Source organism: Leptopilina heterotoma, unplaced genomic scaffold, assembly GCF_015476425.1.
Source record: "Leptopilina heterotoma isolate Lh14 unplaced genomic scaffold, ASM1547642v1 Lhet_329, whole genome shotgun sequence".
NCBI classification, from domain to species: Eukaryota; Metazoa; Arthropoda; class Insecta; order Hymenoptera; family Figitidae; genus Leptopilina; species Leptopilina heterotoma.
Window position 1 is genome coordinate 10,883 of NW_025111021.1, and position 144,179 is coordinate 155,061.

Sequence of the window (144,179 nt, forward strand, 5' to 3'; positions counted from 1 at the left end):
CATAAAAATTGAAAATAAAAAGCGATTTTTTAAAAACGAATTAAAATAATAAAACTTTTTTTAATTTGGTGAAAAAATTCCCGGTTTGGAATAAAATTCCTGGCTTATTCTCGGTTTTTACCGATTCAAATTAAATTCCACAGTTTTTCTAAGAATATCAAATTGAGACAAAAAATGAATCAAAAGTGTTTTTTGTCTCAATTTGATATTCTTAGAAAAACTATGACAATAAATATTTTAAAGTTGAAAATTAATTGAATAAATAAATAAAATAAATAAAAAAAAAATAATAAAGAAAATGAACAAATAGAAGAAAATAAAGAAAATGAATAAAAAAAACAAGATAAGGAAAATAAATAAAAAAGCAAAATAACTAAAATATAAATAAATGTTTTCATTTTAATAGAATAGGAATTTTACTTTTAAAGACGCTGATCTTTTATTTGAGACGTAAATATAGAAAAATACCAGTTTCCTTGAAATGCATAAAAACGACCTTAAAACGTGAAAAATTGTTTTTATTTTCTATAATAAGATAATAAAGCGATATGACACTTTATAGTCTCAAAACTCGAATAAAAACGAAAGTATAAAAAATGAATAGTGCATAAAAAACTTTAAATGGATATGCATCAATTGTCATTAGAATTGTGTTCTGATAACTATTAAACTCCTTTTATATACCAACCTTCAAAAAATTTATATTATTTCTTTTTATTTTATTCACAAGGTTATAATTACATTTTATTATGTTTTTACAAAAAAGGAATGTAACTTAATTACAGTTTATACTCTTTACTTTTTCTATTCAAATTTACAATATACTCTCTAAATTTGAATTAGTAAAAATTTTTACTAACTTGATTTAGTAAATGATACTTTGCTTTTTAATTCGTAAATTTCACTAATAAATTAGTAGAAATTACTATTTGTTAGTAAAATTTAAAGTAGTTTAAAAATTAATAATTGAAAAAAACAGTATATGAACTACTAATTTATTAGTGAAATTTACTAATTCAAAAGCTAAAAGTCAGAAAGTAATTCAAATTAGTAAACATTTTTACTAATTAAAATTAAGAGAGTATAAAATTACTCTAAATTTGAATTAGTAAAAATGTTTACTAATTTAAATTAGTGACTGACTTTTTGCTTTTAAACTAGTTAATTTTACTAAACAATTAGTATAGAAATTACTATTTATTTGTAAAATTTACTAATTGAAAAGCAAAAAGTCAGTCACTTATTTAAATTAGTAAACATTTTTACTAATTTAAATTTAGAGAGTAGCTAAACTTTAAATTCATTTCAATTATTAATAATTTTCAAATATTTATTTAATATTTTATTAATTGACTAATAATAACAATAATAATATTATTAATAACAAAATAATTGAAGTTTACAAATTATTTAAAAAATTATAAATTAAAAAAAATTAAAATTAAAAATTAAGAAGTTAAATAATCTTTAAAAAGAGAAAACTACTTTATTCAATTTAAGGACCGTTTCTTGTTATTTTATATCCAAATTTTATTAACTTGCTTTTTATTATAGAATGTAAAAGGATTTTATTCTCTTTACACTATTAAATCAATAAAGAAACAAATTACTGGGAATAAAAGAAGTGAAAGTTTCAATAAACATTTTATTTAAAAAAGTGAAAATGAGTAATAAAAAATATTTTTAACTTACAAATGTCAAGTGTTAAAACAGTAAAAAAATTAAATCACAAATGGGAAAGAATAAAAATATTTTTACTCATATGATTAAATTGTTAGGTAATTTTAATTCAAATTTTATTAGTTTTCCTGTATTTTCGAAAATGAGATAATTATCATTATTATTTATTATTATTTTATTAATTAGCTCTCTAAATTTAAATTATAGTACGAAAATTCAGCCACTAATTAACATTATTAAAAATATTTACTAATTTGCAGTAAATTATTAATATTTTTAATAAATTATTACTATTTTCTTTGTAGTTCTAACTTTTTTAATTCAATTTTAACTAAAAAATTACTGAAGATTAGTAAAAATTCTGACTAATTTGAATTAGTGGCTTAATTAATTAATTAATCACAAATTTCTTTTTTTACTAAATTTTTATTGAAAATTGACTAAAAATTAGTTAAAAACTTTTACTAATAATTTAAACTACAATAATCATTAAATTAACATTATTATTTTCTAATAAATAAAATAAAAATGTTTATAATATAAATTTTTTAAATTAACAATTATCACTTATTTTATAAGTTTCTTAAAGAATTGTTAAAAGAAAACTACCACATTTCTGCTTTATCGATTGTTTATACTGATTCAAAATTATAATCTAGTTCCATCTCTTTTTAAATATTTTAATAATTAAAATAATTATCTATTTTAATATTTAAAATAAATATTTATTTTAATATTTAAAATAATTATTTATTTTAATATTTAAAATAATTATTTATTTTAATGTTCTCTCTTTTAAATTAGTAAAAATGTTTGCTAATTTAAATTAGTAACTAATTTTTTGCTTCTGAATTAATAAATTTTACTAATATATTAATAGAAATTACTATTTATTAATAAAATCTAATAATTCAGGTTTAGACAGTTTTTTCAAAAATTCGTTTAATATTTATTTTAATAATTATTTCCTTTCAACTACGACCTTTAATATTTGAAAATAGGGTAGTTTTCCCGCGCGCAATTTTCTGCATATTGGCTAACCTGCCCGAGTTTCATCGCCCTCATGTTGGTAGTTGTTGCTGACGTAGTCGATTGTATTGTAGTTGACGGCTTGTGTTGAAGCGACAAAAATGGCCTCCGCGGAACAGGTTGGTCTTAATAAAACTTGGGAATTATCGCTTTATGAGCTACATCGGACACCTCAGGATGCAATTACGGATAATACAGAGATTGCGGTTAGTCCGCGGAGTTTGCACAGTGAACTTATGTGTCCAATATGTCTAGATATGCTTAAAAAAACAATGACGACAAAGGAGTGTCTACATCGTTTCTGCTCCGATTGCATTATCACTGCACTACGAAGTGGTAACAAGGTATTTATCTTCAAATTAAAACTCTAATTCTAAAAGAGAATTCACATTATAATTCCCCCTTGTTATTTTTATTCATTTCGAGAAAAATTCGTTCAGTTATCAATGTTTATTCACTGCAAAAATTTTGTTGTTTACTATCAATAGTTTACGTTATTTAGCATTATACAAGTGTCAAAAAAAAATTATTAGTTTTTATTTTTGCATAATTTAAAAAAAATACATTTCTGTAATTTTAATTTTCACCTTTAAACATAAGGAGGTTATGTGTGATTTGACGAAAATTGATATTAATTGTTTTTTGTAAATTTGTCATAAAAAAAGGTTATGTTCATTTGTGATTTTTATGTTAAAATTGGTATTGTTAATTTATTACTTCTCCTTTTATATTTTCTTTGAAATGAATATAAAAATTGAGAGTTATATTTCATTAACCTAAAAAAACCGTTTGACATAACCTTTTTTATAGATTTTTTTGTAATTTAAATTTATTTAGGTATGTATTTATCATAAATATAGGCATTGAATTATTTGCTAAATATGTCGTTTTATTCAATTATTATTAAAATGTTATAATTAAAATAAGAAAACAATAATTAATAAAGATATTCTAATAATTGTTTATTAATTGAATCTAAAGTGGATTTTTCCTTTGAATTTCAGGAATGTCCGACATGTCGAAAGAAACTTGTGTCAAAACGTTCCCTGAGGCCGGATCCAAATTTTGATTTGTTAATTTCGAAAATTTATCCCAGTCGAGATGAATATGAGGCACATCAGGAACGTGTTTTGGCAAAACTCAATAAATCGCATTCACAAGCCGCCCTCGTTAATTCAATTACTGAAGGTATAAAATTACAAAGTCAAAACAGGCCGCAACGTTCACGAAAGAATATTAACGAATCGGAAAATACGAGTGGTACAGCGTCCTATAATAATACGCCAAATGTCAGTGCGCCAACGACCCCAAATCCAGCAGTAACCGCGGCAAATCAAAGTGATTCCTCACAAAGTGCAACTGGACCCGCAAATACGAACAATTCAAATTCAAACAGTGCATCACAACCCGCCAGTAGTCCTGCCGTTTCAGGTATAAATTTCACAATCCCTGCTTTGCAAAAAAAGGAAATTTACATTTTTTACATTTAATTCTCTAAATCAAAATATTTTATTATTTCGCTTTCTGGTTTGCGAAAATTGAAAAGAAAATTAATTTTTGACGTTGTGTTCTCTAAATCACAATATTTTATTATTATTATTAGACTCCACGGTTTACGGAAATTAAAAAGAAAACTATAAACAATTTTTTCAAAAATTATTTTTGAATAATTTTTCTAATTAAATTTTCGAAACATTACAATTAAAAGGATTTTAAATAATTGGAATTTTGTAAAATTAAATTGAAAATAATTAATTTTTTCGCAAGTATTTAGTTACAATTTTTTTAAAATCAATTTTTTAAGAATTTTGATTGCACATTTTGAAATTAATTGAATTATCAAAAATTTTAATGAAAAATCTTTAAATGTAAATTTAAAAATGAAAATAATAATAAAAATTAGCTTCTAATTTTTTAACATTCAATAATTTCAATGACATATTTTCGAAAATTCAAATACATCCAAAAAATAATAACATTTTAGGATTATTTTTAACATTTTTAAAATTCATCAAAAAATTAATTAGTTTATTTAACTTGAACAAAAATTTTTCAATTATTTTCGAAAAATTACATTGAAATATTATATAAATTAAAATATAAATAATTATATTTTTGAAAAATTCAATTATTTTACAAATATTTTGCCAAAATTCAATTATTTTCAAAAGATTTTACTATAATTCAATTATAAAAATAATAAAAAAAAAAAAATTTTATCGAAATTCAATTACTTTTAGAAGATTTTTCTAGATTTATATTATTTTTAAATATTTTACCAAATTTCAATTATTTTTAAAAGATTTTACCAAATTTCAATTACTTTAAAAATATTTTACCAAAATCCAATTATTTTAAAAATATTTTACCAAAATTCAACTATTTTTAAAAGATTTTATCGAAATTTAATTACTTTTAAAAGATTTTATTGAATTTCAATTATTTTAAAAAAAATTTTACCAAAATTAAATATTTTTAAAAGATTTTACAAAAATTCAATTATTTTAAAAAGATTTTACCAAATTGAAATTTCAATTGCTTGGAAATTTTTTAATTGTATACAATTAAAAACTGAGTATCTTTCAAAAATTATTCAAACATTTTTTAAAAAATTAATTGTAAGAATTTTGTTTATTATAATTTTTTGAAAATACTATACTTCAAATAAACTGAAGAAAAAAACATGGACAGTTACAGTTATTTAAAAAAATCGAATTTTCGTATTTAAATAATTTAATTCTCGAACAACTCTCGAAAAATTATTTTAAAAAAATAATTGATTTAGAGATGAAGTTTGGTTGAAAATTATAGAAAATAATTGAATTCAGGAAGGGTTATATTTGTAATTTATAGAAATTATTAATTTTCATAAATTTTACTCATTTTTATATTTTTCTGTAAAAAAAATTTTGCCAGGGAAAATAATTTTAGTGTCAGTAAATTGTCAGGGAAATTGATAAACTGAACTTGTGAGTTGAGGATAATTTCTAATCTTTCCTACTTTAAAAAAATTATAGGATCCACTTCGAGGAATTCAACTACTCCATCACCAAATCCAGCTAATCAAATACCAAAGCCCGCGAAACGACAGAAAAGTCTTCAAAATTCAGAAAATGACTCATCGAGTGCAGAAGCGGAAACTGGAGGTGGTGATTCAATGGTCGATACGGAAGGCGAAGGGCCAAGCGAGCCTCTAATGCTCAATGAAATTGAACTTGTTTTTAAACCACATCCCACGGAAATGGCGGGAGATAATTCGTTAATAAAAGCTTTAAAGGAGAATAGTATTCGGTATATCAAGACGACTGCGAATGCAACTGGTATGATTTTCATATTCCCAAGCTAGTACTTTATCGAGAGCAGAAAATATTACTCCTGGGATTTTTTTTCCACAAATTTAAAAATTTATTTTGTTTTTTTTTTGTAAAAAAAGATTTCACTGAAATTTTGCTTTTTCAAATGAAGGAAATTTTCTCTTTCTGTTTACATATTTTCAAAATTTTCTGTACTGAATTCGAAGAATATAAATTTAACATATGTCAGAATTAATGTTTTTTTCGCATAGAATATCTATTTTGAAAATACGAATTAAAACTAGTAACAAAAATATTCATTTGAAAGTTCAAAATTTTAGGAAAAGGTAAAAAAGTAAAATTGACGTAATTCAAGTTCAGAACGTTTATTATCAACAATTTGGAAGGAAAAGTATTTTTACTCCAAAGGACGCTGCAGAAAATACATCAGTTTTTTCCCAGACAATTTTCTAATAAATTTTTTGAATTTGTATTCACTTTGAAGAAAACTAATTAATTCAAAAACTTATAGGAAAATAGACTGGGAGCCAAAACTAATTTCCTGCAAGGTCCTTTTTTCTAAACAAAATTTTTACAATATTAGATGAATAATTTAAAAAATAATTTTAAAAAGTAAAAATTTGTAGTAAAAAACTATTGTTTTTTGGGTAAAAAATATTTTTTCCTCCCAAACGTGATAAATTGTAAATTTAATTAAATATCTATTTGAATATTTAATATTTATTTATTTAATATTTAATATTTACTCGATTATCGATTAACGGTTTGAATTAAATTTTCAGTGGACCATCTCAGCAAATATTTGGCGATGCGATTAACACTGGATTTAGACACGGAATTATCCGAGTCGGACAGGCTTTTGAATTTCTGCATATACATTGCCCCGTCACCCGGACAACTTGTGGTTTTAAGTGGTTCACAGACGTTGCGGCAAGTGAACGACAAATTTTGGCGAGTAAATCGACCATTAGAAATGTACTATTCGTGGAAAAAAACCTAGGGAAGGGTTCGCAAATCTCATTTAAATGGGAGCTAGTCAAATTTCAGCTCCAGAATTAAAACACAAAAAAAACAAAAAACAAAAAAAATAGAAGACAAAAATGTAGAGGAGAAGAATAAGAGCTTATACAAAAAAAAGATACTAATCAAATAGTATTTGAAAGAAAGAATATCAAATTTCTCCCCTCCGGAAGAAAACCTGACGTCTTTGTAAACGTAGAAAAATTACGTTTCAACACCTAGTTGATGAAATTGTGTGTTTTCTTTTTTCTTTTCAAATTCATTTTTTCTTCCGGTTTAAAATAATTGTAAAATATTTCTTTTTATTTTCGTCGAGATAGTTCTTTGAGGAGAATGTTTCTACCGGTGTTGGATACCGTTTTTTTGTAAATAGCAAAATCTGTGAACGTGTACCTAAAAAATGTAAGCATCGAGAATGATGAAATTGTTTATTAATATCAAAAGCGAAGAGACAGCTTCGTATTTCGTTTTTTTTTTTTTTTTGTTTAATATAATTGACTGATATTCATCGGAATGCTTTACGCGGGAACACAAAGAATGAAAAAAAGCTCCACGAAATTATTCGTGCTGCAAAATTTTATATTTATGTGTAGTCAGAAATAAATGCGGTGTTTTCACTTGAATTTTTCGAATTTTATTTTAATCAAAACTCCAATTTAATAAATCCACGTATGGAATTTTATACATTTTGAATATTTTATAATCGAAAAAATGAAAATTGTTTTCTTTATATAAAAAATCGAAATTTTTCTTTAATTTTCCGAAACTGAAAAAAGTAATTTCGAAAGTTTGTGAATACTAAATGTTTAAAATTAATTCGCATATTGTAGAAAATATGTAAAAAGTTTAAAAGTAAGGAATGGAAGTTTTGTAAATGTTGGGGAATTTAATAATTCAGAAAGAAAACTGTATATAAATGAATCAAGTGGGAATTGAAAATCCGATTGACAACTTCGTTAAAAATGTATGAAAAGCATATCCTCTCGGCGACAAGTGGAAGGATAAATCGATAATCCGCCAATGCGCACTCGTCGCACTCTCTCGTAACCAACGAATTGGCAATAACCCCAATGTCCCTTTGTTCCTCCTTGACGCTTATCGACTTATGAACCGAAGCTAATTAATTTTTCCAATGATTCCCTTTCAAAACACTATTACACAACTATTAATTTTCCCCAACTAGACAAGAAATTAAGATCTTGAAAAACAGTTTTCTAAATTTTCTACTCCGAAGAATAATTTCGATTTTCACAAAGAAAAATTCCAAAACAAGAGAAAAACTACAAAACTCTCAGCACTTTTCGAATAAAAATGAACTATCCAGAGTTAATTCTTTTTTGAACATTTTTAAGCGAAAAATAATGAAATGTGTTTTTTGCAAACGGAATTATTCACCATTTCAAGGGAATGAAGCTAATTATAAAGCTTAACGACAAAGTCAAGTAACGACAGCGTCGGTCTTAATTAAAGCTTTGTATTAGTAGCAAAAGTTATTCGGTTCCTCCAACAGAGAGAAAGAGAGAGAGAGAGAGAGATTTCCTTGACAATCACTCCGACAATATTTACCCCGTTTCCCCATTTTAACCCCATCGGGGTCAATTTCATTGCTTCCGGATTAAATTTCTCCTTCAATAAATTCTCAATCGTTCCAATCTGTCACGTGGGATTATAAATTAAAGAATCCCCTTGGCAAATGAATCAGGGATTAAATGAAGGAAACGATTTTGAGGAAAAAGAATAAAAAAAAAACAACAAAATACCTCTCTCTCTTGAACAAGTTCTCGCGACTAAATTTTTTTTTCCCGACCACGACAATGAACTGCGAGAGATCTTTAAATTGTACCAAGGGATTTATTATACGCTTTTTTTTTACTATTTCCTGCTCTTTGCAATCGCGATTTAAAGAATGTTGGAAAACAAATAAATTTAAGGAAAAAATCTTTGGAAACTAAAAATTTGTTTCGATTTTTAAATAATTGGTACAAGTTTTTCGCAAACGAAAATAAAAGGGATTTCTTTTCGTTTTTCTTCAGACGAAAATTATTTCGATTATAGACTGAAAACTAAACTTTTTGCGCTCCTGAACTTAGCGTTGACGCTAAGCGTCGAAAAACATTTTTTTCACGAAATCGAAAAGAATACTACAATTTTTTTTAGGTTTCAGGTCCGAAAAGAAGATAGAAAAGAATAATACTTTTTTGTTTTAGGTTGAAAAAGTACTGGAAAAAATTTTTTAACACCATCAGTACATGAAATTAGTGATATTTTTATCACTAAAAATAAAAAGAAATAGTTTTTTGACACTGAGTGTCGACGCCAACTTCAGGAACCTGAACTTTTTTATAGAAAAAAAAGAATAAGATTGAATTAAAAAAAGATATTGGACATACCGATTGCAAATTCCTTTCATGAAGCGTTGGCAGCATTTTTTTCCTGGGGTCAATTATTGGTCACTTTTTCCTGCTTCGCTTGTGTCCATAAATCTGAAATATTTGAAAAATTATGAAAAATTTGAAAGATTAGGAAAGAAATTGTATTCAATAAAATTTCTTGTACGCTCCTATTCATTTTAACTTTAAGAATTATTAATTACTACTAATTACTTTGAATGAAAATAAATAAAGAATTCAGTCGAAATTTACGATTGCGAAAATTTTCTGAAAAAGAAAATTCGAAAAAATCGACGAATTTCACTATTTTGAAATGTCCTATAAAGAAAAAACAAAAAAACAACGATTTTTAAATTTTTAAAAATTTTCAAATTCGTTTAAAAACTTGTTTTTTTAATTATAATTTAGATTGAAAATGAACAAATTTCATGAATTTAGTCGAAAATCAAGATTTTGAAATTTTCTGTGGAAAAAAAGGAAAAAAACAATTTTTAAATTTTGAAAAATTTTCAAATTCGTAGAAAAACTTATTTTTTGCGTATAATTTAGATGGAAAATGAAAAAATTTCATAAATTTAGTCGAAAATCAAGATTTTGAAATTTTCTGTAGAAAAAAAAAAATAAAAAATCGACGAATTTGTATTTTTAAAAAATTTTTAAAATCGTTCGAAAACTTAATTTTTGCTTATAATTCGGTTTGAAAATGAAGATAAATTTCGAATTTAGTCAAAATTTACAATTGCGATTTTGAAATTTCTTAAAAAGAAAACGAAAAAAACGACGAATTTTAAATTTTGAAAAATTTTCAAATTCGTTTAAAAACTTATTTTTCGCGTACAATTTAGATGGAAAATGAAAAAATTTCATGAATTTAGTCGAAAATCAAAATTTTGAAATTTTCTGTAGAAAAAAAACGAAAAATCGACGAATTGTCGAATTGAACAATTGTCATATTTTTCCAGAAAAAGGTAAAAAATTTGAAGTTGGATATTTTTGTCAAACTTCAAAGTCAAAAAACTTCACTTAGACCACGTTGAATTTCAAAATAACATGAATTAATTAATTGTTAATTTAATGATGCAGAAAAAAAATTGTTGGCATTTTCGAAAACGACAAAAATTTTCATCTTTTCAAAAAAAAAGTGTCCAAAAAGGTGAAATAGCCCAAATTTTATGCAAACTTGAAAGTGAAAAAACTTTATGAAAACCACGTTAAATTCCAAAATAATTTTTGAACGAATTGGAGAAAAAATAATTTAAATTATTAATAATTAGCATACTAAAAAATCAAAAAATTTCATACATTTTTTTGGAAAAATAGAAAAAATAGTTGAAAAAATCTTACCAGACACAATTTTCTTGGGCATTCCCTATTTTCCGCCAAGAGCCGCACTTCAACGATGTTTTCCATTTTCAGATTCACAAATAAAAAAAAACACGATTTTAAAAAACTCCGAATACGAAAAAGAGAATTATTGACAAATTAAAAACACCCTAAAAACGTTCGCGGTTTTAGAAAAAATACGAGCACTCCCGAAGCTAACACTATTTTTTATTAAAATGTTATAACAAAAATTTAATATCAAATTTTTAATTTTTAACCATTAACGATACCGAATATTCGAAACACGTGGCGCATTACTGCAGAAATTTAATTCCCGTCAATATTCACTTAAACCGAGTTCAAATTTCCATTGTGTGTGAACGAATTTTGGTTTTCATTTGACCTTCTAATAGAGCCGATGAGTCTATTGTTTCCAATTGTTCCCAATCGAATGTAAACACATTGCTTTGTTGTATACAAAAGTACCATCAGAGAGAGAGTCCTTCATTTATTGCACCACCTGGAAAATTAAACAAAAACGATTAGGGGTCGTCCATATACCACGTGGACACTTTTGGGGGGAGGGGGGGTTAAAAAAAGTTTGAAAATGTCCACGATCCCATGTATTTTTGTGTCCACAAGGGGGGAGGGGGGGTCAAAAATCTTTGAAAAACTGTCCACGTGGTATATGGACGACCCCTTATTTTAAAAATGAATTATTAATAATTGTTAAAATTAGTTAATGTTAATTGTTAAAATTAATTAATGTTAATTATTACTCTCGTTATTGCTAAAATTAATATTTATCATTTAGGGGTCGAATATTACGTCACACTATTTTCGGACACTTTTACCCCCCCCCCCCTCCCCTCTCGCGTGTTATACTTTTTTCCTAATTTTAATTATTTATTTATTAATGTACTTTTATTAATTTAATTAAAAATTATTTTTTTAAATTAAATTTTAATTACATTAACTAATTAGTTTACATGAATTAAAACAATCCAGGAATAAAAGTCTGGAATGAAAACTAAATGAATTCCTCTACGGGAAAAAATCGACACTTGCGAAGAATCGAACTTTGGCCCTTGCTGTTCCGAGTCGAGTAGTGAAGCCACCAGGCTATCCCACAGACTCTAGTTTGCAGAGGGAAAAAAGACTTTTTTCCCCTGCGTCAATTTTTTTTGTGACGTCACCTAACCTGTAAATTTCTATTTTTAACCCACTTCACACGATAAAAAGTTTATATCGACAAACGATAGTTTATATAACTAAATATCACAAAAGGAAAGAATTCTAACCAAATATCGAGAATTTGTGTCATAAAATCTTTTATATACTATTTTCCCAGTAACGTCATAGTGTAAAGTGCAGCATAACAACTGACAAGTGTCGGACTATAGATCGAATCGCTAAATGGAATGATAGAATCAGCCAGCCGTAGACGATAAACAAAACAATTACCAAAGGATCCACAGGATGCACGACTTGCAGATTTATCGGATCGTCAGTGATTCTTGACTACTGGAACATTGACACCTTTCGACTCATGGTTATCTGTGCGCATATGTGTATAATACGTAGAATCAAGTGACAAGTAACTTGACGCTGAATCATCATCAATGTCATCGTCTTCGATTTCTGCAGATCTCGATCTTCGCCCCGAGTGCCTGCCTGCCTGCCTGCCTGTTGATGCCAATGTCGATTTGCCTTAAAGGCTATAGATTTAGCCGGAAGTTAAATTGGCTCTTTTAGTCACTTTCTGATTCACTGCCACGAAGGAAGAGCAGTTTGACTCCTTTTTTTCATCATCAACTCGTCTGTCCTCTTCTTCTTCTTTTTCTTCTTGAATCACTCTCTCCGTACACCTGCATTCTTCGGACTTTTCGCCTCGCTTTTCGCTTCTTAACCTCTCATTATATTGCAAAGTATTTTTGTTCCTTATTGTGGGGGAATTAAATTAATCTATCGTAAAAGGATGGAAATATCGTTTGTCTTTTTAGACAAGGACGAAAGAAATTTGTATCCTTTTCTCTTTTGTGTAAAACTTACGATTTGCGATTCTGCTTATAGTGAAGAACAGGTTATGTTCGCATTAATTTTTAGTTGACCCGGGTTCTGTATTTTGATTCCAAAAAATAAATGCGTAACCTAAAACTTTTTGCTTAAGAACATACAAGTCACAACCTACAAGTTATAATAGCTTTAAATAATAGTCACAACCTACAAATGATAAAAGCTTTGAATAATAGTCACAACCTACAAGTAATAAAAGCTTTAAAGAAGAACTTTTCAACAACTTTATGAAAAGGTATAGGAAACGGTAGAAAAATATTGGATCACAATTTCAGAAAAGAAATAAAAATTACCACCAAGGAATTATGAATATTAATTACAATTAAACGACGATAATCGAAACAGGAAAAAAGTGCGATTTGCAAAAATATACAACATGCGCGTCTGTATATGCATACCACATGACTGATTGTAGATAATGGATTTGAGAGCAATTTCGATGAATAAATTACAATAAATATCTGTGATGGTTGAGGGTTGTATATGGAAGTAAGAAATTACAAGTAAACCGATATAATATCCCATCGTTCAGTGTATCCTCTCTTTAGAAAGGGTATATTTACGTATAGTATTAGTTGTCAAATGCACGTGCGCGCCTCTTTTACGAGTAATGAATAGCGTTACGACTGATTTTCATAAATAAACAAATTCAACTTCGCGATGCTGTATTTACTGTGCGGAGATTTTTTTCCTCTTCTTCTTCTTCTTCTTATTTGCCTTAACTACACTTGTATAGGGCGGCATATTTAAATTGCAATTACTCGAAGCAATTGCTCTCATGATGATCTTTCAAGTATTATATAAAAGTTTATAATTAAAAAATTTATTGCGCACGATAATTGTCCTTTTTTGCAAACATTTGTCTTCCATGTTGCACTTCCGCGATTTACTAGGAATTACTAAGAAGAACTACTACTAGAGACAAAAATTGTTTCTAATTTATTTATAATTCAAAATTTGAAGACGATGAAGAATTTAAAAAATAATTATACCAAAAAATCTGGTAAATTTTGACAAAAATTTAGAAAGCAAATCGAAAAAGTTTTGCGAAAAATGTTTATCGATTTTGAGGACACCCTTGTCAAACGGGAATAATAAAGTTGTGGGTATATTGCACTCGAGGAAGATGAGCGAATAATTAGACACAAACGTGACAGCAATGGGCAACAACTACATCTACACACAAACATAAAGTCGCGTCTACATAATATACACACTCTGTTATAATACGAATTAGTACGTTTCTCCATAAAGCCCAGTCTTCTGGAATGCCTCAATATTTAATGAACTTAAGAACAAAACCTCTTTGTTTCTTACGCACCTAAAGTGCTTCGGCACTTCGTTCATCACTTTCGTTTCTTCAGTTTTTCCATCAACTATATGTACATATACACAAGTTATAAGTTCATTGCACTATAGACCGCAATATTCCTAACACAATATATATTTTTACCTTCATCGCCATTTTCACAAACATTTATTAAAGCTGCTTTTTTATTTAATAAAATTTTTCTCTCATTACTCATAGTAATAATAATAAAACCTAAAACAAGAAATAAATAATAAAAAAACGTAAGAACAATAATAATTATAAATATTATAAATAAATTAATAAAATTGATAAGAGCCAGTTTCACCAGCTCGGATTAAAAGATAATCAATGATTAAAGTCATATTTTAACCGCCCATGATTGGCCGGTTAAGGATTTAATTATTAACTTTTAATCAGAGTTGGTGAAACTGTCCCTAAATATATTGAAGTAAAGGAAAAGATTTAAGCGTCATTTAATTAAAAAAAAAATGTCCCTATAATATTGACCATGTGATTAATCTCGAATGTCGCAATCATCAGAAGGAGGAACTTATTCGTTGCTCATTTGCGATCACCTGCGGCTTATCTAACATTTATCGTTAGGGCTTATTATATACCACACAAAAAGAGATACAATTAATTTACATATCAGCAACAATAAATTCTCACTTGGGAGTACTTGCGAGTGGATTTATTCAGACATTATTCACGGTTTGCAATAATTCAAATTAGGCCGTGAACAACTTTACTCTCTTGATACACATATATATTTACATTGTATTCCTTCTACAGTTATGTGGGGGGAAAAACCTCCACAAACATTCACAAGCAATTAAAGTAATTAATTTTTTTCCCTATTTATTAAAATATAATTATATTATTACTAATAATAATATATTTTTTTTTAGGTAAAATAGATTTCTTCTAGGTAATGTACTCGGTGGTCGTAAAGTTCACATCGTTTGCGAGAGAGTTTTCATGCCCTCTGGACGGGAACTCACGGAATTATAATAGCGCGAAATTCAAATTCACGAAAATTCAAAATCGAACCAAATGAAAATTATTAATTAACCATTGCGTTTAAAATCACCATAGTAATTATTTTAATTAAAGCATTTTATGCACTTCTGATCCTATGCGACAAGAAAAATTTGAAAAATGAAAAATCACTTTCTGGGAAAATGTGATATTGCTGAGGAAGTAAAGGGAAATAAAAAAACGAATAGGTATTGGTTTTTCGTATAGGGGAAGTGCAAAGATAAAAACCTCACGATTATACAGTCTCGTGCAAGGTTTATCTGATCTTTATAGCGACTTGTCGAAAAGGGTCTTTCGCTGCTGGAATCCCAATGTTACACACGCCTATCCCACTGAATCGTGCGAACAAAGCTTTCGATTAAAAATAACCGAAGTTAAGTTACAACATGCCAATGGTGGAGATATAAACCCTAAAGACGATCTTATCCATCTTTTCTCTGTCTCTATATTTCTCTTTTGATTCCGCGAGCTTTATTGTTTCTTCAACTCTGCGAATTCTCGATATTTTTTTTTTGCATTTGTCAAATTATTTTAGTTTCTTGTTTTTTTCTAAAGTCGCAGTTTTTTTTATGAATATCAAATTGAGACAAAAAATGTATCAAAATTGTTCCGATGCAACAATTTTGATACGTTTTTTGTCTCAATTTGATATTCTTAGAAAAAACTTTGGTATGAATTATAGAAAATAAAAGGAATAATTTGGGGTTTTATTATTATTTTGGTAACAAAGTTTATGAAACGAAGGGAAATGTTTAATTTAACGTTTGTTTAGTACTTTAATGATAATTTAAAGATTCAAAATGGCGGTACCAATATGGCGAGACTCAGAGACGTAACTAGAAATATGGAGGGCCCCAGAATCAATTAAAAATTTCAAATTCAATTTAAAAAAAACATTGTTTAAATATTCTATTATTTACGTGTTTTAAAAATTGCAAATTGAAATGTAAAAGAATAAAATTTATTTTTCACTCTATATTTTCACACTTAAATGTCAAATAGGACTTTTCTATCAAGATTCAAAATGGCGAAGCCAAGATGGCGGTTTCAGGAACGTAACTGGAAATTTACAGGCCCCCACAATAAATAAAAAAAAAAATTTAATAATTAATTAAACATTGTTACATTCAAAAGTCAAATGGGACTTTTACATTAACAGGCTTCGCACTTAATAATTAAGTTTAAAAAAGTGGCAAATACTAGCTTTAAAAGTGAAAAAAGTAGCTATCGAAAAATTAAATTTGATAACTAAGAAACACGTTTTAATCAATTTACAAAAATTACAAAAAAAATTTTGATTTTATATTTCCTTGATTTCTATTAAAAAATATTCACTTTTTTTCTGAACCTTGTCATAACTTGAATTTTAAATTGTTATAAAATTTCCAAACTATATAATTATAACATAACTATAATGCATTTAATATTAAATTATAATCTAAAATTTTAACTAAAATTCATTTTTCAATTAATATTCTTTTTAGAAAGTTCTACAAGAATTCAATTATTTAAATACAAAAATAAATAATTGTCAGAATAAATGATTATTTCTTAGAATTAAATACTTATAAATAATGTTATAAAAATTATGTAAATAATTGATATTTTTCTAAAAATTTAATAAAATTTTTGAAAATAATTACATTTTTCCAGTAATTTATTTAAAATTATATTAAAAATAATTGAAATCGTGTGAAGAATTTTATTATTTATAAAAATAATTGAATTCTTGTAACGAATTTCAGTAAATTTTTTTAAATACTTGAATTTCTGTGAAGAATTTTATTATTTATGAAAATAATTGAATTCTTGCAACGAATTTCAGTAAATTTTTTTCTTGCAACAAATTGAAGTTAATTTTTTTTAATAATTGAATTTCTGTGAAGAATTTTATAATTTATGAAAATAATTGACTTCTTGCAAAGAACTTCAGTACATTACGATAAATAATTGATTTCCTGTAAAATTTTTTTTATTTAAAAAAATAATTGAATTCTTGCAACGAATTTCAGTAAACTTTTTTAAATAATTTAATTTCTGTAACGAATTTTATTATTTATGAAAATAATTAAATTCTTGCGAACGATTTTATTAAAATTTTTGTAAATAATATTGAATTTGTTTAAAGAATTTTATGAAAATTTAAAACAATAATTCAATTACTTCGAATAATTTAATAAAAACTGTATTAAAAATAATTGAATTCTTGCAATGTTTTTTATTATTTATGAAAATAATTTAATTTTTATAAACAAATGTTGTCATAATTTTAGAAAATAATTCATTTAAAATTTTGTTTTGGAAATTATATTTCACATAATTGAATTCCTGTGAAAATTTTATTATTTATGATATTAATTGAATTTTTGCGAAGTATTTTATCAATTTTTTTTTAAATAACTTAACACTTTTAACACTTAAATATCAAATGGGACTTTTAAGTCAAGATTAAAAATGGCGAAGTCAATATGGCGATTGCAGGACCGTAACTAAAAATGTAGAGGGCCCCCCAATAAGTAATTATCAATAAATATTAAATAAATTACTTGAGTATTGTTACACTTAAATATCAAATGGGACTTTTAAGTCAAGATTCAAAATGGCGAAGTCAATATGGCGATTGCAGGACCGTAACTAAAAATGTAGAGGGCCCCCCAATAAGTAATTATCAATAAATATTAAATAAATTACTTGAGTATTGTTACACTTAAATATCAAATGGGACTTTTAAGTCAAGATTCAAAATGGCGAAGTCAATATGGCGATTGCAGGACCGTAACTAAAAATGTAGAGGGCCCCCCAATAAGTAATTATCAATAAATATTAAATAAATTACTTGAGTATTGTTACACTTAAATATCAAATGGGACTTTTAAGTCAAGATTCAAAATGGCGAAGCCAATATGTCCGCCTCAAGAACGTATCTAGAAATGCGGGGGCCCCATAATAAACTATATCACAAAAATTATCAACAATATTGTTTTTATAAATAAAAATTATGATCTTCACCTTAGGTATTGTACACAACATTTTGAAATTCTAAAAATCAACTCAATTTTCAATTTAAATGCAGAATCCCCAAGAAACAATATAAGAAGACGTTTCAAATTGTACAGAAGAAAATTGTACACTTCGAAAAATATATTTAATATTTGAAAAATTGAACAAGAGAAGAAAGAGAGAATAAAAGGGAATTAAATGAGAAATATACAGATATAGTGAAGTGGAGGATAAAAAAATAGGATTTGCTTTGAATGCAAAAGGGGATCAATTTCTTGAATAACAGGTACAACCTGCGCATTGGGTATACGTCATATATATATGTATATATATATAATAGTGAACCTGTGCCAAGGCTGGCAAAAAGTGATTACGCGATCAATGCGAAATGGGAAGGAGGGCGATGGGTTTGTTGCATTTATTGAAGTCCTTTGATCAGCTGTCGGCTCGAACAAATTTCTCCTGAATAAGTGCGCACGGTAGGATATATCAACGAACCTGAAAGGAGAGGAACTTTGAAACGTCCGACGATCGTGTATCACATAACAGGGGTGTCTTTCATCTTTCCACCACTGATCTCAAAGGAAGCAGAAACAAAATAAAACCAAGCATTTTACTCCGAAAAAATATTATGTAAATGAATATATTTATGTACATCATTTTCTCCCCAAAAAAAATACTAAAACAACTCTTACATTTTTAGCAGAATTTTATTTCCGCTTTTTTTCGTCTCTTCGAAAGAATTTTTTTTTTTCAGTCTTCCTCACTTTTTTCAAAACTATTCCATAAATTTATTTTCACCAGCAAACGAATCACTTGCGGTAATTGCCGTACAATGTATAATGTATAACCTTCGAGTGAGTTTCATGATTGTTCGACTGTGTTGAGATCATATAAAACTAGGACACTGGAACATAATTTCAATCCCGTGACGAGTAATTAGATAAAAAGTCTTCTTTGCACACGTGCATCGATTATATATTTTACATTACAAATCAAATATACAAATGAGATAAAGAATATGGTTCTGATGGGAAAAAATTTATATTTATACCCTTCTTAGAATTATCCTTCAAGATTTCATTTGTAGGAATGATTCTATACTATTAGTCTCTCAGTCTACCTACTATATTCTACAGTTCGATAAACTTCTATAAATGCGCATAAAAAAATGATTTCATTAATTTCAAGGTATAAAGATTACTTCTTTTTTTCTCTCTTTTTATTCTGATGAGCACTTTCCATGCCAACAATGCAAATTGGATTCATTATCTTGTTTATTACTCATGGGGAAGATAAAAAAAATCCCAATTAAATAATGTATTCGTAGATATTATACAAATTTTTGAATTTTTATATCCTTTAATAGGACTGTGGGGAATAGAAATAAATTGAGGTTTAAATTTTCAAAGTTAAAGAACATTTTTACAGTAAAAAATAGATTTTTGAATGAAATGTACACGGGAAAAAATTAAACAGTATTTTTTTAATATTAAAAAATTATACAACTTAAATTGTTAAAATTTATGAGCATTTTTTATAAAATTTTGCTATTTTTGGAGCAAATTTTACTTAATTTCTTTGCATTTATTAAAGGAAAATTTTACTACTTTCGAAGTAAATTTTACTTAATTTCTGTTAAAATTTTCTTCGAATTTCTAGGCTTTTATGAAACATTTTAGAATTTTTTAACTAAATTTTATCACGTTCAATGTAAGTTTCATTAATTTCTGCTAAAATTTGGTTTGAATTCTAACTCAGTTTCTAGAAAATTTTACTGTTTTCAGAGTAAATTTAATTGAATTTCTTATAAAATTTATTTTAAATTTCTATACATTTTAAGAAAAAAATTTATTATTTTTTGCTAAAGTTTACTTCAAATTTTTGCGTTTTTATGAAAAATTTTATATTTTTTCAACTAAATTTTACTAATTTCTGCTAAAATTTAGTTTAAATTCTTACTCAATTTTCAGAAAATTTACGGTTTTCAGAATAAATTTAACTGAATTTCTACTAAAATTTACTTTGAATTTCTGCGGATTTCGAAAAAATTCTACTGTACAGAATGAAATTTACTACATCTAAAGTAAATTTGAGATAATTTCTGCTAAAATTTACTATGAAAATATTAAAATTTACTCTTGAGGTATAGTAAAATAATATTTTTAATTACTAAGTTAAAAAAAAAGAAAAGAAAATTTTCTCTGCATTTTTGGTAAATTTTACTATTTCGAAGTAAATTTTACTTATTTCTATTAAAATTTACTTTCAATTTCTGCTCAATTCTGAAAAATTTTATTATTTCCCAATAAAATTTTATTACGTTCAAAGTAAATCTTACTGAACTTCTATTATAATTTACTTTCAATTTTTGCGCATTTCTTGTAAATTTTACTATATGTCCAAAGTAAATTTTAATTAATTCTTTCTAAAATTTTCATTGGAAATAATAAAAGTTTTGCATGAAATTTAGTAAAAAAAAAAATTCTTTTAATTATTAAGTTAAAATCAATTTACTTAATTTTTGCAAATTTTTTTTGTAATAAATTCTAATAAAATAAAAAAGGAAATAAAATTTTCTGAGAAAATTCTTGAACATTTCATTACGACCAAAATAAATATTAAATAATTTCTGCTTAAATTTACATTCAATTTCTGCTCAATTCTGAAAAATTTTACTATTTTCAAAAAAAAATTTACTTTGTTCAATGTAAATCTTACGGAATTTCTGCAACAATTTACTTTGAATTTTTACTTTCGGAGTAAATTTCAACTACACCCAAAGTAAATTTTAATTAATTTCTTTTAAAATTTACTTTGGATATAATAAAATTTCCTCTTAAAATTCAGTAAAAATTCCTTTTAATTATTTTGTTAAAATAAATTCTTTCAATTTTTGCAGATTCTTTTATAATAAATTTAAAAAAAATAAAAACAATCTGTAAATTTCTTGAAAAATTTTATAACTTTCGGAGTAGATTTTACTTCGTCAAAAGTAAATTTTAATTAATGTATTCTCAAATTTACTCTGGAAATAGTAAAATTTACTCTTCAAGTATAGTAAAAAATATCCTTTTAATTATTAAGTTATTAAAATCAATTTATTTCAATTACTATAAATTGCTTTTCTTTAACAAATTCTATTAAAATAAAAAAAACAAATAAAATTGTAGACAATAAAAAATGTATATTTTTTATGTAAAATGTACCTATATTTACGAAATAAATATTTAAATAAATATTTCGAAATCTTTATTCGTAAATAAAAAAATGTTTTTGCTGGTTTTTTGCAAAATAAAGTAATTTTTTAATAGCTCTATTGCACTTTTTTCTCTGCAAATAAATCATTACAAAAGTGTTAAAATTCAAAAAATATATTTTTTGAATTTTTACACTTTTGTAATGATTTAATTAATTTACAGAAAAATTAAAATAATAATTAGGGTGATTAGTGATTCCAATCATTATTTTAATTTAAGAGGAGATAAATAATTTCATAATATCATAATTATATACCTACACGATTTAGAAATTGAGAAAATTTTATGTTCGTTAGGGAAACAAAAATTTTTATAATCCCCTTATTTATTTCAGGGGAGCATAAAACTTTTATATGCGGTTGTAAAATTGAATCGTTATTTAACAAAATATCTAATGATTGTTAATCAATAAAAATAAATTTGAAAACGGTTTTTATACGGTAATCGAGTTCGGGAATCTTCGTCGGAAGTCTCAGTTCTTCTTAACTCGAGAGCATACTCTCAGCGCTCAGTTGTTAACGCGCATTCAATCTGAGCGGACGTATGGCTGATCTTTCGTAAAACGTGTTTCGTGTTTTTAGTTTCACTACACGTGGCGGAAGAGGTGAATTTTAATCAAGACTGACAGTTGAGAGTAGAATTTTTCAAAATGCACAATTCCCTGAGGTAAAGTTCCACTCTTTTTCTCTTATCTTTCTTTCACTAGAACATTTTTTTTTCTTTATATTTCTATTAACACTTTATTCTGTCATTAAATAATGACAAACGTTATTAATTATAAATTATAATATTTGAATAATTTAAAGAAAAATTCTATTTATATCACTATCTTTATTATTTATATTAATATATTTATATTTTTATTATTTATTATTTTCTTATTATTTACATACGTTATTAAATAACAACGTATGCTATTAATTGTTATTATTTTTGTAAACCCGTATAAATTGTTAACTAAATAAATAAATAATAATTATAATAAACGGATGTTATTATTTAATAGTAGAATAAATTATTATTTCAAGTTAAAAATTAAAAATAATTAGAAATATTCCATTTATTTAATTCATTTAATTAAGAATTAATAATTAAATAATTTGTAATTATTCCAAATATTTACCTACTAACAAAATTATGGTACGTTTACAATAATCTAGTAATAATACTTTTTACGTTAGTAAACGAATTTTAATGTTGCGTATAAATTTTTCTGCGGATATGCGTAATTATTATTTTTAATTGGATTTAATTAAATTTTATAAATATATATTAATAATGTAGATAAAAAATATTATTTTAAAAATATTCCCTACACAGGTGACGAATTTTATAATTAGTTTTTCGATTTTTTTACTTTATTTCTCGTGACGAAGAGAGGAAATAAAACGTTTTATTTGCATACGGATTCAATTCACGTTTCGATATTTTTTAAATTACAATGATAATGGAATTTTTGAAACCGTATTAAATAGACCGGCTTTTTTTCTTCCACCATATTCTGGGTTTGTCACCACAAATGTCATTTGGAATAGTGCTGCAGTTGTTCGGCATTAATGTCTCTTGATAACGAGACTGGAATATTTATTTTTACTCCAATTATAGTATAAATATCATTTATTTCTTTATTTATTATTTTTTTGATATTATTTTTTAATTTATTAATTGTAATAACTTAACAATTTAATTAATAATTAATTTTTATTTTATTTACTTTATTTTTATTATTATTATTATTATTATTATTATTATTTTATTATTATAAATTATTTTATTATTTTAATTTATTATTATTATTAATTTATTTCTACATAAATAGAACTAATGAATTTTTTCCCTTTTATTTCAATATAAATAGAAACAATAAATTACATTTTTCTATTTGAATCTAAATAATTTTTTACATATTCTCATCCAAAATGAGAATGTCTTGTTTTAAATTGAATTTAAACTAAATTAATTTATTTTTTTATTTTTAATTTTTATAAATGAAATAGTATGAATAAAACACTAATAATTATTCAGAAAAATTAAATCAATTTTTTCACTGCTAATGATTATTATAAGTGAAACGTGTAAAGAATAATTATTTATGAAAGAAATAATTAATTTCGTCGATTAGCACCTCTTTAGGTTTTCTATAGATTTCTGAACGAAATAAAATAGACACGACATTTTTCGTCTCGTAGAATTTCTATTAGATATCGGAGTTATGGCTTTGGGACATGCAGTCGTTTATGAGTTTGTTTAGGACAAAATTTGTCTAATAGAATAGAAAGGGATTGAAAATATAAATGACTTTTGTAAACTTTGATTGGATTTCTCTACACATTTGTTGAATATTAAAATTTACAAATTGTTTATAAACTTCAAAATTTATTATAGTAATAAATAAATTTATAAGCCATAAGATTTATTATAGTAAGATATAAATTTATAAAATGTAAATTTTATTATAACAAAAAAAATAAATTTATAATAAATAATTTATTTACAAATTAGAAAATTTATAGTTTATAATATAATTTTTCGGAAGAATTCAGTTATTTTTTAAAATAATAAAACTTTTTTCAAAAATTTAATTATTTATTTATTTATTTTCAACAAAATTTTAATAAATCCTTCGAAACAATTCAATTATTTTTTAAAATAGTAAAATCTATACAAAAATTCAATTATTATCAATAAAATTTTCCAAAAGAATTTTCAATTATTTTCTAAAATTTTAATAAAATTCTTCAAAAAATTCAATTACTTTCAATACAATCTTAATTGAATTTATCCAAAGAATTTAAATTTTCATCGAAACAATTTTATATTATCTTTCAAAAATTTTAATAAAAAATCTTTGCAAGATATAAATTATTTTTATAAAAAGTAAAATTCTTTTGAAAATTTCAATTATTTTCAAAAATTTTAATAAAATTCTTCCTAATAATTCAATTATCTTCATAAAAAAAAATTCTTTTGAAGATTTAAATTATTTTAATTAATAATACAATAATTCTTTGCAAGAATTCAATTATCTTCAAAAAAAAATTAATTCTTTGGAAGATTTCAATTATTTTCTTAAATAAAAAAATTCTTCGGAGAATTTCAATTATTTTCAAGAATTTGAAACAAATTCTTATCAAGAATTCAATTTTTTTCATAAATATAATTGAATTCTTTACAGAATTTAAATTATTTAAAAAAATTTGAAAAAAATTCTTGTCGAGAAATCCTTTCGAAGTAAAATTCATCGCAAATTTAAAATTATTTTTTATAAATAATAAAATTCTTCGCAGGAATATAATTATTTTCAAAAATTTTAATAAAATTCAATTATCTTTATAAAAAATAAAATTCTTTTGAAGATTTCAATTATTTTCAAAAATTTTAATACAAAAAAAAATTCTTTGGAAAATTTAAATTATTTTCATTAATAAATAAAATTATTCGGAGGATTTCAATTATTTTCAAAACAATTTTAATAAACTTCAAAAATCAAATATTTCATTATGTAATTATTAACTGACATGATTATATTTAAATTCTTAGTTTAATTCAATTATTTTCAAAATTTTCAATTAAAATTATTAAAGAAACTCCATTATTTTAAACAAATTCAAAGAAATTATTCCAAAGTATTAGAAATTTTTAAAATTTTAATAAAATTCTTCGCAAGAATTAAATTATTTTCAAAAATTAAACAAATTCTTCGAAGAAATTCAATTACCTATTCTCTTTAAATATTTTGATAAGATTCTTTGCAAAAATTCAATAATTTTCATAAATAATAAAATTCTTCTTAATTATTCAATTATTTTCACAAATTAATAAAATTCTTCTCAGGAATTCAATTATTTTTAAAAACATTAATAAAATTCTTCGCAAGAATTCAATTATTTTCATAAATAATACTCATCAAAGAATTTCAATTATTTCTAATACAATTTTTATTAAATTACTCGAAATAATTGAATTATTCTTTTAAATTTTCATAGAATGCTTCAAAAAAATTTTATTATTTACACAAATTTTAATAAAATCTTTTGCAAGATTTCAATTATTTTCATAAAAAGTAAAATTCTTCACAAAATTTCAATTATTTTAAATATACACTTTTAAATAAATTGATTAAAAAATGTATTTTCCAAAACTTTGTTAAAATTCATCGAAAGAAATTATTTTCAAAAATAAAAAAATTCTTCGAAGAAATTCAATTATTCTCTTTAAATATTTTGATAAGATACTTTGCAAGAATTCAATGATTTATTCAATAAATTAATTTTAAAACTGAAAATACCTATAAGTATTTAAAAAGAAAAATGAAGAAAAAAAGTTAGGAAACAAAAAAGCAATTAACAACTGACTTTAAATAACGTGGAAAATAATTTTTACCTGCAACAGCTACAAATTTCACTAAATTAGCGATATTTTTAGTTGAATCATTTAAAATTTTCGCTATTCCAGAGAAACTTATCGCAGTTCCAGGAGAACAATATTTTTTTCCACGAACTTTAAATAAAAAATTCGCCTAGACGAAAATTAAAATTTCCTGCCCTTAACCTTTAGGGGGCAGGACTGTTTATTTTGACGAATCTTTTTATTGAATTGACTTCTTATTTAATTTTTTTTTAAATAAAAAACTAAAATTTGTGCAAATTTACCGGCCCTCTAAAGGTTTTAAAGAAAGTATAATTACAATATGTTGAGATCCCGGAGCAAAAACTAATGCAAAATATTCATTGTGTAAATATTTTTTTATCATCTCGTTGGAATATATCTTGGATGGGAATAAAGTTACCATAGCAATTTTGTCAATATTGACTCTATATCTGGCGGCGGAGGGTAATAAATTTCCTTGATTCGTAGCAAAGCCGTTACGTGATTCACGTTGACTGTAAAGTGTATATATACACCATATACACTACCATACGTTGTACACTATATAGGTGTATAAAACTGGGCATATAAGCCTCTTTAGCGCCCGTAACTGTGACCGCGCGCATGATAAAATTTACCGATTACAGTAATACCTCTGCGTACTACATCACTTGAGAGCTCGCATCAAATCTCTCAAATAGAATAATATCTCAAATCACAGACTTGTCTCACTTTGCAAGCGCATTCACTTTATCCTCTAACATCAGGTGCATCGTCACATCGAAATTTATTATTTATACAATTTTTTACAAAATTTCCTTTTTTTATCAAAAAATCTTTCCTAACATTTTGTTTTAATAAAAATCCAAGCTGTTAAAAATAAAAAAAAAATATAAAAAATAAATAACATTTTCAATTGTTTCAATTTTTTAAAATTATTTTCGTAAATAAAATTATTAACATCGATAAATTTCCAGTACGTGAGTTAATAAATATTTTTTTTTTTTTTGCTGCCTTTTTTTAAAGAACGCATTTTTTTCCCGCGCATTATTTGTCGTTGTGCACTTTCTTTTTCGTTGGTTCGAATCACGAAGGGCTCGCCCACGTAAACCGGTAACACCAATATACACACACATCCACCACAATATATATATATATATATATAAATATAAATACGTATATGAAATTTTCTCATACATGTGAGCATATCAAACATGTAAGGTCCCCACATTGTCTACAGTGTTAGTCATCCGTACTGTACTGGGGGTGAAAGACTTCCACTGCTGCCAAGGGACACAAAAAAAGGAAGAAAACGAAGCAAAAAAAAAAAAATAAAAGAAAAAAATGGTTGCACGTACGTGCCACTGCGATTTCGTCGAAAAAGTCGAATGGATCGACAAAGATATATAATAGCGGAAGAAATTGACAATAATTCCCTGATAAAATTGTTCTTGAAAGAATTTTTTAGAAAACGTTTTTTGTAAAAATAATAATAATAATAACATTAATAATAATAATAATAATAATAATAATAATAATAATAATAATAATAATATTATTCAAAGTGTCTACTATTTTCGTTCAACAATATTCCCGGCTTTATCCTAATTTTTCACGATTTTTTTTCTCATAAAATTTAAATTTAATTGATTTCGAACATAAATAAATCTACAAATGGCTTAAAAAAATTTTTATTAGAGTTTTTATGAATAATTAAATTCTTTTGACGAGTTTCTTTAAATTTTTTTAAAATAATGTTTTTTTTAAATAATTTTGATGAAAAATTTGAAAAATAATTTAATTAAACAACGAATTAAAAATAATAAAACTTTTTTTAATTTGGTGAAAAAATTCCCGTTTTGTCTATCTTTATTAAAAAAATATTTCAAGAACAATTTTAATAATAATAATAACATAATTATTATTATCAAATTAATTTTACGAGGCCTAATTTGTTTAAAGACCTCGTAAAATTAATTTGGCAAAATATTTAAAAATGGATCGTAAAATTACTTAAAAAATAATAATTATTATTATTACATACTTACATTAATGAAAAAAATTTGCTTTTTGATGAAACCGTTTTTTTAAAAATTATTTTGTAATAAAAAAGATTACTGTCCGTATATTAAATAAATATATCGATAAATAAATAATTAATATAAATTTACACCCATCATTAATTAATAAATGTAAAAATACTCTGAAAACATATTGGGCAAGTTGTATGTTAATGAGTCATACGTGTAAGTAATAATTCAAAAATAACTGGAGTACAAACACGAATTCCTGCGAATATTTACTTTTTCTCTCTTTTTTTTTGTTGTCCTGGCGCAGAGAGAAGAAAAAAATTTCACCTTCAGAGATGGAATGTATATTTGCACATATTATCATGAAAGCAATGTTAACGATATCTGCAGAATAGCCCTAATCCACAGTGGCACCCCTCAGCTTCCGTTTTCTCAAGAGGCCTCCGCTAACAAATGGACTCTTGCCTCCCATAAGCGGTGCGTATGGATCGCACCATTTGCAGAAAGACATTTTACCATTAAACTACTATCAAATGCATACCACTGATTTAACCACCAGTTTGTATTAATTTTCTTTCGCGTAAATTTTCCCCCCTCGTCATTGCATTTCAATTATTTTACTATTTTTCTTTTCTTTCTGGTAATTCATTTTAGTCACGAAATTTAGTTTCTGAAATGTTTCTTTAGAATTTTTTCATCAACTGAAATCTGGGTTAAAATAAAATTATGATTACTATTATTATTATTATTATTATTACTTTTTGTTATTATTATATTATTAGTATTGTAATTATTATTATTACTATTATTTTTATTATTATTATTAATATTTTATTAAATTTAAAAACGTTCAAATACTTTTTTTCCATTTACTCCAATTTTAACAATTAATAAGAATTATTTACAATTTATTTATTACTAGCAACAATTCTGACTAACTTCCTACTCACTTTTTTAAATAAAATGAACAACTTTAAAAATAATAAAATAATAAAATTTTTAGTTCAAATTTTTGTTGAAATCGTTAAAAAAAATTTAATTTTGCAGAAATTATAAATAATTGCAGAAATTCAATTATTTTCAAAAATAAAAAAATTTGATTGTCCTCAAAATTTTTTAAAAATTCTCATCAAAATCCCAATTATCTTTATAAATAACAAAATTCTTTCCCAAAGTTCAATTATATTTTCAAAAATGTCAATAAAATTCTTGTTCTAATTTCAATTATTCTCAAAATTTTTTCTCATTTCAATGATTTTCAATAACTACTGTTTTAATAAGATTTCCCAAAAAGAATTCAATTATTTAAAAAAAAATTAATAAAAATTGTACGCAAACATTTAATTATTTTCATAAATAATAAAAATTTCACAGAAATTCAATTATTTAATTTTTTTATAAATTTTTGTTGCAATAATTCAATTATTTTCATAAATAATAAATTTTTTTTAAAAGAATTCAATTATTTTCATAAATAAAATTTTTTTTAAGGAATTCAATTATTTTCATAAATTATAGAATTTTTTTAAGGAATTCAATTATTTTCATAAATAATAAAATCTTTTTTAAGGATTTCAATTATTTTCATAAATATAATAACATTTTTTTTAAGGAATTCAATTATTTTCATAAATAATAAAATTTTTTTAAGGAATTCAATTATTTTCCTAAGTAATAACATTTTTTTAAAGAATTCAATTATTTTTATAAATAATAAACTTTCTTTAAGGAATTCAATTATTTTCATAAATAATAGAACTTTTTTAAGGAATTCAATTATTTTCATAAATAATAATTTTTTTTCAGGAATTTAATTATTTTCATAAATAATAAATTTTTTTTTAAGGAATTCTATTATTTTCGTAAATAATAAAATTTTTTTTAAGGAATTCAATTATTTTCATAAATAAAATTTTTTTTAAGGAATTCAATTATTTTCATAAAAAATAATTAAAAATTTTAGAAAATAATGAAATATTTATTTAAAAATAACAAGTTTTTGATGTTTTCGAATAATTTTACAATGAATGAAATTCATAAATAACAGAACATTCTTTTGAGTAAAATTTTTTTCTTCATTTTCTAAAAATAAAAAAATTTTCAATTTCATTTTCAATGAAAATTTTTAATTGACAAATAGAATTTATAAACATTTTTTTCTTTTATTTTTAAAAAGCTTTGAATTTTATTTTTAAAAATTGTAATTTATTGAGAAATAAGAAAATGATGCAAATTATTTCTATTTGTTTCATTTCGTTTGCGAGAGAATTTTCATGCCGTCTAGGCGGCAGTTTAATGAACTATTTTGGCGCGAAATTCAAAAAAATGTAAATATTATATTGACATATTAGTAATAATTAATTACTATTTAACTTAATTAATTAAAACTTCATAGAATTTAATCATTTTATGAAGTAAAATTATTTAAATTGTCTAAAATTTTTTTTGAATAATTAAGGACCTTAGAGAAGAATTTAATCCATAAACTAAAATTTCTTAATTATACAATTGATTATAGTTATTAATAGTAAGAAAATTATAATTTCAATTCATATTTTGTTTTGAAAAAAAATTTGAATTACTTTTTAAATTCCATCATTTTTAAAATTGTTAATTTTATATAAAAATAGTAAATTTTATTTTTAAACGCCAGAAGTAAATTTAAGCAAAGTGTTATTTAAATTAACGACGCAAATAGTAAAAATTAAATTCCAGTCTTAAGTGTTACTATATAAAAGTAGTAAAACTTGCCAATAATTTATTGCCTGCATTAAAAAAAATCAATTTTTCATTTTGCTAATTAAGCAATCGTCGCTAACCACATCATTTTTTCCTCAAAAAATGGTTCGTGTAATAGAATTGAACCATAAATGAAAAGATCTCCACAATTTTTTTTCCCGCTCCTTCTTCTTTCTTTTTTTTTTACTTCAACATACAATCTAGATAAATTGAATTCCTTTTTCAAATTCCGATGGCAATTTCCTGATTAAATAACTGAAGGCCCCGCAAATTTCGTTGGAGATTTTCTCGTTAAATTAGATATTGTAGGCGGACAACTTTGAACTATGCGAGACTATATGTATTTTTTCTCGCCCTCCCTTCCATTACATAACTCTTGAAAATTTACAACCTGATGAAATGTGTAGAGCGAAAATCGCGAGCCTTTTCATCTCGATCGTTGTTGGCATAGGAATACTTAAAATACCGCAGGCACATGGGCATCGTTCAACTCGATGCTTCACTGGCATTCTCAGAATATTCCAAGTACTTTCCATAAGAAAGGGAGAACTCGTTGTTTCGCTCCAAAAAGCACAAAAACAAAAAAAAGCAAAAAAAAAAAAAAAGGAACAAATTCTACGACACCCATTCTATCTTGAAAGACAGTCACTTTTTTCTATTTCCGTCTATATACAAGCGCCATGATAACTTGTTATTAACAGCAATTAGTCGACAGCAATTTGTGTATCACGCGTGACTTGATCATCATTTGCCCGAGAGTGTATATTTTATATGTATACACCGTAGGGGAAGATCCAATGATTTGACAAGATTTCTTATTTAGAATTTCACGTCGTACATTGTAATACATGTCACTTCACTCTCTGATTTATTATTATATTTCAATAATATCAATTTTCAATTTTTATTTCTTTTTTCTTTTTTTCTTTTTTCTTTTTGTAGAGGAAAAAAATTTTTTACGCATTTTTATAATTTTATGCTCGTTTTTATACATTTTACATGATCTTTTATCGCACGATATAATCAACGATTTGTATATGAAATGAATAAAAACTAGTTTAACTTGAAGATTAAACTTCAAAGAATCTTGGGAATGTGATTCGCAAAGATTTCTGCGTATTTTTTCTCCTCTCTCTCTCTAAAAATGTTCATTTTGAATTAAATATTGCGATAATTTTTATTCTTTTTTTTTGAGTTATTTAAAACTTTTATATTGTACTATAGGGGAAAATTTATCTGAATCAAAGAATCTATTATTTGACTTGACAAATAAATATTTATCTTGAAAAGAATAATTTTCATTTAATTTATTTAATTTATTCAATTTATTTAATTGATTGAACTCTATTCAAAGTAATAATTATCTGTATTAAAAATAAATATTCAATTTATCAATTTCATTAGCAATTATAAATTTATTAATTAACTGATTATTCCAAAGATTAACGAGCTATGTTCTTTCTATCAATTATGCTCTCTAGATTTGAATTTGGAAAAATTTTTTACCTAATTTGAATTAGTGATTGACTTTTTGCTTTCTAATTAGTAAATTTTACTAATAAATTAGTAAAACTTACTACTAAATAGCAATTTCTACTAATTTATTAGTCAAAGTTACTAATCTAAAAGCAAAAAAGTAAATTTACTAATTCAAAAGCAAAAAGTCAAAAAAATAAATTTTACTAATAAATAGCAATTTCTACTAATTTATTAATTCAAAAGCAAAATGTAAAAAAATTAAATTTTACTAATAAAAAGTGATTTTTACTAATTTATTAATAAAATTTATTAATTCAAAAGCAAAAAAGTGATTTTTACTAATTTATTAATAAAATTTATTAATTCAAAAGCAAAAAAGTAAATTTTACTAATAAAAAGTAAATTCCACACATTTATTAGTGAGATATACTAATGAATAGTAGTTTCTACTAATTTATTAGTCAAAGTTACTAATCTAAAAGCAAAAAAGTAAATTTACTAATTCAAAAGTAAAAAGTGGAAAATGTAAATTTTATTAATAAATAGCAATGTCTACTTATTTATTAGTAAAATTTACAAATTCAAAGCAAATAGTACATTTTACTAATAAATAGTAATTTCTACTAATTTATTTAATTCAAAACCAAAATGTCAAAAAAGTAAATTTTACTAAAAAAAAGTAAATTCTACTTATTTATTAGTAAAATATACTAATAAATAGTAATTTCTACTAATATATTAGTCAAATTTACTAATTTGAAAACAAAAAAATAAATTTATTAATTCAAAAGCAAAAAGTCCTAAAAAATGACGCTGGTCTTTACAATTCTTTTTTAACAATTTTAGGAGGAGATTATTGAATTTGGTCTTTTTTTCATCAAATTAGAGCTTTTTTTATCAAAGAAGAGCTTTTTCCAAAACACAAAAGTACTCAGAACTTATTTAGAATTTATCTACAATTCAGAAAAATTAGTGTCTTAAAAAAGGACGATAAACAATTTTTTTTTAATTTTTGGAGGCTATTATCAAATTTGGGCTTTTTTTTTATCAAATTGGAGCTTTTTTATTAAAGAAGACCTTTTTCCGAAACACGGAGGTACTCAAGACAATTTAAGAATTTATTTCCGATTCAGAAAATTTTTTTTTAAAAAACGACGCTGGTCTTGACAATTTACTTTAACAATTTTTGAAGGACATTATCAAATTTGAGCTTTTTTCATCAATTTGGAGCTTTTTTTATTAAAGAAGAGCTTTTTTTGAAACACAGACGAAGTCAGAACTTTTTTAGAATTCATTTGCGATTAAGAAAATTTTTTTTTTAAAAACGACGCTGGTCTTGACAATTTATTTTAACAATTTTTGGAGGCGATTATCAAATTTTGGGCTTTTTTTAATCAAATTTGGAGCTTTTTTTATTAAAGAAGAGCTTTTTTCGAAACACAGACGAAGTCAGAACTTTTTTAAAATTCATTTACGATTCAGAAATTTTTTTTTTAAACGACACTGGTCTTGAGAATTTATTTTAACAATTTTTGGAGGCGATTATCAAATTTGAGCTTTTTTAATCAATTTGGAGCTTTTTTTTAAAGAAGAGCTTTTTCCGAAACACGGATGAACTCAGAACTTTTTTAGAATTCATTTACGATATAGAAAAAATTTGTTTCTTGAAAAACAAAGATGGTCTTGACAATTTTTTTTTTTAATTTTTAGAAGCCATTATTAAATTTGGGCTTTTTTTATTGAAGATTTTTTATTAAAGAAGAGCTTTTTTCCGAATAACAATTTTTGTTGATGGAACTCTCTTATATGGATTCAGTTAAAAATCGTGTTTTAAGTTTTTAACTGACAATCAGTGACTGACTTTTTGTTTTCGAATCAGTTAAAAATAACTGATTTTCAGTGAAAAAATAACTAATTTTCAGTAAAAAAAAAATAACTGAAAAAATAGTTAAACTTGACCGATTGAATTAGTCAAAAAAAAAATTTATTGAAACTTCAGTTATTTTTAACTGACAATCAGTTATTTTTAACTAATTGTCAGTATAGAAATATTACTATTTGAAGTAGTGACTGACTTTTTGCTTCTATATCAGTTATTTTTAACTGATTCAAATTTAGAGAAAACCAAACAGTTTTGTCAGTGTAGAATAGTCTCAACTGGTAGTCCTAATTGGATGCTAGATTCAGTAAATGAGGGATTTAACTACTAAAATTTGAAAGGATGGCTGCAATTCGAATCATTAGAAGCAACCATCAATTAAGAATTAACCAAACCATCAAACGAAATCAATTATAGTTTCGTTTGATAGTTTGAATCATTAGTAGCAATCATCAATTAAGAATTAACCAAACCATCAAACGAAACCATTTATGGTTTCGTTTGATGGTTCGGTTAATTCTTAATTGATGGTTGCTACTAATGATTCTTATTGCAATCAATGGTAGTTTAAATTACCAGTAACCATAAAATTTTTCAGTTAATGATTGTTGTACCACTTGTTCTATTTCCTCTTCTTTAATTTCCTCAAAAGTCATTTTTTCAGAACATCATAAGTCATATATTCATGCATACAGTAACTCCACAAAATCTAAAATTAAAATTCCATTTCCAATTGTTAAGCAAACTATTCAGTATTTCTTCCAACTCAAATAAGAAAATGGGTAACAGAAAAAAATACGGAAGACTCTGTGTGTTTGGTGACAAGAAAAAAGTACCCGTTTGAATAGATGTTAGGTATTTAGTGATGAACACATGTGCATACAATGTTTTCAAGAAAAGCTGACTTGGGTATAACTCGCATGCCAATGGTTATTTGCGGTACATGGTTTAGACTCGCATACGTCGATACTTGCTTATACATATATATATGAATGCATGTCTCCGCCTACGTCTGTCTTTCTCCATGACCCTAGAAACACTTTGCGTAACGGTGCATCCTGGAACTTTGCCTATTATGTCACTGTATATATATATATTCGAAATCGAGTATAGGGTACCGCAATAAAGGCGCTTCGGAATCGGTCACTCCTGGATGCGTGAGAACGCCACTTGCTTTTCGAACTATACACCTATATACACCTATTTCATTTCCTGGTTTCAATTACCGTCTAATTGGATTTTCCACGCGCGTGTATAAAACACTTCATCACTTTGCTGCGCTTGCTCACAATCATATTAAACCTCCATTTTTTTTCTAAAGTACAATGACTCTTGGAAAAAATACATTTAATTAATATTACCCAAAAAAACTCTTCTTTTATACTAAAATAGTTTTTCTCTAATTTCATAAATCTCTACACTTATGAGTGACGGAAACATATATATATAGAAAAAATAATACTCTATCATTATTTCAAAGTATACATGATAATTATAGTATATTATGTGATTAGTAAACGCAGTCAGTTTACATTTTTTCTTTCCAGGATTTCTTTGACATATAGAGACTAACGTGTTTCATTAAAACTTCCATTCTGTTTTTAGCGTGCATCCGAGTAGTTAGGGATCAGACAAAAAAAGAAGAAGTTAGAGCCCCAGTCTTTCAAGCCAAAGTCTAATTAATGGTCAGCGAAAACGATATACCTTACGGCTGCACTACTTTAAAATTAAAATACATATAAATCCCACCATCACTGCCCGAATTCTTCATATTTGCATGTGGAGGATAATTATCTGTCGATGTTGCCTAACTTATAATTGCACCAACAGATCTATAAAAGAAAAGTTTTAGACTGAATTCACTTTCTGAAATTTGTATGCCAATGGTAATTAAAATGCTGCGATAAGTGTGAATAGTACTGAAAACGAATTTTCATCTTTTTTGAATTTTAGAAGCTTTTTCAGTGATCCATAATGTTTTTGAACGTTCAAAGGAAAGAAATATCTGTTATTAAAAATATTTTCTTAACAGTTCTTTAAGATATCAAATTTAGGTAAAAAAAAGAATGAAAAGTGTTGTCACGCAACAATTAAGCGAACATCCGTTAAAACTATTAATATTTAAATCCACAATCGGAAATAATTATCAGCAATAAAAAAATTTCCCTTTCTCAATAAATAATTCATAATCTTTATAAAGACACAATGTAAAGAAATCAGATTTCATTTCACATTGTGTGTGGCTTAACAGATCATAAAAGCTATATGCTTTGACGTTAAAGAGATAATAATACATCTCTCCTGACATACCACAAGTTGTTTTCGATTGATATAGTGTGGAAGCCAAACGGATACGGTCTAGTGCGCGAAAACTGTCCAAGTGAAAATTTATTATTCCTGGAAAGCATTCATCGCTCTCGCGCAAGTCGATAAAACTTGAAAACCACCCCAAGTTAAATTTTACAAGATTGCATTTCAATTTCTAAAACTATTTGAATTTACCATATTCGTTCTGAAGAAACAATTTGTTTACACAATTGTCTATACTTTTCTAAATTTCAGCAGAAAATTTTCGAAAATTTTCTTTTTGTTCAGTATTAAGAAAAATGTTTTCACTTTTTGCTCTAAATAAAAAGAATCGGATTTTTTTTATTTATTTTAAAAGACCTTGATTTTTGACTCATCTATAATAATAATTACCTAATTTCTATCTAACAGTTAGATAGCAATTAATTATTATCATTACAGACTTTGCACTCGATAATTAATTTCAAAAAAGTAGCTTTCAAACTAAAAAAAGTAGTAAAAAAGTAGCTACCGAAATATTAAACATGACGACCAAAAACACTCGTTTAAGACACTTTACAAAATTGACAAAAATTCCATTCTATATTTTATTTTCATAACTTTTTCCTAATTTTTATCAAAAATATTTACTTCAAAAAATTTTAAATAATTGAATTCTGTTTAGAAATTTTATGAAAATAGATATTGAAAATCATTGAATTACAAAAAGTTTTTAAAAGTAATTAAATTTTACAAAAAATTCTATTAAAAATTTTGACAATAATAATTAAATGTCTGTGTGGTAATGTATTAAATTTTTTTGAAAATAATTGAATTCCTAAAAAGCATTTTATTATTTATGAGGATAATTGAATTCTTGCGAACGATTTTATCAGAATTTTTTAAAATAATTGAATTCCCAAAAAGAAATTTATTACTTTTAAAAATAATTGAATTTTTGTGATGAATATTGTTATTTATAAAAATAATTGAATTTTGCAAAGAATTTTATTAAAGTGCCTCAAAATAATTGAATTTTCAGGAATAATTTTGTTATTTATCTTTAATAATTAAATTCTTTTGAAGAATTATTTATGTAAATAATTGAATTCTGGGGAAAAATTTTAGTACAATCTAAAAAAATAATTGAATTATTTCAAAAAAATTGAATTAAAATTGTATTTAAAATAATTGATTTTTTCGAACAATTTTATTAAAATATTTGAAAATAATTGAATTCCTGTGAAAAATTCTAATATTTTCGTAAATAATTGAATACTTCCAAAGAATTTTAAAAAAACATTTTTTTAAATAATTCATTTTTTCGAAGAATTGAAATTAAATTTTTAAGAATAATTAAATTTTTTAAATAATTCGTTTTTTCTAGGAATTGAAATTAAATTTTTAAGAATAATTACATTTTTTAAATAATTGATTTTTTCGAGGAATTGAAATTAAATTTTTAAGAATAATTACATTTTTTTAAGCAATTCTTGTAAAATTGTATTAAAAATCATTGAAATCCTGCGGTGAACTTTATTATTTATGAAAATAATTGAACAGTTGCAAAGAATTTTATTAAAAAATTTCAAAAATGATTGAATTCCTGAGAAGAATTTTATTATTTATGAAAATAATTGAATTCCTGAGAAGAATTATTATTATTTATGAAAATAATTGAATTCCTGAGAAAAATTATATTATTTAGGAAAATAATTGAATTATTGTAAAAAATTTTATTAAATTTGTTTAAAAAGAATTGAATTTCTGTGAAAAATTTTGTTATTTTTGAAAATAATTAAAAATTTCCATTAATTCATTTAAAATAGTATTAAAAATAATTGTAATTTTTTGTGGAGTTTCATTATTTATGAAAATAATTGAATTCTTGTTTAGAATTTTCTCAAAATTTTTTTTTAAAATTGAATAGAGTTCATGAATCACAGTAATAAAAAATTGTTTCATTTCAGTTATAAAATTAAAATTATAAATTACAACAATAAATAAATTGAAAACAATTTTTATTACTGGATAAAATTAGAGAAAATAAAGTAGGGGAAACAAGATTATTTTATTTACATACATAGATCTATTTTTTTTATTTATTCATTCAATTTTATGGTTTTATACTTTTTTTCAAATTTTTTATATTCTATAAATTTTTTTCACTATCTGAAACAAATGTTCAATGCATATCAGTTGATATATTGAGTTCATTTACCATTTTAGCGAAAATTTATCTCTACATATTTCTATATGACACGTGAACTTTATTTATTTTAATCCCCCATTTTCGAGTAAATATTTTGCACACACACTAGAAGTTAATTTGTTTATAATTTATTGCACTCATTAATGTTTTATGTGCATCTCTTTTTACAAATGTACATATTTATATTTTTACTGCAAATTACTTAAGGCACCATACAGTCCATATTGTAAACTTAAAAAAAAAAAAAAAAAACTACATATTGAGATTCACATGAGTACATTAAGTAGGTACACGCGAGAATGTGTGTAATTTACTTGGGAGTAAAATAAGTCAAATAAGAATTAATTTTCTCGAGCAAAGAAGATCATCAATAATTATGTATCCTTGAATGGAATGCAAACTCCTATTTGTATTTTACAATTCTCTCGTTGTCTCTAAATAAGTATATTCATTAAAAAAAAACATTTTTTTTCCCTCTCAGTATATTATATTTATTTACACACTTTTGTATTCTCAGATTCACGTGTTAAAAAAAAAGATAATAATATGTAAAATTTCAATTTTAATTTTTCTTCGATTATGCAATACAAAAAAAATTTCTGGAAGAATTGGAAAAAAATTGGAACGAATGAAAAATGCCGAGAGGAAGAAATTACACAACCGACGTTATTATTACGCGAGAGTTGGTATATATAGAGAGAGTACGATGAAAAAAATCTCCAGCAAGATTAACATTCCCCGCCCTCTTTTTTCACCTCGTGCAGAAGTATCGCGCAGTGGACGTGCCTCGGGGGTAACCCTTCCACAAATTACCGACCATCCTCGCAAAACTTTATGGGTAGAGTATGAATTTCTTTCCCACACAACTTCATCCTTTTCGAATATTTTTTACCCGAGGGCAAAACTTTGCACATCTATAAACGTGAATTACTCATTTCAGTTGAAATTCTCGCCCAAAAAAAAATGTGTATTGTAAATTGTGTCAATATAAACAAGGTGTTATTTGTTTTAATTTAAATCGGAAATCAATTCTTTACTCGTCTTTTGTACTGATACGTCTGTAATTTAACAATTAAGCAAAACCTTAATTGTTAAATATTTTTGTATTTTTTTTAATTGTTAAATTTGTACTGGTACCTATAATTTAACAATTAAGTTTACGCTTAATTGTTAAATTTTAGGTATCAGTACAAATTTAGAATTTTTTTTTATTTCAATTTGTAAAATTAGTTTGATTTTTTTAAAATTTCCATTTATAAAATTGATTAGAACTTTTTTTAATTTGTAAAATTAGTTTAATTTTTTTTTAATTTCCATTTATAAAATTGATTAGAACTTTTTTCAATTTATAAAATTAATTAGTAAAATGTGTCATTACTATAATATAAACTTACGCTTAATTGTTAAATTTTAGGCATCAGTACAAACCTGGTATTTATTTTTTTTTTATCAATTTGTTAAATTAGTTTGATTTTTTTTTAATTTCCAATTATAAAATTGATTAGAACTTTTTTCAATTTGTAAAATTAGTTTCATTTTTTTTAATTTTCATTTATAAAGTTGATTAGAATTTTTTTCGATTTATAAAATTAATTAGTAATTAGATTGCCATAGATGAGGCAAATTTCACAGAATCTTATCAAATGTATGTATAGGTTTCGAGAAATATTAATTTAGATTTTTTAAAGATATTTGAATTTTAAAAAACATTTTACTAATGAATTATCCAATTTAATTGAAATATTGTGAAATCAAATTGAATATTATATTTTCAAAATTATTTAAGTTTTAAATACTTTTATTTAAAATTCTAAAGAAAATTAGGCATCGAGGAATTTTAATTCAGTTATTTAAAAATACCTGAATTTAAAAAAAATATTTACTAATGAATTAATTAGAATTTTGTGAAATCGAATGGAAAATTATTTAAATAATTATTTATGTTTTAAATATTTTAATTAAAATATTGAAAAAAATTAGGTTTCAGGATATTTTAATTGAATTATTTAAAAATGCATGAATTTAAAAAAATTTACTAATAAATTATCAAATTAACTGAAATTTTGTGAAATCGAATTAAAAATTATTTAAAATAATTACTTATGTTTTAAATATTTCTATTAAAAATATTAATAAATATTAATAAATTATATTAATATTAAATTATAATTAATATTACATTAATAATAATAAATTAATAAATATTAATATTATAATTATCAAATTAATTGAAATTTTGTGAATCAAATTAAGAATAAATACATTATTTTAATATATTCATTAAAACTAAAAAAAAACAATTTTTTAAAAAGTTTTTTAATTTAGTAATTAGTAAATAATTGAAAATTATAAAGAGTCGAAATTGAATAAATTCTTAATGTTATTAGTGTAAAAAACTACATTAAAGATTCCAAATTACATCTAAAATAATTTTATTTTAAATTAAACAAACTTTATGTTCAATTAATTAAATTTATCAATTACTAATTAATTTAATTTAAGTCAAAAAAATTACATTAATGTCTAAAGAGATACCACAACAATTTTCAATAATTAGTTACAATAATTTCTGAAATAATTGAGGTTTTCTAAAATTCTATGAAAAATAATTGAATTGTTCTGAAATAATTGAAGTTTTCTAAAATTCTATTAGAAATAATTGAATTTTTCTGAAATAATTGAGGTTTTCTAAAATTCTATGAAAAATAATTGAATTTTTCTGAAATAATTGAGGTTTTCTAAAATTTTATGAAAAATAATTGAATTTTTCTGAAATAATTGAGGTTTTCTAAAATGCTATGAAAAATAATTGAATTGTTCTGAAATAATTGAAGTTTTCTAAAATTCTATTAAAAATAATTGAATTTTTCTGAAATAATTGAGGTTTTCTAAAATTCTATGAAAAATAATTGAATTGTTCTGAAATAATTGAAGTTTTCTAAAAATTCTATTAAAAATAATTGAAATTCTCTGAAATAATTGAAATTTCCTGAACCTTCTATTAAAAATAATTGAAATTTCTTAAATTTCTATTACAAACAATTGAAATTTTTTGAAATAATTGAAATTTCTTAAAATTCTATTAAAAATAATTGAAATTCTTTGAAATAATTGAAATTTCCTGAACTTCTATTAAAAATAATTGAAATTTCTTAAAATTCTATTACATACAATTGAAATTTTCTGAAATTATTGAAATTTCTCAAAACTCTATTAAAAATAATTGAATTCCTGATGAATTTTATTGAAAATCTTAAAAATTCTTCATTCACTTTGAATTAATGTTATTTTTAATTCATAAAATTAATTATTAAAAAAAATTCCCATTACAAATTAATTTTGCCTCTTGTTTATTAAATTTGGAATTTCCACTATAATATTGATAATGTGATAAAAAAAAAATTTTGCGATAAAAAAACAAATTTTTGTTTAATTTATCGTTCAACATTCTTTCTTGAGTGTGAACCAATTTGTTTCACTAGATTTTTCTCTAATTAATTTTATTTTTTGCCCTGTTTTTTTTTCTAATTCAAAAATGACTGATTTTCGAGAAGTAGAATAAATCTTTCATAGTCGAATAATTTATAGATGAACGCGATTAAAATATACATAGTAGAACGGTGAAAGAAAATTATTAAATGAGGTGGAACACCCCATTTATAAAATCTTCTTATGATAAGTGTACACATTTATTGACTCCCAACGTTGTAAACCGGTGTTTTCTCCTCTGTTCACTCTATAAGTTATCAACAGACTCAAAGTAATGTAACATGCGCGATAAAATTAAAAAAAAAAAAAGAAAAAGAAATTAAAAACGGAAAAAATTAATTTTTTTCAAATTATTTTAGACTGGTTAATCAAGATTATCATTTCTTGAAAGTGATTCCTAAAAAAATATTTGATGAAAACTTGTTAAAAAAATGAAGCAGATAAAAATATGTCCAGTACAAGTTAAGTAAAAGAAAAACAACTGGAAAAATTTAAATTTCTTTTTTGGATTTTCTTTTTAGTAAATTGAAAAAGAAAATTTTAATTTCTTTTTTTCGATTTTATTTTTTGTAATCTGAAAGAGAAAATTTTAAATTCTCTTTTTTGGTTTTTCTTTTTAGTAATCAAAGAAAGAAAATTTTAATTTCGCTTTTTGTATTTTCTTTTAACTAATCTAAAAAAATAATTTTAATTTCTCTTTTTGGATTTTTTTTGGATTGGAATTTTTTTCAGTGAAAGAAAAAATAATTGAACTAAAAAATGTTTATGGAACAAACGAAAGGAGTGAAAGAATCACTTATTAGAGTTTTTTTCTTTCGGGAAAAATAATTAATGTTTTATTAATAGTTCCTCTCGACTGATGATCGTGAAGCGGGCCTGCATTCTAATACATCGAGCGAGTGATTTGTGTAATAGAAAATATGATATGAATTATGCATTGGATCTCGTCACATATATACGAGACATATGTCTGGGAGAGATGGTTTCATAGTGATAATTAATTACCAGGAATCAGTCGCTCGAAGACAAATAAAATGGATCGTTAAAGAAGCTATTCATTAATAGCTTCTAGGCAAATTATTATATCCTCTGAAACTTCATTCTGCCAGTCGGAAAATTTCCTTTCCACAAAAAAAATTCATAAAAAACAAAAATATTTGTTTATTATTTTTTTTTGTCAATACGAAATTTTATCTACAAGAATTTTTTTTAATTCACTTTTTTCTGCAACATTTTACTTAAAACTATAAATTAAATTTTTCCTAACTATAAAACATGAAGAAATCGATAACTCCGAGTCTTCGACTCGGAATGATCGATTTCTTTATATTTTATAATAATTAAAGATGACCGAGTGATAAAATCATTATTTTATTTTATAAAAATATTGTTACTGTAACATTTTCAAGATTATTTTCGTCATTTCAATTCAATTATTATTATTTACAATTTTTAACTAAAATTCTTCTTTAAATCAATTATGTTTTTTTTTATTTATATAATTTATTTACATTATTATTTTTTTCCCCCAATTTTCGAAAAAAGTTCATTTTGAGAATTTTCAAATTCATTTGGTTTTATTCAATTTTATATAAAATTTCGATTATATTTAGAAACTTTTTGAAAATAATTTAATTTCACCGAAAAATTTTGACAATTTTCAAAAAAATTCAATTTTTGTGGTGAATATATTTATTTATGAAAATAATTGAATTTTACAAAGAATTTTATTAAAATTTCTAAACATAATTGAATTTCTGGGACGAATTTTGTTATTAATCAAAATAATTGAATGCTTTCGAAGAATTGCGTTAAAACTTTTGAAATAATTAAATTTAATTCAAAAAAATTCAACTAATTTTTACAGAAATGAAATTAAAATTAAAAAAAAATAATTCTGTAGAATTGTTAGTTAAAAGTATGAAAAATCAGATTTTCAAAAAATATTAATCAATATTTATTAGAAAATTCTACGAGAATTCAATTATTTAAATACAAAAATTAAATGAATTATTGAATAATTGAATTAATTAATAATTTGTTTATCAAAAAATTTTTAAATAATTACATTTTTTCGACGATTTTTAACTTTGAAAATAATTTAAAATAATTGAATTGATAAGAAAAATTTTTTTTAAAATTTATAAAAATAATTGAATTCTTGCAACGAATTTTATTAAAATTTTTAAAAATAATTGAATTTTGACAATGAACTTTATTACTTTTTTTTAAATAATTAAATTCTAGCGAAGAATTTTACAAAAATCATTTTAAGTAATTGATTATTATCGAAAAATTTTATGAAAATTGCATTTAAAAATAATTTAATTCCTGTAAAAATTTTATTATTTATGAAAAGAATTGAATTCCTAAAAAGAATTTTTTTTAAAATTATTGCGAAAAAATTCACAAAAAAAATTTGTAATTTATTGAATTTTTGCAAAGAATTTTATCAAAAAATATGATAATAATTGAATTTCTTCGAAGAATTTTATTATTTATGAAATATAATTGAATTTTTGTGGAAGAATTTTATGAAAATTTTTGATAATCCTAATTAAATTCTTTTGAAGAATTTCTTTGAACTTTTTTTTTTAAATAATTGAATTTCTTTAATAATTTTAATTGAAAATTTTCAAAGTAATTGAATTTTATATGAACAATTTATTTCAAGTTATTTATGAAAAATAATTAAATTCTTACTATGAATTTTAATACTCATAAAAATAATTGAATTATTTCGAAGGATATTTTAAAATTGTAGAAAATAATTGGATGCTTTCGGAAAATGTTATTAAAAATTTTTTTAAGGAATTAAAATAAATTGAATTCTTTAAAATGAAATTTTATTAAAATTGTATTAAAAATAATTGAATTTTTGTAAAGAATTTTACTATTTATAAAAATAATTGAATACCTTTAAAGAATTTTGTTATTTCTTTAAAAAATTGCACTTTTTCATGAATTTTATTAAAATTCCTGAAAATAATTGAATCTTATCGATGAATTTTGCTACTCATTTATAAATATAGATAATTGAAATGTTGACAATTTTTTTTAGATTTTTTGAAACTAATTGAATTTCTGCGAAGAATTTTATTATTTTCAAAAATAATTGAATTTTTCTGATGAATATTGTTATTTATAAAAATAATTGAATTTCGTAATGAAGTTTATTAAAATTCCTAAAAATAATTTAATTTCGGGTAAGAATTTTGTTATTTATAAAGATAATTTAAATTTTGACGAGAATTTAAAAAAATTTTTGAACATAATTGAATTGCTGCAAAGAATTTTATTATTTTAAAAAATAATTGAATTTTTGCAATCATTTGCAACTTCTCAAAAATTCTCCAAATTATATCGTACAATTTACGAACTTTTCGCCCTTTTTCTATCAAATTACGAACTTTACGGACCTTTTTTTTAAAAAAAAGACTGATTTTTACGGACTTGAAACAAATTTACGGACTTAGTTCGAGCCATGTATTTATTAATTTTTCATTCTTTTGTTACTTACTAATATTTTTTTTAAATTAAATTTTTGTTGCTAAACTTGAAATGTGAACGAAACATTTTTTTCGGTTTAAGAAAATTATATTCGGTTTCAATGTGGTTCAAATTGTCAAACAAATTTTCTTAAGGGTAGCAGAATAATTTTGTTGGAACAATTATGTTCTAATAAATTTTAGCATTATCAGCAAATTTGTAATATTTTTGGTGACAATTTGTTAAAATGCTGATAAAAATTTATTCTAAACTAAAGAAATTAAAAAAAGGTTGCTGCACTTACATTTAAAAAATTAAAAATTTTTATGAGTTGTGATAAAACTTGTACACATACATATACATTTCTGCGCAAAGAAACAGCCAATACAGTCAATCCTTGTTAATTGAAATATAAACAATCGCTCACAGCAATATTATAGACAAATTAATTCGAATCACGATGCTTCATAAATCCAGACAGAAATGTACAAGTCATCTAAAAGAAACAGGTTTTATTCCTTAAACAGAGTCATTGTATCTTGTATATAGTCAAGTAACTGTAACGACCTTGTCGACATTTCACAATTAACAAAACAAAAAATGACTTCAAGTGTCGAGTTTCCGAATCACGTTAACTGTATATATTCTTTAAGGGGTATTGCAGAGTGGGAAAAGAAGAGAGAGAAAGAGGAAAAAAAACCCATTTAATTGTATTTCAAGCACAAACTATGTACTTTTATTGCGTCGAGTAATAAAATTTTCAACGTTCAAATGGTGCGAGGAATGAAACAATTCGAGATTGAATGACTCTGCGGCAATTTTGGATTCGTAATCGCCCTCGCGTGCATTTCACCATATTACGAGATTGGCTATAAACCTATGTTTATGGTTGGTAATCCCGCGACTAAAATAAGAAAACCGTTCGATATATAGTCTGAAAAAAGCTCGCACGAAAGTAAATTTCCTGTTTCTTTTCTTTTTTTACCGAAAATACATCATTTAATATTTATCTTTCTCGCGTGTCGTATTTATTTTTTTGCATCATTAATTTTTTTTTGACTCAAAATACAAATATATCCAAAATTATACGTTTGAGAGAATTAATTAATTTCGTACCTATATTATTCAATTTTTGTGTATTTAAAATATTAAATACAATTTTGTAACATGTAGTATATAATTATTTTCAAAATTTTGTCAAACTGAAAATATGCAAATATTTTTTTTTTCTTGCACCAAGTGTTAATGACAATGAATAGAAATTTTTTCTTCCACCCTAATAATTGTAAAGAGATGTTAGCTTTACAATTTCCTTTCACTTGTTTCTTCACACACAGTGGAGATTTTATAAGAACCATTAAGCATGAAAATCGCAGGTTGAGTGGAATGAAGAATAGCAACCATCTAATGACCTTGAAACGTGCTCTAAAAGACGGCCTTGAAAACATGAAATACATTTTACATCTTCAATACTCCTTTTTTTAGCTACTTTAAAAAATTAGTTTGAATACAGCCGCACTAATCTCAATTTTCCAGGCAATTTACCATTTTTTCTTTTGCAAATGAGTATTTTTCCTTCTTTTACAAAGTAATAGGAATAATAATAATAAATTTTATAATAATAATAATAATAATAAGTCTTCGCACTTGATAATTAATTTTAAAAAAGTAGATTTCAAATTAGAAAAAGTAGTAAAAATGTCCCTATCGAAAAATTAAACTTGACAAACAAAAAGCTTGTTTTTAGACACTTCACAAAACGGACAAAATTCCATTCTATATTCTATTTTTCTGACATTTTCCTAATTTTCATCAAAAATATTTACTTCTTTCTTATCCTACTGCTAATAAATTGAATACCTGCAACGAAATTTATTATTTATGAAAGAATTTAAATATTTATAAAAATAATTAAATTCTTGCGAAGAATTTTATAAAAAATTTTAAATAATTGATTTCTTTCGACTAATTTTATGAAAATTCTAATTTAAATAATTAAATTCCTCAGAAATTTATATTATTCATGGCAAAAATTTAATTCTTACGAAGATTTTTACAAAAAAAATTTTTAAATAATTGAATTCTGTTTGGAAATTGTATGAAAATAGCAGATATTGAATATTATTGAATTGCGAAAACTTTTTTTAAATAATTAAATTTAACAATGAATTCCATTAAAATTTTTAAGAATAATTCAATGTCTGTGTGTCATTTCATTAAATTTTTTTGAAAATAATTGAATTCTTAAAAAGCATTTTATTATTTATGAAAATAATTGAATTCTTGCCAACGATTTTATTAGAATTTTTTTTAAATCATTGAATTTCCAAGAAAAAATTTTATAACTTTTAAAAATAATTGAATTCTTGTGATGAATATTGTTATTCTTGAAAATAATTGAAATTCTGCCAAGAATTTTATTAAAATTTTTGAAAATAACTGAAATTTTTGACAAGAATTTTATTCAAGTTTTTGAAAATAACTGAATTTTGAAAAACAATTTTGTTATTTATAAAAATAATTGAAATCTTGACGAATAATTGAATTTCTGTAAAGAATTGTATTACCTAATTTTGAGAATAATTGAATTTATGCGAAGAATTTTATTACTTTTAAAAATAATTGAATTCTTGTGATGAATATTGTTATTTATAAAAATAATTGAAATGTTATCAAGAATTTTATTAAAATTTTTGAAAATAATTGAATTCTTGCGAACGATTTTGTTAGAACATTTTTAAATAATTTAATTTTCCAGAAAAAAACTATTACTTTTAAAAAAAAATTGAATTCCTGTGATGCAAATTGTTATTTTGGAAAACAATTGAAATTTTTCCAAGAATTTAATTAAAATTTTTGAAAATAATTGAAATTTTGACAAGAATTTTATTAAATTTTTTGAAAATAATTGAATTTTGAAGAACAATTTTGCTATTTATAAAAATAATTGAAATCTTGACGAAAATTTTTGAAAAAATTTTGATAATAATTGAATTTCTGTAAGGCATTTTATTACCTACTTTTGAAAATAATTGAATTTCTGCAAAGGATTTTATTACTTTTGAAAATAATTGAATTCTTTTGATGAATATTATATTATTCTTGAAAAAAATTGTAATTTTATCAAGAATTTTATTAAAATTTTTGAAAATAATTGAATTTTGGACAAGAATTTTATTATTTATAAACATAATTGATTTCTTCCAAAGAATTTAAAAAAAATATTTTTGCAAATAATTGATTTTTTCGAGGAATTGAAATTAAATTTTTAAGAATAATTAAATTTTTTTGGCAATTCCTGTAAAATTGTATTAAAAATAATTGAAATTCTGCGATGGATTTTTTTATTTATTAAAATAGTTTAATAGTTGCAAAGAATATTATTAAAATTTTCAAAAATAATTAAATTCCTGAGAAGAATTTTATTATTCATGAAAATAATTGAATTATTGCGAAAAATTTTATTAAAGTGTTTAAAAATAATTGAAATTCTTTGATGAGTTTTATTATTTATGAAAATAATTGAATTCTTGATTAGAATTTCATCAATTGAATCGTTTTAAAGAATTTGATTATAATTTTTGAGAATAGTTTTTTTATTTCTACTATTAGCGAATTTAAAGTAGTGAAAAATCTAAAAAAAAACAGAAATAGTAGCTTTTAGTACCTGAATAATAATAATAATAATAATAAATAGTAAACAATTATTATTATTTAATTTTTTGTGAAATGGTAGCGAAATATTTCGAGTATTTTAGGACAATAAAAGGTATAATATCGTCGGGTACATGACACTAAACTTTTTTCCTCGGCGGAGCTATCTAAAACACGTGCTTGAATAAAACGGGGGTCTTATAAGACCCGGTAATGGAGGCTGAAGAAAAGAGAAAAAGGAAATAAAAGTGAAGAACAAGATTCAAAAGATCCCTTGAGACAAATAACAGGCCTGAAAAAAATAGCGGATGTTTCGGTTACGGATGGCTGCAGAGGTTTGAGTTCAAATTCTGAACCTTTCATCATACTTTTTCTTTTTTTCTTTTCGATATTTTTCGCATTTTGATTTTTTTCCCTCTTTACTTATATCAAAGAACCAATAAATAATGCGAGTTGACATTGAAAAATTTAATATATTGTTCATCTTTAAAAAATGGACCGCAAAGAAAATAAAACAGAAAAAAATATTAAAAAAATATTTTTCGGTTTACTGTATAGGAAATAAAAAATATGCAATTTAAGGATATTTATTCATTTTTGCAAAATTAAGGAACTAGTATTTCTATTTAAAAGGTTTTGAAAATGCAAATTATTTCAAGTGCAAAAAAATTTCATTTGATTAGATAAAAATCGTTTAGGATGTGGAATATATATTTGATATTTTATTACTTCTCATGTTTTACTATTTTATTAGCTGATAAAAAGCATTTACATATTTTCTGCATCTAATAAAATTGTTACAGAATACAGTAAAATTGTATTTTAAAAACAGTTATTTCAAACATTATTTTCAATTTAATAGGGGAAACGAAGCATAAAGATTTGTTAAATATGAGTGTGACAAATCTCAGTAAAAATATTGAAATTTTTCTAATTTTTCACTTATACATTTTATGGGAGAAAAATACTTTTAAATCAATATTATCCTTGATAATTATAATGGCACTCTATTTACGTATAAATAATTGCAATAATAATAAATACACATAATTTATTTGATTCAATATTTTATTACTTGTTTATCAAATATTTACTTGATGCAAATAATTTTTATTTAAATTGAATAAATTGTATTTGAATCAAAGATTAATTGATTAATCAATCAAATTGATTTTATCAAATACTAAAGTGTTTAAAGGAAATAATATTTAATTGACTTTAAAATTATTATTTGATTCAAGCAAATATTTATTTGACAATAATTAATCAATTAATCATAAATTAAGATTTATTCGAATCGAATAAATTTTTTTCTCAGTGTAATGTTTATAAAAAAAAATTTCATTATCAAAGATTTTTAAATTACCGCAGAAAATACTTAATTTTCTAAAATAATGCTGAGGTTAATGAATAAAGTTGATGTGCGATAAATGAAATAGCAGTAAAAATATTAACGGTAGTTTTCGTATTCACAAAATTGAAATAAAAATTTTTTTGTTAAGTCAGTTGTGACCAAGGCACATAAGTCGCGAGGCGAGATTATAATTGCAATATTCTGCTTATTGCAATTTATTTTTGCCCTAAGTGCAATAAATAGAAGAATTAATTTGCATTTCGAAAACCGCCAACTTAGTTGGATAAATATCGCAACGGCGAACAAGGGTGAGTCTTTGATCTGGATGATCGAACAAGGCAATTAAAGTCAGGCAAATACCAGTTCTCCATTATTAATTTTTTTTTCGCGGAGGGGAAACAAGAAAATATTATTATGAAAAGGGAAGTCGTTCCCTACATCAGTGGTATCTACTAACCGAGAAATCCGGGAATTTCATTTGACCGGGAAAAACCGGGAATAAGCCAGGAATTTTATGCCAAACCGGGAATTTTTTCACAAAATTAAAAAAAGTTTTATTATTTTAATTTGTTTCTAAAAAATCGCTTTTTATTTCAATTTTTATAGATATTTATACTGTTCTTTAAATTTAAATAAGTTAAAAATAATTCGATAGTAAAACATCAGTCGTTGATTCAAATACAGTATGTAAATAAATTTTTAAAAAAATTATCGAATTAATAGAAATTTTGTAAAATTTAACTGAAAATAATTAAATATGATAAAGAATTTCATTAAAAACTTTTTAACAAATCGAATTTTCAAAGTATTTTAATTTAATAATTGATAAATAATTGAATTTCATAAAGAGTCACATTCTAATGTATTCATGTTTCTTAGTGCGAAGATTAATAATTAAAATTTTTATTAGTTAATTTGAAAAAAGAAACCTACACTTAAAATTTTTTAATAAAATTGAATTTTCGCAAAGTTTTGTTGAAAATTCTGAAAAATAAGATTATTGAAATTTTTCAATTCTACTGTTTTAAGATAAATGAATTTTTATAAACAAATAATTAAAAAATTTTGAAATAATTGAAATTTCTTTACATTCTATTAAAAATAATTAAATTCTTTTAAAGAATTTCATTTAAATTTTTCGAAAATAATCAAGGAAAGTTAGTCACCGTAATTATAATTTTATTTTTAAAAATTTCTTCTCAATATATTCAATTATTTTCATAAATATAGTAAAACTCATTGCAGAATTTCAATTATTATTTAATACAATAATTTTAATCGAATTTCTCGAAAAATATAATATGTCTTAAAAATTTTATTAAAATTTGTAGGAAGAATTCAATTATTTTCACAAATAGTAAAATTTGTCACAAAAATTCAATAATTTAATAGGTACAATTTTAATAAAATTCTTCGCAGTAATTTAATTATCATAAATAATAAAATATTTTTGTCAGGAATTCAATTATTTTAGAAATTTTAATATAATTCTTTGCAAGAATTTAATTACTGTCAAAAATAATAAAATTCTTCTTAGGAATTGAATTATTTTCATAAATAATGCAAATTCTTCTGAAGAATTCAATTATTTTTAAAACAATTTTAATCGAATTCCTCGAAAAATGTGATTATTCTTAAAAATTTTATTAAAATATGTCGCAAGAATTCAATTATTTTCACAAATAATAAAATTTGTCACGAGAATTCAATTATTTAACACAATTTTAATGAAATTCTTCGCATTAATTCAATTATTTTTATAAATAATAAAATTCTTGTGAGGAATTGAATTATTCTTATAGAAATTTTAATATATTATTCTTCACAAGAATTTAATTATTGTCATAAATAATAAAATTCTTGTCAGAAATTCAATTATTTTTAGATATTTTAATCAAATTCTTCAAAAGAATTCAATTATTTGAAAATTAGTTAATAAAATTCTTTATGGTTATTAAATTTTAAGAAACATTCAATTATTCAATAAATTATTTATTTTCGTATTTAAATAATTAAATTCTAGTAGAATTTTCTATTCAAAATTGTTTTAAAACTGAATTTTAATAAAAAATTTTAAAACTAATTGAGTTATTTTGAAAAATTATATGAAAATTGTTTAAAAAATAATTAAATCTCGCAGAAAATTTTTTTTAATAGTTTACACAATTTTTTTAAATAATTGAATTTTAAAAGGTTTTGTAAAATTGATTTGTAAATAAATGGACTTAAAAATTCTCAAAGAACGTTAAAGAAGAACTTAAGTCAAAAATTCTAGAAAATAATAATTGAATTGAAATGATGAAATTATTTCGAATAATTACAAAACATGAAGAAATGGATCACTCCGAGTCGAAGACTCCAAGTAATCGATTTCTTCATGTTTTATAACAATTTTTTTATAAGTTGTTTATTTATTTAAGTAGTAAATTTAATTATTATTATTATATTTATTTATTATAGTTTATTTATTTTAAGTAGCTTAATTTCAAAAAGGTTCAATTATTTTTAAAATCTGTAAAAACATTCTTTTCAAAAATTCAATTATTTCCATCAATAGCAAAATTCTTGAGATTTACTTAATTCTTTTGAATATTACTTTTTAAAAAAAATTCTTTACAAGAATTGAATTTTTTAAATTCTCCTTAAAATTTCAATTATCTTTATAAATAATTAAATTGTTCTCCACAATTCAATTATTTTCAAAAATTTAATAAAATTCTACGCAAACATTTAATTATTTTCTTAAATATGTAATGACATTCTTTGGAAGGATTCAATTATTTTTATAAATAGTAAAATTTTTTGCAGAAATTCTATTAGAATCAATACATTTTAATAAAATTGAATTAATCAAATTTTTTTTTTTGAAATCCATTTGTAGATTTATTTATGTTCGAAATCAAATAAATTTAAATTTGATGAGAAAAAAAAAACTGGGGATAAATTAGAACAAAGCCGGGAAAAACCGGGAATTTTGTTGAACGAAAATAGTAGACATAAATTTTGGTTCCATGATCCTCAGAAATACTACTGTGATAGTAAATTCAGATTTCGAGAGTATGAGTCCAAATTTCCAAGATGAGTTTTTCTCTATGCTTAAAGTTATGGATGAAATGTGAGGCTCGTAAATAAATATGCAAATAGGGAATATTAACCATAGTAAGGGCAAGTAGATCGATAATAATTTGAAAGACTTAGCAGTAACACATACTGAAGTGTATAGGTTTTCGAAGAAGTAAAGGTCGTTGTTCTCGATTTGTACTCCCTCTTGCCTTTTCAATATGTTTGTTCTTCTCTTTTGCACGCCAAGGTCAAGAATACATATATGCGCATGTCAACACACACACACACACATACCCATACGTGGTGTGAAAACGGAAGTGTCGACAATGAAAACGGAATGCACGAGACGGTGATATTTTTCTCGCGCATCGCATGCAAGATTTTTTCGCCATGTGAATAAATCATTTCTTCCCAAGTGTGCGAAATGTATATAATGTGTAGGAAGTACAAGGTTTCAGAATTGGTCCAGTATTTATAATGTCGGGTTTAAAAAAGGTAGGAACCATAAAATTGTGAGGCGAACGGTGCTGGAATTTAAATCGTGGAATTTTTCCGACAATATTCGTACTGATTGTGCTAAATTTTTACCGATTGTACCGAATTGTTATACTGATTGTACCATTTCTCAGCATAGTTGGAAAATTATGCTATAATTTTTGGATGAGACTCAAAGTCAGATTTACGGCACTGACCTCGGCACTGACGAAATGGATGGAGTAACCAGATTTCTGGTTCTTGTAGGTAGTATTCATGTTAGGGTATGTTTAACCATTTCAATTCTGGTTAAGATAAATCAGAACTGTAGTTATCTTAGTGCCAATATATTGACAAAGAAGAGTTGGTGCAAAGTAAAAAAATGAAAATTTTGATAAATTAGTACTGCCAACTTCCCACTGGGACTACAATGAGCAGACAGTGAAAAGGTCGTAGAGCTCTCTAAAAAAGGTCAACATCTCTTTTGTAACTTGTTCCTTCGTCTACTTCTTCTTCTTCTTCTCTTTCTTCTTTTTCTTCTTTCTCTGAAGGTCGATAAGCTTCTATCTCGTCTCTAGATGTGTTGTGCGTTCGTGTTCATACACAAGCACGTAATATTCGCGCGTAGCGTGAAAACCGATGTAATGACGATAAAAACGGGATACGCGCGCTAAGCACAAGGACGAACTTCAATTTCTAGCATGACGAGTTCCTTCCGTAATTTGCTTGCGCCGAGCCGTAAGAATGTTACGAACTTCTTGTCCCAAGTGGCTAAACCAGAATAATAAAATTATATAAACTCACACATTTTATGGTGGTTGGGGCTATAATTTCGGTTTCTTTGATACAATATCATTAAAATACTGTTCTAACTTTGCAGAAGGAAAACACACCTCGTTTGAATTCATGTCGAAATCGCGAACTCTTGGATTCGTCCGAATTTTCTATTTTTATTTCCCTTTTTCCTTTTTATTAGGATTTATAATTTTTTATTAATTAATTAATTCATTCAATCATTCATTAATTCATTCATTTATTGATTTCTTCCTTCCTTTATTTATTTATTAATTTATTTACAAATTTATTTTTATTTATTTATTAATTTATTTATAAATTTTTTTTTTCATTTATTAATTTATCTTCCTTTATTAATTTACTAATCGCATTGAGACAGGTGCATCTAAATTTATGAATATCTACATTTGATAGGCGAGCTTCAAGCGCGCAGTTCTAATTAAAAGTTGCGAAATTACTCTCGCTAATAATAAATTTACCAATTAATACTATTTATAAAGCGTATATATGCTACTTGATATAATTATAATTTGTCCATAAAACGCAATCCTCAGCGCACATTTAAGATCAACGTTTGGTGCATGTATAAAATAAACTTTCTTCACATTTAAATTAACAGCGGACTTTATATACTCATTTAGTCACACCGGTGTAATTTAAATAATCAACTTTGCTGAATTACGTGCTCTAATTGTAATAATTTTATTGTTTCTAAACTAAACGCTAAACAGACCGAGCAAATTCTAACGGCGAGAGAAAATCTTTCAAGACTGAGATTCAAATTTTGAAATAATTGTCTCTGTCTATTTTTTTTTTTATTATTTCCGACTTTTTTAAGTTTGTCAGAATGTCTACTATTTTCGTTCAACAAAATTCCCGGCTTTTTTGAAAATAATGTTTTTTTAATAATAATAATAAAAAAGTATAGTCAAAGTCACAACCAATGATTTCTCGAAAGAAAAATTGAAACGGATTAACACTGAATATACTATCGAGGAAATATTTAATTTCAAAATGAAATAAATTCCCAAAGAGACTCGGGAGTGAAGCGTAACTATTGTTAACATTTTGACAAGATTTTTCACTAATGTGGTTGACATGAGAGCCACTGATGTCCGTTACTTGGAGCAGGAGAAGATACTTCCTTACCAGGACCGAGCCAATTACGGACCTGTGCTCAAGATGCTCGTTTCTGCGGGTACGGATATTAAACGAACCGTGTTTGAGCACGTGGTTAGTACTTCTGAATTTCAAAACACGCATATATACCTTTTGATTCAAATTGAATCAAGTTTACGTTTGCTATACTTTCATTCACCGTTACAGTTTTGAATATACAACTCATCAGACGAAATAATCGATACACTACTACTATGCTCGCTGTAATCAATAGTATATAAGAGTATCATTCACTTTCTTAATAAAATTCACCAGTTAATTATCAATCAGCACACAATGGGTGCCTATAGACGTGCATCGTAGTTCAAAGATTTATAGACACCACTATTTTATATATTTAAATTCATCGTATAGATAAAATGACTAATGAATTAGTGTGAATGACAATTTGCTTTTGTAAAACTTGCAACTAATCGTTGTAACTGCATCATTAGTATCGTACTATAATGAATTTAACAGGAAAAATAAATTAGCGTTAGAAAATTCATGAAGAGTTGACACAAAAATTTAATTTTGTATTTCCCTTCCTTTTCCCTGATTTCCAGACTTTTTCCTGACTGATTTTGACTTTTTCCCTGACCCTAAAGAATATTCTGATTCACTCTAAAAATTATTAGATACTAAAAAAATTGTTTTATTACATATTCACGAATTTCTAAAATCGGAAATTTCCAAAATAGCTTCTTTTTTAATTTAATATTTAATAATTATTATTTTTCTGTAGGAAATAAAATTCTTCACAACATTCAAAATCAAACCTTTTTGAAATTCAACAAAAGAGAATATTTATTATAAAACATGAAGAAATCGATCACTCCGAGTCAAAGACTCGGAGTAATCGATTTCTTCATGTTTCCATAAACATTCATGTCTTCATAAATAATTAAAGATGACCGAGTAATAAAATTATTTTATATTATAAAAATATTGATACTGTAACTTTTACAACATTATTTACATCATTTGAATTCAATTATCATTTTCTAGAATTTTTAACTAAAATTCTTCTTTTATAAATTATTGTTAATAATTTTTATAAAAATTCATTTTGAGAATTCTTAAATCCATTTATTTACGATTAAATTTTAAGTGAAATTTCAATTACTTGGAAATTCTTTAATTTGATATATATTAGAAAATAAAAACTTAAAATAATTTTTAAAAAAATTGAATTCAGCTTTTCAAAAAAAATTAATTGTACAAAATGTTAGTAAAAAATAAGAAAAATTCAAATTTTTAAAGATTTTAGTTTGAAACCTTTTCAAAATTCAATTATTTCTAAAAATTACTATATTATTTGTAACCTCTCCAAAATAGAATTTTTTTTAGTGTTTTTAACTAAAATTCTTTTCTAAATCAATTATTTTTAATAATGATCAGAGAATTCTTTTTTAAATCGTTATTAAAACTTTCTTTTAAAACCTTCTTGAAATTCAATTATTTAAAAACAATTTGAATACAATTTTTCAAAATAACTGAATTAGTTTTAAAAAATTCTATTAAAATTCACTTTTAAATCAATTTTGATTAGAAAATTCTACTAGAATACAATTATTTAAGTACAAAAATAAATAATTTATTAAATGATTGGATGTTTCTTAAAATTCAATTACCATAAAACATGTTATCAACAAATTTTTAAATAATTGAATTGTTTTAAAGAATTTTCATTATTTGTAAAAATAATTGAATTCTTGAGAAGATTTTTCATTATTTGTGAAAATAATTGAATTACTAAGAAGAATTTTATTATTTTTGACAATAATCAAATTCTTGAGAAGAATTATATTAAAATTTTTAAAAATAATTGTATTCCTGAGAAGAATTTTATTATTTATGAAAATAATTGAATTATTGCGAAGAATTTTATTAAAATTGTATTAAATAATTGAATTCTCGTGACAAATTTTACTATTTGTGAAAATAATTGAATTCTTTCCGCAAATTTTAATAAAATTTTTAAAATTAATCACATTTTTCGAGGAATTCCATTAAAATTGTTTTAAAAATAATTAAAATTCTGCGTTAAGTTTTATTATTCATAAAAATATAATTGAATCTCTGTAACAAATTTCATTATTTAATGAAAATAATTTAATTTATAAAAAGTTTGTAAATTTTTTGAAATAATTGAATTCTTTTGGAAAAATTTATTAAAATAAATATGTAAAATCTTGGAATTGAGAAAAATTTTTGAAAATAATTGAAATTACGCTAAGAATTTTATTGAAACTTTTGAAAATAATTGAATTTCGGAGGGGAATTTTATTATTTATAAAAATAATTCAAATTTGAACAAGAATTTGAAAAAATTTTTCAACAGAATTGAATTTTTGTGAAGAATTTTATTACTTTTGAAAATAATTGTATTTCTGCAATCATTTGTAACTTCTTCAAAATTTAAATTTCTTATTAAATTCATTCAAAATTGAAATTTTATAAAATTTCAATTTAAAACCTTTTGAAGTTCATTTATTTATGAAAATGGTAAACGCAACTCTTTTAAAATTCAATTTATTTTGAAATATTTAAGTAAAAACTATTCATTAAATAATTTATCAGTAATAATTTAATGATAGTTGTTCAAGAATTAAGGTATTTAAAATAAATTATTCTTGGAAATAGAAAAAATTTAAGGTTTTTTTAGAATTCGTGGTAATTTTATAGTTTATGAGGCAAATAAAAAAAGGCACAAAAAATTCAGAAATTTCTTATGAATTCTAAAAATTTAATTTTTTCCAGTACATTTAATAAAAATTCCTGACTTTTCCCTGACCAATTCTACTTTTTCTGAATTTTTCCAGAATTCCCTGAATTCCCTATCCTGTAACAACTCTGTCATGAGTTTTCAATGCCCAGAGAAAGATCCAGTATTGTATTCAGAAATAAAAGTAAATTTTCTTTTTGAGGCTGATTTTAAATTGATTTTTTTACTGTCAACAAGTCATATTGTTTACATTGCAATAACAAAATCAAGCTAACAATAAACTAATTATTAATTAATTAAACCTGACTGGGAGTGATCGATAAATTCTTATTCTTAATTAATAAACTAATTAATTTTCCCAGTATTCAATTTTATATTCCAATTACTGCCGTGCATGAAAACGTCTTTAAATTCTCAAATGAATTCTCAAATTATGACGAATTGTAATTTAATGAAACCTCAGTCGTTTACGTCATTCTCTCTCTTTGAATTGCAATTTATGAAAGTCAATTTTCAAAAGTTTGCAGAAGGTTAAGGATGGAAACCCTATATATTTTCTATATAGCGTTTTACGTGACGAGGAAAGTTCAGAAACCCCAGAAGATCGAGTTGGAAAGTTGATGAACATTCCTATAGGGAAAGGGTACTATATATAAAACGATAAGGATTCGTAGGAGTCAGGGAAACGACAAATCTATAATATGGCTTCTCTCAAGCTGCTTCTTCTTCAAAGACACACGCGCGGTCCCGCTCACTCTCTCAAGAAAACCAAAGCAAAATACGAATATACGCTCACTGAATAGTGATTTCCGTTCTCGTTTCTCTAACGTGGATATTTTATCGGAAACCTCAGTGTACATCGAACAATACGTCGCGAATGCTGAAAACGCTTTGTTTCAGTCACGTAGACCTGTCAACCCCTTTCCACTTGTGTTCACTTGTATGCCTGGACTACATTTTTACTCTCAAAAAGGGTGGAGAGGACAAACCTTTCGTACGTCGACCTTATGTGATGATCCGTAAATAAAGATTCCCTCATACAATTTATATATACAGAGAATTAAAAGTCGATGAAATAATATTTAGCCAAATATTGCCAACAAAAAATTACATTTTGTTTGCAACTGATTAATTAATGATTACTATTTACGTATACTAATAATAACAATGGCCATTCAAATAGACTTTAATTTTTCAAGAAAATCATCACTAAACAAGTTTACTCCCCAATGTCAACAAACTTATACCCTATCTCGTAATTTTTCTCACAATCGAAATTCTTTATTTCTCTATTCATGATGAAAATGCGCGAAACGTAAATGATTAATGAAAGTCTAAACCACACGGGACATAAAGTTAATAACAATGTTTATTAACTTGTCCATTCGAAAGGAGCGCTCACGCAATTAATTAATATCCTTATAGTATAAATTAATCATGACAGTATTGATTATAAAGGATCACACTTTAGGGGATAATTTTTTTGTTTTTCCTTTTTTTTAATGGATATGTCATCAATCATTATTACAATTTACAAGGCGTATAATCCAAAGGTCCAGATGTCTGTTATCAATGGTTAAAGGAACATGTACAGTGATCAGTGCAATATTACGCATGTATATGTATATGTCGCTCGTTAGTGATGATTAATGAGAACAAGACAGTTTTATAAAATTGTGCGCGAGAAATTCACACTTTTTGCCTAACTCTTTTTTTTCTTCAGCTTCTTTAGCATATAATCTGCGAGAATTTTTTTACTTAAGGTAAATTTAAATTTGTTTCAGAAATTAATGACTCTGGGATTTTTTCACTGTCTCTAGTAACGAAAAAACTGGTTTCTAAGCAGAATACAAAAAAAAAATATTTTTTAAAAATGTGCTTTTTAATTCGAGAATATTTGTAGAATAGGAAAAGTATGAAAAATTGTAGAAGCAAACATCGAAGCAGTTAATTAATTCTCTGACTTTTCTTTGATTTTCCTGACCTGTGACATCCCTGAAATTGGATTTAGTTGACGAATTTTGCCACAACCTGTTTTGTAAAAAAAAAAAAAAAAAACAAGAGCATTGAACATTGATTAGCGCGCGACTTTCTCCGATATTTTGCATTTAATTCTCACGACTTTAGTTACGGTTGATTGGTAAAACGATTTCCGTTATAATTTTCTCAGGCGACGCCCATATTGTGTTATCTATCGAAAAAGTCGAAAGTGGCCTATATGTGCATTCTGTCGAGCTCTTAAGCATACACACCAACGTCGTGAAGGTGGTCCGTCGTCCTCTCTCGACTTTGAGTTTGTTCACCTTGCCAGGTGAACACGATCTGACCAGGCAAACACTATATAAGTTGCCTGGCAGCGTGAACACTACAACCTCTCACATCCACATGAGGTCTCACTAACCATATCTCATCATACCATACTCAATAATACAAACAGAATCAGTTTTTCAATTTTCCTTCCCTCTATTCCTTAAGGATCTCTATTTCCTAAAGGGAAAATGTTTGTCAAACCAAATAACCTTTATTGGATTTCGAATTATTTATTACTTGTTCAGAATAGACATTATTCATTTTTGAGAAAATTAAAGTTTTATTGAAAGAAGAAAATTGAAGTTTTATTGATTCTAAATTACACACTGATTGAAATATTATTTTCAAATAACGCAAACAGCATGATGTGGATTATTTAATATCTGATAATTTGAATGCATCAAATGCAGTAGCTATTTGTGGTAATTATTTCCCAGTAAAAGTTAATACATTTATCAAGAATTGTCTGAGAAGTAGGTGCACAGCAGTGTCTACTTATTCAATTATTGAAAATACATCTTCATATACAAGAGAGTATGTAATTTTATTGACCGTTGCATTGTTATTTAACGTAACTGTTTTCAGGATGTTGTGTGTCTGCTGGTATTATATGAGAAATTGTGAAATAATTAAAATGTTGATTAGATCTTGTAGTTGATAATTATAGAAGGCACTGTTACACAGCTAGCTCCTCTTCTTCTTCTTCTTTATGAGAATAAACTCGGAAGTGGCGTGATTTCATGCCCACGCGATATGAATTCCTCGCTGTGGATATAAAGTAAAGTTGTATTAAACCTGCTATTTACCATCGGGCCCACAACTTGCTGCTTGTAATTGATTGAATGTGTATCTATGGCAAAAGTGAGTTGAAAAAGGTTTTACTTCGATTAAAGGTTGGCAGTATCATTTTATGTAATCGTTGATGTATCGATTGCTATTTATTAAGACCATTCCGATGACAACGTGATTGCAATAATTGATTCCTTCGCGAAATTGATGGCTATCAAACCTCTGCATTTGCAATCGTCACGAAAATCAAACCTGCGATGAATTCCAATATTTTTCTTAGGTGGTATTTACGGGGCTCGAACTAGGTCCGTAAATTTCTTTAAAGTCCGTAAAAGTCAGTTTTTTTAAAAATAGTAAAATGTTCTCTTATTTGACTCGGAATTTTTATATTTTTGTCAGTAATTGGTCCGTAAAGTCCGTATTTCTAAATACTTTCACTGGTTACTAATTTATTTTTCCATTTTTGTCCAAACACTAACCCACGTCTTTGATATTCAATCAACAACATTGGCATTTGATACATTTAATAAGTTAATATTCCAAATGTAGAAATATTTAGACTTTTAGAAATGATAAATTGACTATAGTTGGTAATTTAAGTTCCAAAGGGGAAATTGTTTAGGAAAAATAGAGATACTTGTTTTTTCATGAAGGGTTTAATAATTAGCTTCGTATGCGATTGCGGTGTTATAATTAAGGAGTTGATAGATTTGGTGCAAATGGAAGGGGGGAGATAGACATTAAGTTAAGAATATTAGTGTCGTTATCTGTGTTCATCGCACCATGCTTGGCTAAGTCACCTAAAGCGTAGGAGCTCAGTCGAATCAGACAGGGAGTAATAAATCTTAATGCAACTTATATTAATTTATAACCAACCGTATGGACCTTTTGTTTCCTAATTATATCCTTCCTTTTGTTTCAACCGAACTGACTTTTTCTCTAATTATCCCAGAATTCCTCTCACTCCATATAAATAAGATTCCCACAAAAATGATGTTAACACCAAATTACAATGCTTTCTGCAGGCAATAAATATTCTCTTAAAAAAAGTATTTTTAGAAAAATTCTTTATTATTACTATTACTATTACTTTATTATTACTTTATCATTACTAATTCATCTGGTAAAAAATAAACTGATGAGAATGTACTAATTGAATGAAATTTTTTTGAAATGGTTCAATTACCGAGAGTAACACTTGCAATTTCAATTGGGAATTAATTCATGTGTGCAATTGGAACACATGTAAGTTGGCATTCTTATCGGAGAGTTAACTCTGATTTACAATGGCGAGAGAGGGAGGAAGAGAGAGAGAAAGAGAGAGAAAGAGGTGATCGCTTGAAGGTGGTATTGCGTCACAGGCAACGGTATATTATAGCATACTTCTTATGTCATTTAAAATTATAATGAAGATCTTTATAGTCTTTGGCTCGTCATGGGTAGATCGTGTATACATGAGCATTGAACTTTTGACACACTTTGGAACTATTGGCCACGGTCAAGGTTCAAGTTCAAGATTTCTTGTCAGAAGGAAAGGACTCTTTACTTAGCTCATGTCGAAAGTACTTTATGCTTCGTTGAGCAGCAGTAGATTCACGAGACTTTATGTTCATGGCGTAATATGAAATCTTGGATACTTCCTCCACAAAATTTTCTCTTCCTCTTAAAATATTATCTTCTTTCCTTAAAGGGAAGCATTGCATGAAAAATATTGTTGAGAAATTAAACTAACAAATATACAAACAATTCTTTTTTCTACCCAGCTGAAATTTTACATTTCATCGAAACAGTGAAAGTATTTAAAAATACGGACTTTATGGACCAAAAATGGAAAATTACGGACCAATTACTGTAAAATTCTATAGAACTGTTTTATCTGGGTACTATCCATTATTGTTACGGATTTGCATAACAACAAAATATTTACTGTCGGGCAATAGAGAAATAAAAATAAGGCATGTCAGCCCTGACTGTAATCAACGTCTAGCAAAGTGTGCCAAAAGTTCATCCCTTCTCGAGTGAAGGTACTTGTAGTAAAGTTGGCGGAGCTTTACTAGACAAATGATGAGAATGGTACTGCTCGCGAACCGGTTCGACGAATATGCACAATATGTGCAGAGAGGAGGGGGAAGATGGGCGCAAATGCTTGGAAAATGGGCTACGAAGAAAGGCAATTCTCCTGTCGGTCATTAATGGTAGCAATTACAAAAACGAAAAAAAAAAAGAAAAAAAAGGAGAAGAGGATCAGTCATCGCGTGTGAGCAGGAGCAAACCGCACACACCGCAAGAAGGAGGAGTATTCGATACGTGAAACGGTTGGCATCAAAAACCGGCGACATGTAATTCGCCGTGCGCGCCAAGGCGTGCCACCTTCGACTTCATTATTATTATCGTTATCTCGAATGCAACTTGCACCGTGTTGCTCACACTGTGTTGTTTATACATAGACACATTTATACATACATATATATACGTGCACTGACCCGATCGACTCTAGTGATTAATGGACCGAGAAGCCGCCCTCATGGACAAGTTGCACCATCGATTTTCTTTCTCTCAAAGTCTCGCCATATACGGCACAACCTTCCCTTACGACTCATTAAATCCACAAGGAGAGAGATGCCAACTTGGCTAAGAATCACCAGAGGGACAAAAACGTCAATTGTTCACTCATGAAGCGAATGCTATTGCATCCAATAAGGAGGATGCACACATCGGGAAAAACTTGAACTCAAAAATTATCCTCATTTTCAAAAGTAGAAAAGGTATTATACCTTGTAGGTTGTAGGTAATGGATGAACCCGAAAAAGAAGAGGTACTGAAAATTTATCGACTTGAATACTCTATTTTACTTTGTACATTTGGAACACATCCAAGTTTCAATTCGGAATTTCGTACTAGGTCCGTAAATCCCGTAAAAGTCCGTAACTTTGCTTAAAGTCTGTAAAAGTCCGTTCTTTTGAAAAAGGGTCCGTAAAGTCCGTAATTTCATTGGAAAAGGATGAAAAATTCGTAAATTGTACGATATAATTTGGAGAATTTTAGAGAAATTACAAATGATTACAGAAATTCAATTATGTTCAAAAATTTTTTTAAATTCTCATCAAAATTTCAATTATCTTTAAATAAATATTAAAATTCATCTAAAGTTAAAGACAGCCCGCATACGATTTGGTAAAAAAAGAAATAATTTTTCTATCCGCATAGTTTGCGCCACCCACGTGCAAATTTACGAACGTTCACACTTGAAATTCTCAGCATTTGCATCATAAACGCACTTAACACAAAAGCCACAATTATATGACCCCGCAGGTATGGGGGTCTCTCGACTAGAAGGCTTCCCGTATCGTATAAATTCACGATATAATAAAACCACTTCTGCAGGGAAAAAGAATATTAAATCCTCTTCTTCTTTCTTTTTATTAATAAAATTTGATATTACAAAAATTGGAATAAACAAAGTCGCTAAAATGTTCGATTGACAATATTTATTTGTATCATGAAACCGGCGCCACATTCCTCAGTCTCATTTCCGTATGACAAGGTCTAATGCCCGAGGCACTCCCTTAATATTAATTCAGTGACTTTACAAGAGGGACTATCATCTCTTCCCTCCCCTTCTCCTTTTCTTTTGCGTAAATGTTGTTAGTTAGAGATTAGAAGCGCACGAATGGATGGTATAAAATGCGTGATAATAACACTCCTATGTTTGCATCATATCATGTATATGCATACTTTCATCGCTTTTACAAGGTGCATCTTGTGCGTATATACATGCGTAGTAACTTTTACTACCACTGGATATACTTTATATATATAAAGGCCTCCACAGCTGTGACCGAAGTTATTATTTTAATAGGTGCACCCATATAGAAGGAGGTATAATTTTCACTGTATAGTACGAATATGACCCCTATCGTCGGAAGGAATTTTCATCTTTATTACAGTCACCGAAACGAGTCTTAAGAAAATTGTTACGTAATGATACAAATTGAGATACACACCATTCATACAGGTGAGCATAGGCTATGAGGAAAAACATTAGAAGGTACTAATAATTTTAAGTACCTTCCCTATTAGATTATTCCGTCATTGATTAAATTTCCCCTTCCCTCCTTTTTCCTTCGATAAAAAAACAAACTTTTTTTGAAATTACTTTAAGAAATCAATTAATGATTTGAAGCTATCACTTGGTAAATTTTAATAATAGAGTTGAAATTATCGATCACCCCGAGTTAGGTTAAGGAAAAATATAACAATATTTATTAAATATGTAAGTAATTATGGAAATTACTTACGAAATTACTTTTTGAATCTATTCTTTCAGAATATTATTACAATCTAAAGATTCAAAAAAAGAAACACTGAAGAAGAATTAAAAAATTTATTTCACACCTGTAGTTTGTAAAAACCGTAATTACGATTCCCCCCTTTATTTTTCATTCATTTCTTACTCATTCATTCATATTCATTCATAAGGTACATAGATAATTTCTTTTTTACAACACGTGTGCATGAAATGGAATTTTTTACCAAGCATTAAAATTTATATTACTTTTTAAATCCACATTAAACGTAACATTTATTTTTACTTCATAAATATTCGTACTAATAATTTTTGTATTTCAAAATTTCCACAAAAATTAAATTTTGTTTCACCCTGACTTTTTCCTGATTTCTAGAAAAAATTGTCACATTTTCCCTGACCCTAAAAAATATTCTGATTCACTCTAATTAGATATTAAAGAAAAAAAATGATCAATTACATTTATTTACGAATTTCTAAAAACGAAAATTTTTCGAAAACGTCAATAACTTCTTTTTTAAATAAATATTTAATCATAATTTTTTTTATTAATTTTATTAACTTTTTCATTAAGATTTTCAAAAATTTAAAATTCAAACCATTTTGAAATTCAACTTATTTTTAGTGAATTTCTTCAAAATTATTTTCATAATTTTAATTCAATTATTGTCTAAAACTTTAACTAAAATTAATTTTTAAATCAATTTTTATTAAAAAATTCTACGAGAATTCAATTATTTAAATGCAAACATATAAATAATTTATTGAATAATTGAATGTTTTTTAAAATTGAAATCTTATACTTAATTTTATCAACAAATTTTTAAATAATTGAATTCATTCGACGAATTTTAATAATATTTTTAAGAATAATTACATTTTTCGAAGAACTTGATTAAAATTGTATTTACAATAATTGAAATTCTGCAACAAGTTTTATTATTTATGAAAATAATTGAATTATTGCGAAGAATATTAAAAAAAAAGTTGCAAGCAACTGATTTTTTTTAAATGAATGCAATTTCTATTTTTAATAATTGAATCCCTTTGAAATTTTCATTATTTTAGAAAATAATTGAATTTTCATGTAGAACTTTGTCAAAATTGTTTTAAAATAATTGAATTTTTTGTAAAATTTTATTAAAATAATAGATAAATAAAAATTATTGAAATAAGAAAATTTTTTGAAAATAATTGAAATCTTGCAATGAATTTTATTAAAATTTCAGAAAATAATTTGATTTTACTACTTTTAAAAATAATCTATAATTCTTTTGGTAAACATTATTGTTTTTGAAAATAATTTACCTTCTCCAAATGATTTTATTATTTATGAAAATAATTAATTTCCTGAAAAGAATTTAAAAATTTATGAAAATAATTGAATTACTGCAAAGAATTTAATGCAAAATTTTAAAACATTTGATTTTTTCGAAAAAATTTAAGCGAATTCTATTTGAAATAATTGAATTCATGTGAAATTTTTATCTTTTTGGAAAATAATTGAATGATCGTGTAGAATATTGTCAAAATTTTGGTTTAATAATTGAATTCTTTTGGAAAATTTTATAAAAATAGTATAATATTAAAAATCATTGAATTAAGAAACATTTTTGAAAATTTTGTCAAATTTTGACACGAATTTTATTAAAATTTTGAAAATAATTGAATTTTATTAATTTTGAAAATAAATAAATTCTTGTGATGATTACTATTATTTATGAAAATAATTGAATTTTGTAATGAATTTTATTAAAATTTCTGAAAATAATTGAAAATTTGTCGAAGAATTTATAAACATAATTGAAATGTTAATAATTTTTTTTTTTAGATGTTTTGAAAATAATTGAATTTTACAATGAATTTTATAAAAATTCTTGAATATAATTGAATTTCGACGAAGAATTTTATAAAAAATTCTTGAATATAATTGAATTTTGCTATTGATAAAGATAATTAAAATCTTGACGAGAATTTTTTTTTTTTTTTGAGTTTTTAAGAAAAATTGAATTTCTGAAAAGAATTTTAATTTTTAGTATTTATTAAGCTATTTGAATTCATTTAAAGAATTGCATTAAAATTTTTAAACTCGAAACTAATTTTAACAGAATTGAAATTAAGATTTTTAAAATAATACTTCATTAGATAATTTATAAGTAATAACTCTATGGCAGTTCCTCAATAGAATTAAGATATTTAAAATAACGTTTATGATATCCTTTGATCTGTTATATTAGTTTAATATTAATTTCTAAAGCGTCTGAGTTCAGGGATATCAGAGAATTTTCACAAATCTAAAAAAATGTATTCAAATAGTAGCAAATCGTAAAGAAAAGTAATATAGTAGGTTTTAGTAGATGAGTACGAAGCGTGAAAACTAATTTTACAGTATAAATATGTAATGAATTTAAATAAATAGTAAAATTAAATTAGATTCAGTGAAAATAAAATAAATCGGAATTAAATTACACTTGGTATTGAGAGAGTAGCAATAAGAAACGAAAATTTTCCTCGAACGATGGTACATATATAATATTCAGTGCATACAAAGTATAAGGGGGCTAATTTAACAGGTAAAATAAATTAGCGCTAGGGAATTCATGAGCTTCCAATGCCCAAAGAAAGAGTGCCTTATTGCGGGTGGACTGCATATACATATATAAACTAACGATCGTTCTTGGTTTAACGACGAACATTCCCGTTGAATTTACGCTCCATGTTAACGTGCGACTTGCAACTCTCCTTCTGGGAAATCCTCCGCGATTCCCAGCACGTACGTTGGTGAACACAGGTAAGGAGCCTACAGAAGCAACGACTGTCGGAATTTTTCCTTCTCCTAAAGCTCTCTCGTCCACAAACCTGTCGGTAACATTTCCTTTCATCACTAAATCTCACGCCTATAAATCACATTCTTTCTATGCACAGTACCATTTTTTAATTCTCCCCCATATATTTAAATTTATTTTAATATCCTTCTCTCATTCACAACACAATATCTATAATTTTCAATCATTTATTATGTCAGGGAGTTAACGGCTGTCTTACGCTTTTTCTCTACTGTCTCAACTCGCAAGTTGGTTAGAATACAATTAAACCTAATTGATATTTAATTTCTCCCTCCGCCATATTGGATCCGCCATTTTGAATTTTCAGGGTTGCCACGCTTTTGCTCATTTCAAATTCCCCGACTTTTCCAGGTTTTTAAAAATACATTAATATTTTACAAAATTTGTAATTCCAACCTTTTTGAAATTAAACAACTAATAAATAAAGAAATCGATCACTCCGAGTCTTCGACTCGGAATTATTATTTTATAATAATTAAAAATTATTTTCATTATTTCAATTCAATTATTTTTTTCCAGAATTTTTAACTAAAATCCTTCTTTAAATTAATTATTCATTCATTTTTAATAATTTTTGAAACATTTCTTTGAACATTTTCAAATCCTTTTGTTTACAATTCAATTTTACAAAATTTCATCGATTATTCAGGTATTCGGAAATTCTTCAATCAAATATATATTAGAAAATAAAAACTTCAAATAATTTCAAAAAAATTCAATTGAACTTTTAAAAAAAATTAAATCTACTTAATTTTAAGTTAAAAGTATGAAAAATTCAAACATTCAAAGATTATAATTTGAAACCTTTTCAAAACTCAATTATTATCTAAAGTATTAACTGAAATTCATATTTGAATCAATTATTATTAGAAAATTCTACAATAATTCAATTATTTAAATGTAAAAAAAATAATTTATTGAAGAATTGAATGTTTTTTAAAATTGAACTCTCATTTAAAGAATTTTATCAACAAATTTTAAAATAGGTAATTAAAATCCTTTTGAAGAATAAAATTTCAATAAAATTTTTAAGAATAATTTAATTTTTCGAGAAATTAGATTGAAATTGTTTTAAAAATAATTGAATCTCTGCAAAAAAATTTGATTGAATTGAGAAAAGTTTTTGAAAATAATTGAAATTTCTGCGAAGAATTTTATTACTTTTGCAAATAATTGAATTCTTGAGACGAATTTTTAATATTATTTCATTTTAAATACCTAATTATTTTTAATACAAAAATAAATAATTTATTAAATAATTGAATGTTTCTCAAAATTGAAGTCTCAAAATTGAATACCTAATTGAATATAGTAAAACTAATCGCAGAATTTCAATTATTTTTAATAAAATTTTAATCGAATTCCTCGATAAATGTAATTATTATTAAAAGTTTTATTAAAATTCATTAAACGAATTCAATTATTTAAAAATTTGTTGACAAAATTTTTTATATGAATTTAATTTTAAGAAACATTCAAATATTCAATAAATTATTTTTTTGTATTTAAATAATTGAATTCTAGTAGAATTTTATAAAAAGAAATTGACTTAAAAATGAATACCATTTAAAAACAAATGAATTTGGAAATTCTCAAAATTTTTTTTTTTAAAATGATTAAAAATAATGGATTTATAGTAAAATTTTAATTAACACTAAAAAAAATTTTACTTTAGGGAAGTTACAAATTATTGCAAAAATTCAATTTTTTCAAGAGTAATAAATTTCTTTGCAGAAATTTATTTATGTTCAAAAATAATAAAATTTTTTTTAGGAATTAAATTATTTTTAATACAATTTTAATCAAATTTCTCGGAAAACGTAATTACTCTTAAAAATTTTATTAAAAACCGTCGATAAAATTCAATTATTAAAAAATTTGTTTATAAAATTCTTAATGAGAATTGAATTTTAAGAAATATTCAATTGTTCAATAAATTATTTATTTTTGTATTTAAATAATTGAATTCTAGTAGAATTTTCTAATAAAATAAATGAATATTAAATCAATATAGCGTTAATTTTTAAAAAAAATTGAATTTTAAAATTAATTTTTTTTATATTATTTGATGTTTTTATTTCCAAATATATATTTAATTGAAGAATTTACGAATAATTGAAATTTGTAAAATTGAATATTGTAAATAAATGGATGTTGAAAATTGTTGAAGAACTTTTTCGAAAATTAATTGATTTAAAGAAAAATTTTAGTGAAAAATTCTTAAAAATAATAATTGAATTGAAATGATGAAAATAATAATATTAAATTAATATAAAAAAATATTCAATAAATTATTTTTTTGAATTTAAATAATTGAATTCTAGTAGAATTTTCTAATAAAAATTTATTTCAAAATGAATTTCAATAAAAAACAAATGAATTGGAAAATTCTCAAAAAACTGTTTCAAAAATTATTTAAAATAATGAATTTATAGAAAAATTTTAGTTAATACTAAAAAAAATTTACTTTTGGAAAAGTATTTTTGCAGAAATTCAATTGTTTTCAAGAACAATAAAATCCTTCGCAGAAATTTAATTATGTTCAAAAATAGTAAAATTTTCTTAGGAATTCAATTATTTTCATAAATAATAAAATTTAATGCAGAGTTATTCAATTATTTTTAATAGAATTTTAATCAAATTTCTCGGACAATGTTTAAAATTTTGATTAAAAATCGTCGAAAGAATTGAATTATTTAAAAATATGATGATAAAATTCTTTATGAGAATTGAATTTTAAGAAACATTGAATTGTTTAATAAATTATTTATTTTTATATTTAAATAATTGAATTCTAGTAGAATTTTCTAATAAAAATTGATTTTAATTTCATAAAAATGAATTTCAGTTAAAATTTTAGATAATAATTGAATATTAAAGTAATATAGCGTGAATTTTTAGAAATAATTGAATTTTAAAATTAATTTTTTAAAAAAAGGGTAATTGAATTTTTTTTTGATATTATTTGATGTTTTTATTTCCAAATATATATTTAATTGAAGAATTTACGAATAATTGAAATTTGTAAAATTGAATATTGTAAATAAATGGATGTTGAAAATTGTTGAAGAACTTTTTCGAAAATTAATTTTTCCTATTTCTGCCAATAATTTATTTTTTCCCATATTTTCCTTTTACATAAAAAATAATGGGACAAAATTGCAAATGGTTGTTTTGGTGAATTGACAATTTATGCATATTATGGGAGTAATATTATCATCAATATATGCAGATGTTAATTATTATATCAATGTGCATTAAAAACCGGATTAGCGAGTATTAAGAGGCTCAAGTATATTGATCTTGAGTAAGAAATCAGAGACGTGACTCAATTTTCTAGTTATTCAATACATATAATATAATCCTGCGATTTTTTCCAATACTTGACACTAGATGTATTTACATTCCATCCTGATCTGCGAGCTATAGATGAGCAATCTCTTTCCGCTTCTGCGTTCATCTTTCTTTGGCATAATCGTTTCTTCAATTCTTCTTCTACTATTTCTTCATCTTGAATCTCTCATGTGTATATTTCTCTTCCCCTTTTTTAATTCTTTGGGTCGCAAACAACACCAGTCAGGTCATCATTTTCCTTTCCGCATTCTTTTCAAACCTGCCAAACGTCCGCTTTCGATAAAAAAAAAATTATCATCATCATCATTGTCGTGTTATTTTTCGGGAGGGCAACAACCTCTTTGCGAAAAAAAATTCTTTATTCAAATTCAAAGTATTAGATTATTATTTTTATTCATTAATTAAAATAATATTTATAATTAATAATAATTACTCTTTATACTAATGATAAAGGAGTGAATACCAATTATGAATTATTCATAAATTGTAATCATAAACCTTTTCTATCCTTTAAAACATATTTTCCACAATTATAAATACATTTCTCAATTGACATGTTTACCATTATTGGTATTTTTACGAGAATAATTAAAAACTTTTTTTTTCACGATTAGCACTGAATCCATGGGATTGATATTATCGTTTTAATTGAACTTGTCGTATTACGGTACATTGAACGTTGTACAGTTTTAAATAAACATTTTTTACTGTTATTAATTTTACTCTGTTTAGGGTTAAGAAAATTGAATGTATATATGTATATATCGATTTGCAGAGTGGAAACATGCATTGAAAACCGGTAACCACAATAATTACCGTCGACAGAAATAATTGAGCAATAACTGATGATCTATATATCCGAGTTTCACCCGCGTTCCATCTTCACTGTAACTTGCATTACAACTTCTTTCTATATTTTATAAAACAAGTCGTTAGTATTTTACATATTTCATACTGTTTCACTTTTTTTCTTATCCGACAGAAATTTTTATCAAAGAGAAATTTCAATCGTGTATTTTTCTAAACGAATTGTCATTTACTTAATAATTGTTAATTATAATAAGCTAATTTGGTCATTACTCGAATTATTTAATCGTCAATTAAGTAAATTGGTAATTAGAATTGCTATTTAGTTCATTTATCACTTTATCGATAAGTTGTTACCATAATTTTAAACTATTATCCAGGCTTCGTACTTATCTATTAAAACCTACTATTTACTACTTTTTTTTAGATTTGTGACACTAAAAGCTATTTTTTTCTATGATTGAGAATTTAAATTACTTTAAATTTGCTAATAATTTGAATAAACAAATTATTCTGAAAATTTTTAATAAAATTCTTCGAAACGATTTAATTATTTTCAAAAATCTTAAGGGCATTTGAATCATTCTGACGTCACAATGTTAGAACGCATTCTTTTTACAAACTGTGACGTCATAATGGTTCAAATGCCCTTAAGAAAATTTTTCGTAAAAATTCAATTATTTTTCCAAATACTGAAATTCTTCGCTAAAATTCAATTATTTCCAATATCTACTATTTTAATAAAATTTCCCAAAAGAGTTCAATTTTTTAGAAAAATGATAATAAAATTCTACTCAAAAATTCAATTCAAAAAATGTTTATACAATTCTTGTCAAAAATACAATTATTTTCGTAAATAATACAATTTTCACAGGAATTCAATTATTTAAAAAATTGTGATTTGTTTATTAGAATTTTAAAATTATTTTCAATATAATTTTAATTAAATTTCTTGAATGAATTCAAATATTTAAAAAAAATTTAATAATACATTTTAAATGAAATTTCTTGAAAGAATTTAATTATTTCCAATTATTTTAATGAAATTCTTCGTAACAATTCAATTATTTTTCAAGAATTGTAATAAAATTCTTTCTAGATATTGAATTAATTTCAAAAATTCGTCGAAATTCAATTATTTTCAATACCTGCTATTTTAATAAAAATTCTCAAAAGAGTTCAATTTCTTAGAAGAATGCTAATAAAATTCCACCCAAAAATTCAATTTTTTAGAAGAATGTTAATAAAATTCTACCCAAAAATCCAATTTTTTTGATAAGTAATGAAATTATTCCGAAGAATTCAATTTAAAAAAATGTTATACAATTATTTTCATAAGTGATAAAATTTTCACAGGAATTCAACTATTTAAAACACAATTTACATAAACTTTTTCGATGAAAATCAATTTTAAACAAACTATTTATAAAATGCTTTGCAAGAATTCAATTATTTTTGAAAAATTTAATAAAATTCGTTGAAAAAATTCAATTATTTTCATATAAATAGATAATAAAACTCATCGCAGGATTTCAATCATTTTTAATACAAGTTTTAATGAATTTCTCAAAAACTGCAATTATACTTAAAAATTTTGTTAGAATTCTTCAAAAGAATTTAATTAAGAATTTAAGTTTACTACTTAAATGAATAAAATAAATAAATAAATTTAAAAAAATTTGGATGTAATTTGTTTATTAGAGTTTAAAAATTCAATTATTTTTCAAAGATTTTAATAAAATTCTTCCTAGATATTTAATTAATTTCAAAAATTCGTCAAAAATCAATTATTTTCAATATCTACTATTTCAATAAAATTTTCCAAAAAATTCAATGATTTAAAAATAATTTTCAATAAAATTCGTCTCAAGAATTCAATTATTTTCATAAGTTATAAAATTCTTCGGAATAAGTCAATTGTTTTCAATAAAATTGAATTAAACTTTCTTTATGGAATTTAATTATTTTTAAAAAGTTCAATAAAATTTGTTCATAGATTGATATTTTTAAAAATTGTGATAAACTCTTTAGAAGAATAGAATTATTTTCAGTACAATTTTAATGAAATTTCTCGTAGGTACAAAATTAAATTCTCTTTATAACAATTGAGTTCTTATTTTTACGAAATTTATTTTTTTCTATTATTTTTATTTATTATTTTCATTAATTAATTAATTAACTAATGTTAATATAATTTCAATCATTTTTAAAACAGTTTTTAATGAATTTTTCGAAAAATGCTCCACATTGAAATCATTTAAAATATTTTAATTTCTGTGGAAAAATAAATAGGTATTTAAATATTTATTGTAAAAAAAAATTTTTATTTTTTAATGTAATTTAATTTATAAATTATGAAAAAATTGAGACGTCAAGTCTAATTTTTCAATAGATACTTTTTTTTACTACTTTTAAAAAAATTAATTATCGAATATAAAGCGGAGATATTACAAGTTTGATTTAAACAAAATTTCTTCAAATCAAATAAATCGTTTTCTGAGCGTTGTCTGACTATAATTGACTTTTACTACTGATAGAAGAAATTGACAGTTGAAATTAAATTTAAATACTTTTTTTTCTATTAATAGTTTTATACAAAAATTTTGAAGATTAAACTGAATTTTACTGTCTTTTAATTTACAACAATTGTGTCTGACACTTAATTGACTTCTACTACTGGAGAAAAAATGATTTTGTTCAGACGACAAGAAAATCTTATTTTAAAAAATTCAAATTTACAATCTGTGACAATTTCAAATTAAATGCAAAAATATTTAATAGGATCATAAATAAATGCTGAATAAAATTTGTTCTGCCCAAAGAAATAAAAAAAACTCGAAGCGACAATTACGAGCAATTAGAAAATTAAAAACGAAACAGACATTTAAAATTAACTCTTAATTACATACACACGTTAGAATATTAATTTAGAAAACCCTCAGAGAGATTTCATATAAAAGTCAAAAAGTGACATGCGAAATTTATAAGCCGCGACCGCTCAACAGCACGTCGCACTTGAAGAGGATCGCGTCAGAAACAATTTACCAGGAAATAGATTAAGAGAATATATAAAAGGGCAATTGGTGTTTATACCAAGAATAGAAGTACCACGCGGTAAATGACAGAATAATTAAATACAATTCGGTTTATTCATAGTTATATAGAGAAGGATGCTCCTGTTAATGTTCGCCTATATATATAAACGTCTATCACGCGATGCCATATATAAATTAATATGCCAGTCCGGAGACCTTCTTCTTCTTTTTTTTCTTTTTCTTTTTCTTTTCTCATCTGAAAATTATTCCTTCCTATCGCATGGTGACTCTGCCGTCATTCTTGTTCGAGCTTTCAGTGTATGCAGACGAGAATACAAGTACAAAGAGACGTGGAAAGGAAAGAAAAATGAATAAAACAAGTGGCATATACCCTTCGGCACCTTATTTCTGTTTGGCACTTTTTCTTCCCTATAACCAACAACCATCAATCATACCTTGATCGACCAAGTATTTATTAAAAAATTGAAGAAAAAATCAAAAAAATATACCCAACAACCCGCGGGTAGAGAATGTCAATGAAAATTAAAGAAGCCCTTATGAACACAGGATATAATTTTGTTTTCGATTTAAGAGTGTCTTTTCGTATAATTTAATTCTACGAAATTTATTTATTATTTGATTTATGTGAAAATTTCTGTAAAGTGTTGAATTATGAAGATTGTCATGAATTTAACCGGTGTCTGTTGTATGTCTTAGTGTCCAGGCTTGTCAGTCTGCTATTGACCTTTAATTTTCTGTTAATTAACTTGTTCTATAATTATTCACTTTTTATTTTCGATAATAATCTCAGGTCTTTGAATTATTCATATCTTTCAGCAAATTTTTTCTTCTTTTTTAGAATTTATAGGTATTCTTTTCTAGACTTTTAAAAATACTTTTTTCTTTTCTATACTTTAAAAAATACTTTTTTCATTCGTACACTGAGACAAAATTTATTTGATTCAAATAACCGATTATTTCACAGTTTTTCTGCAGATGTCAAATTGAGACAAAAAACTTATCAAAAGTGTCAAAAATTATTTTTTTTTTTGTCTCAATTTGATATCTGCAGAAAAACTCTGTTGTCAATTATAAAATAAACATTTACTTGAATCGAATAAATAAAATAGTAATAAACCAATGTTCGAATTGTCATTCATACAATTTAACTAGAAAAAGACAAGTACGATTCAAAATTCACATTGAAAGAGAAAATAAAAACAAATTTTCAACTAATCCATCAAAAACCCTAGAAAATAATTAAAAAGACTCCTGCATTTTTTTTCCTCAACAATTTGAAATTTATCGCCCACGTTGAATCTCTAGGAAAAAAGCGATGAAATCGGGACCTCGCGCAAAAAAGAAAACCGAAAGTAATAAAGTAATAAACTAAGAAGTATATCTCGAGTAATAAATCATTTAAAGATCCCTTGTGCTGAAAGTGGAGTATACATACTTTGAAAATGCGTATAGTATTGAGAGACTGTGCACGAAAAAAAGATGCTAATTACAGTTTATTTTCTACCATGGATTATGAGATAATTTTACAGACTGGTAAATACATAGCATTATGTCACGGTATAAGTTTCATTTTTTTCAATCGTTTGCTTTGTAACTCTCGTAAAACTTATGCGGTTAAAGGAGAACAATTTTTTAGAGCATAATATTTTATTGCCCAATAAAAAATAATTTCTAAAATATTCTCATAATATACAAGGGGAAAAAAATGAAGATTTCAATGAATTTACGATAGGTAATTAGTAATTTTTTTTTTGTTTTTAATTTCTCAATATTTATTTTGTTGAGAGTTTATTTATTATATATTTACCATAGAGGTAAAGCATAAATCATCTCGAGAGATATTTTTTATTCTTTTCATGATTTATCATTGAAACTTGAATTCCACGTCATTCTAGAGAGACGTGTGGAAAAAATCAATAAATTAATCGTTTAGGAATAATAAAAGTTTGAAGATTAATTGTTTTTCTAAATCATGGTTGCAACAAAAATTTCATTTCGATGTTCTCTGACTTTTCTTTGATTTACAAATTGAATTTTAACTTTTTGTCTGATTCCTATAAATAAATTGAAGAAGAGTTCTTTTCTAAGAAACTAAAAACGATAATTTTTAAATGTAATTCTTTCAAAGTTAATTTTAATTTTACCCTTTGATACAGATTTTTACACTAATGAACATATGAATATATAGATTCGATTCTGTCTCTTTGGAAAATTCAATTATTTATCAATTATTAAATTAAAATTATTTTCAATTCAATTTCAGAAAATTTCAATTAATTTATAATTATAATTTTTTAAATAAAATTTTTCTAAAAGTTTAAATATTCTTTAGAAAAATCAATTACTTTAAAAAATTCTAATAAAATTCTCCAAAACATGAGATTTATTTCAAAAAAATTTGACAAAATGTACAATTTTATTGTTAGAAATTTTTCAATATAATTACTTTCGGAAATTTAATTATTTTGAAAAACGTAATTTTTATTAAATTTCTGAATTATTATTCAAAACTTCAATAAGCTTGTTAAATAAATATTTAATTTCAAATCTTCTGAACTTTCATTACTTTTAAAAATTGCAACTGTTATTTTTTTCTAAATTTAATTATTTTTTAGAGTTTTTAACAAAAATTACTCAAACGTTAAATAATTTTTTAAATTCAAATTTAAATAAACTCAAAATTTAAAAAAATAAATAAAAAATAAATTTCAATTTAATTAAATTTGAAATTACATTTGTAAAATTATTGAATAGGGTAGATGTACCACTTTTGGCCACTGCTCCAGTTTTGGTCATTTTTATAAAATTTTTATTTAATTATTTTTTATTAATGAATATTTCTCATTATAATATTACAGTACTACATGATTTTATGTATTTCCTTAAGTAAAAAACTTCATTAAACTTAAATATAAATAATTACAATGAATATTAACTAGTGGCCAAAACTGGCGTTAAAGTGGCCAAAACTGGTGCTTCTACCCTAATTGAGTAATTTTATTTGAAAATTCTAGGAAATAAAATTTCAAAATTGAATTATTTTCATAAATAATAAAATTTTTACAAAAACTCAATTATTTGAAATTCAATTTTCATAAAATATTTTGAATGAAATTAATTATTTAAAAAAGTTTTTATGAAATTCTCCGAAAGAAATTATTTTTAATAATTTAGTTAAAATTTATTCATAAGAATTCATCTATTTTGAAAACAATTGTAATTTAATTCTTCCCAAGAATTCAATTGTTTTATAAATAATGAAATTTTTCCCAAGAATTCAATTATTTTCATAAATAATTAAATTTTTCCTATAAGAATTCAATTATTTTCATTATTATTAAAATTCTTTGCAAGATTTCAATTATTTTTAATACAATTTTTAAAAATTTCTCAAAGAACCTTTTACAATTTAATCATTTTTAAAAATTGTTTCTATAACTTCTCCAAAAGTAAATTATTTTCTGTAATTTTCAATTAAAAATTTCTCTATTTAAATTTTTTAAAATAATTTTAAGATAGTTTTTTGAATATTCAATTGTTGAAATAGAAAAATTGAATTCTTTTTATTAAAATTTCAACTGTAACTCTTAATGTTTTCTCAAAATTTTTTATTGTGAAAAAGTAAATTCAAGACCAGTATAATGTTTCAAATATTTTCAAAGACCACCAAGAACTAGAATTTTTGCAAAACAATTTAAGACCCTTTAGAGAAGAAAAATCAATTTATGCCAATAGCAAAAGTGGTATTTTTTTTTGCAATTTGTGAAAGAAAATTTGAAATAATCGAATTTTATTAAAGTCATAAAAGTTGCATTTTTAAAAAATAATTGAAAAAAGTCATAATATCCGAGACATGGATATTTTTCCAGTTCACACTTTTGATAAGATTCCCTGATAATATATCGAAATCTCATAAAGAATTTTAATAAAGTTTTTAAGAATAATTACATTTCTCGAGGAATTCGATTAAAATTGTATGAAAAATAATTGAAATTTTGCAATGAGTTTTAGTATTCATGAAAATAATTGAATTTTGAAGAACAATTTTGATATTTAAAAAGATAATTGAAATCTTAATGCGAAATTTTTAGTTATTTCAATTAATGCTTTTACTATTTTAGAGAAACTTTTTTCCCGTGTAATTTAATTTTCCCTGACATTTCTGATTTGCCTGATCCTGTGGAAACCCTGTAAATGTTGAACTTTTACGAATGAAGCAAAAAGAAAAAAAAAATTTCTGAATGCAATGTATAGTATAACAGGAAAAAGGAAAGAAGTTTCAACGTTGATTTCCGGTGAGAATGTGGGCTGAGATAATTTTCGCTGATGTAAAATTGCTCCTATCATCTAATCTCCTTACTTCTCTTTTGTCACTTTCAGTTGAGACAAATTGTTAATCAGAGGCAGAATAAGAATAATAAATAAACAAAAAAGAATAAAACTAAATAAAATATAACAAGTAGATTTGAATTTAATGGTGTTTCTCGCGCACACGACACACATAAACCGTTTCGCGTTAATTAATTTTAATGAATCTTTATTCGCCGTGATGAAACTATCTGATGATTGTCCTTGTTTGTATTTCAGGTTGTGCCTTCTCGGAATGACTTTGATCAGCGGAATCGCTGTTGTTTCCGGTAACGAGGACTCATCCGTCTTCAAGACGGTTCGCAATAGTAATGCCGCCATATTAAATCGACTGGGTCTTGTACCGCTGGAAATTCCAGATGGTCATCACAAGAAGAGGCTAGCCGGCCCTGAGCCACCCGCTTTTGGCGCTCAGTCCCGCATCCACCAACCTTACAGTCGACGTCATGGACATCGTGACAGTCACGTTTACATCGTTAAACTACCGGCGAGTCCGCCTTATTACACCTTCACTAAACCACACAAGTCAGTGAAGGATGACAACAAAATTCAAAAGAACCTCGCCAGTTCCGTCGGTTTTCACAGCAATGGCAAGCCGGGCAAAATCTACCACTGGAATCTCCCCCTCATGATGAAAATCGCCGAGAAGAAACGCTACCAATCCCAAATGAAAATGGACCAATTCAAAAAGAAGATGCAACTGGAGAACGAGAAACAAAAGACCGACAGCGAAATAATCAAGATCAACAGCAACGACATCAATGCAATCCAGGCGATAAGCAATGTCAAAACCAACATCAACGACATTGACCGCAAACAGAATTTCAATAACGGTAAATACTTCCACTCAACCGACAATAGATTAATGTATGGCTCGAAACCATCGATTAGTCTACAGAAGCACAGTCGGAACAATGACAAGAGATTAAGTTATCCAATAAGTCTCGAGGTGGGCTCGAAGAAGATCAAGGAAGCGGAGGGCTACAAAACGAAGAACAGCACCAATAAGATGTTCAGGTTGGCGGACTCGGCAACGTACCGAGTGGGAGTCAACGCGAACGATCGCTTCTTGGCTTGGAACAATCTGTCCAATGAACTTCATGGTTCGAGGAACACGCCCGACGAACAGAAGCCGAAGAAGCACCGGAAGAAGGCGGCCATGTCCTACTACGCACCTCTCAGTCCCAAGTCTGGCTCGACCAGCATCCACAAGAACTTCCCTGGCAACGGGAAACCAAAGGCCTTTTATGTCATGGAAAAGAGTCGCAAGCCTATTTATTATCATCAACTCTTGCCTTAAAAATCCCCCCCCCCCCACACACCCTGCCAAATTTTTTAATCATCAAGTAATTAGAAATTAATTTACTGCAAACTTCTATCGAAAACCGAAAATAAATTTTCGCCATTTTCTTTGTTTTACTGAAGAACTTCACAATTTTTCTAACTCTCTAAATTTGAATTAGTAAAGATGTTTACTAGTTTGAATTAGTGACTGACTTTTTTCTTTTGAATTAATAAATCTTATACTAATAAATAGTAATCTCTACTAATTTATTATTAAATTAGTAAATTTTACTAATAAACAGTAATTTCTACTAATTTATTATTGAATTAGTAAGTTTCACTAATAAATAGTAATTTCTACTAAATTATTACTAAAGTTTACTAATTCAAAAACAAAAAGTCAGTCAATAATTCAAATAAGTAAACATTTTTACTAATTCAAATTTCGAGAGAAGGATATCAAATTGAGACAAAAAACGTATCAAAATTATTGCATGGCAACTATTTTGATACGTTTTTTGTCTCAATTTGATATCTGCAGAAAAACTAATTTTTAGAAGAGTACAAAAATCTTATTTTGAGGCAGCAAAGAAATCTTAAATTAAGATGCAACATTTTTAAGACATCCAGTGCTGAATTTACGCAACAAATTATACATTGAAGCAAACTCAGGGTTGCCACAAAAATTTAATTTTGATTTTCTCTTGATTTACAGACAGAATTAAAAAATTCTACGAGATTTCAATTATTTAAATTTAAAAGTAAATAAATTATTGAATAATTAAATTTTATCCTCATATTTTTAAATAATTGAATTCTTTTGAAGAATTTTAATAAAATTCTTAAGAATAAGCAATTTATCGAGGAATTCCATTAGAATTCTATGAAAAATAATTGAAATTTTGCTATGAGTTTTATTATTTATGAAAATAATTGAATCCCTGCAAAAATTTTATTAAGATTTTTGAAAAATAATTGAAATTTTAACAAGAATTTAAAAAAATTTTTGAAAATAATTGAATTTTGAAGAACAATTTTATTACTTTTAATAATAATTCAATTTCTGTAAAAATTGTAGGGGAGAGTCTCCAGTTGTGAGACACCTCCAGTTGTGAGACAGTCAATTTTTTTTAACATGCAATATTAAAAAGCCGATTGGTTTATATAAAAACATTTCTTTTTATATGAGCCAACTTTTTCGTGTACGCCGAAGCGGATATATAAACTGTTTTTGTTAAATACCAACACTGTGTGTGATAATCGACTCAAAAGCGTTTTTTCAATAAATGCAAAGTACTTTTTTTCCAAGTTAATTAATTGGAAAAGGTAAATGTAATGCATTTTCTTTTAGTGTTTTCCTTATATTTTGTGATGCAATATTGCATTGTTCCAATCTACGGTTGAAAATAATTTAATTTTCCTTTTTCAAAATAGCGCCAATTTCTGGGTGTGAGACACAGCATATCACCAGTTGTGAGACGGTGTCAACACCCATCTGGGCAGCATAAAAAATACGACTTTGCAGGCATACGATTTAAATGTTGTTTTGATTTTTTTTCTAATATTTTTGGGCATGTCAAGTGGAAAAAAGTAAATTGATTCAGAAGAAATCAATTTTAATGCTCTTGTTGAAGCTATTAAATTGTGTTTATTTGATAGTCATATTTTGGCGAATAAATATTATTATTTAGTATATAATAATATATATTATTAATATATTTAATTATTTCTACTAAACATAACGTTTTATGTCAAACTTATTAAATTTTAGCAATTTTTAATGAGTGTCTCACAACTGGAGACATTTTTTTTTGTTGAAAAAAGCGATGTGCTCGGAAAATGTATCGTAAAATTTTTTGAGTTCATCGAAACACTATACTTTCTTTTAATAAAAGTTGCGTATTTCTGTTACCTTTCGAACGGTGTATTTTATTAACAATTTCGTTTACCCGTTTACAATTTACGGGTCAAAAATGAAACCCGTCTCACAACTGGAGACTCTCCCCTATTATTCTTAAAAATAATTGAATTATTATGATGAATATTGTTGTTTTTGAAAAAAATTGAAACTTTGCCAAGAATTTTATTAAAATTTTTGCAAGTAATTGAATTTCGGAGAAGAATTTTATTATTTACAACAATAATTGAAATTTTGACAAGAATTTTTAAATTTTTAAATTAATTTTAAATAAAATAAATAATTTTCGAAGATTATAATTTGAAACCTTTTAAAAATTCAATTATTTCAAACAAATTATTAGAAAATTTTACGAGAATGGAATTATTTAAATACAAAAATAAATTTATTGAATATTTTAATGTATCTTAAAATTGAATTCTTTGGAAGAATTTTTATAAAATTTTTAAGAATAATTAAATTTTTCGAGGAATTCGATTTGAATTTTATTAAAATAAAAATAATTGAAATTATGCGATAAGTTTTATTATTTATGATTGAAAATAATTGAATCTCTGTAAAAAATGTTATTATTTATTGAAATAATTGAATTATTGCGAAGAAAAAAAATTTGTTAATTGAATTCCTGTGAAATTTTTATTATTTTTGAAAATAATTGAATTTTTGACAAGAATTTTGTCAAAATTTTTGTTTAAATAATTGAATTCTTTGGGAAATTTTTATTAAAATAGTAGATATTAAAAATCATTGAATTAAGGAAATTTTTTGAAAATAATCGAAATTTTGCGAAGAATTTTATTACAATTTTTGCAAATAATTGAATTTTCGAGAAGAATTTTATTATTTACAATGATAATTGAAATTTTTGAACATAATTGAATTTCTGCGAAGAATTTTATTATACTTTTAAAAATAGTTAAATTTCTGTAATCATTTGTAACTTCTCCAAAATTCAATTTTCTTAGTGTTTTTAACTAAAATTCTTCTCTAAATTCATTATTTTTAATAATTAATTAAATGCATATGAAAAAATATAACTTAATTCGGAAGAATACTTTCCCTGACTATTCTCTGAATTCCTTGACCTGTGGCAACCCTGTGACTCAGTCTTAAATTCAACAAAGAAAATATCCATTTTCGTAAATTTGTTTTAAACTCAAAAAAATAAGATTTTCTCTCTAGGGTGGATATTTTTTCGGTTACAGTTTCAAGTAATTATTTCAATGTCCATCGGTATAAAAATCCTATTTCAAAAAAAGAAAACACTATAAATAACCAAAATTCACCGAATTCCAATTTTCGATTTAAAAACGTAATAATTTCGATTATTACAATCACAAAAAAATTATTTTAAGAAAGAATTTTTGTAACTTTCTTTCTTCTTCCCTCGTTTCGAGTAATAAATCTTTTTATCATCAGTGAATATTGCTAAAACTATAATAATATAACACAATCTGTATATATTTTTTCAAATGTGTTAAATTTTCCAAAAAAAAAAAAAATAATAATCACTGATATAAAAAATTGTAACATATATATTAACAATTGAGATCCTATGTGAAAACAATTTTAGATTTAATAAAAAAAAAATGAAAACTATCTTTTTCATCTCGTGAGAAAAAAAAATTATTTTCACAAATTAGTAAGAATAAATGATAAAGATTCGAAGCATAATAATCAAATAATAAATCGTCAGGGTCAGTGATGTTTTAAATTTTTATTCACTCCACGAATATTTGGTTGAGCCAAAGAGAAATTTTTTTAAATAAATATCAAATTTTGTAGAAAATTCTTTTTTTCTAATATTAAGAATTAATTAATTAAATGGATGAAAAAACTTTCTTCAATCATTCGATTTAAAATTGATTTCAAATCGCAAAGAAAAATACCTATATTTTAAAAAGGTCGATAATTTTAGAAAAAGGAATCTTCAGAAAGAAACGAAATTTTAAATATTAGGGAGAAAACTTTGTATGAAAATTTATTTTTCAGGAGTTGAATAATAAAGTGGAAATTCTTAAACTTTTCGCAAAAAAAATACGTACTTATTTGCGTATTTAATTATTTTAAAATACAAAAAGAGAGGAAGAGACTATATTTTTCGCAAATTTCCATTTGCGTCCTTTTTTACAAAATAAAAAAAAAAGCTTAAAATCAACTTTTCCTCAGGGTGATTTTTTCCAATAAAAGAAAAATGTTATTAGTTTTTCCACGACTCTGATTAAGCTTAATAATTAAGATCTAGAATTTTCTTTTAAAATGAAATTCAAAGTTGAATGGCTTGGCAATTTGTCAAACAATATTGTAAAACTTATCGAATATTTTAAGCATCGATTATTATTATTAGTTAATAGAAAAAAAACCTGTATAATTTTATTCTTAAGCGCTTAAAAACACGAATTTTTCTAGTTTTAATTTATTTTACATTTGTTGCATAATTTTTAATGCAAATAATTTAATTTTAATCGAAAATTATACAATAATTATATAATAATTATATAATAATAATTTAATTATAGTTGAAGATTTATATGTAGTGCACTTTAATATTTGTTTTACATCTTTTTCTCTTTTTTGTTTTTACATCTTAAAACATGAGAATATAAAATATTTAAAGTGAATGACGATTAGAAAATGATGCAACTGCCTTATACTTGAAAATAGTTACTTATATACTTTTATATAAAAAAAAACAAACAAACCAGTTGTCAACATATTCCTGTATGCCTGGTTGACCGTAAGATTACGCTTAGTTTATATACAAGAATGCGAGGTTTTTCTCACAAGTGGTACAAACGTTTAAACAGCGTTTACTTCACGTTCCTTGCCAAGCCAGCATGTTGTAGAATATATTTTATAAATATATACGTTTTTCTATATTTATCACTACAATAAAAATATGAATCGTCAGCTGTACAAAAATGATCCAACTATTTAAAAAAAAAAATTTCCATAAACGACTGAATATCAACTGATTTTATTCCTTCAAAATATTTTACACCCTAATGGCATTTATTTAATTAAATTCAATTATTTAATCAAATAAATTAATGAAATTTAAAATTTAGTTAATGGAAGAAAAAAATTTACTTTACGAATTAATTCTTCAGAGTAGCAAAAAATTATTTGAAATTTTTGAAAATTAAAATTAGATTAATATCTGAAATTATAAATGTTTAAATAAAAATAAAATCAAATGAAAAAAATGACGAAATAAAAAGTAAGAATAAAACTACAGCCGATGAATCATATAAATATTGACGCAGACGTAGACGTCTCGTGATTTTTGGAAGACTGGACAATATTTTCCCGCGAAATATGTATGTATGACAAGTTTTGTACTATTTGGACAATTTTTTACTATATAATATATATAAAATAAAATAAAAATAAAATAAAAAATAAGATCTATAATTGTGTGTAAGACACGTATATATTTGTGTATACGGGCATGTTAAGTAGCTTTTATTCTTATAGAATAATCCTAAGTATTATAAAATCTATATTGTAAAAGACACACTTTGTCGCCAGCAATATAATAAACTATTTATAATAATCAATTGTGTCTAGACGAGTAAATTATTATCTTCTATTTTTTTTGTTAAATTTCCACCAAAAAATATTTGAGAACCACTGCACAAGCATTTAGCAGATAAAATCTCAAGAGATCCGCATTTTTTGTTAATTGCAAGTGCAAGTCAAAAAATAATAATAATAATAAAGAATTATAAAATAAAAAGGATCTTATAAAAGTTTTTTTTTTTTGTTATTATAATATTGAACGAGAGTTTCATCTCCAACCATTGGTTATAGATCATATCAGGAAATCAGTTAGTATCCAGCATGTCAACTAATTTCAAACTTGGGAGGCACTAACGTGAAAAACTTCTTTTATTTCTAAAATTACCTCTGCAATCAGGATTCGCATCTGAATTTATTATCTAGAATAATAATTTAATTACTGTCTAATTGGTAATTATTTTCGAGATTTTCATAAAAAGGTTTGAAAAGTACTCTTTTTTTGACACTAGTTTCAAAAAAGGAATACATTGAAAAAAGTATTCTTCCCTTGGGGTGATAATAGAGAAGATAAAAATTTACCTACTTCTTGTTTATCATTATTTATTTTCGAAATTTTTTTACTCCCTTTACTGCAATTCTTATTTAATCTATGAATGAATATTCTAAAGTTCAATAGAAACCAGAAAAAAATGTTTTGAATACATTTATTTCAATTCAATTATTATTTTCTAGAATTTTTCAAATATTTTTTTCTAAATCAATTATTTTAAAAAATCTTTGAAAATGTTCTTTGAGAATTCAACTTTTCAAACAAAAAAAGAAACTTCACAAAAAATAATAATTTTGAAAACTTTTAAATTAAAATTAATTAAAATCGAAATTTTATAAAATTTTGATTTGAAATTCAATTATTAAAAAAAAATTGTAAACCTAACTTTTCTAAAATTCAAAAATTTTTGGGATTTTTAACCAAAATTCTTTCTTAAATTAATTATTTTCAACAATTTTTGAGAATTCAATTATTCAAAGAAAAAAAGAAAATTCAATCAAAATAATTTTGAAAACTATTTGTTTACAATTCAATTTTACGAAATTTAAAACGATTTCTAAACAAATTGAATAATAATTTTTCAAAAAATAATTTCTTAAAAATTTTAAATTAAAATGTTATAAAATTTTGATTTGAAACCTTTTGAAATTTAATTATTTATAAAAAATTGTAACCTTAACTCTTCTAAAATTCAAAAATTTTTTGGATTTTTAACCAAAATGCTTCCTCAAATCAATTATTTTTAATAATTTTTGAGAATTCAATTATTCAAAGAGAAAAAAGAAAATTCACTAAAAATAGTAAAAATAATTCTAAAAACCATTTGTATACAATTCAATTTTACGAAATTACAAACAATTTCTAAACAAATCGATTACAAATTTTTCAAAAACTAATTTCTTAAAAATTTTAAATTAAAATTTTATAAAAGTTTAATTTGAAACCTTTTGAAATTTAATTATTTATAAAAAATTTGTAAACCCAACTCTTCTAAAATTCTAAAATTTTTGGCATCTTTAACTAAAATTCTTTCCAAAATCAATTATTGTCAATAATTTTTTAGAAACTTCTTTGGATATTCAATTATATAAACAAAAAAAGAACGTTTAACTAAAATAATTTTAAAATTTACTTATTTACAATTCAATTTTATAAAATTTCAATTAATTTAAAAAAATTTTTCAATTAAATTTATATTCAAACAATAAACTATAATTTAAAAAAATTAAATAAAAAGTTTTAAATAAATTTAATTCATTAGAGTGAGATTGATTTAATTCATTTAAAATAAATTTAAACATTAATTTTTCATAAATTAACTTCTTGAAAATTTTTAATTAAAATTACATAAAATTTAAGTTTTTAAAACTTTTAATTTGAAACTTTAGAAATACAATTATTTATGAAAAGTGTAAACACAACTCTACTAAAATCCAATTATTTGTGGAATTTGTGAGTAAAATTGTTCGTTAAATAATTTTTAAGTAATAGTTATTTAATATTTTTTCAATAAGAAATATTTTTTTTAACATAAATTATTGTCAGAAGTAGAAAAAATTTAAGATTTTGTATTAAAATTCGTAGTGATTTCAAAGTTTGTCAAAGAAAAAAAATTTCTGGAAAAGATTTGATCGAAAATCTTAATTTCAGAATAAAAACTTTTACTCCTTTGGTACAATTTTTTATTTATTAAATTATAATATAATAATAAATGGAATTCTATTATTTAAAAAATGTAATCTATTTCGAAAAGGAAAATAAATATAAAAAGGTGAAGAAACATTTTTTGAAATATATATAAATTTACTAAAATTTACTTCCTAGATTCTTCTCTCATAAGAAATTAATTAAATAATTAATTTTCTATATTTATATTGAAAAACAAACTATTATTTTCTCGTTTAAATTGATGGGAAATTAATTAACTAATTAATGAAATTAATTAATTTTCTAAATTTATATTGAAAACCAAACTACTATTTTTCCCTTCAAATAGCACACATTGCTGGTATTTTTAGACAAGCAACGAAATGGAAATATGAATGTGGAAAAATAATACTGTTAGTCATTGAAAGCGACTTCATCGGGCAAGAAGCTGATATCATCGATTTGAATGAACCGATCAACTCGAGTACCTAGTAATTTGAATCGATAAGGACACGATATGCAATTCGCCTCAAGGTGCATAACTCACTAATAAAAAGAAAAAAGAACACAGACACGATTGTAATATTAAAAAAAAAAAATTATAATATTACAGCCATATAAGCGAATCGTCGCCTCTTATACATTGATATCAACGATTGGAATGATAATATAACCAAAGGTGTTAAAGTCATCTCAATAATTACATTTATAAACCACAATTGCTCGATATTTCACTTTTATAATACGCGCGGTCATAATCTGAAATCGATCTTCGATCTTGTTCAATCCCTTCAACCGCATTTTAAAATGAGATTTCAATTTTTTACACCAACTTCACTCATTTTTTTGTCCCATGCACCATCGAGAAATTGAATAAAAGATTTAATTTTTTTTGCTTCTGCGGTGAGTTACTTTTTACAAAAAAAAAAATGAGTAAATTTATTTTTATTCCTTTGTTGCAAAAAAAATTCTATAAATCTCATTGCTTGAATTATTTTATCGATCGATTAATCCTTATTAGAATATTCGCTGCTTCATTATGGAATTAATTCATTCTCTGCGAGAGGAGCTAAAACAGGTTCCTTATATGTGAACAAGACCTAGGATAATCATGAGAGACATTTTTAATCATAGCGTACAGGAAGTTGCCTATATCCTGTGTGCATCTAAGTCAATGTTTCAAACGAGATAAGAAGAATTACCTTAAAGTTCATTGAGAAAATTTCAATCAAAACTCATATTCAATCAAATTATTATTGATTATCATTTTCTTTACTATTTTTTTAAAATTAAATTCATTGTAATAAATTGAGAATTTTTCTATAATTCAATTATTTTCCAAATTTTTTGTTCGAATTCTTCAAAAATACAATGACTTATTTACTTATAATAATTATATTTAAAAACAATTTATAAATGTAAAAAATAAAATTCTATAAAATTTATATTAAAAACAACTTGACAAAATTTCCAATTAATTGGAAATTTAGTTTAATTTTTGTTAATTATAAACGGGAATTTAACTATTTTCAAAAAAATTTTAGTTTTTAATTTTTCAAAATCAAAAGACTAATTTTTTTTTATAATTTCTGAATTAAACTATTTAAAACTTGAATAATTTTTGTTAAACAAATATTTAAATTAATAATTTAATAATTATTAACCACAAATGTTTAAATAGTTTTACAATTAAAATTTTCAAAGATTTTAATTTAAGCCTTTTAAAGTTAATTTATTTCTAACAATTTATACCACTATGCTTCTAATATTTAATTATTATTATCCAAAATTTGAACTGAAATTCATTTTAAAATCAATTCTGGTAAGAAAGTTCTAAGGAAATTCAATTATTTCATTTCAAAAATCAATAATTGAATGCTTTTGAAGAATTCTAATAAAATTTTTGGGAATAATTATTTTCAAAAAATTTTAATACAATTTGAAATCCTACGAAGAATTTTATTATTATTGAAAATAATTGAATTCTTGCATCGAATTTTATAAAAAAAAATTTTAAATAATTGAATCCCTGTGAAAAATGTTGTTATTTGTAAAAATAATTGAATTGTTGTAAAGGATTTTTACTAAAATCTTTGGAAATAATTGAATTTTTGCAAAAAAATTTATTATTTATGAAAAAAATGACATTCAATTACATTCAATTACAAAAAAATTACATTAAAAAAAATTACATTGAAAAATTTTCTTCCAATTTTTTAAAATAATTGAATTGTTTCAAAGAATTTCATTAAAATTGTTTTAATCATTTTCAAGAGTTTTATCAAACTTTTTGAAAATAATTTTTTATTTCAGGCATTAAAAGATTTAAAGTAGTTTGGCGCCAAAACAGTTATTTAAATTGCCGCCTAGATAGCATAAAAATTCTCCCACAAACGAAATGAATAAATTATTTTTATTTAGTTTATTATAAATTTAGTTTATTAATTTATAACTCTATAGAAATAAGAGGAAATTGTAATTAACAGGAGAAAGATTTTTTTACAAAAGGTTTTATGAAAAAGACAATTAAATAAATGATTTAATTCATCTCAAAAAGCATCTAGTATTTACAAAATAGCGTAAGAAAATAGAAAAACTCTTAAAACTAAAAGAACAGATGAGGCTACCATTGTGTAGCTACTTTTTTTGTCTTATTACAAAAATTTATCAAAACACACAAACACTTTTTTAGAATTTGTTATTAAATTAATGTCACACCTCATTTTTTTTTATTTGAGCAATTAACATTCAATCTAAGTACATTTTCGTGGAAATATGTATATTACATATAAATTTAAATATAAAGAGAAGAAAAAAATAATAGAAAAAATCAGTCTTGAAATTATTAATTTGTTAATTTTCATTAAAATTATTCTTCTATAAAATATGTTAGAAAATTACTGTCTTAAAAAACGTTAGAATTATTCATTATTTAATAGTTATAAAAATAATGTACAGGTTTGTAAAATAGTTAATTATTTCATTAAATAAATAATTACTAAACACAATAATTTATTTTATTGAATAAATAAATAAATAATTATTAAACACAATAATTTATTTTATCAAGTAAAAAAATTGTTAAATTTAATAATTATTTATTTTTTTGAGTAAATAGGTATTAAACATATTATTGCATAGGTACAACTTTTTAAAAATTTAATAAAAAAGTAAAAAAAAAATTTCAAAATACCTACAATTAAAAAAATTGATACATATTTCCACGCTACTGTAGAAATTCTAACAATCTCAGTTTAAAACCTGAGTATCACACAAATCACAACTTATGTGTTTATAATCTATACGTATAATTAAATAGATAATAATTTATTATTCATTCAAACTATTATTTAAATTTTTTCACATTTTTCACACATTTCACTTTTATTCACAATATCTATTCTGATGTATTGTCACTTGAAAAATATTGCGCAAATATTTATAAATATTTTGTTTTATATATAAAAAAATATTTCACACATTTATTTCCCACACTTCTTTTTTTTATATAAACTCTAGTCGCATATAAATTCATTAGTAACCACACATAATTATAAACATTAATTTTTCCTTTTCATTGATAAAAAGAAATAAATTTTCTTCGTCCAGCATATGCACATACATATCTTAAAGTTGCTTTAATTAATATTGATTCGTTGTATATACTTTTATTGTAATGCAGATTGCATCACTTTCCTGTTCAGAAACTAATCTTTTTAATTGAAAACAAGCACTATTTTTAATTGAGTGCAGCATATAATAATAATTTCTCAACGATATAAATCAGTAATTTCGTGAGTTGTATAATATCGACAACGCTAATTACTTTTGACTTCTGGAATAAATGACTTTACTTATTTATTAATAAGCAGATAACCTATTCAAAGTTCAATAATATTCAATTTTTAATTTCGTCAACTCAAGTCAAAAGCACGCAAGCACACAACAACTTATTCAATTATTTTTTAAAAAATATTTTACATAAATATTTTATTATGAGGAACACGTTTTCTCTTTGTATATAAATATCTATCAAAAAATACAATATCTATATCAAAAATAATTTTTCCATGCATTACAACATTAAATAAAATCCTCATCATATTATTTTATGTGCGTCTTTAAAATTAATTGTATTTAGAGTAATTTAATAATTTTTAAATTTTCACTAATCTTGAAATTCACATGACTTCTGATATGATGTATAAAAATTATACATTGTTGTCACGAAATTTTGTAAGCTTACTATTCTTTTTATTATTGTTTTTAATCTTATTATTTTCATTATTATTTTTATTTTTATTTTTAATATTATTATTATTCTTATTTTTATTATTATTTTTATTCTTATTATTATTATCATTATTATTATCAAATTTTATGATTCACTGATATAATTTCAAATCAAGGAATGATTTAAAATTAATGAATTAATACAATTCTGATTAAACTTTAAATAGTTTAATTAAACTTAAATTAATCATAACAATTAAAGTTTAATTAATAATGTTGAGTTGGGATAAAATAATCTTTAGAAAATAAATACAGAAAGATATTGTTCAAAGAAAATTATAAAAATAATTGAAAAGAGACTTAAAAATCAAGACTAGAAATTTTAAAAATCAGAAACTCAATTTCTACAACACTTTATAAGACTATGTTCTATTAGTGGTAGAATAATTCTTCTTTCGTTTTTTCTGTTTCATTTAACTGAATCCAATTTTTATAATTTACAATCAAAACAAATTTTCAATTTAAAAAAATTTTTTTTTGATTGAACAGATTTTTTATTTTATTAACTTTCTGTTAAACTGAATTCATTGAGAAAAATTTTTCAAACAGGAATTCTGCTTCATGCATAAATGGAATTTTAATTATAAAAATGTCTAATTATTTTTTTAAAAAAAGTATTTTTAATTTTGGTTGTCCCAACAACCAAATGAACCATTATTTTTATAATTTTGGTTGTTAAACTAAACATTTGTTACCGAAAACAAACAGAATTCTTAGTGTAAAATAAATTCCATTAAACTCATCCATAGAAAAATTCTCCTCAACAAAAATTCAGTTTAACAAAATTTTGCCTAGACGCAAATTTCCTAAATATTGACTGTACCTAAAACATTCACTATTCGCCAATTTGGAACATAGATCTTAAAAATTTCGATTCCCTAAAAATTCGAAAGAATAAGAACTCGAGAAAACCAAAATCAGAAAGAACAAAAGTCCTGAAACCCAAAAGTCGACAATCAGATAAACAATCAGAAAAAACAAAAGCAACTAAAACACGCACTAAAACTGAATAATTCGACGACAAAAAAAACACTACAAATATTTTGGTTCTCTAATCAAAAGTGGCACTCGAATAGTAACCATTGTTCTGATAATCATTTAACCTAATAGGTTGAGGAATAGTCTGCGAGCCATCGGGCCTAAGAAGATAAATGCTACTCGGTCGTCCATTAAAAACATAAGGTCCCTTGTCTAAATTCGTTATTTGATTATCGTTCCTCGATGGGAGCTTTTCGTCTTGCCATTGATACACCGATGTTGGTTTGCCATTGCTAATAAAGTCTATCGGCACTTTTATGAAAGGGTTAACGTGCGGTTGATAAATCGTCGGTGGCCTTGGGGGCCTAAAGGGCCTTGCATTTGCCATGGGGGGATTGAGGGGTGGTAGCTGTGGCTGTTGCTGTGGCGGCGGCGAATATCTCGGCGGCTGTGAAACATACCCCAAACCTGGAACGAACATGTACGGAGTGGGCGGCAGTTTAATATAATAAATATTGCTGTCCTGATATTTTTTCTTCCCGCCAGGGGTTCGTTCCTCGGATACACTGTAATTGCAGTCTTCAAAATTTGAATCATAATGCGGATAATGATGACGAATTTGGGGCACATACGGATAGTGGAAGAAGAAGCCCTTATTTTTTCGATTTCTTTTTCCCAATTTATATCTGTGTTGATGATCCGTTCCTGGTGGGTCATTTTCCAAAATTGATGATGGTTTTAATGTTGATTTAACGTTTGTGGTTGTTTGACTAGGATTTATGGTTTTTGTTCTCGATTTATTGACATCATTGTCAGATGATGTTGCATCGGTTTTTTGGGAATTGTCAGCATTTGTGTTCCTCTCAATACTTTTAATATTGTTCGATGTGGTTTTTGTGTTTTCTCCACTTTTAACATTATTTTGACCGATTTTTATCTTCACATTTGGTGATTTTACACTTTCTGCACCTGAATTTTTGATATTGTTTCGTGCAGTCTTCACATTTGGTTTTATACTTTCTGCATTTCTAAAACTATGTTCTGCAGTTTTGACGTTTGTTCGTCCAGTTTTTACATTGTTTGATGAAGCTTTTCCATGTTCCGCAATTCTACCATTGTTCTCTGAATTTTTGACGTTCGTTTGTTCAGTTTTTACATTGTTTGATGAAGCTTTTCCATGTTCCGCACTTCTACCACTGTTCTCTGAATTTTTGACGTTCATTTGTCCAGTTTTTACATTGTTTGATGTAGCTGTCCCATGTTCCGCACTTCTAATATTGTTCTCTGCATTTTTGACGTTCGTTTGTCCAGTTTTTACATTGTTTGATGTACCTTTCACATTTTCCGCACTTCTAGCATTGTTTTCTGCATTTTTGATGTTCGTTTGTCCACTTTTTACATTATTTGATGTACCTTTCACATTTTCCGCACTCCCAATATTGTTCTCTACATTTTTGACGTTCGTTTGTCCAGTTTTTACATTGTTTTGTGAAGTTTTAACATTACTTTGTACAGATTTGACATTACTTTGTACAGTTTTGACATTACCTTGTACAGTTCTCACATTATTTTGTGCAGTTCTAAGATGATCTTGCGCTGTTTGTACATTATTCGTTTCAGCTTTTGCACCTTCTGCACTGACATTGTTTGTTGTTTTAACATTTACTCCACTTTTAACACCACTTTCCGTACTTTTCGTACCACCTTGCCCATTTTTAACGTTTCTTTGCGCACTTTTCACATTCCTCGGTGCACTTTTCACATTTCTTGTCGCACCTTTCACATTCCTTTGCCCACCCCTAGTAGAATTCTGTCCACCAGGAAAATTCGTCGGGGAACTTCTACCGATCTCGTTACCCAAATTATTTGTCTGCATCTGGAGAATATTTACATCATTCTCTGAGATTTGTAAAGTTTTTCTCTCCAATTTGTTTCTATCATCATTTGGCGATTTATCCCTGTCCTTCTCGATATTACTAAAGTCAGTGGCGGATTTATTGTTGTCACTATTGTGATGAACGGTTTTGATTGTGGTGAGCGGCCTTCGATCGACATTTTTAAATGTTGATAAGCCAATGTCCTTAAATGTCGATGGTGTGGTTGATGATAATCGATTTTCCGAAATGCCATCAGGCAATAAAAATTGACTAGTTTTTGTCTCTTTTGCGTCTTCATTTATCTTTGTCGGATGTCTCCTCGACGATCTCTTGGAATCCATTTTGATAGAATCGAATTCCATTTCTGGTGAAACTGTAAATGTATCTTTACTCCGACTGATTAATCGATCGTCCAAGATTTGTGATGCTGCGACTGTCACGGAAACCACAATTGGCACTAGTAACACCAATGATGTCATCATCGTGCCTGGAAAAAAGGCCTCATTAAAAATTGCAATTACTTCTGTTAATTAATATATATGAGTATAAATATTTATCTACATCGATTCGAAACTTTCGCCTATTAAACGATCCTATTAATTCATCTTGTAAATCAAATGACTAAGATAAAAAAAAATGTTAAAAATAGTTGATGTTTTTAGTATATAATATTTTTTTGAGAATAAATATATGGAGCATATAAGTTCGATTATAATTTTTTTGTTTCGTGTGACGCCAACGGTCAATTGGACATTAAATGCATCGTGTTTTTATTTTATGCTTCATGAACGACCATTGAGAACGATGTTGATCGTTTCTTTTTCAATGGTCGTCTAATAAATCGCACTCTTATAGGTACACGACAGAGTATAAGATTGCGTTCACGCCTTCGTTTTGTACGCGTTGCCCCCTGTAACCCTTTTTAGCATCAAGACGCCCTAGTGGCGAACAAAAGCACAACGATCGGTAATTGAAAGCAGGTTATAAACTCGACTAGTCACGCATTCTTGAAAGGGCCTTCCAGAAGACCTTCGGAGGTTGTGTTACGTCTACAACTAATTGTAGCGGAATGAATAAACCGCGACTTTTTTTCTTCTTCTCCTTCTGCTTCTCTTCTTCTTTAACTTAATAAAATAAGTCGCATTTTTGGGTCAACAGAGACCTTATAATAAAAATATATTCTCCCTTGTAGAGAAGAAATTATTTTACAACTTTAAAGCGAAAAGAAGAAAAGGAAAAGATGATGAAAAATTGTAAGGAAGTGGTAATCCACATGAACATGAAACTTTATTGTCTCGTTATAATAATTGATTTCGTTCTGGATTAATTCTGAATGAATCAGCAGGGTATACGATTATCGTCGATCGACAGCTGTTAACGGCTCCATGGCTCGTTTTTGCCAGCATCCCCGAGGAGAATCGCGTTATCTTTCTTGTTTCCGTCCGGGGTGTTCATCATCCTTTATTACAAATGTGTCTAACGCATAAGACCATCTTTCTCTTGCTTTTATCATATAAACTCGCTGTATATATGTATAGAACTCTGGCACCTCTCTCTCCGTATATTATATTCCCTATATAGAAACTAAAAACCTTTAGGTAACGCAGGGAGAAATCTCTTTTTCTTCAACGTCAGTAATCACTCAATAATACGCGTGGCACGAAGACGTTTATTGGCTGTGCGAAGCCAACAGCGAGCCATTACAACCTCATTACCGATCGACAGGACCAAAGACGAGGGCCCTTTTACAGATTTTTATTTCCGGTGCGAAACGCGATACCTATATATTCACTCTTGCGCGTGAGCACGAGCTTCATAAAATGAAAAGAAAAAGGGCGTCCTCCACCAAGGACGAGAGCTACTTTTTTTTATTGCTTTACATTACTCTGGCATTTATTGCCAGTTAATGATAGTCATCCCGTGAAGACTTGCAGTGAATAAAATGTTTTTTAGAAAAAAAAAGCAGGAAAAAAAATTGTAATGCATTTATAATTCATAGTCAATTATATTACTTTCGCTATTTTAGCTTGTTATATATTATATTATATTTTATATATGTGTAGAATATTATATGTATTTAAATCGAGACCACTGATTTCAATTTCAATCTTGATGAGTACTTCTGCTATAACATTTCACAAAAATTATTACAATTTTCTATAATTACGTTTTTTGCGTTCAAGTTCGTTTATAGTGTAAATAATTGCTTTTGGAAAAAAGTACGAAAACAGTTTTTCTGCAGATATCAAATTGAGACAAAAAACAAAAATTTGATTCGTTTTTTGTCTCAATTTGATATCTGCAGAAAAATAACTATGATAATAAATTAATTTTTTTCAGTTTGAGTAAAAAATCAATAGTAGTCATAGTAGTAGAACAAAAATAGAAGAGAGTATTATTTGTTATAAAAATGAATAGAACAAGTTTGATAATAGCAAATATAAAAGCATAAAAAAATTAAACTCTCTTGGCGAAAATCTTCTTATGAAAAGAGTTGATTAAAAAATTAAAATCCTACCATTACGATGTATCATTAAAATCCAGCTATCATAATATCAATCATAATCAATATCCATAAATAAAAAATTCCAAATTGAAAAAGTGATTTTGTTCTCCATCTATCTTACAATATAGAAAGTTCCCACTTATGTTTCAACCGGTTCTACTACATGTTTATCGCTGAAGGTAAAAAGTAACATTCACTCGAAACAATTTAAGAAATCTTCTTTATCAACAAAACGCAATTGTTTAACAACTTATAAGTTCTGATTTCGCTCGTACAATTTGTTTTAAACTAACATTTTTTAACCCTTTTAAATTTCTTTATATTCAAAATTCTGTTTCTGTTATGCATAGCAAAATACTACATTTAATTTTTGAAAAAGTTATCTATTTAATTATGATAAAACTTTGGAAAATTGAAAAAAGCTTTTTAGATTTTTTTCTGTAAACTCAGAGACGAGAATTATTTAATCATGATTGAATTTTATAGATTTTGAACTAATATTTTCAAGAGTTTTCCTCTTCCGTATTCTTTCTGTCAAGTTATTTGTTCCGGTTCTCCTTAACTTGAAACATTTACATTCTCGTAATATCTTTAAAATTTATCTCCTCTTGTTAAGCTAACAATATAAAAGTCAAACTTGAAACAAGGTTTACTTTAAAATATATAGGAAAATGTGTAAATACCCATCCTTTCCAGAGTTCAACGTTCTTATGTTTATTTTTTTTGTGAATGAAAAAGAGTTACGTAATTTACCCTTAATTATAAAAATAAAAAACAATACCCAATTTGGAAATACAAACTCTAGGTCAAAATAAGATCACTAATGTTTGCAATTCAAAATTAGAATATAAAATGGATTTTGAAGCAATTCCTGTATCAAATTGAAAATTTGATGATAGAGTATGAATCCTGTATAACAGTATTCAGTAATCCTGTAAGTGGATTGTTTTTCCTAAATGAAGCATCTTTCTAGAAAATAAAAAAAAAGAAAAGCTTTTTCCTTTCTTCTGCAATAAAACTCAAAGTTTCAAATCCAAAATTAGTGAAAAGTGGAGCACACTTGTATATTACCGTTTATAATAATATAAACATTCGAAATGAAGCACGTTTGAAACAGATATAACCGCATTTTCTTTTTCGGCCTACCCTGAACATGTTATGAAAAATTATATTCGTGTATTAAGGAATATACAACATCTATTTCTGTGGTTTATTCAACATGATTCCTTTTCCTTCATAGTCTCCACCACAGGCATTCACATCCATATTTACGGTTCTTAAATGAATACAAAAAGGGGGGAAAGAGAGCAAAAAAAACCCCCTTAGTAATAACTAAATTTCACCAAATGAAAAAGATAAACTAACGCTCTGCAATGGTAGAAAATTGTCTAAAATTCAAATCTCTTCTTCAAGTTAATTTTCTGTCTAATAAAATCCCAAAGCAATAAAATTCAGTGATCACTTAGCCTTTGTGAATTTTAATAATAATATATTTCTGTTAAAAAGAGTGTATAAAATAGCTCATACAGAAGAAGTAGGTTTAAGAGAGTTATTTATCATTTTCAGAAAACGAATTAGACTTTCGCAAATGCTTTAAACATACTACTTGTTCATCCATGTGGCCAAAATATACGAAAAAAATATGTATAAAAAAAGAAAGAAAAAATTAAATAAATTCGCTTTGTAGAGTTCAAGCAAGAGGCTGTGGGAAAAAGTTTATTGTTGAAACGATAGATGTTTACGCTTATATGGATGCGCATCGAGTGGAACACGTAATTTATCGTTAAACATGAGATAAATAAAAGTCCCTCTAATTTTAGATTTTTATTTTATAAATTCTAATTTACTTTTGGCCACTAAATTACCTTCGACTGACTAAACTACAAGTATTTACCCCCTAAACATCGTTTACTAGTCTAGTAAACAATAGAAAAAAATTCAAAAATCGGTATTTTTAAAATAATTATACCCATAATAATTGGAAATAAATTAGTATACAGATATGATAATTAGAAACAGTGTCTGTCTCACTCTTCACGCAATACGAATTTAGAGAGTAAAATTGTAAATTAGCACTTTTAAATGAGGACAAAGGAGAAGAGGAATCTAATTGTCTACAAGAATTATTGATAAAACAAAAATAGAAGTAATAACGATAAATTTACAGAAAATCAGGATTTCACTTTTCAAGTTCTATTTCACATAGCAGATTATAATTCAAGTCTTTAAGCACGTGACACTTAAATTGAGTATTATTGACATCTTGGATTTATTTCAACTCAAGTCGAAAAAAAATGCTGATTTACATTTTTCAATTCAATGACGACAGCGCTCACATCTTATACTGGAAATCAAGAACTAAGCAAATATATACCAACGCAAAATTACCTAAGCTTTCTGGAAACTTATTGGATAATCAATGTCATTATTTACCAACATTTTAATTTTTCTACACTTATACTTTGATCAGATTTATTTAAATTAAATAATCTTCTATTAAACCAGGAATTCCTTTATAGCCGCTCATCTTCTACGAAAAATATTTAATTCGAAGATAATCACGCTCATTAATAATAATTAACACGGTTAATTAATTTTTAATCAAAATAATCAAATAATTTAGAATTTAAAGATGATATAAGAATTGCAATCGAGAAAACAAGAAAAATTTGAAAAAACAGAAGTGAATCGCAATGCTAGGAATAGGGAAAAAAATCAAATACAATAAAAATTTGATATTTAGCAAAAGATTGAAAGATGAGAGAGTATTTAATCATTCCACGTTTTCTCTGAGGCGGAAACGAGGGCATTTTTTTTATTCAATCTTGTTAAAATGAGAAGCGATATGTCCGGTAAAAATAGTTTAAACGGATTTGAAAATCTCCCTTTCTCTTTCACGCATATATATTTCACACGATTCGCAAATTAACAAGAAGAGAAAATAAACACCTCTCAATGAAAGATTTCAAAAGAATAAATATATAATTTCCTATATAAATCTCAACATCAGACAATGTTAAAAATATTTTTTTTTCCTCCATATTATAAAAATTACACCCGTGTACTGTTACACACAAATAAGTATTCATCTCGCAATTTTATAAAATAGACCGTGAAATTTTCAATTTAGAAATACCTTTTAATTATAATTTAGAGAGAGAAGGAGAGAAAAAAATAAGAAACATTCTTCAGGACGACGACATATATGGAACAATATTTCAAATGACTTTCTACTTAATATTAATTATAATTATAATAACAGTTCATTAGCCGTATATATAAAAAGAAAGTGTTCTTTTCGTATATAAAAAGAAAATCGTCTTTTCGTACATAAAAAGAAGATGTTCTTTTCATGTATAAAAAAATGTTTTTTTTTGTACTTAAAGAAAATGTTCTTTTCGTATAAAAAGAAAAATTTTTTTTCGAATAAAAACAGAATGTTTTTCGTAGATAAAAAATCTGTTCTTTTACTACATAAAAAAATCTGTTCCTTTTTTAAGTAATTAATAATAAAAATCTATTTTTTCAATAATTTGTCTAGATATACAAAAAAACTCATCGAATAAATTGATACATCCTCAAATTAATAATTATATTGTGCACAAGACCGAATCAATTTCTGAACTGAGTCAAAGATTTAACGAGCAAATTAACCCAAATACTCTGGAATTATTCCACCTCTTGCATATATTAAATATTAAAAATTAAACTGATATATTTCATCAGTTCCTCTCGTAATCGGATTAATGAATGAAATGTTGCCGACGTAAGGGAAAAGAAATTATAAAGAGAGAAGAAAAAACCGGAAAAGAAAATAAAACAACAATTATGGTCCAACTTGACCGCGGGAATTTGACGTCAAATAAATGAAATAAACGAAATAAATGAAATAAATCAAATAAATCAAATAAATAAATTATAATTTATATAGATAATAATGATTAAAAATAAGGAAAGCAATATAATAATAATGTATAATAATAATAATAATAATAATAATATAATAATATAATAATAATCATTTAAATTAATATTTTTTGTCTAATATTATTGTAGTTTTTACTGTCATTAATTATTATAAATATTATTAATTAATATAATTATTATTACTACTAATTATGAATGCAAAAGGAATAATTAGAGACTATTCCGAAACCGCATTTAATAAAGCGCAAATATTCCAAATAGTAGTGATGTTATTGTGTGAATAAAGACTATTGGAAATAATGCATTATTCTTCTCACTGTGTCAATAAGCTAAAGGAACTTGCGGTTTTTCTCACACACTGTGAATTTCATTTACCGCCACATAACACTTGCATCATGAGAAATACACCCCAGTTGAATGTTAAATACTACAAAACATTCATTGACAACCGTTAGACATCATGGGACAAAAAAACAAAAAATACTCTAGACACATTTAATAAGAGGAACAATTTTCTCCAATTACCAGTATCGCTTACAGTGAAAAAAATTTATTTCATTCAAGAAAATAATTACTTGTCTATTAATTACCAAATGAACATTTATTCGGATCAAATAATTTGATTCAAATAAATAATTATTTGTCATTTATCAAATAATTTGATTCAAATAAATAATTATTTGTAATTTATCAAATAATTTGATTCAAATAAATAATTATTTGTCACTAATCAAATAATTTTTTAAGTAAAATAAACAAGGAAAAAATATTTCACCTGGAACAGCGATAATTTTCTCTAGAATAACGAAAGTTTTAATTAAAAGGACTAAAAATTTCACTAATATAATAATACTTGTAGTTGTTCCAGAAAAAATATTCTTTGCAGTAAGAATTGCACATGAATTTACTCACTTTTTCTAAGGATATCAATTTGCAACAAAAAACGTAGCAAAATGTTGCGAAGCAACGTTTTGATCCGCTTTTTGTCTCAATTTGATATTCTTAGAAAAACTATGTATTTAAAAAACTGAAATTATTTATTTAAATAAAATTTATTCGACTCAAGTATACAAAATATTTGACTTAAGTAAAAATTATTTGTTTCAAGCAAAAATTACTTGATTCAAATACAATTTATTCAATTTAGATAAAAATTATTTAATCGAAGTAAATATTTATTTGAGTCAAATAAATTTTTATTTCAGTCAAATAAATTTTCCCTAAGAGCACAAAAAATATAAATCAGTAAATATCCAATTATTAAATTGTCACATAATATCTTCGACTGAGAAACAATAATACAATTGAAAAGAATTTCCTTTGGGAGAAAAATCCGTTACACTACGTCCCATAAAGATGTTTCATTTGGACAAACTGATTAATAGCAACGGTATACTTTTGTACGTGAAAAAAAGAGCAACGAATTACTTGAACGCAACTTTTAAAATTGTTAATATATTCCCGTAACGTTCAAGTTCACGTTCTGCATTACAATTTTTTTTTCTCCACTTTTTCTACAAAACGTATCTATATAGTACAAAAGCTTCTCTATATTATAAAATATGTAGGAATTCCTGGAATATATTGCGAAATCAGTTACAGAAATTAAAAATCCAACACGCGTTTTACTTCACCGGGAATTTTAGTCGAGGAACAATTTTTCTTTTTTAAATCAAATATTACATCGTTTGTCAAAAGTATGCTAAAAATTCTTTTCTCCTAGATGAAAGGAAACGGAACAAAAAAATTTTGCTAATGACCTATTTTAGAAATGGAAGATTCTATTTTAAAAAATGTACCCACAAAAACTTGATTTTTTTCTTAAACCAAAAAAATTTGATTTGTCTAATTTTGAAATTAAAAAAACAAAATTTTGAAATATTTAATTTAATGTAATTAGAGGCACAAGAAAATATTTATACATTTATTTTAAAATGACCACTGTTTTCTTCAAAGTATCAAATTTATTATTTGGTTAATATTTTTAGAAATTACTAACTATTATAGAAAATAAAAACAAAACTAAACTTTTAGAATCTTTATAATTTATTTTTTAATACGTGACACAATATATTATTGCAATAAAATTTTAATTTAAAGAAGAAATAAATAAATTTCCTTCGTCTGAAAGTTTAGAACTTTTGGACGTAAATTGATGCAGAAAATTTAAATCTTATGATTTGATCCACATTTTTTTGTATCAATTCGTTTCAATTTGATACTTTCAAGTTAACAGTATCTTCAATTGTAAATTTATTCAAAACATTGATATTTTTTTGTACTAAATATTTAGTCATTATTATTTTTCTATACATGGATTCAAATCTTCAAAAATATTTATTTAAATTCTGAAATTTAATTATTTATACAAATTTCAATTGAAACTTATTCAAATTCAATTATTTTTAGAATTTTTTTTATAAAATTGTCCGCTAAATTATTTATAAATATTTTTCCAAAGTTTTTAAAGTTACAATTTCAAAAAATTTTTTTCCATTCAAATATTTTTTAAAATTACTATACGAAAAAGAAAAATAATTAAAATCAAACATTTATTTACATATAAAAATCAATTTTTTAATACATAATGAATTCAAATGCATATTTTCTAAAATTTAATTATTATTGTCTGAAATAGAAAAAAGAACTTCAAAATTTTGTTTCTAAATTCATTCTGTTATTGTTTATATAAAGTTTTTTCACATTTTTCCTCCAAATTGTCAAATACTTTTATAAAATTTGATATTTATTTTCTTCTCCTGTAGAAATTCTAAAAGTTTAATATTTTTCCAGTACTTTTGCAGAAAAAATATTTTAACTAAAATACAGTTAGAGAAAAATTTTATTCAAACCAGAGAAAATTTATTTGAGTTAAATAAAAGTATATTTGTCTCAGAGCCTATTAAATTATTTATTTGTTTAAATAAAACTTTTATTCAGCACAAATAAATGTTTTATTTGAACCAAATAAAATTTATTTGAACTAAATTAAATTTGTTTAAACCAAATAAAAATTTTTTGAAACAAATAAATAGTTTTGTTAGCCCTGAGTTAAATATGTATTTTTTCTGGTTGTAACAATAAGTTTCTCTAAAATAGCGAAAGTTTCTGATTGGAACAACTAATAATTTCGCTAATGCAGTGAAATTTGTAGCCATTCCACATAAACATTTTTTTTCATTTTTGATAAAATTTCCTGATTTTTCCTCAAATTTATTTACTTTTTAATTAAATTTTACTTTATTCTTCTATTTCTAGCTTTTCCCTAATTTGTGTCAATCCTAAAAAAAAATCATACCTAGAATTCAAATCAATAGATCAAAGGGAGTTCCTACGCAATAAGTGATGACGAGAAAAAAAATGTGCCAAAAGAAGTGAACCTCTAGAGAATCAAGTGTCTCAATATTTTCCCCCTTGTGTATTGTGGGAGAAAAAGTTGGCTGACTGCACTTGGGTCTTCTCCCAAGGGCGCAGAAGAAGAGGCGATGGTGATTTATAGTGACTTGAAAGCCAATCTAATGAGCTTCACTATATATACGTTTTCAGGTGTCGCTGCGGTTAATTGAGACGGTAGTCATTAAACCTGATCCAATTACCAGTATTAACTAACCGCCACACTATCTCTCTCTTTCTTTCTATATATACTTATAAACAATACTAAAAATATTCCAAACCGATTATAAACCGTGTATATTACTTCACGTGTATATAATAAAATTCATCATGCGCGTGCAAGAATTTATCTCAATACCAAAAGAATAAATATGTGACAGCTTCAAATGGAAATGCTGATTTTATAAGCTGAAAATTTATTATCATTTCTGTGATTCTAATGTAAATGGATTTTTCCATTTTATTTTCTCGATTTACCACCTGTTACTTTTTATTTTCTCTGATGGAATAGTAATAATTTTCAGTTTCAACTGAAAAGAAAGGAAACAAAAGAGTCCGTGCACTTTGAGATGAGAATTTAGCGTCGTAGCTTAGCGTCAAAATATACTTTTTTTAAACACAGAACCATAAAAATTAGGTCAATTTTTCAAAAGATTTAGGTTTAAAAAAACCCCCTAAAAATTGTACAAACAATCAGTGAACGAAAGCAGTGAAAGTAAAAACTCGAAAAATGTTCGACGAGAACTTCAAGATTTTGATGATTTTCGTAAAGTGTAGTACTTTCCTACTATACTATCATAAGACCCTGTATTGAATAAATATTAATTTAAATAACTAGCAACAATTCGCGCGCCTAACTTCTTATACTACATTTTTTAAATAAAATTAACAATATTAAAAATAATAGAATTTAAAAATTTTCTAATTTAAATTTTTGTTGAAAACACTAAAAAAATTCAATTTTGGAAAAATTACAAATAATTGCAGAAATTCAATTATTTAAAAAAACAAAATTAAAATTCAACTATGAAAAAAATTCACGTAAAAATCCCAATTATCTTTATAAATAACAAAATTCTTCTCCAAAGTTCAATTATTTTCATAAATGTCAAAAAATTTCATAAATAATAAAAATTTCACAAGAATTCAATTATTTTCAAAAAAAATTAAATTCTTATGATAAATTTCAACTATGTTTAAAATTTCAAAAAAATTCTCGTAAGAAACCCAATTATCTTTATAAATTACAAAATTCTTCTCCAAAGTTCAATTATTTTCATAAATATCAAAAAAAAATTCTTGTCCTAATTTTAATTATTAAATTAAAAATCATTGAATTGAGGAAAATTTTTTTAAATAATTGAAAAATTACCAACAATTTTATTAAAATTTGTGAAAATAATTCAATTCTTTCAAAGAATTCATTTAAATAATAAAAATTTCACAAGAATTCAATTATTTTCAAAAAAAAATTAAAATTCTTCTTATAAAATTCAACTATGTTTAAAATTTAAAAAAAAATTCTCTTAAAAATCCCAATTATCTTTATAAATAACAAAATTCTTCTCTAAAGTTCAATTATTTTCATAAATGTCAAAAAAAATTCTTGTCCTAATTTTAATTATTATCAAAATTTTTTCTAATTTCAATGATTTTCAATATCTACTATTTTAATAGAATTTCCCAAAAAGAATTCAATTATTTTAAAAATTTTTTAATAAAATTGTATGCAAACATTTTATTATTTTCATAAATAATAAAAATTTCACAAGAATTCAATTATTTTCAAAAAAAATTAAAATTCTTCCTATAAAATTCAACTATGTTCAAAATTTGAAAAAAATTCTCGTAAAAATCCCAATTATCTTTATAAATAACAAAATTATTTTCCAAAGTTCAATTATTTCCATAAATAATCAATTTTTTTTAAGGAATTCAATTATTATTTTCATAAAAAATAATTTCAAATTCTAAAAAATAATAATTGAATTAAAATGATGAAAATAATTTTGATGAAGTTACAGTAACAATATTCTTATAATATAAAATGATGATTTGGAAAATCCTGTTCCAAAAATAAGATCAAAAATAGGAAGTGTGCAAATATTTTTCTTCTTTTTTTAAAACAAAATATTAATTTTGTTAAAAAAAAATTGTGATTCATAAACAAAAATAATGCAAAATAAATCAATTTTCTATTTCTTAATCACAGTTGTTTAACAATTTTCTAATTTTCCTTAGAAGTAAAGAACAAAAATCTGCATAATTTCAATTTGACAAAATATAAAATTTAACAAAATTTTAATCTTTTAATGAAAAGGAGTGACAAAAAATTCTGATAATTTCTATTTTTCATTGCAATTTTGAATTAATTGAAAAATAAAAATAATTATAACATAATAATATAATATACAATCTATCTAAAGATAACAAAAAACAAAAGACAACTTCAGAGTGAAAGGGACAGAAAAAGTGAATGAATGAAAGAACATTCAAATTATTATAGTTAATAGTCATTAGATTAGTTTTATTAGTTAGATTAATTAATTAGACAATTAACATTGATTGGCTAAAAAGATAGTCTAGATTGTGTAATAAATCTGATGTCGAAATAAAATTACTAGTTCCCAAAAGAATATATATTTACAATACATGTATAGATTTCAGAAAACTAAATGGAGATATACGGGAAAGTGTTGAGTTCAATAATGATGAAAATTGAAAGAGCTAAGTGAGATGATGAAGAGATATAATATATATATTCACAAAGGTATAACTAATCTCGCAGGTCGAGGTCGTTGCATCTCTAAATCACGATCATCGCCAAGTCTCTCAATCACGTCCTGAGCTGCCGGTCAACGAGAAGGAAACTCTCTGATCTTAAGATGAGAGTTTAATAAACGCAGTGCAACATAATAACCACAACATTCAGTCAGGGAATTATTTTTCTAATTCTATTAATATTACGCGTACAGGAAACAAAACATCCACTGCAAAAAAAAAAAGAATTCTTCTCTGTCTATTGTCAAATAAAAATTAAATTATTATCACTGAAAAAACCTAGTCTCAAAATAAGACGTGAATTATTAAAATTGTACGAAGGAGGAAAATCGAAATATCCAATTAATACATAAAATAGTCTACGAAAAATGTTTTCGATGTAATGGGTGTAAACATTGATTGGCTATTAATGAAAAATACATGTAAAGATTGAATAATGATCGAATATATATAGCTATAAGTTTCCGGTTCCCTCTCTATAAATTGAGAGGATCTTCGCGTACACTCTCTCACTCTAAGTGCTCTAAAAGCCCGATTCGCTTGTATAATAATAAATGCGCACACATAGGTACGTTCATGAAGCGATTTCCGTAATACCATGTTGGTAATCATCCTTCATTACCGCAGTTTAGCATCTGTACTGGGCAAGACCTTTCGGATAACTTTCTCAATTAGTCTGATGCTTAGCTGTTCGCGTTTTCAACATACCACGTGGTTTATATATTCGCGCAAACGAAATATTCGTGGAAATTCACTCACTATTATCATCATCATCACAGTTTTTCTACAGACATCAAATTGAGACGAAAAACGTATCAAAATAGTTGCGAAGCATCGTTTTGATACGTTTTTTGTCTCAATTTGATATCTGCAGAAAATTGATATCAAATTGAGCACTCTTAACTTGCAACGTTAAATTGCAACAAATTGATATAAAAAATTTGGATCAAATCAAAAACTGATCCACATTTTTGGCATCAATTTGATCCACATTAGTCTCAATTTGATACTTTCAAGAAAGCTGTGAGACAAAAAACGTATCAAAATAGTTGCGAAACAATATGATAATAATATTGTTACTAACTATTTATAAATAACTATGCCAGTTACTAGAATTGTAATTTATTATTAACTAGAATTTATAATGAACTATGCCAATCACTATCATAATTACTAACCTTTTATAATTAAATATGCCTACAATATTATTACCATTTCTGTTATTATATTATAAACGCACGAATTGGTTATAGTCTCTTTCTAAATTCATGAAAAAAAAGTGAAATTGTTGGCTCACAGTTCTGCAGACGATAAATCACTTTTTATTGCTAATTCTTTTTATCACTTTTTTTTAAATTGAACATCAGTCATTCGGAAAAAAGAGAAAAAGAAACTGCGAGAAAATTGATGTGATGGTAAGTACCACAAATCACAAGTGATTCTATTTATATACTGACAATGAGAAGGAGGAATTAGAAATTACAATAAAAAACTCGCTTTGCAATTTTTTAAACAAAAAAAGGCATTTTTAATATTAAAAACTTTTGAAAAAGTTCTAAAAACACTAATTTTTAAATTTGAAATTTTCTAAAAGATTCGTAAACAGAAGCAGCAAAAATAAACCCCTAACAACCTGGGATGTAGGTCAACAATTTTCTTTCATTCTAATCTGAGAAAAAAATCCACCTTCCTTCAAGTCCTAGTAATAATTCTAAATTTTAAATTAAATATTTTAAATATTTAAATATTTACTTGAATCAAATAATATTTATTGCAGTTAATTAAACGGTATTTGAACCAATAATTTCAGTATTTGAAGCAAATACCATTTAGTTGACTCCAATAAATATTATTTGATTCAACTAAATGATAAAAAGGTAATAGTCAATTAATCGGTTATTTGAATGAAATAAATTTTTTTTTCAGTGTAAAAGAAGTGAAATTAGTGGCATTTTTATCTCTAAAAACCCCAAATAAGAGCTTTTGACACTATCAACTTCAGAGACTTCAAAGTTTCAAACCTTAAGGAGCAAAAAAGAAAACAAGTGCGAAAGCAGTTTTGAAGGAAAAGAAGATTAAAAGGAAATTAACATGATCCGATTGTTCATGTTAATTCGCATATGTTCATATACGTTATTTACTCGAATTGTCTCGCGCGTGGAAGTGCGACGAGGAGATAATCCTGTTACTTCCGCATTTTTTCATCAGAAATTCTTTTCGCGCTCAAATCAGTAGTTGCGCGAATGAATTTTTCTCACGGCAACGCAATCTTGCCGTATAATCGTAAAAAAATAGACTCGCTACTGAAGAATATGTATAACAGTATATATAAGTATAGTGAGTATAACACGTGACCAAGTGTATTCACGTACGTATAACTTTTCAGTTTAACAAAAGCTATCAAACAGAAGGAATTCCGGTTTCTAAATAAAGACTTACTAGGTTTTTGGGTTTCGAAAAATTCTCCACACACTTTAGCACTAGCGGTACATTTAAACTCGAAAAACGAAGTCTCTTCCTAATCAACAAGGAAAGTGAATAAAAATATTTTACTTCTCCTCAATCAAATTTATTCAGTTTTGATCTCTCTATTTATAAATTATATTGCATGTGGCTTCCTCCCTCGCTTTCTTTACTTTTATTTCTCCGCGCTGTTTTTGTCTCAAGTCCCCATAAAAGAATCTATTAAAGGAAATGCATACAGTGTGCAGAGAAACTAAAAGGACAAAAGTAAAATCTCGAGCGGAAAAAGGACTTTATTATAGTGAAATTATCGTGTTTCGTGTAGATGAAGCATTAAAGATTCCGAGGAATAGCGCGGAAGTGAATGTGGTACAAAAGGTAACAAGCAGTACTCGAGATATTCGTATACACAACTTGCAAGATGCGTCGAGTGCAGTGTCAGAATATAACTGCACGACATTGTGTCGACAAGGAAGTTCTGTCCTTGGGCTTAACTCTCTTTTAAAGTCATTACCGTTTGGTGGTGGTGTACACTCGCGGCGCAACTTTATATAGGACATCGAACAGTGTGCGACAACTTGACAGATAATGTCATAATAATTTTGCTCGGAATTAGACAAGAAGTCTATAATCTTTACTTTGTAGACTTTCCATGTCCATTCAAGAATGATTAATCATTTAATAGATCACGATGCTGCATTCCTTTTACCTGCTTCTCTACGTTTGCATATACATATAATGCGCGCTGAAGAGTTATGTATGTGTATCAGTGTCAAAAAAAAAAAAAAAAAAAAAAAAATTATCTCTGCACCAAAAAAGACCAACAAATATGCAAAACTTGTCACTATATAATTATAATCATCATCAATTATATACATTTATATATACAATCATCAAGTTTATATTCATCTACTTTATCTCCAACACGTTACTCTCTAAATATGAATTAATAGTTCTCTATAAATGAAATATGTCAGTGTATCCATATATTATTTTTATTACCCAGTTTAATCATTTTTAGCAACTATCCTACTCCACTCATTTTTTTCAATTTTTCAAAAATAAATCTTAATTTAATTCATTTTTTAGCAACAATACTAATTTAATTCTTTTGTTTTTTTACAATTTTCCAAATAAATTTTGATTTGCTCGAATAATAATATTTTTTAAACCAATTATTTACCCAGAGAAAAGTTTTTATTTGAATTTCAAATTTTCTTCGAAACAACTATAATTTCAGTTAAATAAAATCATGTTTGTTTAAAAGTTTACAAAACCCACTTATTTGTTTCAAATAAAAATCTTATTTTGTACAAATAAAGTGATTTTTGGAGCAAATAAAATAAATTTGAACTGCTTGAAATTTATTTTAACTGGATAAAATTTATTTGAATTAAATAAAATTTATTCGAACTAAATAAAACTTATTTGAACTAAATAAAATTTATCGGAATTAAAAAAAATTATTTAAAGTGAATATAAAAACCTTAAATAATTTATTTTAGCATAATCCTCTCCCATGTATCAGTGCACTCAGAAAACAGATATATAATTGACTTAGAGCCTAATTCCTTTAAATAAATTGCATTTGGTTCAAATAAAAATTTTACTTGTGCTAAATATCATTTTTATTTAAAGCAAATAAATAATTTAATAGGCTCCGTGACAAATATATTTTTAATTGACTCAAATAAATTATATTTGATATAAATAAAACATTTTTTTAGGTTTTTTCTTCTATCTATTCTTCTCTCTATTATTTGACAATTATGGTTATTTACTAATAGTAAAAAATTATTCTGATCCATTAAATTAGATTTTATTAATGAAGTAAATATAATTAATTACTTACATTAAAAAAAAATTTAGTTGACGTAAATAACCGATTACTTGTCTATTATCAAATAAATATTTACTTGAATCAAATAATTTTTATTTAAGTCAATTAAATGGCATTTGCTTGAAATACTGAAATTACTGCGGTTCAAATACAATTTAATTGATTTAAGCAAAAATTATTTGATTCCAGTAAATATTTATTTGATTCAAGTAAATATTTGTTTGATTCAAGTAAATATTTATCTGATTCAATTAAATATTTATTTGATAATAGACAAATAATCAGTTATTTGAATCAAATCAATTTTTTTTTCAGTGTACACCAATTAATAAATTTATTTAATAAAATTAATAAAATAAATATTAATAGAATAAATAAAATTCAACGTTTTTGACATCAAAACCTCAAAAAAATATGGTTTTATTGTCAACTACCGAAGAATAAAAATATTCTACATTCTAAAAAAATATTCTAGAAGTGGAATTCAGTTTTGTTTCGAAAGGACAAATTAAGAGAATATCAAAAGAGGATTTTACCTCTTAGTCTAAAATTTTTTTTTCTGGATGTATTTCGCTTTGATAAAAAATTTTTTTTTGAAAAAAACCAATGTTTTTTTTATCTAATCAACAGTTTATTAATTAATTAATTAAAAACTAAAAAAACAAAATTGCCTAACACTAAAATAATAATTCTCTAAAAATATAAATTATGCTAAATTTAATAAGAAACTTTTTATAAACACCCGATTAATTAAAATTAATATTCAAGCAAAGTGAACAACAAGAATTTGCACTAGATGAAAATTTTAATAAACTTCATAAAATTATCAATTAAAACTTGACTGTGTTTTTATGTTTTCTTCTAAAAATTAGCTTTCAACAAAAAATAGAAAAATTACACCTCTTATAATGTTCTATTAAATGAATAGTAAACACATTTTCAGTATATATAAAAAGTAATTATACTCAAAGAGAATATTTCACTATATGCAGTAAACTTCAATTTTTCTACGCACAATATTCTAAATCATCTAAATTACAAAATGCGTAATTTCATAGAAAAGTTTTAATTAAAAAAGAGTTCTAATCATGATTTAATGTCTAATCTGCAAAAAAAAATTTTCCCCGTCACAAATATAATTATAATTAATCGTTATTATTTCTATTTTTAACTGCAATTTACTTTTTATAGTCCATTATGATAGTCATTACGAGACATAAAGAAAAAAAAGAGAATCGTCTTTTTAGAAAATATAAGTTGCACAATGTTTACAAAATATTTTTCCTTTTTTTATTTCTAGCAAAAAAAAAATTTTAATATTCTATCGATTAACGCTAAATTAATTAAATTAGATAAATTATAATATCATACTTATTGGATAAATAATAAAATAAAACCTATCGTATGAATATAGTATATATGAATAACGAATATAATAATTAATGAAATGATAATAATTATTTAAGTAAATATAATAATTAATTAAATTAAAAATAGCAATTAAAGAAAAAAGTAATGAAATAAATAATAATATCAATTGTTTGTTTAATCTGCAATTTAATTTAAAACTGAAATTTTAATTAAAATCTAAGTTTAACAAATTTAGATAAGATTCGAAATAAAAAGATATTTTACTCATAAAAGGACAAAGAGGAATAAAATTCATTACAGTAAATATTTATGCATTCTAAGTTTGAATAAATAAAATGTTTACTAATTTAAATTACAGGGAAAATTTCAACTACACTTTAGCAATTTTCTTTTTATATTTTAGAACATTAACACTACAACTACAAATTACTATTTTTAATTTTAGAGTAAAATTTCTGTTAATTAGTGAAACGGACTAAATAAAATTTTCTAATAGAGAGCAACTTTTCGCTAATTCAAATTTAGAGAGTAACACGAATAACGAGAAAATAAAATTCAATTTCTCTAAACTCAAAAGTGAATTCTAATTTTCAACTTCGGAAAAACTTTTTTGCTAATCAGAAAAATGTTTAATTGTTAGCCTAATTTTTATTCGAATACATTTTAAACACTCGCAAAACGCCCTTTGTCGGTCCCTCGATTACCTGTTTCGAAACCAATTAAGTAAGTTGTTACACGCACGAGTAACGACTACCCCAAGAAAACTAAAGATAAAACCTTCGCGAGACTCGTGCTTCTATATATATAAACGTAAATTGCACGGTCATTGAGCTTCACCACTAACAATAAAATTACTAAAATGACGAAAATTAAGTATAAAACTTTTTTTTTTCCTGCCTACCTCTTTAAGCCTAAGTAGACTCGTAAGCAAAGATATTATTCCACAGAAATGATCTTCACTTTAGTTTTAAAAATTACAGATCTCGACGATAGTAAAGAACCTCCAGGCGCCTTCAAAGCTTTTTCACCTATAGCTGAATCCTTTCATTTTTCTTTGCTTTTTTTCTCTCTTTTTGTAGAATAATAATAATAATAATAATAATAATAATCCACCACTTAACACGGATAAATCCAAATGTCGTTCATTCGTTTTTAAGATCACAAAATTCGCGATCCTTAGATTAATTTTTTTTCAATCTCCTTGCAGCTTGTTATAAGTTATGAACTGCGATCATCCCTTTTGAATTACTTGAGGCGTTTGATTATTATTTTCGCTTCTTCTTCTTCTTTTTGTAGTATAAAAATATGAACACCACCCCACTAATCACGTTTTTTTCTTTTTTTAATATAAATTTTGTTCACCAACTTGGTAGATCGCGGTCTGCTATCAGAATGAAGGTTTTTCTTAAGGCCGTCTCTTACTTATGGTGCAGCCCCCACCAATATAGAAACGCGACAAGAGCACTTGCTCTTCACCTGAAGAACTCACGGTTCATTCTGAGTTTGTCTGGGCATGAAAATGAGCTTGAAACGGTACACTTTCGTTGGTCAGTTAGTATGGCAATTGATTCTCAAAGTCATTAATTTTCATCCTTTATATACGTGCTTTGCAAGGACGACATTTTCATTGGAAATTATTTCGCTGAGAATGAAAAACGTGGATAGAAAAGAAAAAAATAAAAAAACTAGAGTTTGAAGCAGGAAAAAGAAAATTTTCCCAAGACTCTAAAATGACTATTCTAGTTTGATAATTTAATTAATTAATAATCAATAAATTAATATTTTAATTAATACAACTTTTCCTATTGCGAACAATCACTAAACTATTTATCTCAAATTCAGGAACTTAAAAATTTAATAAAAAATCCAAGGGCATCATTTGTAGAAGATTAAGAAAATTTTGCAAAAATACTTCGAAACTTATTTAAAAAAGCAAAGACCTCAATGTCACTTAAAAAACTTTCCTCATCTACTTAAAATTGTTTGAATAATGAACCTTCAGAACGAAGCAGAAAACACTAAGTCACCCCTTTCGGCTATTCCAAAGATTACATAGTAGTTTTTCATTCCATATTAATTTAAAATAAATTTAATATAATTTAATTTAATTTAATATAAATTTAAATTTATTTAAGTATTTAATTGCATACAATTTCTAAAACTAGTCTAATTATTTGACATATTTGTACACGAAATCTAAAATTTAAATGTTTTTAATAACCGATTACTGGTCTATTATTAAATAAATATTGACTTGAATCAAATAATTTTTATTTACAACAAACAAATTATATTTGAATCAACAATTGCAATATTTGCTTAAATTTAATTGATTTAAAAAAAATTATTTATTTAAGTAAATATTTATTTAATAAAAGACAAGTTATCGGTTAGTTGAATCAAAAAAAATTTTTTTTTAGAGTACAGAGAAAATTGAATAATTCAAACTATCGAATATTGTTATTATTTCTTCAAATTTATTCTCATTTCAATTCAATTATTATTTTCTAGAATTTTTAACTTAAATTCTTCTTTACATTGTAATAGTTAAAAAAAATTCAAAGTTTGAAAGATTTTAATTTGAAATCTTTTTAAAATTAAATTATCTCCGAAAATTCACGCTATAATTTTTAAACAATTGAATTCTTTCGACGAATTTTAATAAAATTTTTAAGAATAATTACATTTATCGGGAAATTCAATTAAAATTGTATATTAAAAATAATTGAAATTCTGCATATTTATAAAAATAATTGAAATCCTAAAGAGAATTTTGCTATTTATGAAAATAATTGAATCCCTTTAAAAAATTTTACTATTTGTGAAAATAATTGAATTATTGCCAAGAAATTAATAAAAAATTTGTAAATAATAATTGAATTCCTATGAAATTTTTATTATTTATGAATATAATTAAATTTTCGCGTAGAATTTTTTTAAATTAGTAAATATTGGAAATCGAATTGAGGATAATTTTTGAAAATAATTTAAATTTTGCCAAGAATTTTATTATTTATAAAAATAATTAAAATTTAGAGAGTTTTTTTTTTAATTTTTGAACATAATTGAAATTCTGCAATAAGTTTTATTATTTATGAAAATAATCGAATTATTGCATAGAAATTTTTAAAAAAAACTTGTAATTAATTGAATTCCTGTGAAATTTTTATTATTTATGAAAATAATTAAATGTTTGCGTAGAATTTTATTAAATTTTTTTTAAATAATTGCAAATAAAATAAAGTGACTATATAATTATTTCCATACTCAAAATAATTCTACTAAAATATTGATAGTTGTTTTTAATTATACTATAATAATAATTATAATAATTATTTATTATTATAAACTATATGTATACAGAATATATTGATACAGTTTTTTTTAATCATAATAATAAAATAATTACAATAATTATTATTATAATTACTATATAATAAAACTATTAAAAATTAATTTATTCCTGAACCGTGAATCCCGATGTAAAAGATTGAATAATTTATTTCGCGAAAACGATGCAAATTCCAATTTATATATTTTACTTCTATAATTAATAAATATTTTCACATTCTCTCATTATATTTCATCCTATTTTCTTCAATATCGTTACTTCAATTCTTTCAATTTGCAAAATACAAAAGAATTTTCCCGCCGACGAATATATAAGACGAAGAAGAAGAAGAAGAAGAAGAAGAAGAAGAATATATTTTAAACAATGAGAAAATTAACACCTTGTATAGCTTAATAATAGCTGCTAATTATCATCACTAATTCAGTATATATTTGCTTCTACTTTTGAAAATGATTGTTTTCCGGCGATGTTTTCAAGGAAGTTATTACACGACATAAAACTCAATTTTCTCATTGGAAATATATATGTATATGAGTGTATATATATTTATACAAATATAGTTATATATACATATAGTGTGTGTATATATATACACAAGTCTCAAAATTGTTCTAAGTAGCATTGTTTGGTTAAAGTGGAGTTTGCAATTTTATTACATATTTACATTTTCATGATGATTATAACATAGTCTTAGGATTTGATTCAATCATTTCAGAGAGACACACGGCCATAGACCATGATGTGTAATCATTATTCAAATACGTCAAGCAAATAGTGATTAGCATAACTTTCATAGAATTATAGGAAAAAAATTGTTATTCTCCATTAAAAAAAATTGTTTCCAAGCTTTTTTTAATTTTATAAGAATATTTCTTTCAAACATTTTTTTATTTTGTTAAATATTTTTAATTTAAAAAAATATTTTTTAATACAAAAAAAATTACTTTTGTCCTTTATTTAAAAGTTTTTGACAATTCAATTATTCGGTTACGGTCAAATAAATATTACTCTCTAAATTTGAATTAGTATAAAAAATATTCACTAATTTTAATTAGTGACAGATTTTTTGCTTTTCAATTAGTAAATATTGCTAATAAATTAGTAGAAATTACTATTTATTAGTAAACTTTACTAATTAAAATGCAAAAAGTCAGTCATAATTCAAATTAGTAAAAAATTTTACTAATTCAAATTTAAAGAGTGAATGCACCTAATTAACAAAAATTGATAATTATTTGTGATAGTCATAGTCATCATTTTACACAAAATAAATTATTTCCTTTTTTTCCAGAGCAGCATTATTTTTATAAATAAAAAAAAAACATTCTCTAATTTTTTTCAAAATCATTTCAAACATTTGCTGGCAAAAACTGCATTGAGGATCAAACTTAAAGATTATTATTCATTAAAAAAAAAATCCCCAGGTAAAGAATTTACGTGACTTTAAAAAACTTTTTTTTCAAGTCAGAAAGAAAAAAAATAGTCAAAGGTGTCTTTGGAATATTGAAGAAAAAAAAATAGGAGAAAGAACGTAAAACACTTATCGTTCTTGAGTCACGACACTGCAGCAGTGCTATTGAGAGTACTGACCAGTTCTCTCCTGTCAATCGTTATAGATGATCTGCATGTGCTTGCAAGAAAGATATTTCCACTTATCAAGTTCTGCATATCAAAATTAAATCTAAATGCACTGATTATAATGACGTTCCTTGCACTCAATTCATTATCATTAGTAAAATTTTATAACCAGCTTGATGGATTTATCTATATAGTAAAATTCAAATCAACTTCTACTTATTGTTAATCTACTTTCACTAATTTCAAATTCCTTTATGCCATTTTTTCATTGTTACAATTATTTTCATCTCAACTTTTTCCATTATACGGTGAAATCAACACACATTCTCTATATTCATATCGCAATTTTATTCCATTTATTTATAATAATATTTATTTGAAAAAACCAAACCTATAATTTTTTTAACACAATTCTAATACATTACTATCATAATCATAATAGTGCTAAAAACAGTATTAATAGTAATCATAATAAGTAATAATAATATACTCTTCATATCAAATTCTATTTATAATTTCCTAAAAGAAAGAATATAATTTTATGAAAAGCATAAATGTGAAATTTTACGCATGACATCAAGATTAATGAAGTTAAAAAACTAAATCATAATCCAACACAGATCATGTAAGGGTATCACGCTCAATAGGCATAACATGCCTCACCGTTCTGATAAATGTATAAAATGTAACAAAATTACTTGACATGAAATCATTAAATATACAAAAAGGGAATGATACTCAAGTGAGAAATAATATTTTTTTTCTATCAATTCTATTTATCCTACACGCAATTTCATCTCTTGGAATTTCACAGCATATATAATTTTCAAAGAGTTTTTTTAAGTTAAAAAAAAGTATAATATATTCACGAGATGTATCTTATAATAAATATATAGGCAAAACTTATTTTAATTCTTTTATAGTTAAGATATCATCGCAATGATAAAGTTACAACGAAACATCAACTTCCCATTAAAATATATAATACAAAGAAATTGTTTTTCTGTGTGTTTTTTATTTTATATGTTTACACTTTTTTTTATATAATACAGGTGTTTATATTTATAATAAAAAGTGGAATTATACAATTATTTTTATTTTTATATTTAATTAGATATATTTTACGTGCGGGTGTGAATGTTTCCTGATTGTTCAGCATTTTTATTAGTGCTTGGAAAGAATTTTTAAGAAAGAATCTGACAAATAGGAACAAAAGTTTACTTCAACTCTATGTTTTTGTATTTTGTATTTTAGTATAATTTTACCTATTCACTTTTTTATCTATTCATAATTTTGTCACCTATTTAACCTACTTTGATAATTTTTTCCTTTTTTATCTTTTTCTGCATGATTCTATTAATTTCTAGACGCAATATTTTTCAGAAATAATTAAATTTACAGTGTTAAATATTAAATACATAAAAAGCTCAGGATTATGAAAAAAAGTTCAACTTAAAAAGAAACTTTTTTAATATTCATGAGCTTTAATTAGTTAAAATATCACAAAAGTATAGATTTTTACATTTCTTTGTTATTATAATTGATTCAATTTATCTGAATTCCAATTTATAAAAATATTTCATTGATTTAAAATTTACTTCGTTTCTTGATTAAAATTGTCACAAATCAAAATTTAAATTCATTCTCTAAATTTAAATTAATAAAAATGTTTACTAATTTGAATTAGTAACTGACTTTTTGTTTTGGAATTAGTAAATTTGGCTAATAAATTAGTAGAAATTACTTTCTATTAGTAAAATTTACAAATTTACTAATTCAAAAGCAAAAAGTCATATACTATTCCAGTTAGTAAAAATTTTTACTAATTCAAATTTAGAAAATTCTAATTTTGATTAAAACTTTACATTTTTAACTATATTAAGAAAATGATTTAAATCTCTTATAAAATTATTTTTATGGTACTTTTTTGAAAGGAATTCAGTGATCAGAAAATATTTGGACCCTTTTTGAATTTTTATTTTTCTTAGAAATTGACAGATTTTAAAATCCACTCGCAATTTTGTAGAAAATATATTTCTGCATCCACAAAAAAATTGCCGAATGAAAAATTGATTTTTACTATTTTTAAAGTATTTTTGAAGAAAAACATTGTTTTTAGGTTGAAAATGCTAAAAAATTACTATGAAAATAATTTTATGACAAAATGACATTATATTTTCTTGATATAGTTAAAAATATATTAAAAAAATCCAACCTTCCTCTTAATGAAAATAACAAAAAATCTTTTTAAAAAACGGTTGAAACTTTAAGAACTTTGTTTAATAATTCAAATTTCGCAATAAATTTTATTTAAATTTTAGAAAATAATTGAATTTTATTACTTTTGAAAATAATTTAATTCTTGTAATGAACATTGTTATTTATGAAAACAATTGACTTCCTTCTCCGAATGATTTTATTATTTATGAAAAGAATTAATTCCCTGAAAAGAATTTTTAAATTCATGAAAATAATTGAATTACCGCGAAGAATTTAATGCCAAATTTTGAAACATTTGATTTTTTTTGGAAAAAATTTATGCAAATTCTATTTTAAATAATTGAATTCTTGGTGAAATTTTTATACTTTTAGAAAATAATTGAATATTCGTGCAGAATATTATAAAAATTTTTGTTTAATAATTGAATTCTTTTGGGAAATTTTATTAAAATCCTAGAATATTGAAAATCATTGGATTATGAAAAATTTTTGAAAATAATAATTGAAATATTGCCATGAATTTTATTAAAATTTTTGGAAAAAATTGAATTTTATTTCTTTTGAAAATAATTAAATTCAATTATTTATGAAAATAATTGAATTTCTGCAAAGAATTTTTAATTTTGAAAATAATTGAATTCTTGTGATGAATATTGTCATTTATAAAAATAATTGAATTTTACAATGAATTTTATGAAAAATTCCTGAATATAATTAAATTTTGGCGAAGAATCCCTGACTTTTCCTTGATTTTCCTGACCAATTCTATTTTCCCTGACTTTTTGCTGAATTCCCTGATTTCTCTAAACTGTGGCAACCCTGTTTATATATTCGCACGTATACGAAAAATTCGTGGAAATTCACCCACTATTATCATCATCATCATCAATAATTAAAATCACATTTTTTCTAAGGATATCAAATTGAGATAAAAAACGTATCAAAACGTTGCTTTGCAACTATTTTTACGTTTTGATACGTTTTTTGTCTCAATTTGATATCCTTAGAAAAACTTGAATATAAATATTCTACGATATAAAAAATAGTTAGGATATAAATTCTATACAGAAAAATTGATTAGTTAGAATAGTTGCGAGGCAACTATTTTGATATTTTTTTGTCTCAATTTGATATCCTTAGAAAAACTTGAATAGAAATATATTCTCCAATATAAAAAAAAGTTAGGATATAAATTCTATACAGAAAAATTGAACCCAATAAAAATCTCCAATAATCTAAAGTATAAATAACTTTCGATGATAATTTACGGAAATGGAAATTGAACGCACAACACTGGAATATTATAGGAAAGAGAAAGAAAGTTTCTGTCAATATTTTCCTCCAAGACAAATCCCCGCATAAATGCATATACAAATAACTAACTTTATCAATGTTTTATGAAGTTTAAGGAGAAGTTAATAAACTTTTGTAATAGATATCCAATAAACGTTATCTTTTTACACTTGTAGGTATAAAATCTCCTTAACCCAGTTAACAACACGCAGGCAACAAGGATGATCTAATGTTGAGATTGCGTGCTTACAAATGGGATCTAGAGGATCTGTAGCGTCAAGCTAAGTACGCATTTAACCGCAAACATAAGAGATACCTGTCTACTATTTAATGGAAAGTCACTCGACGCACTTTTCTCAACACACGTTTTACATGTGTTGCTTGTTATCAGTTTACGTTTGCATTATATTGCACTTTATTCGCGCGTAAGTCAAGCAGTCAGTAATTATCTATATAGGTTGGCACAACTGCCAATCCAAGATCGATCTCTAAAAACATGAAATTGAGAAAAAAAAATTAACAAAAGCGGGGATATAAGAAACATAAACAGACTTTCTCACTTTCAATTTATAACTTTCTTCGCGAGTTTGTTTCAATTTTAATGGAATTAATAGATCGTTTATACTTTTTTCCCCCCTTAATTGCCATGAAAATTTAAATAATTTACCTTTTTAGTGAATTTAAAGTTAAACAAAGTTAGAGACGAAATTTGTTTGAAAAAAAGTGGATAGTAAGAAAGTGTCAAGTATACGTAAGAAATCTTAGAAAAAAGTGTATTTCGTCTGCGATAGAGAATGAGTGTAATTAAATTATGAGTGTAATTACAAACTATTAAGTAATTACAAAATAAACCATTTTTATGATATCGAGAAATAAAATTTCTCGCTGATAAGTTAATATCAAATAGTAAATCAAAGAGACAGCGAGTGATTTGTCATGAAGTGTAATTAAGTCAACTGAATCTTAATGCATACCCTCGAGAATAAAATGAACCAAATCTGATTCAAAGCCAGAGAAATAACTATGTATATATTTAACTAATCAAAATTACAATCTATTATAATGATTTACAATTTATTATATTATAATAAATTATATTATTATAAATTATAATTTATTATTATTAATTTATAGAGAAATAATTATATTTTTATCTAATCTAAATTATAATTTATTACCTTATTACATATATTAAGAAATTCCAAAATCAAAACATCAAAAACAAAATAAAAAAGTATCAAAACATCTTTTATTTATATAAATTCCAAAATAGTTTTAAAAAATTTTCGGAACAAAATTCAGGTTTCGTACGCAATAAATAATTTTAAAAAAGTAGCTATCAAAAAATTAAATTTGACGGCTCAATTTTTTTTAACAATTTCTAAATTAAATTACACTAAAAAATAGAATAATTTTTTTAAAATAAATATTTAAATACCAATTTATTTTGTCTCCAGGAATTAAAATATTTTAAATGATTTCAATGTAAAGCCTTTTTGAAATTTAACTATTTCTAAAAATTACAACTGTGTTTCTTCAAAAATTTGAGAACAATTACAATAATTTTAATTTTTAATCCAATCAATGAAATTCAATCACTTTTTTGTTAAAATTTTTAAATAAAATTATTCAAAACTATAATCATTTTATTTAAAAACAAAAATTTAAATATTAGTTTTACAACAATTAAAATTTTGAAAGATTTCAATTTATAAATCTTTTGAAATTTAATTATTACTAAAAATAAGAAACGAAAATTCAATTATTTAAAAACAAAAATAAATAATTTATTTAATAATAAAAAATTTCTTCAAATTCAATTCTTTTAAAAAGTTTTTCACTAATTTTAAAAATAAGTGAATTTTATCAACAAATTTTGTTAAACTTCATAAAAATTATTAATCTCCATCAAGAAATTTTATTGAAATGGTAAAATAAAAGTAATTAAATTTTTCCGAAGGATGTTATAACTTATGAAAATAAATTGAATTATTGCGACGAATTGTATTAAATTTCTTTTTTAAATAATTAAAGTCTTTTGGTAAATTTTATTAATAAAATAGTATATATTGAAAATAATTTAATTTTGACAAATTTTTTAAATTAATTATATTTCTACAAAGAATTTTACTAAAATTTTTTGAAAAAAATTCAATATTAAAAAGAATTTTATTAAAATTTTTGAAAATAATTGGATTCTTTTGAGGATTTTTAATAAAATTTTTCAGAACAGTTCCTTTTTCCGAGGAATTTGTTTAAAATTGTATTAAAAATAATTGAATTCCTGGCAAGAATTTTATTATTTATAAAAATAATTGAATTCTTGCGTCGTATTTGATTGAAATTTTTTAAAAATCATTTAATTCTTTTGGGAAATTTTATTAAAATAGTTGATATTAAAAAATATTTGGATTTTGACAAATTTTTTAAATCAATTAAATTTCAACGAAGAATTTTAATAAATTTTTTTTTTAAATAATTGCATTGTTACGAAGAATTTCATTAAAATTTTTGAAAATAATTGAATTCTTTTGAAAATTTTTAATACAATTTTTCAGAATAATAGCATTATTCAAAAAATTTATTTAAAATTCTTAAAAAATAATAATTAAAATTCTGCATTGAGTTTTATCAGTTACGAAAATAATTGAATTTTTCCAACTAATTTTATTAAAATTTTTAAAAATAATGGAATTCTTAAGAAGAATTTCATTATTCATAAAAATAATTGAATTCTTACAAAGAATAATTGATTTTCTTCGAAAAATTTTAGGAAAATTGTGTATTAAATAATTGAATTCCTGTGATAATTTTATTATTTATGGAAATAATTGAATGTATGCAAAGAATTTTATAAAAGCTTTTTTAAATAATTGAATCATTTTGGGAAATTTTTTACTAAAATACCTAGCGAAATTGAAAACAATGAAATTTCGAAAAGTTTTTGAAAATAATTTAGTCCGTTGAAAGAATTTTATTAAAATTTTTTGATTTCTTTCTAAAAATTTTATTAAAATTTTTGAGAATAATTTTTGTATTACAACTATTAACGAATTTAAAGTAGTGCAAATTCTCAAACTTAGAAAAAAGTGTCTTTTAGTGTTAAATCTAAAAAAAATATCCAAATAGTGTCAAATTGTAAAAAAAGTTGTAAAAAGTAAGTTTTAGTAAATGAGTAAGAGGTCTAAAAATTCTATTTAATTTCTAAAAAATAAAACTAAAAAAAGCCTGTGAAACAAAAATCTTTTCTGCATTGTTTCTAAAAATTTCATTCACTGTCTCTAAATAACGTGTATATGACAATCTCAAAGATCCTACATATGATAGATGAGAGGAGATTTCACTAATAAATTACAGACTTATCTCAAAAGTAGTAGCTGATTAAATGAATATATGCAAAACGGAACGTCTCTACAATTTTATATTGAGTAAGGAGAAGTAAAACTGTGGATAGAAATAAAAAAAAAAAACTTGATTAATTGACATTTATCAACATCAGAGAATTATACACCATAACTAAAGTGTATTTAACTTTGTGGAAAATTAAATATTAAAACACTCTTCCTTTTGTTTAATAATTATCCTATTTTTTTTTGTTAAACATCTTGATTATAATTAGTATATTAATATAAACGAAACTTGTACTTTAATTTAACAATTACAATTATAAAAATCCTCTGTATGTGTATATGATTACGGACAACGGGAAAAAGTGTAATAACTGAACTGCTTTTGTTCGTGACATAATTACGACAATTAATTAAAAAGTCTGGTAAGGTAGGAGTGATGCGTGAGAAAAGTAAAAGAAGTTACAATTATAGAGTAAACCATTAGCATAAAAATACACCCACTTAACGGGACATTAAAGCGCCAACTTTTTGACGTTTTTAAAGTGAACGTTTAATTGCAATTAATTTACAATCAACATAATAATTATTAATAATTACCATCAACAATAGTGAATTGTTTTAAGGAATTTTTGCCTGTAATAGTAATTGATTATTTGAATCAACTCAATTTTTTTTTTATTTCGACCTTCTCTAAACAAATAATCAGGTTAATATTTAATATTTCAAAAATATATTAATTATGTTATACTATAATTATCAAATTGAAGAAGATTGAAGGAAATCAAAAACTGGAGAAAATTGAATTATCCAAAGAAAATTTTTTGATTGAGTAAAATTAACAAGAAGTAAAATTTACAAAGTGTTGAAAATAGTAGAAAACTTGTGAAATTGAAAAATAATTGTCCAACATCAATGAAAATGTCTCTTTTGTGACAGAAGAAAAAATATCGGCGGAATTCATTGGATAGGGTCACTAAAGAGGTTATTTTCATCTTGCTATGTAACTGAAAATTTTTTATGCAAATATTTGCGATATCTCTCTCTCTTCATTAGAGGCTTTAACTCGAGGCTTCTCAAATCAGATTAAAAGCGCTTTTTTGGCTCGTGTATGGAATCACGTACTGTTATGGGACCCATGCTCTAAAGTGATATAATCAAAGCCATTCAGAAGGCGCATCACGTCACGAGATTATCTTTTAATCTACGTCGACACCAGGAAAACAAAATGCAATGTAGTTTACACGAGTTTAACTGTAACCGGTTTGCATTTAAGTAATGTTAACGAGACTATAATTAATAATAAGAAAGTGTGTGTAACTGGATTTTTGGAGTTATCAAAATGGGAATAAAAGAAACAATACAACTTGATGAGACTATTATAATGATGTTGATGATGATAATTTAATTTATAATTAATTTATAATTAATTTAATCAAAATTTTGACTTTTTCCCTGAATCTAAAGAATATTCTGATTCAGTCTAAAACTTTTTTAAATAAATATTTAACAAATTATTATTTTCCATAGAAATTAGGATTTTTTAAAAATTGAAATTTTTTTAAAATTCTACAAATTATAAAAATATTATAAAACATGAAGATATATCCATCACTCCGAGTCTTCGACTCGGAGCAATCGCAATCTTTATGTTTTAATTAAAGATAATTAAAGATGACCGAGTTATAAAATAATTATTTTATATTATAAAAATATTGTTAATATTTTTACTTCTTCAAAATTATTTTCTTTATTTAAATTCAATAATTATTTTCTACAATTTTTAACTACAATTCTTCTTTAAATCAATTTTTTAAAAATAATTTTTGAAAAAGTTCTTTGACAATTTTCAAATTCATTTGTTTACAATAATTCAATTTTATAAAATTTCGATTATTCGGAAATTTTTCCAATAAAAAATAGAAAATAAAAATTTCAAATCATTTCAAGAGAAATTCAATTAAACTTTTTCAAAAAAATTAATTCTATACAGAATTGTTAGTTGATAGTATGAAAAATTCAGATTTTCAAAGATTTTAATTTGAAGCCTTTGAAAAATTCAATTATTTCTAAAAAATTCACGCTTTAATGCTTCTAATATTTCATTATTATCTAAAATTTTAACTAAAATTCATTTTTAAATCAATTTTTATTTAAAAATTCTATGAGAAATCAATTTAAATAGAAAAATTAATAATTTATGGAATAATTAAATGTCTCTTAACATTGAATTATTATAAAGAATATTTTAAAAATTTAATTTTTTCGACGAATTTTAATAAAATTTTTTAGTATAATTACATTTTTCTATAAATTCAATAAAAATTGTATAAAAAATAATTGAAATTCTGCGAAGAGTATTATTGTTTATGAAACAATTAAATTCTTTTGAAAAACTTTAATAAAATTTTTAAAAATAATTGAATTTTTGAGAAGAATTTTTTATATTATTTGTGAAATTAATTTAATTTCTAAAATGAATTTTATTATTTATGAAAATAATAAAATAAAAAATAAAAATACGAAGAATTTTATTAAAATTTCTAAAAATAATTGAATTCCTGCCAAGCATTTTATTATTTATGAAAATAATCGAATTCTTGCGAAAAATTTTATTAAAACTTTTAAAAATAACTGAATTTCTTAGAAGAATTCTCTATATTTGTGAAAATAATTAAATTCCTAAGAAGAATTGTATTATTTATGAAAATATTTGAATTCTTGCGAGGAATTTTATTATTTATGAAAATAATTGAATTCTTGCGAAGAATTTGTGAAAATAATTGAATTCTCATAAAGAATTTTATCAACAAATTTATAAATTATTAAAATATTTTTGAATTAATCTTCCAATTACTAAAATTTCTTTCATTCTAAATCAAGACAAATTCATTTGATTTTGAAAAAATAATCCATAGATAAATTAAAGCGTTGCAAGTTTTTTTAAATCTTTTTGGTGCTAAAATAATACCCCAAAATTTTCTGCGCTATTATAAAATAAATATTTACTTGCATCAAATAATTTAAGTCAATTAAATGGTATTCACTTTAAATACTGAAATTATTGTTACAAATACATTTTATTTGATTCCAATAAAAATGATTGGATTGAAATAACTATTTATTTGATTACAATAAAGATTATTGGATTGAAATAAATATTCATTTGGTGCAAATAAACATTTATTTAAATCGAATAAATGTTTTTTTTCTTTAATTTAACTTCAAAATTTCTATTCTTTTCGTATTTACTTTTGTTTTCTATTTAGTTGCATATCGAAATGCAAATATTTTACGTAATACATGAGAAAGCTTGCGATAACGATTAATTCGTGCATATAAAGAAAACAAAAGTTAAATTAAATTGTTGCGTGACTAAAAGAAGTTTTATAGAATCATGATTTGTAGAAAATATATGAAATCAATTATTCTCCAAATAAGGTATTAAATGGTACAGCCTGTTATTAATTTCTTTCGATTTCTATAGAAATCTATTAATTGTTATTATACATTTGCCTATAACAATAGTAGAAAATAGCAATAGTAAAAAATAACTATAAAAATCGTAGTTCTTAACACGTTCTGCACCATTTTCTTCTTTCAATTTTAAATCATTTTTAATCATTTTTAAACTTATTCTAAACATTTTTAAACATATTTAAGTTCAATTTTTTATGAAACTTTATTAAGGGTTCAAATAAAATATTTAAACATATTCAAAACATGGGGTACTTTAGTATCAACAAAACGATGGGTAGATAAATCGAAAGTAATTATTTTTTTCATTTTCTTTAGTAAACTATATACAGAATCTGTCATGGTTTCAAGATACATACTTATAAATAGTAGGTTAGTTGGCTTTTGTGTTTTTATAATACACCAAATTGGCAATCGATTCGCAATTTCGCGTATAAATATATACCGTTTTCAGAGTATCAATATGGGCATTGATCTGACATGAACACCGAAACGAATTAACTCATTCACGTGCTCATATATCGTGTGTATATATAATAATTACATGTTTATCTCAATATAAATGAGAATACGTGTATCGATTTCGTTTGTTCCGTGACGATATATGCCCTCCTGGGCTCTTTTTCATTCAAAAAAGATTTTTGCATTTTAATTGTTCTCTCTTTTCTGTTCAATTTTTTTCAACCATTGTCCTGATGAATTTCACATCAAGTATCAAAGAATGAAAGGGAAAAAAAAGAAGAAATTGTTTCATTTCTTTTCATAAAAAAAATTAGGTCGTCATTTGATTGCTGACGAGGCAAATTTTTCGCAAGTTGAAAGAAAATTGGACCTGCCACAAAATTTTTTAATTCTAATTTTCAAAATTTGGTTCTTAGACAAATTTTCAGACAAATGTTCAATTTTAATAGTGAACTTTATAATTTCTATAATTAATATAATAATGTAATTAATTATAATAAATATAATTTAGTTGATATAATTATAACTACTTAAATTCGCTTTTCGAAACTAAGGCAAGTTTTCTTATTTTAAAAGCAAACGTTTTAAAAAGCGAATTGCAGTAAATTTTTGTGCAAAAATTTTCCAATCTGTAGCACAACCCCCTGATTTCATGCTTTTTAACACGTGTGTAACCTCGCAAGTGCTATAGCCTGTTTCTTGGAATTGTTAAGCGAGACATTACTTTCTTTTGGTGTACGAGACAACGTCGACAGATTCACCATGAAATTGAATAAAATAAAAAATTTGCAAGAAAATTACATTAGAAGCGGCTTTCGCTTTTCATTCAACGATGGATTTATTAATAAAATTCATTGTTCTTCGAAAGACTATACATTTAATCCAAAGACAGCAAAAAAAGAAAACAAAAATTAAAAAATGTAATTACATTTAAAAAAAGCTTCGCTTAAAGCGAAATATATATCACTGTTCTAGGTGAAGATTTTTGTTTCTTCTAGAAGTTACCTTTTCGGTACTTGATTTCTTTCACTTAAAGAATTTTTCTTTTCTTTGAAAACAAAAGAATAGAAATAGTTCAGACAAAAAGGAATTCTGTTGCAAATGACGAACAATAAAATTGTTTGTTGCCTAAACAAACAATTTTGTTACTATAACAGTATTATTTAATATTTCTTATAAAAATTTTTAATTCACACATTGAAATGAATGAAAAGATTTTACAAACATCGTAAACAGATTTTCGAAAATAATAAAGATTTTGTGTAGTAGCTAAGCTTCGTTATAGTTCTCATTAGCACCCAAAGAACCAGTTTCTCAAAGAGGAATTCATTACTAAATTAAAAGTGAAAACAAAGACAAACTAAAAAATTTACTCTTCTTCTACCAAAAAATTTTTTTGGAGGATTTTACTCTCTAAATCTAAATAAGTTAAAACTGCTCCAAAAAAATAAGATCCATAAAGTTAAACGAACAATTTCACACACGCAATAAAAGAAACAAGTTGAAAAAAAATGTTCACAACATGAAATGCAGGAAATTTACAATTGCAAAGACATAGAAGATTTTAAAAAAAAATCTTTAACCATATCTGTCAGTCGGTCAATCTTGTCCCGCCAAAGCGCAGCATTACGCCACCTGTACAGTGCAACAAGTGGCCTCGCTCAAGGAAAGAAGTGCACGTGTACTTATAACAAGGAACGTTGATTTATTGATCGAATAAATATATATATTTTCAAAAGAAATCCTTATCTTTGTATCATCAAAAGAAGCGAATTAAATATTTGATTCTCTTTGATGTTCGCAACTATAAAAAATAATTGAAAATAAATTCTACTCTTTCTCAAATTTATTTCAACTGTAATTGAATTGTACTTCTTAAACACCTATTAAACGATATTGGCATATTGGATAAAACAAATTGGGACTTTGATTCAAATAGAACAAGAATAAGAATAAATAAATAAAGAAGAAAATTTAAGTAAATAAATAAATAATTGCAAAGTAAATTGAATGCAATTTAATGTTCTCTTTTTTTATGAACTTTAATTTGAATTAACTATTGGTAAAATGGTATGAATATCAATTGAATATTAGTGAGAGAAAATGTCTCAATTTTCTAATTGTGGTCAATGTTACATAGGCGAATAAAAAGTGATTCAACATATGTTCCAGGTGTACTCGATTACGATCAACGATTAGCGCAACCGTTTTCTAAAATTGGTAATTTTCCGAGACTTTGCAATTCAGACCGGAAGTAGATATATAATCGTCAATTACGTCTAACTGGTCCGCATTTAATGAACACTCTGCCACAAGAAAATTCAAAAATCAATGACGAGAATAATAATACTAAATAAGTAAAACAACACTTAATAATAAATAATAACACTACACTGAATAAAAATTTATTTGATTTGAGTAAACGATTACTTGTCTATTATCAAATAAATGTTTACTTGCAGCAAATAATTTTTATTTTAATCAATTAAATTTTTTCTATTTCAATTATTTATACAAAGAAAATGTTCGTTTCGAAGTCATTCACCTTTTCATTATTCATGGATATGAAAATTTCCAAAGTCTCAAGAAAATTCTAACCTTACGAAAATAATAATTAATACCACCTAAAAATTGAAACTTCATGTTTCACACCTGATAAACAGATATCAAGCTTCACAATTGGTCCAAAAAAATAAAAGAAAACTCTTTTTTCCCAAGAGCCCAATAAAGTGTTTTTAAGTGCCCGATAAGCCGAAAATTAGGAACATGATAATAATGGACGGTCGGGCCTAGAAAGTGAGGAGTTATAAAAATGAGTTGCGGAAGTTGTGTACACACCTAATAAAACTGAAGGACTTCTGTATAATGGATCGATCTCGAGAAGAAGAATAAAAACACAAGAGTAATTTCATCTCGCTTTCTAACAAAATTCACCCAACGAACGTGCGTGTAACGGATTATAATAATAAAAAGAAAAAAAAAAATACCTGCTTTCAAATTTAGGTGTGCGAATGAGGATAATAAAGTGGAAGTGTTGACGCATACTTCTATTAAAACAAAGGCAAAAATTTCCGAAAGGTGGTCAACTATAATTAAGAAAGTAAAAACAGAAAACGCGTCATCATATTTGAGGGACAAGACAAAAAAAAGTGCGTGAAGCCATTAAACAATGAAGAAGTGTAACGTGTGAAGGAAATTTGCAATTTTTTTAATTTAATCCTAATTCGCAAATATTCCCAGAATATTTTTTTACTCTTAAATTTAATTTTAATTTTTTAATAATTTCCTTCCTTACAATTTTATCCTATTAAACTATTAATCCTACTGAACTACTAAACTATTAATCCTACTGAACTATTAAACTATTGATCGTACTAAATAATTAATAAATAAAAATTTAAGTGAATAGAATTTTTATTTTCAAAATAATAAATAGAAATTTAAGTGAATAAAATTTTTATTTTTAAATAATAAATAAAAATTTAAGTGAACAGAATTTTTATTTTTAAACAATAAACAAAAATTTGGAAGTTCATTAAAATTTTATTTTTAAATTTCAGTTCACAAAAGATATGAGTGTGACAGTGAAATTTCTTTCGTCCAAAAAACTCAGTCTGGTTAAAGAATATTATTTTTTTCAGTGACTCGTAAATTTCTTCAATGACTGAAATAACAAACATAACATAAAAAAATTCTATTCAATCAGGTATTTGCTTTTACTGATGTGAAATGGCACGACGGAACGGAAATCACAATCCTTTAACGAAAGAAAGCAAAAAAAAAAAAAAAAATTATAAAGAGATGAGAAATCAATAGCGAAACGCAGATGTAAAAATATTCCTCTGTGTCAGTGTATATATTATTCTTGCATTTGTGTTATAAAGCGACAAGATATGCATTTAAAAATATGATTAACTGTCACTTCTCTTCAGCATTTAACCCATTTCTCATCTTTTTCAAACTTTTTAATCTCTCGCGATATGTTCTTTTTACGCAAAGTTAATGATCACATCAGAAAACTGCGATGAATTGAAAAAAATATCCCTAGATAAAAGAGTAAAAAATAAAAATGAAAAATACGAAAAAATAAAAACGAAAATAAAAGAAAATTTTCAAGAAGGATTTCTTTCGAGAAGTTTTCAACAAAAAAGAATAAAGTTCATCTAAAGTTGATGATTAATTAGAAATGATCTGCAATTGTCATTGTTTATGCTACTGTTATTTTTCCTCCACTGGATGAGACGAATGCAAAATCTTTTTAATAATTTGAAAAAGCAGTCCATTCCTAAACAATTTATGAAATACAAATTTTTTTGCGATTTTCGCAGAAAAGAAGTCAAAGGTCCCCCAATTAACTTTGAGAATATCCTCTTTGTAATGAGCATTATGAACTGTTGGAACGGAAGACATTTGTATCAAGAACAATGAAAATAAAGAAATCCGGAATGAAAGATAAAGAAACAAAAAATCTATACTGATGCACTAATCTTACACTATAAATCTTTAAAAAAAACAAAAAATAATTATAGGTCCTGTCCAAATTGCTCTCAAATCTAAGTAATAATTTTAAAAGTGTTATTCTTTTAGCACTATTATTATCACTACTTTTACCATTATGATTCTACACGGAAAAAATTATAAAGTAACTTTTACTATATTTACAAAGTAAAACCTGAACTGCTTCAAACTTCTGCTTATTTCTGTCAATTTTACTATATTTTCGAAATAAAAGTTGTTACGCTCGAAGTACTTGTTTGTAAAAATTAGTAAAATTTACTTCTAACGTAGCAAAATTTAATCCGAAAATAGTAAAAAGTGAGAAATGCGCAGAACTTCCTAACAATTTTTGATATTACTATGAAAGTATAGTAAAAGTTCCTGAATCCGTTTTTCCATCTATATTTAATGAATAAATATTTATTCATTTATTTATTTAAAAACTGAACATAAAAATAAAAGATAAAATTAAAAATCAATTAAAAATTGATAAACAGTAAAGAGCGTTTTGCTAATAATGTAGAGACACGAAAAATACACATAATACATTTTCCTACGTCCTCTTCTTATTCCACTCTTAATTAATCTTGAATAAATCTTATTAGACATTTATAGAAAAAAAAGGTAATTTTATGTAGAAAACGAAATTATAAGAAATGTGTAAAATGAGCGTAAATTCTGGGGCATTCTAGAAAGTTAAAATATATAAAAATTCATTAAGTTTCTATAGAAAAAACCAGAATTGCAAACATGTTTTAAAAATTGCATTTGGGGAAAAATTGAAGAAAAGAACATTTAAATTCCAATACAGTTCAGTCCTAACAGTGTCAAAAATGTACTACAATAAAAAATATTTAGTTCTAATTTTAGTCATTTAGTGAATAAAACTAAATAAAAAAGAAATTTTCAAGACACCAAGATAGAAAATGTTTTACAAAAAAAATCGGAATTCACTGTTACTGGGTTTAAGAGAGCGCATATACACACTGCAAAATTCTCAACTCAATTGAATGAACAAAGATACTATAAATTTTACATAAGGTCGTCCTATAGTTTTGGATCGACCGTGTGCGAGTATAATAATAAGATATGAAATGTGAATGAGAATATAAAACATCGATTCGCATTTATTAAAAAAAGAAAAATTCTCAAACCTCGCAAATATACATGAAAATAATAATGTTTACGCCTTACAATGAGAATCTTTAGTAGATAAATATTACAATGAATCTGTAACAACAGTGGTTTATATAATTTTTTTTATGAACTTAAGATTATTATATATACTCTTGTGAAACTTTATTCAAACAATTGAAAAAAGATTTTTAAGATTAACTCTAATAAATATTTTTTTTACTTCACAATTTATTATTATGTTGTGTGCTCTAACTCTCTAACTCTTTCAACTTATTATTCTTTACATCTGAATTAGTGAAAATTGAGAAAATATTTACTAATTTTTGATAAAATTTTACAGTTTTGTTTAGTAGTCCTAATATTATTTTTACTAAAGTTTTAGTAAAAGTTTTTAGCGATCGCTATATTCATGTTTTATAATAATTTATACTTCCATAAAATTTTTCAAACAAATAATTAAATATTATTTACAAAAATTTTAATAAAATCTTTCGCAAGAATTCAATTATTTTTATAAGTATAATTCAATTTTTCACATCAATTCAATTATTTTAAAAAATGTAATAAAATTCGTAGTAAGAATTCAATTATTATCATAAATAATAAAATTTATCTGAGAATTTCAATTATTTTTAATACAATTTTAAAGAAAATTCTTCGAAAAATGTTATCAATTTCAAAAATTTTAATAAAATTCTTCAAAAGAAATAAATGAATAATTATCAATTATTTTTAATAATTTTTGCAAAAGTTCCTAGAGAATTTTCAAATCCATTTCTATACAATTCAATTTTACGAAATTTTGATTATTCTCAAATTTTTCAATTAAATATTTAGAAAATAAAAACTTGAAATAATTTTAAAAAAAGATTCAATTAAACTTTTTCAAAATACAATTATTTTTAAAAATTCACGCTATAATGCTTTTAATATTCAATTATTATCTAAAATTCTAACTGAAATTCATTTTTAAAATAATTTTTATTAGAAAATTCTACGAGAATTCAATTATTTAAATACAAGAATGAAAATATTATTGAACAAATGAATGTTTATCCAAATTGAATTCTCACAAAGAATTTTTTAAATAATCGAATTTTTTCGATTATATAATAAAATTTTCAAGAATAATTACATTTTTCGAGGAATTCAGTTAAAATTGTATTAAAAATAATTGAAAATCTATGATTTTTCATTAAAATTACTTTTTCTAAAATTAATTAAATTCTAAAATTATCTCAAGTGTAATAGTTTTAAAAAGAATAAGAAAGCAATATTAAAGGAAATAAGTGAAACAATAATTTAAAAAATAGTCGAAAGAAGAAAGTTTCTTAAAATCAGGTGAATTTCCATTTCAATAATATTTACAAATTTTGAACTCAAATGTTAATTTTATTACATTTTATCTCAACTAAAATATGTAATGGAAATTTAAGCAATTCAAACAACGAATATGTGCACCCACATGCAATTAGAAAACTATTTCCAAGAAGAGAAGAAATTCAATGAAACTAAATAAATATCTACAAATATATATCAAACAGTTAACTTTTGATGAAAATTTTCGTTTCAATTGAAATGTCGTTTTCTCATATTATGTATTATAATACGCAGTGAACATACTGCGTGAATAAGCAGAGCGAAACTACTGTATACAATGATTATTATTATTAGTTTAACATCAGTTTAATCGCAGAAGCAATAAAATGCCGTTACACACCTTCATCTCGAGTCCCTATCTTCTAACGTCTTCAATTATCTATTGTTGCTCTCTTCATATAGCACGAATTAGCGCTTTAGTGAGCCTTTTAATTGGTCGATTCGCCAATTGACGGGTGTGCACACTCATTACACGGGGTAACAATTAACCCTGGTAAATCAACAGAAGCATGTTTTACCGCGTGTCTTTCACGCATTCAATTTTCTAAACACACTTCGACTATACAAAAATATAAGCATTTATTTTCAAATCGCGCCATCATCTAAGACTCGTTAAAAAAAAAAGAGAGGAAAAAAGCGAACAATGCGAAATAAACCTATTTCTAGTTAAATTAACTCTATAGTTAAAATGTAAGGAATTTTCATTTTTTTTAACGAGAAAATATTTGCATTTCCTTTTCGAGCGTATTTACTGCAGCTGGAAATTTTAATTAGCTGAAATTCAAATTTCGGACGAAATTAAAATTCCATATAGTAAAAAATCTATAAATCGAACAAGGGAAGAAATATGCAAACTAGGATGTAAATTGTTTCTTAATTTCACGCCTTAGGGCATGAAATTATATTTATGTAATTCTGTAATTTTAAGAAGTCATTTTTGTACCACAATCTTCAAAATAATCCACTTATATTCCTTTGAATTTAATTAAGTACTTTTATAATTGCACTTAACAACGTGTTATTGTAGATTCAACTTATTATTCTTTACTGTAATTCACCTCAATATTTTACTTTCTTGAAATAACAAATAATGATCAGTTTTACAATTTTAACTATACATAATGTTTCTATTTACATTCATTTTTTTTTTAATTTGCAACAGCATTCTTTTCTTAACAATACGAAAAAGATGACTGATTTTATTTTTTATTAATTAATCGTAATTACAACTACAGAGTTGCCAAAAAAATTTAATTTTAATTTTTTTTGTTTTTCCCTAATTCTTACTTTTCCTTGACTCTAAAGAATATTCTGACTCAGTTTAAAAATTATTACTCTGAAAAATGTTCTATTACTTCTTTTTTAAATAAATATGTAATCATTATTATTTTTCCATAGGAATTAAAATTCTTCGAAACATTCAAATTCAAACCATTTTGAAATTAAACAATTTAAAAAAAAAATTGTTATAAAACATGAAGAAATCGATCACTCCGAGTCTTCGACTCGGAGCAATCAATATCTTCATATTTTATAATAATTAAAGATGGCAAATTTATAAAATCATTATTTTATAAATTTATATTATAAGAATTTTGTTACTGCATATTCTTTAAAATTATTTACATCATTTTAATTCAATTATTTTTTTCTAAAATTCTTAAATTAAATTAAATTATTTTTAATAATTTTTGAAAAATTACTTTGGAAAATTTCAAATCCTTTTGTTTACAATTTAATTCTAATTTAATTCTTCAATCAAATATATATTAGAAAATAAAAACTTCAAATAATTTCAAAAAAGTTCCATTAAACTTGAAAAAAAATTTGCACAGTTTTTAGTTAAACTTATAAAAATTTCAAACTTTCAGAGATTATAATTTAAAACCTTTTCAAAATTGAATTATTTATAAAAATCCACGCTATAATACTTTCTTTTTAAATTTGAATCAGTAAAAATGTTTACTAATTGAAATTAGTGACTGACTTTTTGCTTTTGAATTAGTAAATTTTACTATTAAATTAGTAGAAACGACTATTTATTAGTAAAATATGCTAATTCAAAAGCAAAAAGTCAGTCACTAATTCAAATTTGAAACCGTTTTTACTAATTCATATTTAGAGTTTAATATTCAATTATTTTCTAAAATTTTTAACTGCAATTCATATTTGCATAAATTTTTATTAGAAAATTCTAAAAAGAATTAAATTATTCAAATAAAAAAATAAATAATTTATTGAATAATTGAATATTTCTTAAAATTATTGAACTCTTATCAAGAATTTTATCAATAAATTTTTAAATAATTAAAATTCTTTTGACGAATTTTAATAAAATTTTTAAAAATAATTTCATTTTTCGAGAAATTAGATTAAAAATAATTGAATCTCTGTAAAAAATTTGATTGAATTGAGAAAAGTTTTTGAAAATAATTGAAATTTTGCTAAGAATTTTATTAAAATTTTTGTAAATAATTGAATTTTGAACAAGAGTTTTATTATTTATAAAGATAATTGAAATTTTGACCAAAATTTTTTTAAACTTTTGACCATAATTGAATTTCTGCGAAGAATTTTATTACTTTTGAAAATAATTGAATTCTTGAGACGAATTTTATTATTTATAAAGATAATTGAAATTTTGACGAGAATTTTTTTAATGTTTTGACCATAATTGAAATTCTGACAAGAATTTTATTAAAATTTTTAAAAATAATTGAATTTCGGAGAAAAATTTTATTATTTGTAAAGATAATTAATTGAAATTTTGGTGAGGATTTTTTTAAACTTTTGACTATTAATTGAATTTCTGCGATGAATTTTATTATTTTTGAAAATAATGAAATTTTTGAGACGAATTTGAATAATATTTCTTTTTAAATAATCGAATACTTTTGTGAAATAGTAGACAATGTAGATATTAAAAATAATAGAACTTTGATAAATTATTGAAATTCATTAAATTTCTGCTTGGAAATTTATTAAAATTATTTTGAAAAAAATTTAATTGTTAAAAAGAATTTCATTAAAATTTTTGAAAAATGATTTAATTCTTTTAAGTAATTTAATGAAATATGTATTGACAATAATACTTAAATTTCTAATAAATAAATTATAGTAATAATTTTAAATAAATAAATTTCGGAAAATTTAATTTATCATACAATGCTAAGTCTTTAACTCTAACGAAAGTTACCAACAGTCGGTTTGTTGCCTCATGCATGAAGTAGAAGAACTTTGATTATCTTCAGGTAAAATGAAACTCGTAATTAAAGAAGAAAGTTCATTTTACAACGAAAAGATGTCACTGCTAATAGTTTAAAAAATCGTTTCGAGTTCAGTGCAAAAATTCAAAATTATTTAAAATATCTAAAAAAAAATAAAAACTTAAAGTAAATATATCTAGACTATAACGACAACTTTTATCCGCCACTATAATAATTTACGATTTCTAGATATTTCTTCATAATCCTCATTCGCAATTTTTGCAAGTTGCATTTTATATAATTACACCACCATAAAGAGGTACAACCACTAAAGGCGTTTCTTAGAAAAAGATATAAATCTTCCGCTGACATTGAGTGCGAATAAAAAATGAAATATGTGACGATACGGTGAAAACAAATTACAAAAGAGACAGGGAACAGATTTCTCTCTTTTAATGAACAAAGTGTTACCTTTTACTTTATAAATTCTATCTGATGTGCAATAAAAACAAAAATATTTTTTCTCCACTAAACATTTCTAACAACTCTAATTTTTTTTTTTTTTTTTACAATAAAACACGATTCGCCCCTGGAATCCGTATAGAGAGTTTGAATATATTTCATTTGAAACTTCATCGGGAAGCAACTGGCTTTAAAATCATTTATAATCATTCCCTGAAGTGTCTGACAGGTCCAGGACGATCCTGATTCCCGGAAGGGTCCATATAAGATGAAAGCGAGAACGGGAGTGTAAATCCCATGTTCAATGCATGACAAAGAGTCATGGCCAGCACAAGAATGGCCTCGCGAGTAATTCGCGGAAAAGACCACAGTAAATTTCGTTCAACCCTCATCTACAACATAACTCGTACATATATATCGAGTGAGAAAGAGAGGAGGACAGAACCAAAGTGAATTATGCACATAGATGAATTATGGCTGCCGAACCCGCATTCGCCAACCAGTCATACATCCAAATGAGCAAACTCTCCTTCTATTCGCTCCTTTTCTCTCTCCTTTTCATTCTATCACAAAGGGAAGATACCTTCTTCAATAGAGCAAAAAGTGAATCTTTCATGACATTTTTAATTTAAGTTATTCACCACTTAAAGTTTGTTCTAATTTTTTTGCTTGTATTTCGCAATGTTTATTTTGCTTCTAAAAATATTTGTAATTCCTAAATGAAAATTATCTCTAAAAATTTGCAGAATTTCTCAAATAAAAAAGAAGAGTTTAACAGAATCAAAATCAACAACACTGAAAAAATGTACTTTAATCAAAGAACTTACTTCAAACTACTTCATCATTATCAAATAAATATTCATTTGTATTACATATAAATGTTTATTATTAAATCACAAACTCAGGCAAAAATTTGTTTGAAACAACGAAATTTTAGTTGAATCAATCAAATAAATGCTTTGCTGTAAACTTATTCAAAAATTTGTTTGCTTTAATTAAAAATTTCTTTCAGGTGCCCAAATTCTTTCTTCAAATGCAAAATTTATTAAAGTTAAGCAAATGCCAACCATCAGATTCACTTTAAGGAGTACAATAAGTCGTTTTATTGGAATAAATATACAAAAACAAGTCGTTTATTTTATTCAGGGTTGTCACAAAAATTTCATTTTGTATCTCCATGACCTTTCACTGATTTCTAAAATTTACTAATTTAATATTAAATTATTCAAAACAACAATAATTTTCTTAAATAAATATTTAAATACTTCTTATTTATTTTTTCACAGGAATTAAAATTTTCTAAATTATTTCAATTTAAAACCTTTTGAAATAGAATTATTTCTAAAAATTACAACTGTATTATTTTCTACAATTTTAAACCAAAATTCTTCTTCAAAATTTTAACGATAAGTCTAAAAAAAAGTAGATTTTTCCAAAATTGTACTTTACTATTTTTAAAGATAATTGAATTTTTAAAAAAAATTTCGATAAAAAATTCTAAGAATTATAGTATTATAAAAATATTGTACTTAAATTTTTGAAAAATAATTTTATTTCTTTAAAACAAACTAATTAATTTTTAGAAGAATTTTAATTAAAAATCTTCAAGACGATTGTTTTCTTCAAAATTTTAGAAACAGTTCTGAAAAATTTGATATTTTAAAAAAGTTTTTAAGTAATATTTGTAGATACTTGAAATTAAAAAATACATGTGTTTAAAAATATTGAAAATAATTGAATTTTATGAAATTATAATGGAAAAAATTCTAAGAATTATTGCTATTAAAATATTTTGTAACAAAATTTTTGAAAAATAGTTGAATTTCTTTTAAAAAAAATAATTGTTCTAAGAATTTTAATTGAAAATTTTCAAGACAATTGTTTTCTCAAAATAATTTCTTGAAAAACTAATTAATTGTTTGAAAAATTTTAATTAAAAAATTTTAGCAAATTTTTTTTTCCAAAATTTTGACGATAAGTCTAAAAAATAGATTTTTCAAAAATTGAATTTCACTATTTTTGAAGATAATTAAATTTTAAAAATTTCCGATAAAAAATTCTAAGAATTCGAATGATAAAAATATTATTCTTCAATTTTTGAAAAATAATTGAATTTCTTAAAAAGAACTAATTAATTTTTAGAAGAATTTTAATTGAAAATTTTCAAGACGATTGTTTTCTCCGAAATTGTAGAAATAGTTCTGGAAAATTTGATTTTTAAAAAACTTTTAAAGTAATATTTGTAGATACTTGAAGTGAAAAAAAAGTGTTTAAAAAAATATTGAAAATAATTGAATTTTAAGAAATTATAATGAAAAAATTCTAAGTTTAAAATATATTTTAATATAATTTTTTTAATTTAATTTTCATAAATTTTCATTTAAATAATTTTTATTTAAAGATTTTTCATATAAAATTTAAAAAATTGAATTATTTAAAAAAAAATTAAAATTCTTCATTGATTTCTAAAAATGTCGTATTTTTTGAAAATAAAAAAAGTCGAAAAAATCATACCATCAGAGGTCTTGAATGTTTATTTTAATCAAATAAATAATTATTTAATTTGAACAAACTTTATTTAGAGAAACTCATAAATAAGATTTATATAATTTGATTCAAAATCCAAACATTATTTTTCCCTATGAGTGGGTTCTTTTTCAGCACACTTTTTTTAAAGATATAAAATTGAGACAAAAAACGTATCAAAATAGTTGCGAAGCAACGTTTTTTGTCTCAATTTGATATTCTTGGAAAAACTGAAAACGCAAATAAACTAATTTAACAAATAATTTTAGGATATAAAGCAATTTTGATTTATTTGTTATAAGTAAAAATGACTTATTCCAAGTAAATATTTATTTGATAATAATCAAGAAATGAATAATTTAATTCAAAATTTTTCCCTCTCATTGCAATGCTTACAACTCTTTATTAATCAATCGA

General features: G+C 24.4%; 3 protein-coding genes across 3 annotated transcripts; 2 read left to right on the forward strand and 1 right to left on the reverse strand.

Moving 5' to 3' along the window:
* The first annotated feature begins 2,783 nt into the window (after nucleotides 1-2,783).
* LOC122504985 (E3 ubiquitin-protein ligase RING1) lies at nucleotides 2,784-7,666 on the forward strand. Its single transcript, XM_043616376.1, has 4 exons — nucleotides 2,784-3,053; nucleotides 3,714-4,140; nucleotides 5,727-6,029; nucleotides 6,806-7,666. The coding sequence occupies exons 1-4, from the start codon at nucleotides 2,811-2,813 to the stop codon at nucleotides 7,021-7,023; spliced, it is 1,191 nt and encodes a 396-aa protein (XP_043472311.1). The 5' UTR covers nucleotides 2,784-2,810; the 3' UTR covers nucleotides 7,024-7,666.
* A 14,296-nt stretch (nucleotides 7,667-21,962) lies between these two features.
* On the forward strand, nucleotides 21,963-81,989 carry LOC122504987. The gene is made up of 2 exons (XM_043616377.1): nucleotides 21,963-22,108; nucleotides 80,695-81,989. Exons 1-2 carry the CDS (start codon nucleotides 22,092-22,094, stop codon nucleotides 81,773-81,775), a joined length of 1,098 nt encoding a protein of 365 aa, XP_043472312.1. The 5' UTR covers nucleotides 21,963-22,091; the 3' UTR covers nucleotides 81,776-81,989.
* A 12,297-nt stretch (nucleotides 81,990-94,286) lies between these two features.
* Nucleotides 94,287-116,243, reverse strand: LOC122504998 (putative uncharacterized protein DDB_G0282133). Its single transcript, XM_043616390.1, has 2 exons — nucleotides 115,727-116,243; nucleotides 94,287-97,031 (listed from the first exon to the last, which is right to left on the reverse strand). Exon 2 carries the CDS (start codon nucleotides 97,024-97,026, stop codon nucleotides 94,741-94,743), a length of 2,286 nt encoding a protein of 761 aa, XP_043472325.1. The 5' UTR covers nucleotides 97,027-97,031; nucleotides 115,727-116,243; the 3' UTR covers nucleotides 94,287-94,740.
* Nucleotides 116,244-144,179: the final 27,936 nt, after the last annotated feature.

Coding starts and splice junctions, on each gene's coding strand:
- LOC122504985 (XM_043616376.1), top strand. CDS start 2,811: ATGGCCTCCGCGGAACAGGTTGGTCTTAATAAAACTTGGGAATTATCG. Junction 3,054..3,713: donor CACTACGAAGTGGTAACAAG/GTATTTATCTTC, acceptor TTTGAATTTCAG/GAATGTCCGACATGTCGAAA. Junction 6,030..6,805: donor GACGACTGCGAATGCAACTG/GTATGATTTTCA, acceptor TTAAATTTTCAG/TGGACCATCTCAGCAAATAT.
- LOC122504998 (XM_043616390.1), bottom strand. CDS start 97,026: ATGATGACATCATTGGTGTTACTAGTGCCAATTGTGGTTTCCGTGACA.